This window comes from Palaemon carinicauda, chromosome 28 (assembly GCF_036898095.1).
Source record: "Palaemon carinicauda isolate YSFRI2023 chromosome 28, ASM3689809v2, whole genome shotgun sequence".
In the NCBI taxonomy this organism is placed as follows: domain Eukaryota; kingdom Metazoa; phylum Arthropoda; class Malacostraca; order Decapoda; family Palaemonidae; genus Palaemon; species Palaemon carinicauda.
The window spans coordinates 52,287,903-52,415,011 of NC_090752.1; the positions used below are offsets into that span (position 1 = coordinate 52,287,903).

General features: G+C 42.0%; 2 protein-coding genes and 2 pseudogenes across 3 annotated transcripts in view; 2 read left to right on the forward strand and 2 right to left on the reverse strand.

Annotated features, from left to right (window-relative positions):
• The first annotated feature begins 12,223 nt into the window (after positions 1 to 12,223).
• LOC137622120 (5S ribosomal RNA) lies at positions 12,224 to 12,342 on the forward strand (annotated as a pseudogene).
• A 16,100-nt stretch (positions 12,343 to 28,442) lies between these two features.
• Positions 28,443 to 120,830, reverse strand: LOC137621576 (kinesin-related protein 8-like). Of its 2 annotated transcripts, none has more exons than XM_068351980.1 (15): positions 120,755 to 120,830; positions 117,828 to 117,974; positions 114,433 to 114,636; positions 109,776 to 109,962; positions 104,457 to 104,611; positions 103,983 to 104,161; positions 90,959 to 91,133; positions 74,948 to 75,126; positions 66,465 to 66,611; positions 61,139 to 61,267; positions 53,390 to 53,543; positions 42,370 to 43,057; positions 41,292 to 41,505; positions 39,327 to 39,411; positions 28,443 to 30,323 (listed from the first exon to the last, which is right to left on the reverse strand). In XM_068351980.1, exons 2-15 carry the CDS (start codon positions 117,972 to 117,974, stop codon positions 30,288 to 30,290), a joined length of 2,679 nt encoding a protein of 892 aa, XP_068208081.1. In that variant the 5' UTR covers positions 120,755 to 120,830; the 3' UTR covers positions 28,443 to 30,287. The 2 variants fall into 2 exon arrangements, with proteins under 2 accessions (XP_068208081.1, XP_068208082.1); XM_068351981.1 differs by lacking the exon at positions 120,755 to 120,830 and adding an exon at positions 120,555 to 120,689.
• On the forward strand, positions 100,634 to 100,752 carry LOC137622137 (5S ribosomal RNA; annotated as a pseudogene).
• A 3,814-nt stretch (positions 120,831 to 124,644) lies between the features above and the next one.
• Positions 124,645 to 127,109, reverse strand: part of LOC137621577 (triosephosphate isomerase) — a 4,270-nt gene continuing 1,805 nt past the window's right edge. The window contains exons 2-5 of the mRNA XM_068351982.1: positions 126,969 to 127,060; positions 126,340 to 126,501; positions 125,777 to 125,950; positions 124,645 to 125,358 (exon numbers count right to left, since the gene is read on the reverse strand). Coding sequence (XP_068208083.1) covers positions 125,152 to 125,358; positions 125,777 to 125,950; positions 126,340 to 126,501; positions 126,969 to 127,060 — 635 coding nt within the window. The 3' untranslated portion in view covers positions 124,645 to 125,151. The remainder of the gene's footprint in view (positions 125,359 to 125,776; positions 125,951 to 126,339; positions 126,502 to 126,968; positions 127,061 to 127,109) is intronic.

Below are 127,109 nucleotides of genomic sequence, written 5' to 3' on the forward strand. Positions count from 1 at the left end.
AGGGGCTCTTTATTAACAGGCTGTCTCCGAACAGGAATCTAGAATATCACCTAAAAATCTTTTCTCAGGTGATGGAAGGTGGCCAGGAGTCTTAACACTTTCATACCTTTCTGGGTCAAAGTGTTTGAACATCCCAGGAATTTTACAAGGCAGTTTGGTTATAGGACTTCCTTCCCCCTTAGGTTAAGTCTCCTATTAAAGGAAAAGGGTTTGTATATATGTAGGACAAACATATTATATATTCTTAACTATACAAACCCGAGTCCTTTTAAGTTTTACTTCCTGCCTCATCCACCTCACAAATGCTAGGGAAGGTCAAGGTAGCTACTTGGTGTGCTGGCAGGGGGAACAGAACCCCCCCCCCCCCCTTGCCAGTAACCACTAAGACCTTTTTATAATCTTAACAACAGCATTCCAGGAATACTGAAATCATAGTCCTGTTATTAAAGGACTCATCTTTATATAGTTAGGAAAAATACAAATTACTTTAATCTTTGTTATTTTAGGTGTGGATGCTCATTTTAGGTGAGGATGTCAATTGAACATTCTGCAGGAAAGGTTGAAGGGGGATTCTTAGGTTTTCATATGCTCCGTAGGTTGGAAGTATTTCTATTATGGGTGTGTGTATGTAAATTTCTTGCAGAGCTAAATGGCATTAGTTATGGTACTGCATTCTGATTCCATGTGGCCAGACACTCACTGAAGATTGACCTTTATCCCATGGGTTATACTATGAATTATCTATAGGAGAATTTTTTAGTTGGTATACTCAAGCATAACAATCTTTTTTTGTCAATTTGCTCTTCCTCTTATTTCAAACATCTGACTTACCTGGTAGTTATATGTATAGCTTAGTCCCTGACGTCACGGCAGAAATTTCAAAACTCGCTGCAATCGCCGATTGGGTAGCCAGGTGTACCACCAGTGCGCCCTCTACCCAGGTACCTGGAACCATTCCAGTCATTCCTCAGATCTTCCCTGCCACCTCACCGGTGACATCGTTGGAATTTCGCTCGCTGTGGCCTGTGTTTTTTGCAGTTAATTTGGTGAAGTACACGTTGGCTTTGGCTTTCGCTCGTTTTGGTTTTGTTTTATTTTGACTGAGAGTGAGTGGTTGGAATATGATCGCTATGTTCGTAAGCTTGAAAGGGATAGGATCAGGAGTTTTTCCCCCTACTGTAAAAACTAATGAACCAACTCTTAAAGACATGATGATGGAAGGAAATCATTCCGCCAGCACTATGACGTCACAAGTCATGTGAAGTAAACTCTACGAAAAATGACTTGCAAATTCGTTTCTTTTTCTTGCAAGGAATGAAAAGAAAATACTAACTTACAAAGCAAAAGTATTCAATTTTTATAATGTAAAAGGAATATATTATTTTTAAGAAAATATTTGTCCAATTAGTATACTTTCTTTAGATAATCATCGATCTATTATCAGAGATTAAACTAGCGTACAGTCAAATTTACGCTACGTAGTACTCATGACGATCGATACAGTCCCACAAATTACTTTGTATCGTTATTTATTTTTTCGATGTTGGGAATATTAATATTAATCGTATAGCCTATTGGATTCTCATTCTAGCCCTTGGCGAAAGAGTAGAATCTCTCGCAGCGGGAAGGTCTAAATTATGGTCTGATGTGAAGGAGTAAAAAAGTGCAAGTTTCAGTGCTAAAATCAGTGCAGTGGAGGGTACGGCTGCTCAGACCTGTCGTTCTCCTAGCCCTGGACCTCTTCCAAGCTCCCCAACCCCTGGGAGAAGGAATGTTGATAGGCAAAAGGAGGCGAGAGGTGTTAGCTCCCGAGCAGTCGTCCCCTCGAGCGTACCTGTTGAAGCTTCCCAGGCGCTCGCCCTCGCCATGGGAAAGGCGAGATAAAATTGTTATCTTCGCCGTCGGATGACGCAGCTCACAGACGGGGCTGGCGTCTTACGTATTTCCCTTCCTGCTAGACAAGAAGAAAGTTGCTCGTCATGACGCCGAGCGTCTAGATTATAAATGCCATGACGCCAAGCGTCAGCAAGGACGCCGAGCGTCAAGGATTTGGACTACATCACGCCAAGCGTCAAATAGTTGGAAGTCATGACACCGAGCGTCGAGAAGTTGGACGTCGTGACGCCGAGCGTCAGAACCTTGGAAGGCATGACGCCGAGCGTCAAGAAGTTGGACGTCGGGACGCCGAGCGTCGGAACCTTGCAAGTCATGTTGCCGAGCATCAAGAACTTGGATGTCGTAACACCGAGCGTCAGAGCCTTGGACGTCAAGCTACTAACACTGCTGTAAGAGTTAGACATGATGTTTGATGCTGAGCGTCGAGTAGAGGAATAGCTTACCAAGCGTCAGGAACCTGGTAGCCATGACGCCGAGCGTCGTAAGGAGGAACATCATGCTAAGCGTAGAGAGACTGGTACGCATGACGCCGAGTGTCAAGGAATTGGATGTCAGGACGCCGAGCGTAAGAGCCTCGGACGTCATGAAACTGAGCGTCGAGATCGCGAACGTCATAGTTCCGAGCGTCGAGATCGTGAACGTCATAGTTCCGAGCGTCGAGATCGCGAACGTCATAGTTCCGAGCGTCAAGATCGCGAACGTCATAGTTCCGAGCGTCAAGATCGCGAACGTCATAGTTCCGAGCGTCAAGATCGCGAACGTCATAGTTCCGAGCGTCAAGATCGCGAACGTCATAGTTCCGAGCGTCAAGATCGCGAACGTCATAGTTCCGAGCGTCAAGCGTTGGAATAACGTGACGCCAGGCGTCATGATATCGGACTCCTTGATGCCAGAAGTCAGGATATTAAGGAGTTGACTCCTAGGAAACAGAACGTCTCTACCTCGATTAGAGACCTGTCGGAAGAAGGGATCGACGGTCACCTCTCCCCTAGTGATCCTTTAGAGGAAATCTCGGAAGGAGAAGATCCTAAGACCCTTCATCCTTCGGTGGATTTAAAGAAACTTATGAGAGTTTTTACCGAAGAGTTTCCTAATTATTTTGTTCCTGCTGCTCCTCGTTCCCCGCCTTCAGAGTTTACGCTAGGGAAGGTGTCGAAGAAGTCTCTGTTCACAAAGATGGTGTTGTCTCTCTCATCTAAGAGAGCCTTGAGAATGATGGGGGACTGGATGCAATCCAAGAAGGACCAGGGAAAGACCGTTTTCTCTTTTCCCCCGGCCAGATTGGCTTCCATATCTAGCGTTTGGTACGAGACTGGAGAAGTTCTCGGCTTGGGAGTTCCTGCCTCTGGCCAAGGAGACTTTTCGAGTCTGGTGGACTCCCTCGTCGGACAGCCATGACAAGAACCAAAGTGCCCTGGTCAACGTCAGAGCTTGATCATCTTCTCAAAGGCATCTTCAGAGCTCTTCGAGGTGTCCATTTTTCCTTGACTGGACTCTGGGAGCCTTGGGAAAAAAGGTTTATGCTTTGAAGGATGTGGACACTGAAAGCCTCATCCACATTATGTCTTGCATGTACAAAGCCTAAAGAGACGGATCCAATGAGTTGGCGGCCCTTTTTTCGGCGGGTGTTCTTAAGAAAAGAGCCCAAATGTGCTCTTTTTTGTCCAATGGGGTTACACCCATACAAAAGTCGGAATTGAATTACTGTACGCACCTCTTTCTTCCTCCCTTTTTCCTCAAGAGTTGGTCAGAGAGGTCTCTTCTCCTTTAGCCCAAAAGGCCACACAGGATTTGGTGTCTAAAACAGCAAGGAAGGTTCTGCCTACTTCCTTCTCAAGCTGCAAACCTAAGGAAGGAGCTCCATTCCCTCAGTTTTCGCAGCCCTTTCGAGGGAAAACTTTCTGCAGGGGTAGTACCAGACCCGAGGGAAGGAGAGCAAAGAGAAGAAGATCAAAACCAGGGCGAAGCAGAGTCTGACTGTATTCGCCTCCAGACAGCAGTAGGAGTCAGACTAAACAACTTCTGGCGAGCTTGGGAGAGGAGAGGAGCAGACCTTTGGTCCGTACAGTTACTAAAGGAGGGATACAAAATCCCTTTCCTAGGGAAACCCCCTTTAGTAGTAACTCCGATAGATCTCTCTGCCAGTTACAGAGAGGAGTCGAAGATACAGGCTATGCAACATCAAATGTCTCTCTTATTGGAGAAGGAGGCAATAAAGAGGGTGCGAGATTTGCGGTCACCAGGTTTTTACAACCGCTTATTCCTGGTTCCCAAGAAATCGGGGGGATGGAGACCAGTCCTGGATGTAAGTGCTCTCAATGCCTTCGTTCAGAAGACAAAGTTCTCCATGGAGACATCGAAATCAGTCCTAGCAGCAGTAAGAAAGGATGACTGGATGGTCTCTTTAGACCTCCAGGATGCTTACTTCCACATCCCCATCCATCCGAACTTCAAGCAATACCTGAGGTTCGTGTACAAGGAGGAAGTTTTCCAGTTTTGGGTAGCGGGCATGCTGCATTCAAGTGGTATCAGAGCCTCCCTGTATCTGGACGACTGGCTACTCAGAGCTCATTCCTACAATCGCTTCCTGGAGGATCTGCAGATGACGTTGAGGTTATCAGAACTGGGTCTTCTGATAAACAGAGACAAGTCTCAACTGACACCATCCCAAGAGATCCTTTATTTGGGTTTGGGGATAGAGATTCGGAGTCAAGTTTTTCGGACTTTTCCGTCTGCCTCAAGGACGGAGCAAGCCCTGTTGAAGCTTCATTGCTTTCTAGAGAAACGGAAGTGTTCTGTGAGAGAGTGGATGAGTCTGCTGGGAACCCTCTCCTCGTTGGAGCAGTTTGTCTCCCTGGGAAGACTGAATCTTCACCCTCTTCAGTTCCACCTCAATCGACATTGGGACAAGGGAAAGGAACTGGAGACGAAATGTATCACCAATACAGAATCCGTAAAAAAGTTGCCTTCAGTGGTGGAACGACCCAGTCAAACTTCAAGAAGGTCTCTCCCTGGAACAGAGGAACCCAGACCTTGTGTTGTGTTCTGACGCCTTGGACTCGGGGTGGGGAGCAATACTGGGCAAGTTGGAGATCTCGGGTTCCTGGACAAAAGATCAGGAGATCCTCCTCATAAACCAGGAGCTGTTGGCAGTCCTGTTGGCCCTCAAAGGCTTCGAAGGGTCCGTCCTGAACATAGTGGTGCAGGTCAACGCCGACAACACTACAGCGTTGGCCTACGTAGCCAAACAAGGCGGAACCCACTCGAGGTCCCTTTAAGAGACTGCGAGAGAACTTCTTTACTGGGCAAAAGTGAAGAATGTAACCCTTGTAACAATGTTTATTCAAGGGGCAAGGAATGTGATGGCAGACAGTCTCAGCAGGAGAGGTCAAGTTTTGTCCACAGAATGGACACTTCACCAGGAGGTCTGCAAGAACCTGTGGCGGATTTGGAGTCATCCTTGTTTAGACCTGTTTGCAACCTCGAAGACGAAGAGATTGGAGACCTACTGCTCCCCAGTGCCAGATCTCGAAGCAGTCCACATTGACGCTTTCCTATTAGACTGGTCCCACCTGGACGTGTACGCATTCCCTCCGTTCAAGATTGTGCACAAAGTAATGCAAAAATTCGTGTCACACGAGGGAACCAGATTGACTCTAGTGGCCCCCTTTTGGCCCACAAGAGAGTGGTACACAGAGGTACTAGAATGGATGGTGGACACCATGAGAAGCCTCCCATTAAGAGTAGATCTACTCAAACAACCCCACTTGGAAAGGTACCATCAAAACCTCAAAGCTCTACATCTAACTGCCTTCAGACTATCGAAAAACTCACAAGAGCTAGAGGTTTTTCGAAGGAGGCAGCTAGGGCGATTGCAAGAGCAAGGAGGCCTTCTACCATCAAGGTTTACCAATCCAAGTGGGAGGTTTTTAGAGAAAGGTGCAGAGTCAACTCTGTTTCCTCTTCCAGTACCTCTATGACTCAGATTGCTGACTTCCTGCTATACCTTAGAAGGAAACGTAGGTTTTTCAACTTCAACCATCAAGGGATACAGGAGCATGTTAGCGGCCGTCTTCAGGCATAGGAATTTGGACCTTTCTAATAATAAAGACCTCCAGGATCTTCTCAAATCCTTTGAAACAACTAAGGAACGACATGAGGAATCGCCAGCTTGGAATCTGGATATAGTCCTGAAGTTCCTAATGAGTGACAGGTTTGAGCCCTTGCACTCAGCTTCATTTAAGGACCTCACCATGAAGACACACTTTTGGGTCAGTCTGGCGACAGCTAAAAGGGTCGGTGAGATTCATGCCCTCAACATAAACGTAGGCTTTAGAAATAACAAGGCTATCTGCTCCTTACAGCTAGGCTTTTTTGCTTAAAACGAACGCCCTTCTCATCCCTGGCCCAAGGCTTTTGAGATTCCGAACCTTTCGGATGTAGTTGGAGAGGAATTGGAGAAGGTCCTGTGTCCAGTAAGAGCCCTGAAGTTCTACCAGGAAAGAATAAAAGAGTTACGGGGCAAGTCAGAAGCACTTAGGTGCTCGGTCAAGAAGATTTTGTTACAAATGTCGAAGAATGCACTATCCTTCTTCATCTGGCTCTTAATAAGGGAGGCTCATTCACATTGTAGTGAAGCAGACCTCAAGCTTTTGAAGGTCAAGACACATGAAGTTAGAGCTGTGGAACTTCTGAAGCCTTCAAGCAGAATAGGTCTTTACAAAGCATTATGGACACAACCTTCTGGAAAGTCAACTCTGTTTCCTCTTCTAGTACCTCTATGACTCAGATTGCTGACTTCCTGCTATACCTTAGAAGGAAACGTAGGTTTTTCAACTTCAACCATCAAGGGATACAGGAGCATGTTAGCGGCCGTCTTCAAGCATAGGAATTTGGACCTTTCTAATAATAAAGACCTCCAGGATCTTCTCAAATCCTTTGAAACAACTAAGGAACGACATGAGGAATCGCCAGCTTGGAATCTGGATATAGTCCTGAAGTTCCTAATGAGTGACAGGTTTGAGCCCTTGCACTCAGCTTCGTTTAAGGACCTCACCATGAAGACATACTTTTGGGTCAGTCTGGCGACAGCTAAAAGGGTCGGTGAGATTCATGCCCTCAACAAAAACGTAGGCTTTAGAAATAACAAGGCTATCTGCTCCTTACAGCTAGGCGTTTTTGCTTAAAACGAACGCCCTTCTCAACCCTGGCCCAAGGCTTTTGAGATTCCGAACCTTTCGGATGTAGTTGGAGAGGAATTGGAGAAGGTCCTGTGTCCAGTAAGAGCCCTGAAGTTCTACCTGGAAAGAACAAAAGAGTTACGGGGCAAGTCAGAAGCACTTTGCTGCTCGGTCAAGAAGATTTTGTTACAAATGTCGAAGAATGCACTATCCTTCTTCATCTGGCTCTTAATAAGGGAGGCTCATTCACATTGTAGTGAGGCAGACATCAAGCTTTTGAAGGTCAAGACACATGAAGTTAGAGCTGTGGCAACTTCTGTAGCCTTCAAGCAGAATAGGTCTTTACAAACCATTATGGACACAACCTTCTGGAAGAGTAAATCTGTGTTTGCCTCACACTATTTGAAACTTGTCCAGACTCTTTATGAGGACTGCTACACTCTGGGATCATTTGTAGCAGCGAGTACAGTAGTGGGGGAAGGATCTACCACTACATTCCCGTAACCTAATACCTTTTTCTTCTCTGGAACTATTGTATATTTATGGTTGTTTGTGGAGATTGGACGACAGTCTTCCTCAATCATTGATTTTAGTCAGGTGGTCAGTTTGTTCCTTGATAGAGCCCGGAACAAGGGTATTGAAGGAGGTCCTGTCACATAGAGGCTTTTACACCGGTTTGACAGCTCCTAGAGGTCTTCAGCCCCTGGGTGGATCGCTGGATCTCGTAAGGAAACCGGACATAATGAGGCAGGAATTCATTGAAGTCAGATTCCTTATCAGGTACAAACCCTTAAGCACCAACAATGTTGGCTGTCTCTGACCCTCCACCAAAGGTGTTAATCAGCTATATATATAACTACCAGGTAAAGTCATATGTTTAAAAATTATTTTTTCCGTAACCGAAATACAAACCACGCTATTTACATTGGGTTTACCTTTCGGCGTATCTGAAATGGCGAGCCATTAGAATTTAACGAGGGTGTATTACCCCCGCGCTAGTTAGCAGGGGGGTAGGGGAGTGGTAGCTAGCTACCCCTTCCCTCCCTCACACACCGGTGAACTGCTTCACTTCACTTTTGGCTCGGACAATAGACAGACATCTCTGTCTTTGTCCTCGCTTGGCAGCCATTGTTTGTTTTCTCTTTACTTAATCACTTACTTTTCTTTTACTCAATATATATGTAAACATTTTTTTGTGTTTATGTATATATTTGAGTATAGAAATCAGTAAGTTTCCTTTTCAGAGTTTGTGCTTGTGTGTGTAGTGTACAATATCTCCGTGGAGCCCTCGGCAGTTAGGCCACCATGGTGTAATTTCATGGGTCGCGATCGAGTTTGACTACGGTCTTTCTCTCTCTCTCTCTCTCTTGAGGTCGTTCACCCTTTTACTTCGTTACTTTTACTACATCTGAGTAGCTTCCTTCCCGTGTGGGTGGGGTTGCTACGCCGTACGTTTTGTCTCAATTAGTTTATGAATCTAATTGTATTTGTTGATTTTTCAGCTTTGTAGAACGATTCCTTTTGGGGTTTTCGTTCTTTCTTTAGTGTTCATTCATTTTAAATTACATAATCACATAGTTACTTAATTATAATTGTTATAATTCTGTGTTGGTTACAGCTCTCCTTCCGTGAGTGTAAGTGGTTGTGAGGGCACGTGCCAGTTGTGTAATTCTTGTGTTCCTTTCCCTCGGGATTCCTCTTCGGAGCCTTCCCGGGGGAATGAATGTTAACTAGTGATTTTTGTTTTTATTTTTCACAGTTACCGATCTAGTTCGTTTCTGTAATGTGACAACGGAGTGAGTTGTCTTGTTGAGGCCTGGGGATTCGGCTGTTGCTGCCTCCCCTATAGATCTTCGTCAGGGGCGTGTCTCCTTCTCCTGGAAGTACTCCCGTGACGATTGGCAGCTCTCCAGTTCATTTTAGAACACTCAGGAGGCTCGCCTCCTTGGGTGGGTAACTTTCCTTCCGAGGGAAGTTTTCCTGTCCAGGCTGAGTTTTTTTCCTTTGGGGGGTTCTTCTCTTGCCTCTTTTTCGTGTGACTATGCTCTTGGTGCTGGGCGGTCGCACCTGCAGTTACACTCAAGGGGCTGGGCAACTGCAGGAGCCCCTCTTTGGAGGATTGCTCTTTTTAGGTCACTGGCTGACCCGTCTCTTCTATGAAGTGTTTCTCTTTCGTTCGCGAGAGAGTACACTCATAGAGACTCCTCTTCGGAGGACTCTTCTGCTGTTGTTGCTGTTGGCCGCCTTCGCCGTAAGGCTCACCGTCCGCTACGTCGTAAGGCTCACCGTCCGCTACGTCGTAAGGGCCTCCCATCTCCCTATAAGGGTGCTAAGAGGTGCCTTTTTGAATCTCCGTATGCAGCCTGCAGCTCCTTCCTCTGTAGATCTCTCCGGGGATCAATCTCCAACGCCTTCTTGACCTTCCGCCCCTGGTGCAGATGGACAGCAGTCTGACCTCGTCTTCCGACGGACAACGGTCCCTTCGAAAGGGTTGCCTCCCACGGGGCTGCTTCCCTTGCGTGTCAGGGTTCCCCTGCGCGCCCTTCTGCAGTGTTCTCTCCTGCTCAGTGTTAGCGCACAGGCGCTCTCTTGCTCAGTGTTCGTGCACAGGCGCTCTCCTGCTCATCAGCGTTTTCCTGATCGCTAGCGCTCTCCTGTTCGCCAGCACTCTCCTGTTCGTCAGCGCTCTCCTGATGATCATCGCTGCTGTTCCTGTTGGTTCCTGTTACGCGCCCTGTGCGGCCACGTTCGCCCTCGCAATCTATAACTTCGGTTCAGGTCTTGGACAAGGACTCTTCTTCTACACACAGGATTCCACGCGTTGCCTTCTGCTCGCCAGTGATCACCAGCTCGCCAGCGACCACAGATGCGTCAACGTTCGCCTGCTCGTCAGCGATCTCCTGCACGTCAACGATCGCCATCGTTCTGCCAGGCGTGTCAGGTCCCCTGGACACCATCAGTAGCGATCTAGCGCTCGCCTGCTGTGGACGACCTCCGGTAGCTGAGTCTTGCCGTAGATCTTCCTCCTGCTCGCCAGCGCTCACCTTTTCTTCTGTCCTTCTGTGTGCCAGCTTTCTTCAATCGCCAGCACACATCTGCGCGCCCTTTCCTGCCACGCACCAATGGGCGCCAACGGTTTTTCCTGACCGTCCAGGATCGCCTGATTGACAGCTCGCTTCAGCGCTCACCTTCCTGATGCACCTGCCCGCCTTCTGTTTAGTGCGATGCGCGCTATCCATCCCTAGTCTCTTACGCGTTAGGGATCGCCTACCCGCCCGCGCGATTCTTCACCTGCGCGCTAGCGTTTTGTGAAAGCACCACCGCGCCGTCGCTTGCTGACGGGCCATCGCTCGCCAAGACGCGCCATTGCTCGTCAACGCGCCATCGGTCTCCCGACCGCCTGCACTCACCCGCGCGGCCACGTGCCTGCGCGACCACACGCCCACGTGCCCGCGTGCCTACGCGCATGCGCTCCAATGTTCACCCGCACACGAACCGACGGTGTCCCGTCGCGCGACCCGACGGGGTCCCGTCGCGCGATTCCTGCAGTATCCATTGCTCGCCTACGGGTCATCGCTCACCTGTGAACTTTCGGATTCCGACCACCAACTCTCACCCTTCCTACCACGCTCGCCCTTTTTCTGCGCTCCCGCGTGCCCGCGCATGGGCGCTTCCACTTTCGGCCACGCGCAAACCATTGATTTACTATCACGCGAGTGCCAGGCCGATTGCGACCGCGATTCCCGTGCGAAGTTAAGTAACGTTGGTCGGGGTTTCGCAACATGGCCAGCCTGGCGAGTCTTCTGGAGCGTATTTCCAGAACACAGTCTTCACCCCGTACATGCAAGAGCAGGAAGAATCTTCAGGGAGGTCTGAGCAACATTCTTCTTTCCAGAACCTGGGCGGGTAATGGGTGACTGGTTTAGCCCTTCCTCTTCTCCATCTCGTGGAAGGGGCTTACCAGGCCCTTTCCCTCCTCGGTTGCGACCCAAGGTTTTGTACAAGGAAGCTTCAGGAAGATCATGGGTACTCTCCTCCTCTCGGGCTCAAGCACCTTGGCGTTTCGTTGCCAAGTTTCGAACTTGCGGGCAAGCTCGATGTTGGACCATCTAGACGCAGTGACCGAGGGCTTCCCCTCGGGTGTCTCATCCGTGGATGTCGACAAGCTCAAACACTCTTCCATCCTTGGGAAGAGCTTGTTTGCAGGCCTCCAGCGCCTCTTCTTTCAGCCTCGTTGGCCTAAGTTATCGGACCGGCTACGGCAGCTAAGACAAGGTGTCCAATACCAGTCCCCTCCTGTCAGGGACAGGTAGCACGGGAGGATCTCCCGGGGGGGGGGGGCATAATCCTAGAGGGAGCGGCAGAGTTCACAAACTCTAGGATTGGCAACCCCACCTTGCAGGTCTCACGCTGGGAGGATGCCTAAGGTTACTCATCCGGATAACAGCTTCCCGATGCCGATTCCTGCACGATCTCCGTGATCCGCCAAGGATATCGCGCCTCGCTCTTACCATCTCTCCGTCTCTGTCAGCGTATTCAGTGTCTCTGAACCTCTATGCCATGGGGTCAGCAAGAGTTTTGCCCGTTTGGGCAGAATGATCCATGCCTTAGGAGAAGGTCCTCCATAGGGTCGTCGACGGCTTCACCCACCGGCTTCTTCAGTCGATCCTTTCTCGTAGGAAAGCATCTGAGACGGGAATTCCGTCGTCGACCTCTCAGCTCTGATCAAGTTTGTCGAACAAACTTCGTCCAGCGTGGAACAGCAGAATCGATCAGACTGGTAACGAGGCGGCAGGACTCCTTAGGCCCTGGATCGGAAGGACGGGTACATCCAGTTTCCATTCCATCCATCTTCCAGGAAGCTCTTGGAATTCAGCCTAGACTTAAGATGCGGTGTGGCGATCCTGCCAGGGCATCGCAGGTTTTTCCCCAGAGAACTCTCCCTGCTTTCCTCATGGCCGCTCAGGAGCAGGCTTCCCCTCCTTCGCCTTTTGGAGGTCTGGTCAACTCCGGTAGGCTCGGGTTCGACCTTCTTCAACACCGGGACAAGCTTCCGGATCATTACCATGAGTGAGGTATCATGGTAATTTGCTAGGAGCCTTCTCTACTTCTGCCTCAACATCTGGAGTATCTAGCCATGATATTGAGTTAACGGCCTTACCACGTTGGAAACACCGCTTCTCGTCCGATCAGCGAAGTTAAGCAACGTTGGGTCTGGTCAGTACTTGGATGGGTGACCGCCTGGGGACGCCAGATGATGTTGCCTCCCTCTCCGAGCCTTCCCTTCAGTTGTCTGTGGCAAGGCTGAGCAGAGTCGCAGTACCCGTTCTCAGTCAAGCAGAGCTTTCAGCCCTACCTTGGAACGTTTCCTGGGTCTCTTTTCCTCATTGACCCGTCTAAAGTCCCGAACGGTCGCCTCAGGATAAGTTCCCTGTGGGGCGGCCCAAGTTCCGGTGTTATCAAAGCAACGATTAACCGGACTTTCTGGCCCCTATGGGACCAGCGGAACGTTTAGACCTGCAATGGGTGTTGACCTATGGAACCTCTTGATGGGAGTGGATATTCTCGTCCTTTCCCCACATTTTGATGCTGTTCTCGGACTCGCCAAAGAAAAGGGGGGGGGGCATGTTTCGGTTCTGGCCTATGGTCAGGACCTGAAGGATACCTCTCCGTCATTCAGGCAGGCTTAGGGGCCGTAGTCTGGCCCCTCTACAAATCCTACAGTTCCTGCCGAATCGCCCCGTGCACGACGACTTCATGGTACTGGCGTATTCCAACCAGCAAGGGACGCATTTTCATACCTTCGCATCTTGCAGTAGAGATACTGAGATGATCCGAGGTCCTCTTAATACCACTATCGGCTCGCTCATTCCGGGCAGAGGAATGTTCTCTCCGACTATCTGAGCAGAGCCTCGCAGATAGAGGGTACCTGGGGGTCTTTGGCCTTTAGTAACGAGCAAGTCCTGGCCTGGGGGACCTGATCGCGACAGCCTGGAACTTCAAGCTTCCGCTGTTCTTCCCCCCAGTCTCAGACCCCAAGACTCTTTGGCAAGATGCTTTCTGGTGATGGTGGGACAACATCGACGCCTGCGTCTTCCCACCATTGTTGTCTATTGAGAATGAGTCTCAACAAGACCAGGTTGTCTGTCAACCTTTCGATGGCCCTGAGAGCTCCACTGTGACTATATGCGGAACGGTTTCCGGACCCTCTGCTTCCCCTGACGGAACTCCCAGGAGAGCTTCTCCCACGGCACAGGCTACTCAAACAACCACACTACAACATCTTTCATGAGCCGTGGCATCGCTTTGGCTTCACGCCTGGAGACACTACGCCGCCTCCTCAAGAAAAGACAACCCGCTACAGTCGCGGAGCGGAGGTCGCGTCACCTGCGATAGTCATCCGCAGAGGTCTACCAGGCGAAGTGAAGAGTATTCTGTGGTTGGTGTCGTGGGAGAGATACCTCTTCCCTTGAGGCCTCTTCTCCAGCAATAACGGACTTATTGCTTTTCGGCGGGAAGAAACTCCTTTCCGCTCTCGGCAGTGAAGCCTGTCGCTCAGCCTTTCCCTGGCCTTCAGGCTGAAAGGAATAGACTTTTTCCTTCCCGCTGGACCTTTCATCGCTCATGCGAAGCTGCGAACGTCCCTGCCCCCAGTTGGAGTGAGACCTCCTCCATGGAGCATGGTTCGGACTTTTTAGTCCCTTAAGAGATCTTCTCAAGAACCATTACGTCAGGCCTCTGATCGTATTCCGTCTTGGGGGACGGTGCTCCTGCTCACTCTGGCCTCGGCCAGTGTGTAAGCAATCTTCTTGGTCTCGTACGACTCCGCCCTTTCTAAGGAATAGGGGAAGGCAACATTCAGGTTCGCTCCTGAGTTGTTTGCTAGACTCAGAATCTTGGGGTCCCGGCCCTTCGGTCCAACTCCTTCAGGATTTCGAGTCACAATTCTTTATCGGATGACCCAAACCTTCTCCTTCTTGCCAGTAAAGGAATCGAGGGGTTATTTTTGGGAACAGCTGCAGTTTGTCTTCATGTGCTGCCGGGTTGGGAGCACAGGGAGGACACATGGGAGAGTCACCAGTATACCTCTTCAGCTCTGACTCAAGGACATTCATCTCGACCTGAATCCAGACCCTCCCCCGTCACGTCGCCCTTCAGCACAATGTCGGATACATCGCAACGTCCCTCGCCTTCGAGTAGTACTACTCTGTGGCGCAGGTGCTACAAGCTGGAGTCTGGAAGCGTCTAATGACCTTCGCAGCCCGCTTCCTGCAGGACGTGACCCACAGGAGTATCGATACGTTTCTATCGCTCTGTGGTGGCTACACAACAGCTGGTCTAACCTCAGGCTCCTTTTTGGACAGGTAGCAGAAGGTTGAGGGCATTGTTATCAGGTTTTAGTCTGCATGAACGAAAGAAGTATGTCTGGCCCTTACTTCTTTCTTCATCATCCCCTCTACGGGGAAGCAGCATCCTGGTCTCTGCATAGCTGACCTCGAACCTCTGCAGGTAAACCATGCTTCCTTGTGTTCCGAGTATTGAGTCAATACTGTCGCGTCCCCCATACCCTGACGAGGTGGTATTGGGAACGTCCTAACCCAGAGTTCCTTCTGGAACTCCAGGTCAACTGCCTAGGATGGGTCACACTTCTTCCTTCACACACAAGCTTATGTAGGCCACACGTTTCCTTGCGGAGCACGGAACTTGTGAGGTGCAGGGATTCCTTTTCTTGAGTGCGACTCACTCGGATTCTGAGTCCCCGAGTAAAGCCAAAGCCAGTATGGCTGGGGACTTTCCACCCTTCCTAAGGGGTAAGTCACCCAATGTAAATAGCGTGGTTTGTATTTCGGTTACGGAACAAATGACAAATTCGGAGATAATTTGTATTTTTCCTAACCATACAAACCTTAGCTATTTACACATATTTGCCCGCTAGCCCTGTCCCCCAAGACAAGTCCTACCTCCAAGTGAAGTGAAGCAGTTCACCGGTGTGTGAGGTGGGGAGGAGTAGCTAGCTACCACTCCCCTACCCCCCTGCTAACTAGCGCGGGGGTAATACACCCTCGTTAAATTCTAATGGCTCGCCATTTCAGGTACGCCGAAAGGTAAACCCAATGTAAATAGCTAAGGTTTGTATGGTTAGGAAAAATACAAATTATCTCCAAATTTGACATATTTTCATAATAAAATTAATTTTTTAACATACTTACCTGATAGTTATATATAATTTAATTCCCACCCTCCCCTCTAGAGACCTAAGGGCATGGAAAATCTGAGGAATGACTGGAATGGTTCCAGGTACCTGGGTAGAGGGCGCACTAGTGGTACACCTGGCTACCCAATCAGCGATTGCCGCGAGTTTTGAAATTTCTGCCGTGACGTCAGGGACTAAGCTATACATATAACTACCAGGTAAGAATGTTCAAAAATTTATTTGCTTTAGGGCTATGTTAATATGTTAAATAGGCTTACTAGAGAGACTAAGGATGACTGTTAGTTTGAAAGGAGGTTGACTTTCCTTTATCTCAATCTTTGATCTACATTGTCAAAACCATCGCAACTGCACCTCTCTATGTGTAAATATACTCATATTCATATGGTTATTGTTGTAAATTTCTTTTGTTCCATCACTATATACAAACCCTCACTATTTATAGGGAGATTACTTTCAGCAAAGCTGGAAATCAAGCCACAAGACTTCTAGCGATGGATAACCATCCCAACCACTAGTTAGCGAAAGGGGAATGGGGTAGCCGGCTACCCAGAGCATCCACTTTGCTTTTGGCTCGGTGAGAGAGACGTCCTCTCTCTCCCTGCTCTAAACATAACTGGTCATTTGACTTGATTTTTTCTTGTATTCTTATACAGTATAGTCATCTCTTTTTATATATGAAACATTCATGTAATGTTTTTATATATATTCAAGCTTTCTTTTCATTACAGTGAATGAAAACCAAATGCAACAAACCTATTAGGACGTTTTGCCAAAAGACATTCAAAAACTTAGGATAATATTGGAGTTATGGAAATTGGGCGGTAATCAGTTGGACATGAGCTACCACAAACTAATTTACATAGTGGAGTAATATTAACAAATCTCCAGAAAGTGCTAAAAGCTCATCTTGCTAACATGTACAAAATAACAGATAACTTTGGAACAAAGAAATCTTCAGTCTTTATAAAAATCAAAGGAAAAATACCATTTGGTTCTACACCTCCATAAGCATCGAGGTCCATCAAGAGAGCTTTAATTTCACAAGATCGAAAAGCTAAACTAGTTAGTTTAGTCTCGGGAAAACAGGAATGAGGAAGATAAAGTTCCTCTTTACTCGGCTTACTGTCAAACACATCAGCCAAAAAGAGTTGCCTTTTCCTTTGGACAGTGAGTGACAGCACCATCTGGTTTAAGTAAAGGAGGAATTGTTGCAACTACAAAGAGTGCAGATTTAAGGGTAGCCTACCACTATGTTCCTAGGTTGTACCAGAAAGGGTTTCTTTTATGGTTAAATTGTATTACTTTTCAGTTGAAGCATAAACTCTAAATAGGTTCCTCCTTAATAGTCTGTCTTTCGGCAGAAACCTTATCTATTACCCGAGAAACTTTAATCAGGTTAAGTATTTAGGAGTTGATACGTATGCACCTGTACAGGTTAGAGAGTTCTGATACGCCGGGATTTTAAACCAGCCTTCTTGGTTTTAGGAACTTCCTCCCTCTTAAGGATGTCTCCTATTAAATGACGAGAGTTTGTATTTGTATAAGAACAAACCACAAATTTTTTTAAGTAATTTCATTTTTCCTTAATATATAAACCTGAGTTTTTTAAATTACATTCCTTCCTTATCCACTCAGCAAGCCGTAGGTGAAGATCAAAGTAGCTACTCAGTTTGATGACAAGGAACGGCACTTCTACGCTACCTGCTAATAATTAGACACCTTGATGCGAATTTTAACAGCAGAGTTTCAGCCACGCTGAAATGGTACTCCTATTATAGGATTCAGGTTTTTTATATTTAGGAAAAATACAAATTACTTGAAAATTTGTCATACTATAGTTTCACTAGTATAGAACAATTAGCTGGCAAGATAAAAATACAGTAGCCTGTACTATACTGTCATTATACAACATATCCTTATTTGGTTATCACTATACAGTAATGTTAACACATTCCTAATTCATCTTCCACAGACATGGACTATAAGGAGGTGACAGAGCAATGTGTAACATTTCAAGACATACTTCTTCTGAATTTGAGATTTATATATCATCCTTGGTCTGAGAATCTAACTTGAAAGTACCACCTTATAACGGTAAGGCTGTATGACCTGAACTCTTTTCATAATAGTATCAGTAGTAGAATTAATATTAATTATTCAAATTCCTGATCAATAAATTCTCTTTTATTCATTTTTCAACACCATGCAATCTTCCACCTGAATTTCCATCTCATCATAATCTTCAGTACTTTTTTCTCATTCCCATTAGAATTTGTCATTCATGCCATCTTAATTTTTGAACATTGTAATAGTTTCTTTTTAATTATTCTTTTAAAAAGTAATTTAGCCATTATTATTTGTTCTCCAAGGAAGGCCTTTTTTATCTTAATATAATTTGTACAGTACTATAATTCAAGTAACACCCAATGCAGACCATTAATAGCAATACTACATACAGTTTTGAGCGTGTTAATGGTTGGATTGGATTCACGAATGTGGGTTGTACAGCCCAACACTAGGGCCTGTGAGGCCATTCATTACCCAAATAAAACTGGAAGAAAACCCAGCAGTTACATTCTTGCACAAGTCAAGAGTTTTGACAGCAAAATGGAAGAAAGGAAAGAAGAGGTAAAGCCGATGGATATAAAACAAGGATGGTAGGGTTAAAGGAATGTTACTAAGACCCTTATGTAGTGACTACAGTGCAGCGTATGAGGTACACTGATGGCAGTACCTCCGTATGGAGGAGCATCTTATTGAACACAAGACTGCAATTAAGAAAGGAATTTCAATATACCAGTCTCAACAGCAAAAATTAAGTCATCAGTGATGATACCAGCTGAAATAATATTTATGGAAGGAAGGGAAGTTACAGCTAATGCCAAAAAGATTCTTGGTCTTGGGAAATTACCAGGATTATGGAATTTGTTCTACAAATGAAAAGTTAAGAAATAGACGTAGCAATGTTGAAGACGCATGCGGAATGATTGAAATGCAACTTTTCAGAGAACCTAATAAAATACTGAGTTAATATACTAGCCTTTGGGCTGGCCAAAGCTGTGTATGGAGTGACCTAGAAAATTACCTTAAATAGTATCATTTTGTCAAATATGCAATAGTCCAGGCTGTAAACCTCTTGCAGTAGCTAGATGAGATGAGAGATTATTTATAATTAAAACACACTTCTATGAAATCACTATTAATTTATCTCTACAATAGCTGACATCTGATTATACATTTGTCATTAGTAATAACAGTATAAATAACTGAAAAAAATTCAAATATGTTATTTTCATTAGTAAAATAAATTTTTGAATATACTTACCCGGTGATCATATAGCTGTCAGCTCTGCTGCCCGACAGAAAAACCTAAGGACAAAATACGCCAGCGATCGCTATACAGGTGGGGGTGTACATCAACTGCGCCATCTGTCGAGCAGGTACTCAAGTACTCCATGTCAACACAGAACCAATTTTCTCCTCGGCCCACTGGGTCTCTATTGGGGAGGAAGGGAGGGTCCTTTAATATATGATCACCGGGTAAGTATATTCAAAAATTTATTTTACTAATGAAAATAACATTTTTCAATATTAAACTTAGCCGGTGATCATATAGCTGATTCACACCCAGGAGGGTGGGTAGAGACCAGCATTACATGTTGACATTATTATGAGCTAAGTATTTTGTATTTCATTTTAGCAGTTATTCAAAACAACAAACATAAAATAAATAAGTACCTGGTAAGGAAGTCGACTTGAACAATTACTCTGCCTTTTTAAGTACGTCTTCCTTACTGAGCCTCGCGATCCTCATAGGATACTGAGCGACTCCTAGGAGCTGAAGTATGAAGGGTTGCAACCCATACTAAAGGACCTCATCAAAACCTCTAATCTAGGCGCTTCTCAAGAAATGACTTTGACCACCCGCCAAATCAAGTAGGATGCGAAAGGCTTCTTAGCCTTCCGGACAACCCAAAAACAATAATAAAACATTTCAAGAGAAAGATTAAAAAAGGTTATGGAATTAGGGAATTGTAGTGGTTGAGCCCTCACCCACTACTGCACTCGTTGCTACGAATGGTCCCAGAGTGTAGCAGTTCTCGTAAAGAGACTGGACATTCTTAAGATAAAAAGACGCGAACACTGATTTGCTTTTCCAATAGGTTGCGTCGAATATACTTTGCAGAGATCTATTTTGTTTAAAGGCCACGGAAGTTGCGACAGCTCTAACTTCGTGTGTCCTTACCTTCAGCAAAGCTTGGTCTTCCTCATTCAGATGGGAATGAGCTTCTCGTATTAACAGTCTGATAAAATAGGATAAAGCATTCTTTGACATAGGCAAAGATGGATTCTTAACTGAACACCATAAAGCTTCAGACGGGCCTCGTAAAGGTTTTTAAAAAGAACTTAAGAGCTCTAACAGGACATAAGACTCTTTCTAGTTCATTTCCAACCATACGATAAGTTTGGAATATCGAACGATATTGGTCAAGGCCGAGAAGGCAGCTCGTGTTTGGCTAGAAAACCAAGTTGTAGAACATGTAGCCGTTTCGGATGAGAATCCGATGTTCTTGCTAAAGGCATGAATCTCACTGACTCTTTTAGCTGTGGCTAAGCATATCAGGAAAAGAGTCTTAAAGGTGAGATCTTTCAGGGAGGCTGATTGTAGCGGTTCGAACCTGTCTGACATAAGGAATCTTAGTACCACGTCTAAATTCCAACCAGGTGTAACCAAACGACGCTCCTTCGTGGTCTCAAAAGACTTAAGGAGGTCCTGTAGATCTTTATTGTTGGAAAGATCTAAGCCTCTGTGACGGAAGACTGATGCCAACATGCTTCTGTAACCCTTGATAGTGGGAGCTGAAAGAGATCGTTCTTTCCTCAGATATAAGAGAAAGTCAGCTATTTGAGTTACAGAGGTACTGGTCGAGGATAGGGATACTGACTTGCACCAGTTTCGGAAGATTTCCCACTTCGATTGGTAGACTCTAAGGGTGGATGTTCTCCTTGCTCTAGCAATCGCTCTGGTTGCCTCCTTCGAAAAGCCTCTAGCTCTCGAGAGTCTTTCGATAGTCTGAAGGCAGTCAGACGAAGAGCGTGGAGGCCTTGGTGTACCTTCTTTACGCGTGGCTGACGTAGAAGGTCCACCCTTAGGGGAAGTGTTCTGGGAACGTCTACTAGCCATCGAAGTACCTCGGTGAGCCATTCTCTCGCGGGCCAGAGGGAAGCAACTAGCGTCAACCTTGTCCCTTCGTGAGAGGCGAACTTCTGCAGTAACTTGTTGACAATCTTGAACGGAGCGAATGCATATAGATCTAGATGTGACCAATCTAGTAGAAAGGCATCTATATGAACTGCTGCTGGGTCCGGGATTGGTGAGCAAAATATTGGGAGCCTCTTGGTCATCGAGGTTGCGAAGAGATCTATGGTTGGCTGGCCCCAGGTGGCCCAAAGTCTCTTGCATACATCCTTGTGGAGGGTCCATTCTGTTGGAATTATTTGTCCCTTCCGACTGAGACAATCTGCCATGACATTCAAGTTGCCTTGGATGAACCTCGTTACTAGTGAAATGTCTAGACCTTTTGACCAGGTGAGGAGGTCCCTTGCGATCTCGTACCATGTCAGAGAGTAGGTCCCTCCTTGCTTGGAGATGTACGCCAAAGCCGTGGTGTTGTCCGAGTTCACCTCCACCACTTTGCCTTGAAGGAGAGACCTGAAGCTTTTCCAGGTCAGACGTACTGCCAGTAGCTTCTTGCAGTTGAAATGCATTGTCCTATGACTCGAGTTCCATAATCCCGAGCATTCCCTACCGTCTAATGTCGCACCCCAGCCTACGTCCGATGCGTCCGAGAAGAGAACGTGGTTGGGAGTCTGAACAGTCAGGGGAAGACCCTCTCTAAGGTTGATATAGTCCTTTCACCAAGTCAGACCAGACTTTATCATTCCGGAAACCGGGATCGAGACCGCTTCTAGCGTCTTGTCCTTTTTCCAGTGAAAAGCTAGATGGTATAGAAGAGGACGGAGGTGTAGTCTTCCTAGTGACACAAATTGATCCACGGATGACAGTGTCCCTACCAGACTCATCCACAGCCTGACTGGGCAGCGTTCCTTCTTCAGCATCTTCTGGATGGATAGCAGGGCTGGGGGTTGATCGTCTTGTTCAGCAACGTCCTCATCAGAGGGTTCCTCATCCGAAACTGATGAGGAAACGGCAACGGAGTGGGCAACGTCTGACTCGCTGAATCCGGTCGCACTGGTGGATGCGTGACGGAGCCGGACGCAATATCATGGTACTGCTGCACAGTCTGTGAACTGTCAACAACCATGGGTGCGCGAGGAAGTACAGCGTCAACCCGAAACTGTCTAGACTGTCTGGGTTGTGCAGTCAACACCCTACCGGGTTGCTGAGGTTGACGCACTGCGTCACAACAAGTCACCTCTGCTGGTTGTTGAACGTCTTCCTAGTGACACACTGAACGTCAACAACCACCTCCGAGCGTCGCTTAACGTCAACGTGCGACTGGCAACCCACACTGGGTCGCATCGGTGGAGGAACCACCTCAACTGGCAGACGCGAGTAGGATACCTCAGCATCAACAGGGCGCACAACCAACCGGTTGGAAGGTTGTTGGCCAGAAGGTTCCTCTCCGTATTTAAGTCCTCTATCAAGGACACAAGCTTGGACTGCATGTCTTGCAGCAAAGCCCATTAGGGTCTACGGGAGCAGGTGTGGCAACAGACGGGGTTAGCGACTGAGGCGGAACCATTTACCATCCCTGGAAGCCTTGTTATGTGTGACATAATAGTACAGCAAAACTTCAAAGGCTCGACAAAAGTTGAGAAGTTGACCTGTAAACAACTTGGAGCGTCTCCTGGCTAGGCGCCAGGGCGAGTCTACCAGAATTGAGAAGTCTACCTGGGCAGAGGCATGAACTCCCAAGCCGAGAACTTCTCTCGTGTCCTATCAGACTCTCGCTCTATAAGCCAGTTTAAAAGAAGGGAAAACAAAGGCTGTATCCCTAAAACTCCTCCTGGTGCAAAAACCAGTCGCCTAGCCAACGTAACGCTCTCTAGGAGAGCGAGAGAGCACTAGCTTAACAACAACGGCTTCGAAGTAGCTAGGCCTAGTGTAAGTTCTGACGTTAGGCGAACGAGGAGCAGCAGTTACAAGATCCGGACGAAGATCCTTAAAAAATCATCATGATTTAATTAAAGTCCATAGGAGGCTAAGCAGCTTAAGGCTCCTCTCCAAATGACAGAGTCCTCAAAGGAATATCAGTAGGAGGGAGAACAGCACTTTCTCATCTACAGGAACCTTGTCCGAGAAAAGCTAGGTTATCTCAGTGAGGGTCTCACTGGTGCATTAGCAGCAGACCAGAAGGCAACGTTATGTAACTGCTTGACAGTCTGTGAACTGTCAAAAACTGAACTGTCAACCACAACAGGTGCGTGAGGACATACAGCACTGGTGCATTAGTAGCAGACCAGAAGGCAACGTCATGTAACTGCTTGACAGTCTGTGAGCTGGCAACAACCATAGCTGTGTGGGGAAGCAAAGCCTCTACTCCTGACTGACTAGTCTGCTGCGGGCGAGTAGCGGTAACCACAGTGGGTTGCGGAGGTTGAAGCACAGCGTCAAAACAAAGCAACTTAACTCCACCCTCCTGTTGTTGTGGTAACTCGCGAACGTCAACGGAGGGTAGCGTGCGTCTGTGAACGTCAACGTGCGGCTGGCAGGGTACACTGCGCATGGGTGGTGGAACTCTCACAGGCGGAGTGCGGGAGCAGGTAGCGTCAGCGTCTACTGTACGCACAACCGTGGTTGGTTGTAGGCTAACGGGTGCAGCGTCAACCTTCTCCGCACGATACTCCTGCATAAAAGATGCTAACTGTGTCTGCATAGACTGTAGCAAAGACCACTTAGGGTCTACAGTAGCAGGTGCGGCAACAGACGGTGTTACTGCCTGTTGCGGTACCGCTTAGCCTCTCTTAGGAGGTGTGCAGTCATCGGAAGACTGCAGCGAGTCCGAACTGACCCAGTGGCTACACCTGGGCCGTTGGACTTGCGCGGAAGGGACCGACTTGCGCTTAATAAGCTGCGAGACCTTGGTCCAAGGTTTCTTACGAGAAACCTCTTCCGCAGACGAGAAGTAAATGGGCTCTCTCGTCTTTGTGTGGGTGGGGCGATCTTGGGTAGATACGCCCGAAACCACGGAGGGAAAAACGTCTGTTCGTTGATCAAGGCCTGACGAACCCATAAGTCGTTCGACATTACTTCTCCCCTGGGCTTGGGAGCTTGCAAGAGGTCCCGGACTAGGTGAACGACAGGCACGAACAGACGAACCCTCGGACGCAACACTGTAACACTTTGCGCATATCACTTTATCACTTCGATTTTCTGTTTTGCACTTATTTCACTGAAATCGAAACTTTTACTGATTTCTACCTGAAACACGCAATCCTACCCTTCATTAAAAGGTAGTAATTGCGAAAACAGTCGTATAATGCAACAGAAAACATATATAAAGATAAAGAATTCAGTGGCTGGGAAAGAGACTAAACACTAGTTCAAATAAACTACGTTTACAATCTCTCGCCGCACATAGCCTGGGGACAAGAATAAAACCCTAGAAACGTTTTACCTTCTTCCCCGTACAGCGACTAGGGAGGAGAGTAACACGAGAACAACGTTACCCGCTTGAACGGAACGTTTTTTCTCCTCTCTCTCCCTCCGTCTCTATCTCTCTCTCTCTTTCTCTCTTGATTTCGCACCTGAGAGAAGAGCCCAATTATATATCGTCAAAACATGTTATTTGGCTAAAGGAAAAAACTGAAAGGTTTTCCAAATAAAAAGTTCCTTTAATTTAGAATTTAAACCATTTAAGCTAAGAAAGAATGAACGAAACGTCAGAATCGGTTTACTCTTACTGCAAAGTGAAACCGTGATACACTCTCTCTCTATCGTAACGATAGAGCGCATGTTGAACGTCCTGAACGTCAACAACTGCGTAGTCTAAAAAACTAAACGTTAGTTCATCTTTGAAAACAGTACGAGACTATCAAAGAAATTCTTTCATAAAACATTAAATTTAAAAAGTTTTAAATTCTTTAAAGGCTAAATACGATATAACGGGCTCAACGTTGATTAACTTCGGTTCCAAGTTAGGACCACCTACTATCAGGAAAGGTCGCATATAAACAAAACATAAAAATTTATTTTTTATATGTTTATAATAAATGGAAAGTTAATCGAAGAGGTCTAATAAAGGCGGAGAGATATAAAATATATAGATCTATAACGTGTTAAGCAAAATTACTAAAAACCTAAACACACTTCCGTCTAAGGGAAGGGTCGGCCATTTAAAAGTGAAAGAGAATCCATACTCTCTTTGTCACCATAATTAAATCTATCCAAAACGAGTTCAAGTTTTGAGATGAAGATAAAACCCCTGCATAGCGAAAGCTCAAAACTGGAATAGTGTACTTCACCAAATAGTTGTGAAAACAAATCCAGTTAGTAACAGCGTATTTAGTAGGTCTTGCCAGTGGCACGACAGAGAGAAAATTGGTTCTGTGTTGACATGGAGTACTTGAGTACCTGCTCGACAGATGGCACAGTTGATGTACACCCCCACCTGTATAGCGATCGCTGGCGTATTTTGTCCTTAGGTTTTTCTGTCGGGCAGCAGAGCTGACAGCTATATGATCACCGGCTAAGTTTAATATTGAAAAAATACAATTTCAAAATCAATTCGATACTGACAGAGATATCCAAAGTAAGGTTATGCCTAAATATTCTCATCAGCTGTTCATGGGATTAACAGAAGACTAGATAAAGGATAAGAATATATAGTTTTCTTATGGAAAATTTATTAAGATACAAAATCAAGGTACAAAAAATCTTCCCAGTGGAATTATGCAGGTACTATATATAGTTTACCATAACACAAGCTTTTACAAGTTTGCTACTTCCTTGAAAAGGATAAATTGACAATAATAACCCTCAAAAAGGATACTCCTTCACCTTGAGTACCAGTTTTCAACCCATGAAGGATTAGTGACAGGACCTAAGAGTATCTTACCATGTCTAGATAAAGACTTTGTTTAAATTTAATTAATAAATTCCATAAATACATACCTCACACCAAAAGATATGTGCTCAGGATCTATCTGGGATTTAAAAGTTCTAAATATATCAAAATATTAGTCGAGAAAGCTGAAACAGAACCTCGTAAAATCATCATCCATTTTGAAATCAGGTATTTAAAAAATATGTCTTTGGATGACAAGAAATAAACCATAGAACCAATCATAATGAAGCAACTGCAAGAGAAGTATTGTGAACTAAAGATTTCACACATTTGGAAATCTTGAGAAAATTTTTTTATACTGTACATAGACCTACAAATATATTGTTATAAACAGGGCAAAATTTACTGAAGTCCCTTGAACAAGAAAACCAGTGAGGACAGTAATAAAAGCCAAAATAATTTGTTGTTATATCTGTACCCATTGGATATCAGTCCTCAACCCCTTAATGCTTATTAGAAAAATAAAACTATTAAAAAGAGCAGAGTAAGGAAGGTCCTTGGGAGCTACCGTACTCAAATGACCTGTTGTCAACAGAATGAAAAGAATGGATCCTAAATCTAACCTTGCATCAATGGGCGACTCTGAAGATTTTAATGTCTGAGAAATAGTGAATACTTGGAACAATAGTATGGAGAAGAGGGAACTGGTTATGTTGATTCTGTAGTCATGGTTTAGGAGGTAATACAGTACGATGCTGGGAGAGACTGATATTTGTTCAGTGTTCACAAGTAAGGTACTTTTAATTGCCAAGCACATGGATAAATGCTAACATTGACAGGGTGAAACATGATTGTTATGATGGAGGGGATAGACCATGTAGGAAGTACCGTACAGTATGACATTTTTTCTAGCTTGATATCATACTGAATTGTAAAGCTGTAAATGTCATGGTTGAAAAAAAAATTATAGAATAAGTGGTCAAAACTCTTCAGTAGTAGTCTTGACTCTAGGAAGGGATACCTAAATCTGTTTAAGTACCGAGGACAAAAAAATTAGGCATAATATTTTAGATAACAAATTAGCTTCATTTGGGAAGCTATTCATTTATTAACCGAGTATACATTATTTATGAAAATCTAATTTATATAAGACTGTATAAAAGATGAAAGAGAGCAATAAAATAAATATCTGACTCCTGAAAATTTATTATAAATAAAACTAATATTGCTCTAGCATTATTTGACGTAGAGCAATTATATAAAGAAATAACCATATTCTTATTTTGTGGTCAAAAGTCATGTGATTGACCAAAGTACCCACATGACAAGTGCTCTGCACTACGAATACAAGATTAAACATACTCTATAAAATTTCTCAAATCCTTTTTGTAACCTCAATGCAGTTTTAATGTATACTACATCAACCTTTCAGTTTAGATGGTGATTGATATGTAAACATGAATATATACAGTATAAAAGATGAAAAAGTAATTTCATTATTAGAAAATTAACTACAAATATTTTATGTCATTACAAATAAAAGTATTCTAATTTTTACATTAAGCAAGTACAGTATATACAGAAATAAACCTCCTCTTATTTTGGGTTGGCAACAAAAGCCCCAAGCTAATATCCCTATCCTGGGGAATAAAGGTTTTTTTTTTTTTTCAAATTAAAGTGTTAGCCTCATTGAAGTAATATTTGCCATACAAACAAGTTTAATGGCACAATTGCCAATGTCTTGTATAAGATTTTCCAATTTGATTGTTAACTTGGTGGCCCTTTGACCAGAAATTATTCTGTATTTACTATTTTGACTCTCAATGGACTTGACTTGCCTATCTGTTTGGCTTCTTTTAACTTTGACCTACTCTAAATTTCCCATTTAATAACTAAAACTTTGGCCATGCTCAAAATACCTAATAAGTTAGGTCAAGAAATAAAACTTTTCTATAACACACTCAATAGTCTAATGTCTAATCTTACTCATAGACAAATCTTGAAAATGCAGCGCTGTTCTAAAAGCAACAAGTTCTAAAACTTGTCCATCTTAATTTCCGAATACTTCCACCACCAATTTTCATTTTATACACATCAAAAGACTTGGCATAAAGAAAAATGTGCAATTTGTACCTAGCAGTAAAAAATTAAAAACCACATAGTACATACATACATACATATACCAAGGCACTTCCCCCAATTTTGGGGGGTAGCCGACATCAACAAAGAAACAAAAACAAAAAGGGGGACCTCTACTCTCTACGTTCCTCCCAGCCCAACAAGGGACTCAACCGAGTTCAGCTGGTACTGCTAGGATGTCACTTCCCACCCTCCCACATTATTCACCACAGATGAAGCTTCATAATGCTGAATCCCCTACGGCTGCTACCTCCGCGGTCATCTAAGGCATCGGAGGCAGCAGCAGGGCCTACCGGAACTGCGTCACAATCGCTCGCCATTCATTCCTATTTCTAGCACGCTCTCTTGCCTCGCTCACATCTATCCTCCTATCACTCAGAGCTTCCTTCACTCCATCCATCCACCCAAACCTTGGCCTTCCTCTTGTACTTCTCCCATCAACTCTTGCATTCATCACCTTATTTAGCAGACAGCCATTTTCCATTCTCTCAACATGGCCAAACCACCTCAACACATTCATATCCACTCTAGCTGCTAACTCATTTCTTACACCCGTTCTCACCCTCACCACTTCGTTCCTAACACTATCTACTCGAGATACACCAGCCATACTCCTTAGACACTTCATCTCAAACACATTCAATTTCTGTCTCTCCGTCACTTTCATTCCCCACAATTCCGATCCATACATCACAGACATTACATCACTGGAAAAGTTACTGTAATACTATACAGTAATGCACAGAAAGAATAGTAGAAATAATTAATTTTGTATTTACAAATAATTTAAGAAAGATCACCTCAATAAAATCAAATTTATTCTGCTTACAAAAATACATTTAGTAAAATGTGAAAGCTTGACAGAAAGAAAATTTAAGTATTTTCTTTCTGTCAAGCTTTCACATTTTACTAAATGTATTTTTGTAAGCAGAATAAATTTGATTTTATTGAGGTGATCTTTCTTAAATTATTTGTAAATACAAAATACTAAATCCAGAATAATGTAAAAATAAAGATAGAGCAATACCGTAACTTACAAAGATTCATCTATAAACTTCTATTTCCTTTTTTTTAAACAATAAAAAATCCAAATTTCAACATAGCAAACTTTGTACATAAATATAAATATTGGAGAAAGAGAAAAAAATAAGCTCATCATGAAATCAGTTCATACAAATCTTTTAATTTTAATTATCAATACAAATATACTTTAACATCACCAAATACTGTACGGTACTCGTTAATGAAGATTTTGAATAAAACTTTAAAGCATCTAACCAAACCTAGTTACCCTAAAGTTTGGTTTTCAAAATCAGATTCCTCTCAATTTTCAATATACTGTACACTTAAATCATACATAATAGTAGGGAGTCAGTTAAAGTCAACCTACCATTAATAAAATGGAACTCTCACAGTCATTCCAGAAATAAACATCCTCTATTATCATATTCACATGAACAGACAACTAAAAAGACAACGGAACTATGCCATAATCATGCTTAGACAGTTGCCTTCAACCTCTCCAGAAGTAACTCTAGTACTTAAGGGGTAGGAATTTTACAAGGGAAGAAAATAGGTATACTGTATTTAAAATTTCAGGGTAGAGGGCATTGAAACGGCTTTGATAGAGAATATAACGGGAGTTTCAATAGCAATAATGGTATACCTGTGTACATGTATTGATATTTAACTTTATCAAAGATTTGTATGAAGACCAGTAATGGACTAGCCATGTCTAAGATTCCATAAGAGCAAAACTATTTTTGTAATAGTTATCTGACAAAACTTAATTTTCATATGGGGTTGAACAGAAATAAAATAAATCTATAAACCTTGGAGCATATTACCTACAAGATATAAAAAACTTATAATCATGGAAGCAAAAGAAAAATTCAGACTTCCTTTGAGAAATACATAAGCCACACACCATAACCAAAATCTAGAAGCAATGAAACAAACTAAAGTGATTTTAAATCGCCGCATGAAACCACAATAAAAAGTAGTGTTCCAAGGAAAATCTCTAATTTATGCATAGTAAAATGGCTTTGTTAACACATGTTATTCCCCATGCAAAATTGCTATTACACTGCTATATTGCATAGTAGTTACATAACCTCAAAATGTAAACTTGGCCTTTTTTTACCTTGAATGCTAAATTTCCTTGGCAAAGTAATGTTATTTTGCTGTCTAACCTCTGAATTATTACTCTTATAGCGCACTGTAAGATTTTATTCTTTGTTACACCTCAGTACTGAATTGCCTCCCCGGCCCCCAGGACTGGCCCCTTATGGCCCAAATCCATCAATATATCATTGGCAAATTATTTTTCATTGAAAACCTTTAACGCTTAGTAAGAAATCTTTTAATGCAACTTGTCAATAAAAAGCTTTCCTTAAATGTATTCCCCATTCCCCATAAGCCTTACATGAAAAGTAAATACTGTACTTATTACAGTACTTTACTGTACTTAACAATACATGAAGCACTGACCATGAACTAAAACCCAAAGTTTCATTTTACGAAACATGAAGCATAAGTGAGATCAGAGTTTTGAAAATTAGCATGCAAAATGCACACAGTCCCTTACAAAGCAATCAGTGAGAACATTTCATATTTCTAAATACCAATGACTAATTTGAATGTTCTAAAATACACTTCCCTGATTTTCTTGCTTTAACTATTTACAGCTATGAAAGCCTATATTATATAAAAAAAAAGTTAATCACTAGCAGACAAATCTTATAATAAAACTTTGCTAGAATAACATGAAGAAATGCTTGATATAAAATCAATACTTACTATATGAAAACTAAAAAATAAATAAAGCTAAATGTCAAAAGAGATCCGGTTCATCAGGTTAGCCTGAAAAGATTAGAAATAATCTATTAGTTTACAACACCAAGAAAACTAATAACTTACCAACATCAATCATGTATAAGATACACAAAATTTAGCTTTCTAGTCCGATAAACATATTCCTGTGTTCAGAAAATACTTTGCTAGTGTACAAAACTATAGGTTAGAACTTAATTAAGAATTTACTATTTATTTAATAACTTAATACAGTATTGAAAATAAAAAAAACACTTTTTTTTTTTTTTTTTTTTTTTTTTTTTTTTTTTCCCCTGCCATAGCTGACATTCATTTTATAATGGTGGTGGAGCTACAAGTTACCAGTTATAGTGTGGTGTTTCACATAGCATTTTCATTTTGTAGTTGTCAATCATTGTCAAAAGAAGAGGTGAGAAAATTTTCTTATTATACAGTAGTGTACATTATACTATTTACCTGCATGAGTAGTCAGTGTAGCTATAATTTCAAGTTTGACTGTAAAGTTTTGCCCGCAAGTTTCCTTGTGGTTCCCATCAAGGCACATTGTTTACTAACCCTGCATTAAATATCTAAATAGATTTAGTTGCATTTCCCTAGGTACTGTATCATCATATCCTTAATAGAAAAATAAAATCTGTGACAAGCAATTATTTGAAGCTGTAAAGTTACGCAAAATGAGTTGTTTCCATTTTATGATTCCTATTATTATTATCATCATTATTACTGTAGGTAGTTTACCAAGACTACTGATTTTACAAATTACTATACAGTACTATTACCCTTATGTAGTGTTCCAAGACTACACAGTTGAAATGCTTGTATTACTATACAGTAATTATAAATTTTGGGGAATCTGATTATTTTGGTTTTAAATCATACTCTAAAGCATTAATATTCTAATGTATTATTTTCACTATAATTTCTCAGATATAAACATAGCTAGTTAACCCTTTTACCCCCAGGCTATTTGGAAATTTCCAACCCTTAACCCCCAGGGTTTTTTTTTTTTCCCAGCACATTTTGCAGTACAGTATATATATTTTTTTAAATTGCTCTAACAGCCTTAATTTTTGTCATAAAGAGGTCAGGTTGGTCTCATTCTCTTGGAAAATGCCTGAATTTTCTCAAAAAATTATCAAAAATATACAAAAAAAAAAAAATTTATAGCATTTTTTTGCAAGGACGTACCGGTACGTCCATGGGGGTAAAGGGATGGCTTTTGTGAAACGTACCAGTACATCCTTTGGGGGTAAAAGGGTTAAGGTCCCGAAGAAATGAACAAAGCACTGTCAAAGCTTAAAGGAAACTCTATTAAGAGTATTAGCATGCCCATTACCATCGCTCCCTAACAGCTCGAAGAAGACACACTATATTATATAAGAACACCATTAGTTCCTGATGTACAAGAGTGGAAAGATTTAATTTTTTTTTTTTCAGCCACATACAGTGATGCCTCAGGATACGAAATTAATCCGTTCAGGATGCGGTTTCGTATCCTGATATTTTCGTATCTTGAGTCGTGTTTTACATGTAAATAGCCTAATCCGTTCCAAGCCTTATAAAAAGTCACCCTTTCTTTCATAAACACGCTAAACTGTAGTAATAAACATGCAATGTAGCCATTTCTATCATTCAATAATTAACACAACCGTTAAAAACAGCCTAATCCATTCCAGAAACCACTATGAGATTATTCAATAATATAGTTATAGCCAAGTTATCCCCCCCAAGCCCAAAGAAAACGGTCCGTTTTCTTTACTACTGTATAAAAGTTACGGTACTGTATGTACGTAAAGCATTTAGATCAGTGAAGGTGTATTGTTACCTGTACCTACACCTAAATTAATGATTGATACCTGTACACTCTGAAAAAAAGGTTACAGTTAATTAGTGTAACAAAAAAGTTGAAACTTACCTTTTGATTGAGACGATGTCCGATAGCGAAGTCGCGGCAGAGGAGGATGGCATAAGGCAGAAAACGTAGCAAGTGACAGACTACGTACAGTAATTTACACACTTAACACATTAACACTTAAACTTTACGAAATAAAAAAAAATGGAAGAAATAATTAACACTTAACATTATGTATGGAAAACTATAAAATGAAAGAAAAAATTACTTTAACACTTAACGGTAACATAAAACTTAAAATTGAATTTTGTTTTTTTTTTGCTCTTTTATAACTTTACGTTTTTCTTATTTTCCAAATCTCTTCTACTTCTTCATCACTTTCTTTTTTCTGTTTCTTTTCTTTACTTTCACCTTCTAATTCTTCATCCCTTCCTCTTTTCTGTTTCTTTTCTTCACTTTCACCTTCGTCTTGGCCTACTAATACCGCTGGACTCTTTAATAAGAAACTACCCATTGAAGCTTGTTTCTGCCTACTTTTCAACACATTTCTAAAAGGCATTAGGCAAACGTAATATAATACACTACGTAACAAGTGACAGACTACGTACAGTAATTTACACACTTAACACATTAACACTTACACTTAAACTTTACGAAATAAAAAATGGAAGAAATAATTAACACTTAACATTACGTATGGAAAACTATAAAATGAAAGAAAAAATTACTTTAACACTTAACGGTAACATAAAACTTAAAATTGATTTTTTTTTTTTTTGGCTTTTTTATAACTTTACGTTTTTCTTATTTTCTAAATCTCTTCTACTTCTTCATCACTTTCTTTTTTCTGTTTCTTTTCTTTACTTTCACCTTCTAATTCTTCATCCCTTCCTCTTTTCTGTTTCTTTTCTTCACTTTCACCTTCGTCTTGGCCTACTAATACCGCTGGCCTCTTTAATAAGAAACTATCCATTGAAGCTTGTTTCTGCCTACTTTTCAACACATTTCTAAAATGCGTTAGGCAAACGTAATATAATACACTACGTAACGTTATATACAGTCTATGTATAGTAAACACTAATACAGTACAGTGCACAGTAACGAATGTTTATTAACGATAACACGTGGCGTACGAATGTACTGTATATTAACACTAAGTCAAACAAGCGAAAGCAAACAATGTCTGTTAACGATACCGCGGTCGGAACGAAAAGAGAGAGAGAGAGATGAACGCCCGTGCGTAGGCAAGCTGGGATAGTTGCCGACCAATAGGAAAGCAGGATCTTATGGCGTCAGCTAGTGTCTGAGTAGGGAGATAACCAATGGGTGAGCGGGAGGCTGTAAGTGAGTCTACCCAAGTTCAAAGTCAGGCGGCGCGCGCTTTTTAAAATTACTCTCGGCGAAGAGTTGGGATCTCGTAAGGTTTTCGTATCCTGAAATTTTATCCGTATCCTGGGGCATAAAAATCTTCGAATCACTTTTCGCATCCTGAATTTTTCGTAAGCAGAAACTTTCGTATCCAGAGGTATCACTGTACTTGCAAACTGGTGGTCTCTTTCCCCTAATCAATCAAGAAATTTAGCTTGCTTAGAGAAGCCAGTCGGTCTCGTAACAAGCAGAAAACTGATACCAAATTAACGGCACTGATGGAATATATCTAGTACAAGAAATGACATCTTGGCCAAAGCATCTTACCTTCAAGGTATGTACTGAGAAAGGAGATACAAACAAATTATGGCTATTATTATTATTATTATTATTATTATCATCATTATGATTATCATTACTAGCTAAGCTACAACCCTAGTTAGAAAAGCAGGATGCTATAAGCCCAAGGGCTCCAACAGGGAAAATTAGCTCTGTAAGGAAAGGAAATAAATAACTGAAAAGAGAAGCAATTAATAATTAAAATAAAATAGTTCAAGAACAGTAACAAAATTTGAAATAGTTTTTCATATATAAATATTAAAAACTTCAAAAAACACTAAAGGAAGAGAAATGACAAAATAGTGTGCCCGAGCATACCCTCAAGCAAGAGAATTCTACTTCAAGACAGTGGAAGACCATAGTACAGAGGCTATAGCAATACCCAAGACTAGAGATCAATGGTTTGATTTTGAAGTGTCCTTCTCCTAGAAGAGTGGCTTACCATAGCTAGAGTCTCTTCTACCCTTGCCAAGAGAAAAGTAGCCACTGAACAATTATAGTGCAGTAGTTAACCCCTTGAGCAAAGAATTGTTTGGTAATCTCAGTGTTGTCAAGTGTATGAGGACAGAGGAGAATGTGGAAAGAATAGCCCACAAACTTTTTGTGTCCCGAATGCTGCGAAGGATATCTACGTCACTAAGGTAGCCACCTTTGCATATAACATTAATGATTATAGTTGTCAAAGCAGTAACTTGATACCACGTTCTGAATAAAAATAATAAAGACTAATTATGTGTTGTATAAATATAAGATGAAAGCAGATAGTCTACGATTGTGAGAAAGATTGGGGAAAGGATTTTTTAGTTCAGATTTTACATCTAGCAATGAATTCGAAGACTACGCTGAATTTAACGTACCCCCACCACACTGAATAGGTGACTTCATAAGAGACTATGCAACTTGCTAAAACTCTTCTCTGAGGTTGAAGCATGGAAAAAAACTGTTTCCAAGTTACATCATGGTTGAAGCCTGATGTAATGACTCTTAAGTACTTTTTTTGGGGAGTAACAAAGAACTTTGACACCAATCCACAAAGATGGTCTCACTTTCGACTGAAGGCAAGCCTGTTCAAAACTCCGTATTTGCATGTAAAGCTCTATGGAAGAGGAAATATCAAACTCTTTTTCTAAAGACTTGGCTTAAGACTGAGCTGAGTTTTCCTCTCGGAGATACAATAACCAGCCATCTGTTTTGCCATGTGCAAAAACCCTCTCTCAGTGAGGAGATGCTGGATACCCTCCAGTAATCATAAGGATTCAATGTTTGATGGTAAATCTGAACATGTGGTAGGTGCTGCAAGTCTTGGAGAGGAGAAACCTCCCTCAGAACCTCTGTTCGTTAATAACATAAGAGGGTCAGGGTACCATTCTGCACATTCCTATAACGGGGCTATCCACGTCAGCATCAGTACCTGCACGAGCTGGAGATTCAATGGAGTCTTCGGCAAGAACTATTAACACTTGCATGCAATAAGCAATTGCGAAGGTACCTAAAGGGTTGGCAAGTTCAAAGGGGTGAGGATAAAGGTGTCTATCCTAGCACTCAATGAGTACATTCATTCTGAGAGGCGAGCATGCTGAGGGAGCGCTTTCGGGAGCACTATCGGGCAGATACTTGGATAGAAGAGTATCTGATGCTGCCAAAGGTGTTAGCCCAATTTCCATTGGTCCAGAGTCAGTCTCCATCTTTAGACTGGACTAACAAGGGAAGGCAAAAAGGCCAGGGCTTCCAGGTCAACCGGCTAATGACAACATACGTAAGTGACCACTCAGAATGTGCGTAAGTGTAACTACTACATGGGTTCCCTGCCTGTTAAGAGTCCTCAGGAAGTAAATGCATTTCTTATTATGCTGTATAAAACTGAGCATGTGGTCAAGAGTCCAGTAGTTAAAAGGGATTAGACCAATAGCAAACAGGAGAGCAATCGGTCACAGACAACCAATGAATACCTGCAGCTTGCAAATATTTACTTAAGTCATAGCACTCTCTTAAAAACATGCAAACCCTTAGACTACTATCTAGACTAGCTATCTTGGAAAATTTCAAAAGCTGCTGACATAGGGATGTCGTTCTAATGTTTGCTCATCAAAAGTAAGAGCATAAACCCAAAAGATAGCAGTCGTGGATTGTTGAAGGAGAAAACCCAACAGCACTCAATTATTGTAGTTTTTTGGCTGGCGAACCTTATTTCTTCCAATGGGAGAGAAAATAATGGTAATAGTATCCATTGAGACTACCAAACGGTCTTAAAGATCACATTTTTAAACAAAAGAAAACGGTCCCCTTTTCTTTCGTCTTATCATCAGCTGACCAACAACTGTACCTTCCTGCGGCAGAAAATACTAATGTATGAACAAAAGTTCCTTCAAAAGTCTCTATGCATAAAGCTTTTCAAGAAAACTGAATAATAATGAAGAAACAATTAAAAAAAGCAATCCCTATGTGGGATAGATTTGCTACCAAGCTAATGCTAGGAGAACGTGTTACCTTTGTACCAGGGAGGAGCTCCGTTCTGATGTTTCTTTACTCTGGGAAGGTTAGTTGCTTGACACACGCACACCTGAATTTGGGTTGTTTTCTTCAAACCCAAGTCGAATCATGAAAAAAAAATACATTACAATTCTAAAACCATTTGTACTTTTCCCCAAAAACAACTGAATTCTGAATTACTGAGTCACTTGCTAGTGAAGAAGCAATTAAAAAAATCAATCCCTATGTGGGATCTACTGTATTTGCTGCCATGCTAATGCTAGAACGTGTTACCTTTGTACCAGGGAGGAGCTCCATTCTGATGTTTCTTTACTCTTGGAAGGGAAGTTGCTTTACACAAGCACACCTGAATTTGGGTTGTTTTCTTTAAAATCGAGTCAAATCATGAAAAAGAAATATATTACAAATCTAAAGGCATTTGTATTTTCCTCAAAATAATTGAATTCTGAATTGCCGAGTCAGATGCACAAAAATTTCTGGAATCCTTTAGGCAAACCTGGAATTTTTAGCCAAATAGTGAACACATAAATGCATATACTGTAATTACATATCTCAAGCACAAATGTTTCTTAATGAGAAAACATACCCTTGAGCTCTTAGGTTAGTGATGTCAGTACCCAAGCAGTGAAATAACCCTCTTATTATACATTCCTACCTGCCTTACTCATGTTAGGGGCCAAGTAATACAGTCGATAGCTCAAAAGCGCATTCAAGAGAGAGTAAGCGAGCGCTTGGGTAAGCCAAGCGACTTTGTTGAGTGACGCTCTGCAATCATCTCAAGTGAACGCCGAGAGTGTGAAATGTGAAAGAATCAAAAGCCCACACGGGACCATGATCTGCCACAGGTGTGTAAGCCTGGTTCTTATGCTCTACCCCAACAGGTAGAGAGCAGGTTCAGAAAATCATGAGCAGTTATAACCGCATGGTCCAGTGAGCCTGGATCGTGCTGTGATCCTAAATCACGTGGCATTGAAAGATTGCTTGTTTTAAGCAAAACTCTCAGATGAAAGGATAGCTTTCTCCTTTGGTGCTACAATCCAGGCGTGTAGTGAGCTTGGATCGCGTGCGAGCCTGGGTCATAAGGCACTCCTTGATCACTTGCTTCGTCAAACTCCTACGTGACAGGATAGCTTTCACCTTTGACATTAATGCAAGCCTGAATCATGTCGCAAGCTTTGAGAGACTGCTTCTTTGGATAAACTACCAGGTTTGGTCAGCAGTTCGTGGTAGCGATCGAGTCTGCCGAAAAACCCTGAAGGGTCATCTCTCAAGTGAAAGGCCAGATTTCGCTTGATGGCCCCAATAGGTAGGGTATTGTGCGAATCTTCCAAATCACTAAAAGCATTTTAATCGCTGACAGTCGGGTGATCGGGTCACAGAGTAATCGCTGCCTATAAGCAAGGCTGAAAACGTCAAATCAACAGCACTCCTGTGTCCACCGATTGATCGGCATACACAGACAGACAGAGAATTACTCTTAGAGGTTCTCCAATCCTAAGACTTCAGGAAAGTCTATGTCCAAGAAGGTAAGGTGTTTGCCTTTAGTCAACCCAAAAACTTAATGGAGCCATGATATTAATCAAGTCTCCATTTCGAAGACAATATACCCAAGATGCTAATGTGTCATACTGAAAATAAAACCAAGAGTAAAAGTCCCATTATGTCACAGCCAGCAAACATGAAAGGAGACATCTGTCTTCCACCACGGCTAAGATCAAAGTGAAAGAAGGTATGAGTGAGGGGGGGGGTTGCTTCTCCCTGCTACCACTAGTAACAACTGGAACGGTTGAACTTTAAACTGTAGGGCAGCTTGCACCAATTTCTTCTCCTATGTAAATAACGTAAAGTTTGTATTCTGTGTAGGGACAAATCATATACTGTATATGAGATCTTCATTGCAATTAGGTCTTATCCAACCAAGATAATTAAAGACAAGAATATCAAACGGGACAAACATGAGGCCAGTCAATCCACCACCACCAATCACTTGGAGATGAAAACTAATAGCTTTGAGGTATCTACTTATTCAGTAGGATGATTTACAAAACATACAGTTAATATTTTAGATACTTTCACCTTATTCAAACTACTGTACTGTAATTACTCTGGATTTAAAAGAACTTTTTGGTTTTTATAACATTAGCAATCACATTTACCATGTTAGTGTTAAAGATTGCAAGTTAATTTTGTTTTTTCCTTTTTTTAGAAAATATTCGACTTGTAAAGTGCTCCAAATTAAAAGAAATATGAATTTCCAAATTTTTTCTATACTAAAACTTTTTTCTAAATGTTACTGGTCCACCAGCGATAATATGGCAACTTTGGATCCAGAGATTTGCCGGAGTAATGATATTGCCAGACCATGGAAGGTCATTTAGTACATGCCATTATACATGTAATTTGGTAATTATACAAATCCTGAACACTTCAAAAGCATTGGACTGTTATAAACTTAAACTGAACTGCAACAAATGTAAAGTGATTGAATTAAATACTGCATGTCTACATGTCTTGTTCTTAATCATGCCTGTTACTGAGATGTATTTAGTTTCTTTTCCTATCTTGGCTCAATAAAATTAAGGTGCACAAATTGCTTCTTTTACAGTATTGAAATATTTACAACCAAATTAGCTCTAGCAAAAATAACTCTACCTTGTCATATGATTAGCAAAAGTAGTTAGCTTGTTTTTGTCTTCGTGTTACTGCACAAGACTTAAAATTATGAAACAAAAAATCTGTAAATCAAAAGGGAAGTTCTTTAATTTTCCCAGGGTCGACTTAAGTTTAGACTAATCAGTTTTTCATGGCTGATTTTCCATTAATTGTAAGTGTTGAATTTTAACTTGCTAGCTAACTTAGTTTGTTTCAGCTTTTCTCAATTTTGCTATTCTTCCATCAAACACTTGTTCATCTAGTGAGATTAAAATGTATACAGTATATTTTTCTTAAGGATTAATTTCATAATAACCAAAGTAAATACTTACCTTCATGAACCGCCCATAAAAAGATTTTGGCAATGCTGGAATTTTTGCAATATCCTCGACCGCACCAAATTTACCAAACATCTGCCTGTTAAGAGAGAATTTCCTAAATGACCAGGGATTAAAACAAAAAGGATGAAATTTACAAATATACCAAGTACAACTAAATCGCTCGCCAAGAGTCTGATAGTCTTTGGTGTCAGGTTTCAGAAAGATTTTAGATCTGTATAAGTTTTTTTTTTAATTGCAGCTGAATTTACAAATATAATTTTTCATAAAACTTAAAAAGCTGAAAGACTTTAGACTATAGGCTATAGGCTATAAACTTCATAACACTTGAAATGCCAAAAGACTGACCTTAATCTGGAGGGTGGGAAGAATGTGTGTAGTGAAAGAAAACAAGGCAAGCTCACTTAAGGTGAGTGCTATTTATGTAGGAACAGTGAACAATGTAGAAAAGAACTGCCAAAACAGAAGGATTATTTATTTTATTCAGGAGGATAAAAAGGTGGCTTAAAATCATTAGTAGTATAAATTCTGGTGGTATGACAATAAAACAAAGTAAAGGGGTGTAAATATACTGGTTAAAAATTAAATGGCTCTAGATATAGAGGTGAGCAGGATATTAGAAGTGTTTGAGATAGATTTTTAAGTATATCAAGGACTCATGAATGGCAGAGGCAAGAGACAGGAGAATATCCTAGAGCCTGACCATTTATACATATAATCAGCATCCAAGCCCCTCTCCATCAAGCAAGGAGAGGTGCTGATAATTCAGCAGGTAGACCTATAGGCTTCCCCAAACATCCCATCCCTAGCTCTCAATGATAGTGAAGTTAGAGACACTATCAAGCTTGAGTAAGTCTTGAATTCCAGTCTAGCAAATTGCAAGGCTAGAATGTTTCCAATAGGCTACAGTTAGTTATGGTAATGAAGGAAGCTACAGAGGAGTTTGGGGAATCCCTGATAGCTGAGGACAGTGTATTCAAAGCACACTCTGAGGAAATGTGGAAGTATTCAAAAGGTTGAGAGTGAAGGAGAGGAGGGGACAGTAAATCAGCGTAAGCTCAACAGCTAATGGGTGATACTAATTCATGCAGCTGAAACTTTGGTACTAAGAAAATGGAAGAGATTTTTATATGGTGTGACCCAAGAATTTTGGGATTCGTGACTGGAGTACAGAGGGAAGATCACATTACAAGCAAGAATGTAGTGGAAAGATGTAAAGTCAAGAAATTAGATACAAGACTGAGAATTCAAAGGTTGATATAGTTTGGATATGTGATGAGACAGGATGAGGAACAGTGGTTAGAAAACCATTACTGTTTGGATAGACCAAAAAATTGATGAAAAAAGGTGATAAATGAAGATAGACCTAATGGGTGTTTAGAAAGTCCAAGTGTAGGATAGTGTAGGATAGATGAGAATGGAGAAAACTCTCTTCATTTCTAACCCAGTGAAATGAGGAGCTGATATAAGAAAGGTCATGATAATGGAGATTTTTAAGAACGCACAGTAAAGAGGAATAAGAGTGTATTACATATTGTATGGATTCATTCCCCCAATTAACAAATAGGCATTAAGATTATACACAAAATAAGGAAGGCACAAAATAGATAATGATATTATGAGATATTATGGACCAGGACTTGACTTATCGACTTAAGACTGGTAGCCATTTAAAGCCACCACTCGGCTCATCTTCACTACTTAAAGCAATTAAACAAATCAGTTGAATGGCCATGCTCCCAAGAAGAGACATTAACAGTGACTGCATAACTAGAAACCTTCACACTAATTGCTGTCTATCAAACCAAAATAAATAAAACAATAATAATAGATGTTCATAATTTTTTGTGAAAAAAAAACATGATGCTACTGAATTAACATTGTGCATTAAAATATAGAAATATACAGTAACAAAATAAATAAGTTATATAAAAAATCAATTTCCTTGCAGTTACTTACCTGTAATTATATAAAACCATTGCAGTTTTAGGTCCAATGGTGGGCAGGCTTTGTAGTTTACGAACAGTACCGCTATTAAGTACATCTAAAATCTCCTTATAATAGTCTTCTTGTAAGCGGGGACTCATAACCAATTTCCACTTGCTCACAGCCGTAGTGCTCAAGGCTGGACTAGCATCCTCTGCCACCTGAATTGTTGCATTTAGCCGAGCACCTGAATTCAGAAAGTAACACATGAAAATTTGATATGTATCTGAACAAACTGGCAAATAAGATTACTATAACTTAGTCATTACTTACTAAGACTTCAGTAATGCTTAACTTGAAACCATAATGTCATTGAGTCTTCAATAATTAAAATTGGAACCTTCAACATGTTTTTAAAGGAAAAATCTCTTACTAATACAGATCTCAAAATTGTTATTCATTCAAATGTGGTTAGTTCATTATATCCATATATCAAGAATAAACACAATATGCGTTTAATTGAAATAGAACTTAAGAGACTAATAACCTTTATGCCAATGGCAATGTGAAATAGTACTTTGTTTTGATGATGATATTTTAGTTTGTTTAAGTAAATAAAATCCAGTACTGTACACATAATGTACTGTAGGCCTATCTCCATCAAAAAGTTTAGAAAGTTTTTAAAAAAATTTTATTTTAGTTTCTGGATCCTCAAATAAATTTTATATCGATATTCATAATGGGCCCTATTATCACAAAAGATAAAATGCAAGCTCAGAAACCTGGCAATATGAATGCCTAAAAATAAAGTATTACCAGTGCCTAACCGGAAATCTTTTGCTCCAAACTTATTTCCGTAAATGAGAATTCAGTTCCCTTACATGATTATTTATATAAAATCTCTGAGAGTTGGTTGTTAATATTAGGAAAAGAAGTAAATTGAAAGATCCTTTCTGAAAACCAACATATTAAAAACGTGAATGATAAGCTTGATAAACTTAGGAATAGGATTTTACGATGAAACTGAAGATAATTCATGGGGGTAAAAATAGGTGTTAAAGACTTGCCATACACCAGGAAAGCATCAGTAATAACAACTATGGAAACTTACTTTTTTCCCCCTTCTGCTTGCATAAAGAAGTTGTAGGACTAGTTCCAGTCAGAATCTCAAAATTTTGTTGAGTCGCTTTCAAAGCTGAAAGCCTCATCGAGCGCCTCGCAGGTTTCCTTTTAGTTATACGGTCTATCTGAAGAGGCGACTGTGATATGGCACTGGCACTGAAAACAAATGTAGCATCTTTCTTAGGAGCTGCAGAATTGCCAGGAAGATTCAGAACTTCTTGATATAGCATTGTTTCTTCTAAGCATGTGGCTTTCATACTTTCCGACGGTAGTTTTGAACATAGTTCAGGAGATGATCCATTATTATTCAGGACTACAGTAGTGTTATTTTTATAGGTCGTCTCATCCAGTTTTGAAAAAGACATAAGTGGTGAATAATTCTCCCGCTGACACAAAGGAGACACCTTCTCAAAAATGGCATTGTGCAGGCTTCTTTTCGTTGACAGGCGAGTGGACTTCCTAACATGACGCTTCGAGTTGAAGGTTGTGCTGGTTAAAGGTTGATCTCTTAGAATATTACATGTGGCCAATTCCTCATTCATATGAGGCATGGTAATATTCTCCACTGTTTTTGTATCAGACTTCATTAGATTGCTTACATCACAAAGTGGTTGCCTTGTGTTTAAGGCTTTTTCAAATACTTTATTCTCCTTTTCTGATTTCAACCCTTCAGCAACCTGTAAATAATAGTGGATACAAATCATTATTACCTTGCAGAAATTAAACAAAATGTTCAAAATACCTAACTCTAAACTGATGACTATTTTTCTTTTCATAATAATTACTGCACAATGAAATAAAGTATTTCCCATGTCATAAGATGCTACAAGTGGTAAGATGCACCCTTAAATTAGCAAATCATTTTTTGGGGAAAAAAAAAATTGAGGATTTTAGAATTCTAAGCAACAATTCCTAGTCAGCGAATTAAGAAATGTTTAAGGTAATATTAATTAGTTGCACACCAGTTATCCCAACTTAATTACATATTCATATAAGAAACTACTAAACCAGTTGTAATTGCCACCACAATTACTCTTTTAGTGTTCCAACTGTTGTTTACACGAAAGCAGTGTTGCAAAATGTTGTTAATCAAATTTTGGTAAAGAAATAATATTCTAGTAATACATACATATACCAATGCACTTCCCGCAATTTTGGGGTGTAGCCAACATCAAACAAATGGAACAGAAAAGGGGACCTCTCCCCTCTACGTTCCTCCCAGCCTGACAAAGGACTCAACCGAGTTCGGCTGGTACTGCTAGAGGTGCCACAGCCCACCCTCCCCCATTAACCACCACAGATGAAGCTTCATAACACTGAATCCCCTACTGCTGCTACCTCCGCGGTCATCCAAGGCACCAGAGGAAGCAGCAGGGCCTACCGGAACTGCGTCACAATCGCTCGCCATTCATTCCTATTTCTAGCATGCTCTCTTGCCTCTCTCACATCTATCCTCCTATCACCCAGAGCTTTCTTCACTCCATCCATCCACCAAACCTTGGCCTTCCTCTTGTACTTCTTTTTTATTATTATTATTACTTGCTAAGCTGCAACCCTAATTGGAAAAGCAGGATGCTATAAGCCCAGGAGCTCCAACAGGGAAAATACCCCAGTGAGGAAAGAAAACAAGGAAAAATATAAGATTTCAAGAACAGTAACAACATTAAAATAAGAGGAAGAGGAAGAGAAATAAGATATCAGAAATAAGATAAATAGCAAGAGAACTCTAATCCAAGACAGTGGAAGACCATGGTACAGAGGCTATAGCACTACCCAAAATTAAAGAACAATGGTTTGATTTTGGAGTGTCCTTCACCTAGAAGAGCAGCTTGCCATAGCAAAAGAGTCTCTTCTACCCTTACCAAGAAGAAAGTAGCTAATGAACAATTACAGTGCAATAGTTAGCCCATTAGGTGAAGAAGAATTGTTTGTAGTGTTGTCAAGTGTATGATGACAGAGGAGAATCTGTAAAGAATAGGCCAGACTATTTTGTGTATATGTAGGCAAAGGGAAAATGAACCGTAACCAGAGAGAAGGATCCAATGTAGTATTGTCTGGCCAGTAAAAGGGCCCGCTAACTCTCTAGTGGTAGTATCTCAACGGGTGGCTGGTGCCCTGGCCAACCTACTACCTACTACCTACTCCCATCAACTCTTGCATTCATCACCTTCTTTAGCAGACAGCCATTTTCCATTCTCTCAACATGACCAAACCACCTCAACAAATTCATATCCACTCTAGCTGCTAACTCATTTCTTACACCCATTCTCACCCTCACTACTTCGTTCCTAACCCTATTTACCCGAGATAAACCAGCCATACTCCTTAGACATTTCATCTCAAACACATTCAATTTCTGTCTCTCCGTCACTTTCATTCCCCACAACTCCGATCCATACATCACAGTTGGTACAATCACTTTCTCATACAGAACTCTCTTTACATTCATGCCCAACCCTCTATTTTTTACTACTCACTTAACTGCCCCCAACACTTTGCATCCTTCATTCACTCTCTGACGTACATCTGCTTCCACTCCACCATTTGCTGCAACAACAGACCCCAAGTATTTAAACTGATCCACCTCCTCAAGTAACTCTCCATTCATCATGACATTCAACCTCGCACCACCTTTCCTTCTCGTACATCTCATAACCTTACTCTTACCCACATTAACTCTCAACTTCCTTCTCTCACACACCCTTCCAAATTCTGTCACTAATCGGCCAAGCTTCTCTTCCGCGTCTGCAACCAGTACAGTATCATACGCAAACAACAACTGATTTACCTCCCATTCATGGTCATTCTCGTCTACCAGTTTCAATCCTCGTCCAAGCACTCGAGCATTCACCTCTCACCACTCCATCAACATACAATTTAAACAACCACGGCGACATCACACATCCCTGTCTCAGCCTCACTCTCACCGGAAACCAATCACTCACTTCATTTCCTATCCTAACACACGCTTTACTACCTTTGTAGAAACTTTTCACTGCTTGCAACAACCTTCCACCAACTCCATATAACCTCATCACATTCCACATTGATTCCCTATCAACTCTATCTTACGCTTTCTCCAGATCCATAAACGCAACATACACCTTACCTTTTGCTAAATATTTATCGCATATCTGCCTAACTGTAAAAATCTGATTCATACAACCCCTACCTCTTCTAAAACCACCCTGTACTTCTAAGATTGCATTCCCTGTTTTATCCTAATTCTATTACATAATCAGTACTCTACCATTCACTTTTCCCACTACGCTCAACAAACTAATACCCCTTGAATTACAACACTCATGCACATCTCCCTTACCCTTATATAGAGGTACAATACATGCACAAACCCAATCTACTGGTACCATTGACAACACAAAATACATATTAAACAATCTCACCAACCATTCAAGTATAGTCACACCCCCTTCCTTTAACATCTCAGCTCTCACACCATCCATACCAGATGCTTTTCCTACTCTCGTTTCATCTAGTGCTCTCCTCACTTCCTCTCTGGTAATCTCTCTCTCATTCTCATCTCCCATCACCAGCACCTCAACACCTGCAACAGCAATTATATCTGCCTCCCTATTAGCCTCAACATTCAGTAAACTTTCAAAATATTCCGCCCACCTTTTCCTTGCCTCCTCTCCTTTTAACAACCTTCCATTTCCATCTTTCACTGTCTCTTCAATTCTTGAACCAGCCTTCCTTACTCTCTTCACTTTTTTCCAAAACTTCTTCTTATTCTCTTCATATGAATGACACAATCCCTGATCCCACCTCAGGTCAGCTGCCCTCTTTGCCTCACTTACCTTGTGCTTTACTGCCACATTTTTCTCTCTATATCTTTCATACTTCTCTACACTCTTAATCTGCAGCCATTCTTCAAAAGCTCTCTTTTTCTCTTCCACTTTTACCTTGACTCCTTCATTCCACCATTCACTGCCCTTCCTCATGCTGCCTCCAACAAACTACTTGCCACACACATCACTTGCAATCCCAACAAAATTTTCTTTTATTAACTTCCACTCCTCCTCTAAATTACCAGTTTCTCTTACTTTCACTTTGTCATATTTTCTTTTTACCCTCGGTTTTATTAGCTCTTCAACCCTCACTAGCTCCCTTTTACATCCACCTACTCTATTCCCCCACTCTTTTGCTACTACTAATTTTCCTCCCACCAAAAAATGATCAGACATACCGTTAGCCATACCCCTAAACACGTGCACGTCTTTCAATCTTCCAAACAACCTCATATAGCCTACATATTTTCACACAAATTTAATTATTGATCAAAGACATTTATAGTGTTCCTTTAGGTGGAATACTTTTGCTACTGTATGTGACTCTAGGTCTAGTTTTCTGCCAACTTGGTAACACTGCACTCAACTAACAGTGAGATGTTTTTTTCAAGATCATATTCAGCAACTGTCTCTTTAGATTATTTTGGAACTCACACATCAAAGTCATGATCAAAATATTGTTTTATTACAAAATGTTAACAAAATATGAGAAAATAGTTGAATACTGCATAAACAACTAATATGTCAAAGCATTGTCAGTTAGGAAACGATTGGTTTCCACGTTTGCTTGTAGAAGAGGGTTAGCAGTCATCAGCTGATTACCTAAACACATAACTTGCTACTGTACTACATTAAACGAAGTGTGATATAAAAATAAATTTATTTATTACATATGAATGATAATTATAGGTTTATATCTTATGTCTGGTGAGTGAGTGGTTGTATGTCATTAGTTGGGTCTCTGAGAGTTGTCAAACTTCACTCTACAATTTTTTCTTAGTGTTAAGACGCAAGGTGATTTTGGGTAGAATTTTTCAGGAAAAAGGTGTGTTTCATGACAAGGGAAATACGGTAATTTAAGCTAAACTTGTTTAAAGAATAAAACCTAAAAAGGTTTACCAATAATATCATCATACCATGTATGTCAAGAGTAACCAATAACCAATTGCATAAATACAGAACAATTGCAATACTAATTCATATATACTATACTATGACCTCGCAACACAAGAAACTTAATTATATCATTCTCCTAAAAGAATATTCCCACCAGAGCCCCTCTCCTGTATTATAATCCTGTGAGACATCAAAGAGGTGGAGCTGGGGGGAGAGTGACTGCTCCCCGCACTCTAGTTTTGGGGCGTTTGAATGTGCGTGGATGTAGTACGATAGCGAGTAAAAGATGTGAGATTGGAAGTATCTTTAGGAATGGAAGGATGGATATCTTTAGCTTTGTGTGAGACAAAGATAAAAGGGAAAGGGTGAAGTGATGTTTGGTGAAATGTCTGGTAGAGTGTCTGGGTTTGAAAGGGGAAGAGCAAGAGAAGGTGTGGCTTTATTGCCAAGTGAGTCGATGACAGGTAAAGTAGTGGAATGGAAGAAGATATCATCTAGGTTAATGTGGGTAAGGGTTAGGTTGGGTAGGGAATGTTAGGCTTTTGTCAGTGCATATGGGCCAGGTTGTGAGAAAAGTGAAGAGCGGAATGAGTTCTGGAATGAATTAACTAGGTGTGTAGAAGGACAGGGTAGAAGGAATTATGTAGTTGTCATGGGTGACTTAAATGCTAGAGTGGGCGCTGGAGAGGTAGAAGGTGTCATTGAGAAGTATGGCGTACCAGGTGAAAATGAGAGTGGTGAGAGATTGGTAAATATGTGTTGAGCAAGAGATGGTGATAAGTTCTAGCTTTTTCAAAAAGAAAGATAAAACCAAGTATACATGGGTAAGAGTGGCAAATGGAAGAGTGGTAGAAAGGGTGTTAATGGATTATGTGTTGATAACTAAAAGAATGTTTGGAGGATTGAAAGACGTGCACGTGTTTAGGGGTATGGCTAACGGTATGTCTGATCATTTTTTGGTGGAAGGAAAATTAGTTGTAGCAAAAGAGGGGGGGAATAGAGTAGGTGGGTGTAAAAGGGAGCTAGTGAGGCTTGAAGAGCTAATAAAACCGAGGGTAAAAAGTAAATATCAAGAAAGGTTGAAAATGGCATATGACAAAGTGAAAGTAAGAGAAACTGGTAATTTAGAGGAGTGGAAGTTAGTAAAAGAAAATTTTGTTGGGATTGCAAGTGATGTGTGTGGCAAGAAGTTTGTTGGAGGCAGCATAAGGAAGGGCAGTGAATGGTGGAATAAAGGAGTCAAGGTAAAAGTGGAAGAGAACAAGAGGGCTTTTGAAGAATGGCTGCAGAGTAATAGTGTAGAGAAGTATGAAGATATAGAGAGAAAAATGTGGAAGTAAAGTGCAAGGTAAGTGAGGCAAAGAGGGCAGATGACCTGAGGTAGGGTCAGGGATTGGGTCATTCATATGAAGAGAATAAAAAGTTTTGGAAAGAAGTGAAGAGAGTAAGGAAGGCTGGCTCAAGAATTGAAGAGACAGTGAAAGATGGAAATGGAAGGTTGTTAAAAGGAGAGGAGGCAATGAAAAGGTGGGTGGAATATCTAGAAAATTTACTGAATGTTGAGGATAATAGGGAGGCAGATATAATTGCTGTTGCAGGTGTTGAGGTGCCGGTGATGGGAGATGAGAATGAGAGAGATTACAAGAGAGGAAGTGAGGAGAGCACTAGATGAAACGAGAGTAGGAAAAGCATCTGGTATGGATGGTGTGAGAGCTGAGATGTTGAAGGAAGGGGGTGTGACTGTACTTGAATGGTTGGTGAGATTGTTTAATATGTGTTTTGTGTGTCAATGGTACCAGTAGATTGGGTTAGTGTGTGTATTGTACCACTTTATAAGGGTAAGGGAGATGTGCATGAGTGTTGTAATTCAAGAGGTATTAGTTTGTTGAGTGTAGTTGGAAAAGAGTATGGTAGAGTAATGATTAATAGGATTAAGGATAAAACAGAGAATGCAATCTTAGAAGTACAAGGTGGTTTTAGAAGAGGTAGGGGTTGTATGAATCAGATTTTTACAGTTAGGCAAATAAGCAATAAATACTTACCAAAAGGTTGCATTTATGGATCTGGAGAAAGCATATGATAGAGTTGACAGGGAAGTAGTGTGGAATGTGATGAGGTTATATGGAGCTGGTGGAAGGTTGTTGCAAGCAGTGAAAAGTTTCTACAAAGGTAGTAAAGCGTGTGTTAGGATAGGAAATGAAGTGAGCGATTGGTTTCCGGTGAGAGTGGGGCTGAGAAAGGGATGTGTGATGTCGCCGTGGTTGTTAAAATTGTATGTTGATGGAGTGGTGAGATGTGAATGCTTGAGTGCTTGGAAGAGGATTGAAACTGGTAGACGAGAATGACTATGAAAGGGAGGTAAATCAGTTGTTGTTTGCGGATGATACTGTACTGGTTGCAAACAAGGAAGAAAAGCTTGGCCAATTAGTGACAGAATTTGGAAGGGTGTGTAAGAGAAGGAAGTTGAGAGTCAATGTGCGTAAGAGTAAGGTTATGAGATGTACGAGAAGGGAAGGTGGTGCGAGGTTGAATGTCATGATGAATGGAGAGATACTTGAGGAGGTGGATCAGTTTAAGTACTTGGGGTCTGTTGTTGCAGCAAATGGTGGAGTGGAACCAAATGTACGTCAGTGAGTGAATGAAAGATGCAAAGTGTTTGGGGCAGTTAAGGGAGTGGGAAAAATAAAGGGTTGGGCATGAATGTAAAGAGAGTTCTGTATGAGAAAGTGATTGTACCAACTGTGATGTATGGATCGGAGTTGTGGGGAATGAAAGTGACGGAGAGAAAGAAATTGAATCTGTTTGAGATGAAGTGTCTAAGGAGTATGGCTGGTGTATCTCAAGTAGATAGGGTTAGGAATGAAGAAGTGAGGGTAAGAACGGGTGTAAGAAATGAGTTAGCAGCTAGAGTGGTTATGAATGTGTTGAGGTGGTTTGGCCATGTCGAGAGAATGGAAAATGGCTGTCTGCTAAAGAAGGTGATGAATGCAAGAGTTGATGGGAGAAGTTCAAGAGGAGGGTCAAGGTTTGGGAGGATGGATGGAGTGAATAAAGCTCTGGGTGATAGGAGGATAGATGTGAGAGAGGCAAGAGAGCGTGCTAGAAATAGGAATGAATGGCAAGCGATTGTGACGCAGTTCTGGTAGGCACTGCTGCTTCCTCCGGTGCCTTGGATGACCGCAGAGATACCAGCAGTAGGGGATTCAGTGTTATGAAGCTTCATCTGTGGTGGATAAAGGGGCAGGGTGGGCTGTGGCACCCTAGCAGTACCAGCCGAACTCGGTTGAGTCCCTTGTCAGGCTGGGAGGAACATAGAGATGAGAGGTCCCCTTTTTTGTTTCATTTGTTTGATGTCGGCTAGTGCCTTGGTATAAGTATGTATGTCTGAATAGGAGATATGAAGGGAATAATTTCATTGATATACCTGAAGCTGAGGAAGACCTTGATGTGCCCATGAATGAATTCAGTGTGTTTGAAGTTGAAACTATCATTAAAAAACTCAGGAGATGGAAAGCCCCTGGATACGATGGAATAACTGCTGAAATGAAATTGGCCGAAAATGAAATAACTTCCAGAGTACTTACAAGATTTTTTGTAGAATGTGGTATGAAAAGACAACACCTGATGAATGAAAGCTAGGAGTGTTGGTGAAAATGTCAAAAAGTGGAGACCAGAATTACTGCAATAATTACCGAGGCACCACACTTACGTCAGTTGTCATGAAAATAAATAGTACAGTGAACCCTCGTTTATCGCGGTAGATAGGTTCCAGTCGCGGCCGCGATAGGTGAAAATCCGCGAAGTAGTGACACCATATTTACCTATTTATTCAACATGTATATTCAGACTTTTAAAACCTTCCCTTGTATGTAGTACTGTTAACAAACTACCCTTTAATGTACAGAACACTTAATGCATGTACTACAGTACCCTAAACTAAAACAGGCACAAATATTAAAGGTGATTTTATATCATGCATTTCCTAAACCCGCTAAAAAGCACAATAAAAAATGGCAACCAATGTTTTGTTTACATTTATCTCTGATCATAATGAAGAAACAAACTGGAGGTAGAGCTTTGCTTATTACCCAGACATATTTCCCATACTTTTCCCTTAGAACTACATCACATCTTCCTACTTTAGATATATATATATATATATATATATATATATATATATATATATATATATATATATATATATATATATATATATATATATATATATATATATATATATATATATATATATGTATATATATATATATATATATATGTGTGTGTGTGTGTATATATATATATTTATATGTATACACATATACATACCTACATATATACATAAATACATGCATACATATATATATATATATTACTGTATATATATGGGTTATGGAAAAAATCCGCGAAGTGGTGAATCCGCGATGGTCGAACCGCGAAGTAGCGAGGGTTCACTGTATGCTTATTTTAAAGAGACTAGAGAAGAATATTGATGAAAAACTGAGAGATGAACAAGCAGGATTTAGAAAAGGTACAAGTTGTACTCACCAATCATTAATTTTAAGACAAGTTGTACAGCAATGTGTAGAATATAGAAATCCACTTTTGATGGCATTTGTGGACTATGAAAAAGCCTTAGATAGTGAGCACTGGCCAATTTTGTGGAGAATCCTGGGTTATAGAATTCCACATAAATATGTAAATTTGATTAGGTCTGTTCATGAGCACAGCATGTGCAAAGTTAATGTTTGTGGATTTCTATCAAATGTATTTCCAGTGAACAGCGGAGTACTCCACGGAAATGTGTTGTCACCTATGTTATTTATCTTCATCAATTTTGTAATGCATAGAAGAATTGGGGATGGTGAAGTAGGATTGGACTGGATTGGTTATAGAAAACTAGCTGACCTAGAGTATGCTGATGACGCTGTCCTTATTAGGTAGCAGAACAGTAAAGGATTTGCAATGCTTGCATACCAGAATGCATGAAATATCACATATGGTTAGACTCATGATAAACAGAAGAAAGACGGAGATGATGAGAACGGAATATGCAATGGAAGATGAATGAGACAGAATAATTCAAGAATTTAAATATCATTGGAAGGAGACAGGATTAATGAGATAGAATTATTCATGTATTCATTTAGGAACTATGATCTTTAATACAGGGTCTTTAGGATTGGAGTTTAATGAAAGATTGAAAAAAAGGAATTACACAATTGCTAGGTTAAGTAAAATCTGAGAACAAAGCCCTCAGAAGAAAATTGGGAATAGTATGGCAGGACAAGATTAGAAATGAAGCATTAAGAGAGATTACTCGAGTACCATGTGGATGAGATCATGATAAGGGGTAGATGGAGATGGTTTGGGCATCCTCTTCGCACTCCCCAAGAGAGATTAGTTCACAAAACTTATAAATGGGCTCCACAAGGCACTAGAACAGTTGGAAGTACCAGGCCTACATGGCTAAGGAAATAAGAAGCATGAAGTAGGAAATGATGAATGGAGATGTATTGATTTAAAAGCACAAGATAGAGACTACTGTACTGGCAAAATCCAATCGAGGCCCTTTGTGTACATAAACATAGGAGATGATGATGATAATGACGTTATTGTTCTTGAATTATTTTACTTTAAAAGTTTATTACTTCTCTTGTAATTTATTTGTTTCTTATTTCCTTTACTTGCTGGGCTATTTTTCCCCGTTGGAGCCGTTAGGCTTATAGCATCCTGCTTTTCCAACTACTGTAGGGTTGTAACTTGACTTGTATAACAAAAGGACCACAGCTGTTTTTACATCATGTGTTTTTGAATAGTGCTAATGAAATGAATCTAATCACATAGGCAAATCACAACTACAGAATTAGTCACTCAATAATTACGATGGATCAGTAGATGGGTGGGGTGTGATGTTCCAGGGGGTTATCAAATTCCACAGGAAGAACAGACACACCTGCCTTGGAGCTGTTAAAAAAATTTCTCAAGTCACGTGTGCTTCTAGAAACATAATACAGCTGTCTTGCTAGTCTTATTTGTAGTGGAAGTGAAATTTTAAACTGTCAAGAAACTAATGGGATACCTTACCTGACTTTGAGTATCTTTCAATACATTTCCCAACATCTTGAAAAACTTCTTCCCAGCTTTGCCACCCAAAAGTGCCTCAGTAATAAACGACATGCTGTCATCTGATGAGTCACTGGAATTAGAGTTGCCTCCTGAAAGCTTACTTTTGCTCTTTCTGAAAAAAAGTAACTGTTGATAAAAGCTATGTAAACAAGATGACATTAAATGCAATACAGTACTGTATGATATTGCAAATGACATTACAGTAATCATTTTTAACATGGATGACAGTGGGAAAATTGATAAGCAATAATGCAAATCTAACATCAATTTGTCTCATCACTCAGCCCAATTATCATATATTTGTCCACAATCATAGTCTTAAATGTCTAAGAGACAGAAGTAATCAAGTAACTGTAATACTATACAGTATGTGTATTATTCAACTACCTTCATATTTTGTGCAGTAAGGAAATGAGGTTGCAAAATTATAGGTCTTTAGCTCCATTTCAAATGAGGAATACATTAATAATTCAACCGATTGTTGCTGTTGTTGTTGTTAAGAACCAAGCTACATCCGTACGTGGAAAAGCAAGATGTCACAAGCCCAACAGCTCCAAAAGAGAAAGCAGCCCAGTTTTGAAAGGTCGTCGGCGCCCACTCGTGTCCGAGTATTGGGTTCTGTCGTTAGCCATCAGCCTCCTATCTGTGGGGTGGGTGCTTATGCCTGATGTGGCTGTTAAGTCCTAGTCTGTGGTGGAAGAGTCGCGGACAGTGTTCACAAGGGAGGGTAGGTGGTTGGCGGGGCTGTTCTAATCGCTCTCTCCTTCTTCTCCTCCTAGCCTCCTCATTTTGTCTCCTCTCCTCGAAGTCCACGGTGCCATGGTGTACTGTACTCCTCCAGGTTTTCCTGTCCCTGGCTGTTTCTTCCCATGAGGAAGGATCGATGTCAGTTAGAGCCAGGGTGCGCTTTAGTTGATCTTTATAGCGCATTTTTGGGGCTCCTCGTGGTCTGGTGCCCTGGGTCAGTTCTCCGTAGAATATTTTCTTAGGGAGCCTAGATGGATCCATCCTATGCACGTGTCCTATCCAGCGGGGCGGTGGTGGATGATGGTGGCCTCCACGCTGGACAGCGAGGCACGTTCTAAGACTTCAATGTTGGTGGTGTGGCTCTCCCAGGGGATTTTCAAGATCTGCCTCAGTTTCATTTGTTGGAAGCGTTCTAGGTTTTTAAGATCGTTAATATATAGCGTCCATGTTTCACATGCATACAGGAGCGTGGAGAGGACTACTGCCCTGAACACCATTATTTTGGTGGTCATTGTCAGTGCGTGGTTGTTAAATACGCGGCGGTTGAGTCGGCCAAAGGCGGAGTGGGCTGCCCTGATCCTGTTCTCCACGTCCTTTTTGCTTGTGGGAGCTGATGTTAGGATGCTCCCTAGGTAGGAGAACTGGTCCACCTGTTCTAACGGTTGGTCATTCACTGTGGTATTGAAGTTGGGGAGCATCAATCCTGGTGGATGTTGGACGAGGGTCTTGGTTTTGTCTGAGTTGACTTGCATCCAAAAACGTTCGTAGGCAGAGTTGTATGCATCAGCTAACGACTGCAGGTCCTCTGCCGTCTGACCTGGGGTGGCATTGTCGTCAGCATACTGCAGTTCTCGCACTGCACACAAGGTGGTCTTGGTTCTGGCGCGGAGTCTAGCGAGGTTGAAAGCGCCTCCATCCATGCGGAAACGTAGGTCGACTGAGGGTGTGTCTGGGGGAATCTCGTTGAGCATTGCTGCGGTGTATAGCGAGAAACACGTCGGGGCCAGAACACAGCCCTGCTTCAGGCCGCCGTTGATGGGGAATGGGTCTGAAAGAGAGTTCTGGTGGCAGACTCTCCCAACCATTCCGTCATGGAGGGCACGCACCAGCTTGACAAAATCGGGTGGGCAGCCATATCTTTTGAGGACAGCCCACATGGCAGGTCGAGGTACTTTGTCGAAGGCCTTTTTCAAATCCCAGAAGATGAACATTATGGGCTGTTGTTGTTCGAGGCTCTTCTCTTGTAGTTGTCGCGCACAGAAGATCATGTCTATGGTCCCGCGGGAAGGTCGAAAGCCGCACTGGGACTCTGGCAGGACGTCTTCTGCGAGAATAAGGAGGCGGTCAAGGAGAATCCGAGCGAAAATCTTACTCGCGATGCTTAGTAGTGATATTCCCCGGTAGTTGTTACAGTTCTCCCTGTCTCCCTTCTTGAAGATGGTAGTGATGTTTGCATCGCGGAAGTCACTGGGGGTGGTCTTGGTCTCCCATATTTTCAGTATAAGGAGCATCAAACGGTTCCTCAAGCCGGGGCCACCGTGAGTGAGGAGCTCCAACGGGATGTTGTCTGGCCCTGGGGCTTTGCCAGGCTTCATGCGCTGCAGGGCCTTGTTGAAGTCACGGATGGAGGGTGGTAGTGCCATCCAGTGACGGACGGGATGCTGCGGGGTCATTCGCAGGAGATCGTCTGGGGTGTCTGCTTGGTCATTGAGGAGGTTCTCAAAGTGAGACCTCCACCTGGCCAGGATGCCCTCGCTGTCGGTGATGGTCGTGGCCCCATCCGCGTCCTTCAGGCTGCCCACTGATGACCGTGTGGGACCGAATATTTCTTTTGTTGCTGCATAGAAGCTGCGCAGGTCACGTTGGTCAGCGAAACTCTGTATTTCTGCAGCTTTTCTTTGCCACCAGGTGTTCTGGGCTTCACGGATACCTCTTTGGCAACCAGCTTCAGCCACCTTGTGAGCACATTTGTTAGCTGCTGTTGGTTGGTTTTCCAAAGTCAGGCGTGCTTGTCGTTTGGTTTCAATGAGAAGAGAGATGGTAGCATCATTCTCATCAAACCAATCCTGCCGTTTCTTGGTGGTGAAGCCTAGTGTTTCCTCCGCGGCACGGGCCATGGCGTTTCTGAGGGTGGTCCAGTGGTGCTCGACAGTGGCCTGACCCACAGGGTCTGCGAGGTATTGTTCGCAGGCCTCCTTGTAGTTCTGTGCCACCTGTGGGTTGCGGAGCTTACTACAATCAAAGCGTTGGTGTGGTACGCTGTCAGGTGCCCTTCTGGGTGGTCGTAGGGTCGTCACGGAGAGTCGGGAGATGAGGAGTCTGTGGTCCGTCCAGCAGTCGTCCGCTCCGGGCATGGATCGAGTGATGCGGACGTCTCCTCGGTCTCTGGCTCTGGTCAGGACGTAGTCCAGGGTGTGCCAGTGTTTAGACCGTGGGTGTCTCCATGTGGTCTTTTGTCGCTTTGGTAACTGGAAGATGGTGTTGGTTACCACAAGTTGGTGTTCTGCACACAGACCCAGGAGTTGGCCATTGGCGTTACAAAGGTAATAAAGAAATAATGTATACACTACAGCATGTATGAGAAATAATAAAAATATATGAAACATTCTAAGATCAGTAACTTCGTTAAAATAGATGCCATATTTAAACTATGAAACAAGACTTTCCCAACTATTTGGCAGAAAACTATACGCAACAAAGTTTGAACTTCTTAAAATACTCCTGATTGAACCACAAGATTAGGAATACCATTCCATAATTTGGTCACAGATGGCATAAAACTTCTAGAATACTATGTAGTATTCAATCTTATGATGAAGAAGGTACGACTGTCATAATTAACTGCATACCTTGATAGTACAGTACAGCCTAGGAAGATATAAATGCTAAAAATAATCAGGCTTAGGAAAAATCTTATGCAACATGTACAAATAACTAGCTGAATGATATTATTAAGAGATTAATATCCAGATCAGGAATAAGGAATTTGATAGACCCTAAGTTTTTGCACAACAAATTAAGATGAGACCCAACAGCCAACCAGCACGCAGAATACTTAAAACATGGTAAAATGAAAGAATTAAAACATTTCCTCAGGATAAATTGATCACAAAAGATCTCACAAGACTTTCTGTATATGCTAATTTTTTGGGCAATTGAAGAAGAAATCAACCAGATGTGTTTTTCAAAATTAAATTTGTAATAAAAATCACACCTAAAATTTCAAATGACTTGTATAGTCAATGCAAAGACAATGATGTGCAAAGAAGGTTACCACCTTCACCCCATATGAAGCCAACTTGCTGTACTTCACCAACATCTCAGGATTTGAAAAGTCCTGTGAATTGGAGAAGTAGGCGACTGCACTGAACCACTAGTCGGTCCAGAAAGCCAGCTATAGAAGATGATTCCATGGTAGCAAACTCAAAGGCTGTGCCTACTGCACTGAGTCTCTCCACAGGCTACCACACTCTAAAAGTAGAAACTGCAAGATTGACAGGAAGATGAAACGGGCTCCCACCCTAAAGCAAATATAATCCTCTTTATCTAGTGTGCCGGAGGCAGGATCTTACTTGACCAACTACACTGCAATGAATTCTCAGGCCCAGAGGTCTGGGAAAACCTTGTCCATGGCAATGTGAGCAGTTCTGACTGTGGTAACTCCTGTAAGGTCTTTGATCCCTGAGAGGCACCAGCACACCAATCATTGACTGTGAATCCCACTGTCATAGAAGCCACAGTAGCCTCTCAAAGTTCATTGCACTCCCAAACAGTAGTGTAAGAATGAGGATAAACAAACATTCAGTCTTAGGTTTCTCCACCTTCACTGACCCCAAATCCAAGTCAGGTTTCGCTGGAGTGTTGAAAACCCGAGACTCCTTTGTGAGGAAGTACAGAGTACTTTAATCTCTGTGGTGCGCGTTGGTCTGCACGGTATTAGGCAGCACATAGTTGCGTCCATATATAGCGATCACTATGAGATGAAAGACCTTGTTGCCAATCCCAGGTACATAATGGAAAATCTTTGTACTCATAACAGCACTGAGTGTGTCCTGGGCAATCAGTTCTTTTTCCCAGTCACACGTGAGCAAGCTAACTTCCAGCGCAGACTTGACACTTGGTAAAAGATCAGATCACAGGTGATCTTGCTCCCTACAACGTGAATGCATATGGGCCTATCTAGTGGACCAAAAGTCCAGAGAAGAATGATCGCATGTTGACTGATCACACAATGAATGATCCGCAGTGACCAATAACATGACTGATCTCACCATGACATATTGCAAAGTGCACAATTCCAAGGAGACTGACTAGAAGGAGACCAAGGATTGTATTTTCATGTATGTGCGATGAGACGGATTATTGGTTCCAGAGACAGACTGGGCAGCGCATTTTATTACTATAAACAGTGATCATGCTCAGTCCTTAATGGATTACATACCGAAACACCCTTCCCGTCTGAGTTGGTTACCAACTCCCTCAACAAAGTCATGGAGGGCCAACCTGAATGACCTAAGGAAGCTCAAGACTCTCTGAGGTCAAAATCATTTGCACGGAGACAGGTGAAGAGCCTCCCACCTCCGGTGGGTTGCAGAAACACTGGGGGATTCCCAAACACCACCAGAACCTGAATAACCCACTGATGCAGATCCAGTGTATCTTTTCTCTTGATGCATACTCGCCGGGGAGAGAACCAAGGGCCACAGTGGCAAAGTAAGACATAAGAACCAAAAGCTGTCTTCAGTGTCTTCTTGTGTGTTGCCAACACAGATACCAGCAAAAGCTTCGCTCTCTTCTTTCCCCTCTAGGTTGTAGGTTGGCTAGGGTACCAGCCACCCGTTGAGATACTACCGCTAGAGTTATGGGGTACTTTGACTGGTCAGACAGTACTACAATGGATCCTTCTCTCTGGTTACGGTTCATTTTCCCTTTGCCTACACACACACACCCAATAGTCTGGCCTATTCTTTACACATTCTCCTCTGTTCTCATACACCTGACAACACTGATATTACCAAACAATTCTCCACCCAAGGAGTTACTGAAATATAATTGTTCAGTGGCCACTTTCCTCTTGTTAAAGGTAGAAGAGACTCTTTAGCTATGGTCAGCAGCTCTTCTAGGAGAAGGACGCTCCAAAATCAAACCATTGTTCTCTAGTCTTGGGTAATGCCATAGCCTCTGTACCATGGTCTTCCACTGTCTTGGGTTAGAGTTCTCTTACTTGACGGTACACTAGGGCACGCTGTTCTGTCTTGTTTCTCTTCCTCTTATTTTGTTAAAGTTTTTATAGTTTATATAAGAGATATTTACTTTAATGTTGTTACTCTTCTTAAATTTTAATTTTTCCTTGTTTCCTTTCCTCACTGGGCTATTTTCCCTGTTGGAGCCCCTGGGCTTATAGCATCCAGCTTTTCCAACTAGGGTTGTAGCTTAGCAAGTAATAATAGTAATAATAATAATAATAATAATAATAGGCATATGCCTACCACTGTACAGGAGGCCATGACCTGCATTCGGCATACAGGGAAGATTACGAACAATCATGTCCCCTACGAGATGCACATAAAGTTTGGATCTACAACGAATCTAATCACAATAACATCCATCCTTTCTCTGGAAAGTACATACTCATCCATTACAATCAAAGGCAACAGCCAGTATTCACTTCCTGTAAGAAAAAGAAAATGAAAGTTCGTTTAGAGCGTACGCTGTACTGTACTCCATGTCCATGCTAGCTTGCGGCCGAAAACAAAGTGAGGCTCTTCCAACAAGTGATGGGGAGGGTTCTACTCCCCCACACTCACTATCTGTCATTTAACTACCAGATTTCAATGGACATTCAGCTCATGCTAAAATGTTCTACCTATCTAAAGGTGACTGGTTTGTGTTTTACATAGGAATAAATCATAGGAAATACTCAAAGAAATGAAATAAGAATAAAGAATAAGAAAGGGACTAAGGACAATATGGAATAATTGTAGACTGAAATAATCAATAAAAATTGGTAAACATCATGAATGAAAATAGAAATAAAAAAGAAGGAAGAATGGGAGACGAAAAGTTATATAAAAATCTATTGTACCAAACATGGTCAGAAAGTCCTGTTCTTCCATTCTACTTATTTGAACTAAAATAGAAAGGCAGAATGCTGGTAATTTACCAAAATTAGATAAAAATTATGAAGGGAAGTAAAATAAAGTAAAAAGATAATTAATTCAAAGTCCGTGAAATGCAAAGGTAGAGGGAAATCATATTAAAGTAAAAATTAAACATAAAGATTATGTATAGCATCCAACAAATTAGTAAAATTAAAGCTGAATTTTAAGGATTTGGGATTGTGAAGAGAATAGGAGGAAATTTAGAAATAGTTTGTTGCAAGTGACTTAGGAAGTTTTTAAGTAAAGGGTATAAAAATAGGAGTTTGTGTAATGCATATCACACACTACAATTATTATCATTATTACTAGCTAGGTTATAACCATAGTTGGAATAGCAAGATGCTATAAATCCAAAGGTTCCAACAAGGAAAAATAGTCCGGTGAGGAAAGGAAATAAGGATATAAATAAACGGTATAAAAAGTAATGAACAATTAAAATAAAATATTTTAAAAATATTAACAACATTAAAACAGATATTTCATATATAAAGTATAAAAGGATTTATGTCAGCCTATTCAACATAAAATAATTTGCTGCAAGTTTGAACATTTGAAGTTCTACCGATTCAACTACCTGGTTAGGAAGTACATATAATATAATATAAACTACAGTACAGTTGGTGGACTACAGGAAAATAATGTATTAAGTTATTTACTGTTGGTCAAAAGCGAGTAAGAAGTGGTTAGCTGGTAAGGGTGGTGATGAGTCGACTAACCCCATGGCAGCAATCATTTGCATTTTTTTTACTTTTTGCAGTGTTTTGTTGCCTATCACCACAAACATAGGGTTGACTATTACCTGGTGGATTTACTCTTTTTGGTGGACTTCAACTTGCTTATTATACGATCGGCAACTCTTTCTTCAATGCTTTCAAAGTGACACATTATAGACTGCTCCAGTTTAGTAGATATCCGTTCCATGTAGGGACTGCAAATAATAAAACATTATCAAGTTTTCACTCAAACTACTTCACACACTTAAAGACTACTGGATAACAATGAGCAAAGGAAAAGCCAAATGAAATAATCATCCTAATTCAACTGAAGCATATGCTCATCTAAATTTTGATCACTATTTTACAAAAGGAAACAACCAGTTAGAATACAAACCCAAAGATTTGGGTAGAAACTACAACTTATCCAAACAGAAATAGTTGTTTTTTGTGGGGGATACATTATAATGAGACTATCAACCTCCCTAAAGTAATGCTCTCTATACCACTCGGAAATTTCAGTTTACTTTTTACTTTACCTGTGTTCACCCCTCTATTCCCAAATAACAGATCCTCCACTAAATAATGAAACAAAATATCATTCAAAGGCTACACAAATCCTGACTTTAGCAAAATTTGAATCACATCTGTCTGCTTTACCAGGCTAACATAAAAAGAGGATCATCAAAAATACAATAAATAACAAATTTGAAATAATTTGCAATTTTTCTAACTATACAAACCTGGAGCTCTTTACATAAGAGATATTATTTTGGCAATAGTTGAAACTACCCATTAAATCTTTTGCAAGGTGTATCTACCCTCTGCAAGTTAGTGGAGGGGGGTAGCAGAGGTAGACCATGGTCTAGTGCTCACACCTGCACTAGTAAATAGCTGTCACTTTACAATTGTGGCAGGACTTCAAGGGGAAGGTGATGGCAGGATCAGTATGTGTAAAAAGTTCCAGGTTTGTATAGTTAGGAAAAATACAAATGATTTCAAATTTGACATTTGTTCCAGCACAATATACAAACTTTCTGCCATTTATGTAGGAAACTCCCTCCATGGTGGGTGGTAGTCCATATCCAACTGGCTGGTGACTGTACTGGGGTGACACTGTGCTTTACATGAGCTTTGAGAGGGCACCCTGACACCTCATCATCCTTGTAGCATGCCTGGGCAATCTGTCCGAGGTGTAGAATTTAGCAATGTAACTTGACCAGGTAAGATTAACTTTGGAGCTAAATTCCTCAGTTAACTAGACATTGCCAGACTCCAATTCGCTTGGCGAACGGGGACAACAAATAACTCACACCTGCAATTAGTGGAGGTTAGCTTGCAGAGTTCCTCGGATGCTGGACCCCAAGAGAGGGGAGGATGAAATAGGACGTTCCATGAACTTTATTGTGTCCAACATGCACGATGTCAGCAATAACCACGAAGAGTTATAGCCTACGAGACTCGTCGATGGGAGAGACCGCAAATGAGAGCGGTCGGCAGGCTGATGCCTGCCGAACGCTTGCGGTTGCTGCAAAGACCCCGAAAGGAAATTGTTCACGAGACTTATTTTCTACCCTGAATCCAATTCCCACTGGAGGAATCCCCCAAGAGGAAAACCACTCAAACAAAGACCATCTCTCGCACTATCAGTAATCCTCCCCGCAAGCGGGAAGACTGCTGACTAGTGGCTGGTGGAGGGTAACTCTCCCTCAGATGGGAAAGTTGCCTAACACCTGGAGGAGGTTAACTCTCCCTCGGAAAGGAAAGTTGTCCAACACCTGGTGGAGGTTAACTCTCTCTCGGAAGGGAAAGTTGCCCACCACCTGGCGGAAGTTAACTCTCCCTCGGAAGGAAAAGTTGCCCAACACCTGGAGAAGGTTAACTCTCCCTTGGAAGGGATAGTTGCCCAACACCTCATAGGGGGGAGTTGTCCAACAACTGGAGGTGGACCTCAGGGCAGTGTTCTGTGCTTCATATCAACAAGCTGAGCTCAAATTGAAGGTCAGCATCGAGAGCTGCCTGTAACACGTAGCCGAAGATAGTTTCTGGGTTCACCCTGAAGGGATCCCCCCCCCCCCACTGAAAGCCCCCTAAGGGAACCAGTCTGCCACTACTCTCATTCCTACTCTGGAGCTACAGAAATAAAGGTGAGCAGAAGCCAAGAGTGTTGCAGTAAATTGTAACACTCTCGGAAACCATTCCTTAGTGGGGAGACCCAAAAGCCCAAAGAAAGGTAAGAGTTACTGCAAGCGGCAACGGGGGTGGCAGCCATTGCTTCGCTATGGGAAGCTATGGAGGCCACACCTAACGGAAGTCTGGAGTCACTATCTGAAAAGAAAAAGCAATTTTTAATCTTTTAGGCCAGTTGCTTTTAATCGTAGGCCGGTTAAAATGTTTTTACGGGAGAGTAAGATCATGTCTTTACCGAGTTAGAAAAAAAAAGTGGCAGTTGTTTACTAGGGCAGGTGTGAGCGTAGTGGTTGGTCTACCCCCGCTAACTAGCAAAGGATAGTTACACCTCGCAAAAGGTATAACGGTTGGTTGCAGCTATCACCGAAATAAAATCTCCTACGCAATGAGCGGAAGGTTTGTATACAGTGCTGGAACAAATAGAACATTGAAATCCGTGACAATAAGTTACCACACTCTATTTTAAACATACAATAACACTGGAGACAGAATCAATTTGCCTGAACACAAAAAGGATTTGCATTACTACTATTTTATATGACAAATTCTAATCCCTGCTTCAGAAAATAAGAAAACAAAGAAGAGGAATATTAAGAGAAGACCTAAGATTAAACAAAGCTGTGAAGTTCAAAAGAAAGTGGTAAAGCATGCTTGGGCTGATGACGCACATGCCCATGATGATGTTCATTAAAAAAAAGTACCTGAACTAAAATTGGGACTGGCTTGTCAAATGCCAATATTGTATTACATATTAAAGCTTCTATATAATTGGTGTTAGTTCACAAAAATATAGTATTTTACCAACAAAGTTACAATATTAAATGATTTCTAAAAACTCCATTTACCTTATATCTGCATACATAAGGTGGCCTCTAAATCCTAAATTTCAACCCTAAAAATTAAGGGTTATCTAATATTACCATTTTAAAAATCCCACCTTCAATTCTAAATGATGTTTATTGGTACTTTAGCCTTGACCTCCATGCGATGACTACTGACATACAGTACTGCATATGAAAGGGTTTATATTATGAAATAAAATGATAAGTATTCATAACATTATTTTCAAACTTATTACAAACATCCTATGATAAATAACAGTTCACATAGCTTAACAAAGGCTAACCGTACTGTTAGTTATCAATTCGATGTGTAAATGTATTCGTTCATTCATTCGTTTGCTGTGACTAGCAATGATACGTAAACAAAATAATGGATTACAGTGAACCCTCGCTACTTCGCGGTTCGACCATCGCGGATTCACCACTTCGCGGATTTTTTCCATAACCCATATATATACAGTATATATATATATATATATATATATATATATATATATATATATATATATATATATATATATGCATGTATTTATGTATATATGTATGTATGTATATATGTATGTATGTGTGTATACATATAAATATATATATATATATATATATATATATATATATATATATATATATATATATATATATATATATATATATATATATATATATATATATATATATCTAAAGTAGGAAGATGTGATGTAGTTCTAAGGGAAAAGTATGGGAAATATGTCTGGGTAATAAGCAAAGCTCTACCTCCAGTTTGTTTCTTCATTATGATCAGAGATAAATGTAAACAAAACATTGGTTGCCATTTTTTATTGTGCTTTTTAGCGGGTTTAGGAAATGCATGATATAAAATCACCTTTAATATTTGTGCCTGTTTTAGTTTAGGGTACTGTAGTACATGCATTAAGTGTTCTGTACATTAAAGGGTAGTTTGTTAACAGTACTACGTACAAGGGAAGGTTTTAAAAGTCTGAATATACATGTTGAATAAATAGGTAAATATGGTGTCACTACTTCGCGGATTTTCACCTATCGCGGCCGCGTCTGGAACCTATCTACCGCGATAAACGAGGATTCACTGTACCTTTTTCAGTCAGTAAAACATTTGTAATAATATTCTTTTTACATAACTAATATTTGATGAATTTGATGAGATACCTGTTTCCACAAAAGATAGACTTTATACAGCAGTAGTTTTATACTACAGATATGAGATAAATTCATTAAAATTTGCCCTAATTTTTGTTTACGTCTTACCTAAAGGTCGTCTTATAAGTAGAAATATACAGTACATGTACTTTACTGGTAACTAATATTCTTCAATAAGTTGAGTCTGGATGTTAATTAATCCTCCTAACTTAAAAGTTTAAGGACCGTTCATAAATAGCAGAGGCAAGGGACAATGACAATGCCCTAAAGACTGACCATGTATATGATCATTACCCAAGTCCTCTCTCCACCCAAACTAGGACCAGGCAGAACCAGGCAATGGATGTTGATGATTCAGCAGGTTGACCTATAGGCTCTACAAAACACCCCATACTAAGCTCACAAGGATGGTGGGGTTGCAGACACTACAAGAAACTATCGAGTTTGAGCGTGACTCGAACTGCGGTCCGGATATCCCCAGTCAGGGAGGTAAGTTTCCAATAGGCCATCACCGCTTTTATAAATCTGGACTATATAGCCTTACACTGGGGCCTGTGAGGCCATTCAGCACCCAAATGTAACTAGGAAAACCCTGCAATTATAGTTTCATTGTGAGACTGACATCAAGAACTTGGCTTCCTTATCCTCATATCATATCATATCTAATCATTCTTCTTAGAAAGAAGTTTTGACATTTTTTATTTCTTATCTTATTCAAGGTATCTTACACTGTGAAGCAGAGGCTAAAAGAGGTTGGACAGTTAGATGGAGGGAAGGGAGCTAGAAGATAGACAAGTAGGATATAAAACAAGTGCAGCTAGTGGATGAAGGAACACTACAATGAAACTCAAATAATGTCAATAGTACACCGCGTGAGGTGCACAGGCAGCAGTACCCCACTATGGGGGAATCTTTCCCTAGAGACCATACATCACAGGCATGATCAGTGGCCATTTATATGAAACCTGGGTAAGCAAAGACTATGTGGTGCTATCTATATTAAATATTTACCACCAGAAGATAATACCTTTCTAAGAATATTTGACTTGACAGACTCTCCGTTACCATCAGCAATTACAATAAAATTCACTAAGTTTTCAATGCTATTAAGCTTTAAAAAAAATCTGACTCATACATTAATCCATCGGCCTATTGATGTATGAAAATAAACTTTACCAGAATCTCCCATCTAGAAAATACATGTATTTCAGTAACAACACTAACCTACCTTAAATTGGGAGGATGTGGCTCAGGATTTTCCAAAGTGGATACAGTTGAGAACCTACTTGGTGAATCGTCTTCAAAAATTGGTTGCTTCAAAGGAATTCCAATAGACGGTGCCAGAAAGCTCGAGTTGATACCTACATCATTCAGCCTGGAAAAGATTCAAAATTAGTCTTTTTTTTTTTTTAGGATGGAGTAAAATTTAATCACAATATCAAAGAGAACTCTTGGTAGCTTACAAATCAAGACCACTCAGCTATGATATCATCATTTTGGCTGCTAAGTCTATCATACATACAGGTTTGTCAGCCTTTTTTTAGATAATTCGTGTTAATACAAATGCAGTGAAATCATAAACTAAATCCAACCTAAATATGATGTTGGTAATAAAAATGCTGTACTATAATGCTTCTTTAATAATCTTTCAGTTGTTACAATTTGCTACCAAGAGATGAAAAGCCAAACAGAGGGAGCCAAATAGTGAGAAAAAAATCTGAAACAAATGACCAATAGCATTTTTAAAAAGCATTGGTCTTCCATGAACAGAGATAAAAAATATAACATCCTCAACCAAAGAAGCACGAATTAGACTTGTGACAGAATTTCATAAAGTAGTCTAATTAAATTCTTAAATGGCAAAATTAATAACAACAATGATGATAATCATCAAAGGGAAATAAAATTGGAAGGAATTATTACTGCTGAAACAAGTAAAGGGCTAAAACATATAAAGATACCTTTATAAAGTAAAATGGTAATTACATTAACAAATACTAATAGAGTTCTCAATTATGTGTATTCATTTAAAAAAAAAAAATCCGAAATCCTAAGATATGAACCAAACAGAATTCAAGGTAACATTGTAGTTTTTCTTGGAGCATTGCCACAAAAACGTGACCATTAGCAGTTTGATGCATACCAAGTCACATTTCTACTTTCATACAATTTTTACATAGGATTTGTTATTGAATGAGAGGTGAACCTTCAAATAAAGTAAAGTTAGAGAAGCTAGACAGCTAAGTGGAAAGAAGGCATCAAGAGCTATGGGGAAGTTACAAGGAATTTTTAGTACCATCTACCACACTGCTTCTCCTACACAAACGTGAGGAGGGATCAGTCAAGGTCTAAAGAGAATCTGGCCTACCGGTTCTAACATGAAGGCAAATTAGTCTTGACTGGAGATTCTATTTGAAATTCTACTCTATCAAAAAATTCCCTCTTATAGTTGACCATTAAACATTAGTTTAGATGATTCATTTGCATCTCTGTCTCATGGAGTTTCTATAAAACATCCTTTTTCATTCCAAACTTGAATTTATTAGAAAATGCATCCTATACAGCATGATGATTTTGAGTACTGTCATAAAAAAAACACAAATAACTTTAATTCTTTCCTACTTAAGTAGCTTATGGATATTTTGAAAATATAACACTTTTGTTAGGAAATATGTTATTTTTATTAATAAAATAAATTTTTGAATATACTTACCCGATAATCATGTAGCTGTCAACTCCGTTGCCCGACAGAATTCTATGGAGGGATACGCCAGCTATCACAATACTAGAAGGGGGTGTACTTACCAGCGCCACCTGTGGCCAGGTACTCAATCATTTGTTGTTGACACCTCCTCAATTATTCCTCGGTCCACTGGTTCTCTCTGGGGAGGAAAGGGAGGGTCGATTAAATCATGATTATCGGGTAAGTATATTCAAAAATTTATTTTATTAATAAAAATAACATTTTTCAATATTAAACTTACCCGATAATCATGTAGCTGATTCACACCCAGGGAGGTGGGTGAAAACCAGTGTACATGATTAAAGGATAGCTAAGTATCCCAAATTTCATATAACAGTTATCTCAAATAACAATGAAATAATAAGTACCTGGTAAGGAAGTCGAATAGAACCGTTACTCTGCCTTTTATTTAAAGTTCGTCTTCCTTACTGAGCGCAGCGTTCCTCTTGGAGGCTGAATCAACCCAAAGGTGCCAAAGTACAAGGGGTTGCAACCCTACTAAAGGACCTCTACCAAACCTTTAACCCAGGCGCTTCTCAAGAATGAATAGACCACCCGCCAAATCCAAGGATGCGGAAGGCTTCTTAGCCTACCGTAACAACCATAAAAACAACAATAAAAGTATTCAAGAGAGAGGTTAAAAAGGTTATGGGATTAAGGGAATGTAGTGGCTGAGCCCTCACCTACTACTGCACTCGCTGCTACGAATGGTCCCAGGGTGTAGCAGTTCTCGTAAAGAGACTGGACATCTTTCAGATAAAATGATGCAAACACTGACTTGCTCCTCCAATAGGTTGCATCCATAATGCTCTGCAGAGAACGGTTTATATTAAAGGCCAACGAAGTAGCTACAGCTCTTACTTCGTGGGTCCTTACCTTCAGCAATGCAAGGTCTTCCTCCTTTAAGTGAGAATGTGCTTCTCTGATCAGAAGCCTTATATAGTACGAAAGCCCATTCTTGGACATGGGTCTCGAGGGTTTCTTGATGGCACACCATAAGGCTTCTGACTGTCCTCGAATAGGTTTAGACCTCTTCAGATAATATTTGAGAGCTCTGACAGGGCAAAGAACTCTCTCTAGTTCGTTACCTACCATGTTGGAGAGGCTAGGTATTTCGAACGATCTAGGCCAAGGACGTGAAGGAAGCTCGTTCTTAGCTAGGAATCCAAGCTGAAAAGAACATGTAGCTGATTCGGTTGTGAAACCAATGTTCTTGCTGAAGGCATGAACCTCACTGACTCTCTTAGCTGTTGCAAGGCAAACGAGAAAAGCAGTCTTGAGGGTAAGATCCTTGAAGGAAGCTGACTGGAGAGGTTCGAACCTAGATGTCATAAGGAACCTTAAGACTACGTCTAGATTCCAGCCTGGAGTGGAAAGACGACGTTCTTTAGACGTCTCAAAAGACTTGAGAATGTCTTGAAGGTCCTTGTTGGAAGACAGGTCCAAACCCCTGTGGCGGAGGACTGAGGCCAACATGCTCCTATACCCTTTAATCGTAGGTGTTGAAAGGGATCTCTCATTCCTAAGATGAAGAAGGAAGTCAGCTATTTGGATCACAGAGGTATTGGTAGAGGATATTGAATTGGCTCTACACCAGCTTCGGAAGACCTCCCACTTAGACTGGTAGACTCTACGAGTGGAAATTCTTCTAGCTCTGGCAATCGCACTGGCTGCCTCCTTCGAAAAGCCTCTAGCTCTAGCGAATCTTTCGACAGTCTGAAGGCAGTCAGTCGAAGAGCGTGGAGGTTTGGGTGCAACCTGTCTACGTGTGGTTGACGTAGAAGGTCCACTCTTAGAGGTAGAGTCCTGGGGAAGTCGACTAGCCATTGAAGTACCTCTGTGTACCATTCTCTTGCAGGCCAAAGGGGAGCAACCAGCGTCAGCCGTGTCCCTTCGTGCGAGACGAATTTCTGCAGAACTTTGTTTATAATCTTGAACGGAGGGAATGCGTACAGGTCGAGATGGGACCAGTTCAGAAGAAAAGCATCCACATGAACCGCTGCAGGGTCTGGAACAGGGGAACAATAAAGCGGAAGTCTCTTGGTGATGGAGGTGGCAAACAGATCTATGGTAGGTTGACCCCACAAGGTCCAAAGTCTGTTGCACACACTCTTGTGGAGGGTCCATTCCGTGGGAATGACCTGATTCCTTCTGCTGAGGCGATCCGCTGAAACATTCATATCGCCCTGGATGAACCTCGTGACCAGTGTGAGGTTTAGACCTCTTGACCAAATGAGGAGGTCCCTTGCGATCTCGTAAAGGCTCCTCGAATGGGTCCCTCCTTGCTTGGAGATGTAAGCCAAGGCTGTGGTGTTGTCTGAATTCACCTCCACCACTTTGCCTAGCAGGAGGGACTTGAAGTTCAACAGGGCAAGATGAACTGCTAACAGTTCCTTGCAGTTGATGTGGAGTAACCCTTGTTCCTTGTTCCATACTCCTGAGCATTCCCGTCCGTCCAAGGTCGCACCCCAGCCCGAGTCTGATGCATCCGAGAAGAGATGAAGATGGGGGGTCTGGATGGCCAATGATAGACCCTCCTTGAGAAGGAGATTGTGCTTCCACCACCGGAGAGTGGTCTTCATCTCTTGGTTGATAGGGATAGAGACTGCTTCTAGAGTCGAGCCCTTGTCCCAATGAGCTGCAAGATGGAATTGAAGAGGGCGGAGGTGGAGTCTCCCTAGCTCGACAAACAGGGCCAGTGATGAGAGGGTCCCTGTGAGACTCATCCACTGTCTCACTGAGCAATTGCTCCTCTTCAGCATGCTCATGATGCACTCTAGGGCTTGGTTTATCCTGGGGGCCGATGGAAAAGCCCGAAAATCCCGACTCTGAATCTCCATTCCCAGGTACACAATGGATTGGGAGGGAATGAGTTGAGATTTCTCTATATTGACTAATAGACCTAGGTCTCTGATTAGATCTAAAGTCCAAGAGAGGTTCTCCAGACAACGACGACTCGTGGAGGCTCTCAACAGCCAGTCGTCTAGGTAGAGGGAGGCTCTGATGTTCGATAAGTGCAGGAATTTCGCTACATTCCTCATCAGATGAGTAAAGACCATAGGAGCTGTGCTTAGGCCAAAACACAGGGCTTGGAACTGATAGACAACCTTTCCGAAAACGAATCTCAGGAAAGGTTGGGAGTCTGGATGAATGGGAACGTGAAAGTATGCATCTTTCAAGTCCAACGAGACCATCCAGTCCTCCTGTCTGACCGCTGCTAAGACCGACTTGGTCGTCTCCATTGTGAACGTCTGCTTGGTGACATACTCGTTGAGAGAGCTGACGTCCAGCACCGGTCTCCAACCTCCTGTCTTTTTGGCTACAAGAAAGAGACGGTTGTAGAAGCCCGGGGATTGATGGTCCCGGACTATAACCACTGCCTTCTTCTGCACAAGTAGCGACACCTCCTGTTGCAATGCTAGCCTCTTGTCCTCTTCTTTGTAGTTGGGAGAGAGGTTGATGGGCGATGTGGTCAGAGGCGGTTTGAGGCAGAATGGAATCCTGTAACCGTACCTCAGCCAACTGACAGACTGTGCGTCTGCACCTCTCTTCTCCCAGGCTCGCCAGAAGATCTTGAGTCTGGCTCCTACTGTTGTCTGGAGAATCTGAGAGTCAGTGCTTTCCCTTAGATGTCCTGAGTCCTTTCCTAGACTTGCCCCTGTGAGAGTCTGGACGGGAGCTTCCTCGGCTGGGGGCTCTACCACGAAAGGGCGGTATGAACCTAGTGGCCGGGGTATCAGCCACTGGGGAGCGATAAGTCTTGGGGACAGAGGTGGTAACCTTAGACTTACGAGCCGATGAGGCTACAAGATCGTGCGTGTCCTTCTGTATCAGGGCAGCCGACAAGTCCTTAACTAGCTCCTCGGGAAAGAGGAACTTTGAGAGTGGAGCAAAAAGGAGTTGTGACCGTTGGCACGGTGTAATGCTGGCGGAGAGGAAGGTACACAGTTGTTCCCTTTTCTTCAACACCCCTGATACAAATAACGACGCTAGCTCACCCGATCCATCCCTGATGGCCTTATCCATGCAGGACATAATTAGCATGGCAGAGTCTTTGTCCGCAGGAGATGTTTTCTTGCTGAGGGCTCCCAGGCACCAGTCGAGAAAGTTGAACATTTCGAAAGCTCTGAACAACCCTTTCAGAAGATGATCCAGGTCTGAGAAGGTCCAACAAACCTTCGAGCGTCTCATCGCAGTCCTCCTAGGCGAGTCCACCAGACTTGAGAAGTCAGCCTGGGCAGAGGCAGGTACTCCCAAGCCTGGTGCTTCCCCTGTGGCATACCAAACGCAACCTTTCGAAGCGAGCTTCGTTGGAGGGAACATGAAGGAAGTCTTGCCCAGGTGTTGTTTAGACTGAAGCCACTCCCCTAAGATCCTTAAAGCCCTCTTGGAGGATCTAGCTAGGACAAGCTTAGTATAGTTCGACTTAGCTTGTTGTACGCCTAGCGAAAACTCAGATGGAGGAGAGCGGGGAACAGCAGAGACGAAGTGGTCAGGGTAAAGCTCCCTGAGTAGAGCCAAGACCTTTCGAAAATCAATAGACAATGGAGAAAGCTTAGACTCCTCCACGTCTGATGAGGGATCAAGGTGTGCCTCCTCATCATCCGACACTTCATCAGCAGAGGGTAGCGAAGCGAAAGGACCAGAATGCTGAACCGCAGAGTCAGAACGGGTAGGAACAATAACAGAGGTTTCCTCATCTTGAGGGAAAACCTGAGGCTCAGACTGCATAGGCTGAACAACAGACGAAGCAGAAGGCAGGCGCATGGGTGAAGGAGGTTGACTCCTAGCAAGAGTTGAACCCAAGGATTGCACAAGCTGAGCGGAGGACGGAGGCGGAGTAGTCCGTTCCTGTTCCTGTGAGATGAGTGGAGCATGAAGAGGTTGAGGCTGCGCAGAACAAGGTAAAGTTCTCGCAAGCTGAGGCTCCTGAGGCGCAAGTCCATGGTGTAGAGGAGCTTGCCTAGATGAGGGTTGAGCTCGCTGCAGCGATGGTTGAGCAGACAGACTCACGGAGGGGAGAGGTTGTTGTACCCCAACCGAGAGTTGCACCACTGGTGGAGCAGCAAGGGGAGGAGGAGGAAGAGTGGAATAACTCTCCTGATTCCAAAGCAAGGGTTGCCTTAAAGAAGGCTGAGGCTGAACAACACTGGGAACAGCAAACTCCGAAAGTGGCTCAACATCGTACGCCTGGCAGATGGTGCTGCGACCAGGCGGAGCAGGTGCAGGCTGGGCGAGCACAGGCGGAGCAGGTGCAGGCTGGGCGAGCACAGGCGGAGCGAGAACAGGAGGAGGGAGTGTAGGCGGAGGAGGAGGTGCAACACTCTCAGCCCGACACTCACGCATCAAGTCCGAAAGCTGAGCTTGCATGGACTGAAGCAGGGTCCACTTGGGGTCGGCAGAAACGATAACAGACTGAGGTAAAGTCACAGTCGGGGTCTGTATAGGCAGAACCTTACTCCTCTTGGGCGGAGTACAGTCGACCGATGACTGAGGCGAGTCGGAGCTGAGCCAATGACTACAACCTGGCTGAGCACTCGCTGACTGAACTCTACGTTTAAGCGGTCTCGAGACCTGAGACCAACGTTTCTTCCCTGCATGAAGATCAGCGGACGAGAAGACGGGCTCAATCGTCTGCAGGTGGGAGTGACGGTCTAAGGAAGACACGCCCGCAACCACCGAGGATAATTCTGTGCGCCTAACAAGGCCTGTCGAACCCTTAAGCCCTTCGACATTGCTTCTCCCCTGGGCATGGGAGCTTGCAAGAGGTCCCGGACTGGGAGGACGACTGGCTCGCACAGAAAAATCCTCACGCACCACACTGGCACCACTAGCACTTGGCACTGCACAGACACTAGCACTCGTCACAGCACTGGCACTATTTCCACCCACTGCACTCTTGACCTTCAGTTCTTTAACCTCGGCCATCAGAGACTTATGGTCACTTACCACTGATTCTACTTTATCTCCTAAAGCCTGAATAGCACGCAAAACAGTTGACATATCAGGCGGAGGGCACACAGTAGGTTCGGGGGTAGCCACTACAGGGGTAGGAAAAGGTAGGGGATCATGAGGTGAGGAAAACATAGAAGAGTGAGAAGAACTTCTCCTAACTCTACCTCTCTCTAACTTAGATGAATATTTTAAAAGACGGACAAAATCCAATTCCGAAAGTCCGGCGCACTCCTCACACCGATTTTCTAATAGACAGGGCCTGTCCCTACAGTCAGAACAAGCGGTGTGAGGATCTACCGAGGCCTTCGGAATACGCCTATTGCAAGACCTACATCGTCTATGGGAGGGAGCTTGCGAAACGTCAGACATCTTGTTTCAAAGAGTTAGTCAAAGGGTGATCCAAAAACAAGCAAAAATTCATTAACCGTTAATCAGTATTTATATAAAAGCTATCTAGCTAATATAAAAAGGATTCCAGTATGCGACAGCCGTTAATCTAAGAGAATACTTCACCAAATATCCATGAATAAACTCGAAGACCATGAGCGTATCCCAGAACGTCTAGCCGGAAGCACGACAGAGGAATAATTGAGGAGGTGTCAACAACAAATGATTGAGTACCTGGCCACAGGTGGCGCTGGTAAGTACACCCCCTTCTAGTATTGTGATAGCTGGCGTATCCCTCCATAGAATTCTGTCGGGCAACGGAGTTGACAGCTACATGATTATCGGGTAAGTTTAATATTGAAAAACATAAAACCATTCACATTAAATATATTTCAGAGGGTGTTATTTTCAAAATCAGTGGTTTAAAATATCTAAGAGACTAAAGTTGCTTCATTTTATCCTCCTTCATATATAGAAAAATCTTTCTCTTAAATTGATAACTTTCAACACTTCTGGGAGATAAACAAATCCCCTGGGTAATAAACTGATACATTTCTGTAAATTACTTTTAATCTAAATATTTTAGAAAGTCTTGTCTAATATGATTTCACGCCATAAGAACTAACCTCAACGATGGAGTTGCGAATGTATTATTGAACTTCGATTCCACCCTTCTCGGGGGTTTGTGTCCAGGAGTAGAAACAGTCGTATTGTGGCTTTTCTTTACGTCTGACATCATCGTAAGCCTTTTCCATGCACCTGGGGTTGCAGTCACGTCTTCACAGCGGCGTTTAACACCAGTTCTCTGAAAGGCATAAAACAATTACCATTCTTCCTTTACAAGTGCCTGGCAAAACAATAAATAATGAATAGAGAGAAAATGCACAAGTGCAAAACATTAAACTCAGGAGCTTTAAAGATGATCTTTCTGTGAAACAAATACAGGTATACCTCAACTTATGTCGTTTCAAGATAAGTCGGTTTCGAATTTCATTGTTTGTCAAAAACAATACATGGAAAAAATAAAATCCAGTTTTGAGCCATTTTGTTTGACTTTCCGTCTGTCCACGACAAGTACTTTAATCATACTATCACTGCAATAGCATTAAAAACCCATAAAACATGTTACTTTAAGATAAATAAGAATTCAAGTATATAAAATCATATTAAAATACATTTACAGTAAAGGTTCACACAATTAACATGAATCCTAGCGAACAAACTATGAAAACACCTGTGACTATGTTTTATATTAGTTAACAGTCTTTAAGAGCTAACAGTGGCATTTTCTATAATAATTCAACTATCTAGCATTTGAAGCATTAACTGCATATAAAATTATATTAACGTAAAATAACTAAGAATAAAAGTAAAATTATATGAAAATACATTTTTGTATACTATTTTGTATGCTTCCTGACCACTGGTTTTGATTGCAGTGTTTTTTTACAGATTGAAAAAGAATGAAAAGTAGAAATGATCATATTTAATTTTCATAAGTTATGCTATCTTTAGAAATTTATAAATAAAAGAGCAAATTTTTCCATTAACAAATAAGAGGAAAAATATTTCTTTATAAAATAAACAAATCAATATAAACTGTGCAGGTAGAGTGCCCAAAAAGAGAATAGCACTGACCGTTGTTGCTCAGTCAAGCGTGAAAAGTTTCAGAGAGTAAAAACAATATAGGAAAGAAGGGAAGACTCGACATGTACATCAGTAGGTTCTCCTTCCATTTGGAGTACTCATGAATCAGACCAAGAATGGAATAGGGATGATGCTTTGCAACGAAAGAAGGAACTGACGAACGATTTTTGGACTTCTCTTTACAAGCCGGGGTGACCCTAGCTCTCATGACTTCCAAGGCTGAAGATGCACTAGGTGCCTGCGTTCCAGAGGGGTGAGGAGAAATCAGGGCATTGAACAGTGCACGGGCGTATCACAAGGATTATCACAGGATTATCACAAAGGTGGCTGTCCCTGGTTGGAAAAGGACCTTACCAAACATCGCGTGAATGCAATAAAGCCTCTCAGTACTCAAACGAGCAGTGAGAGCAGTCCCAAGAAAACATCTGTTCTGGGTCACTATTGTGAGGGCTTGTTGGAAGATCTTGTCGTGACGAATGATCTAAACATGTTGGAAGGAGCTCAAATCACAGACCAATTAAGTCGTGAAGAGAAATCTTTTAACTACATACCAGTCTTGGGCCGTAGGAAAGTCTTGGAGTCTAGAAGTTTCTCAGCGAGAGGGAAGATCTATGTGCAATGACTGACCTCCACAAGATGGAACAGGTGAGCAAGGGTCTGAATCTGAAGACAAGCTGGAATCGTAGTCTCGTGACGTAGGTGCGGGAGGGGTCAAATCGCTTGGTGTCCTGGTACACAGTGTCTGAACATGAGAAGACACAGCACGCGGTGATGGTGCGCGTGGGATCATGAGCATAGACACCTGGTGCATGGAGGCCTAGAGCGTGGACCACTGGCAAGTAGAGGCAGGTCTAGAGGTGACTGATCAACAGAAGTCAGTGGGTGACAAAAAGAACCATGATCTACTTCTCTACTGAGCATGCGTGAAGGAAGCTCTCGTCGTTCAGCTGAGCGAGGGGAAGTATTGGAAGTTCCTTCTCCACCACAGGAGGACCTCTCAGGGTAGTCATCGTCAAAAACGAAACCAAGGAGTGACACAAATGTCCTGGAGAAGAATAGAGAGGACAGCACCCAAAGTCCTAACTGACAGTCCTATACGAGACTGTGTACTGGTAGTATGAGAGTGAGCTCTTGTATCGTGTACCAAAACATCTTCCCAGGGTAGGTTAGGTTTCGGCACCGCATTGCTTCTACACAAACGTGAAGAGGGATCGGTCAAGGTCTACAGTAAAGAGAATCTGGCCAATCGGTTCTCCTGGGCTTCAATGACTCCATATTCCTCATCTTTGGGAAGGCAGGCATAACATCTTAAGGTTCAGCAGCATTTGAGGTAGAGAAAACAAGTGAGCAGGGGAAGAGAAAGGAGAGCAAATACACTTCCATTCCCCATGACCACGCTTCACACATGTCGAGGATTTCCAAGCTAGGTGTGACGGGAATAGACGCACGTTGCTCCCAAGCAGCTACCAAGAACTTGTCAAAGGTCACCACATCTCGTAGCTCCTGTGCAGGTGGAACAGCTGAAGAGGACACAGCAAGGAAAAACTAACTAACACCTCTAGAAGCTTCTCAGCTGACAGGGTACCGTCAATACCCAACAAAGGCAACAACTTCCGTAGATCCAGGTCATTCTGAAACTTATCATCAGTCAGTCCAGCAACAGACATATTTTGAGAGAAAAGTAGAGGAGTATTACCTTCGCTAGAAGGTGATACTTCAGCTCTCTTCAAAGCACATAATGAAGGAGAGGCAGAGTCTTCTCCCTCTTTACGAATTACTCCAGAGGACCCAGCCCCAGAGGAACCTGAGGGAGACATAGCAGGCTTTGAACTAGTCGAAGAGAAAGAGTTGTAGAGATTCTTTAACATTAGCTCAGGCGGAGGTAATTCTGATGCCGAAGAATCCCTCTTAGAACTATCATTCTTTTTCTTTTTTGTGAATTCAACCCACTGCAGAGGAGGCCATGCCTTACACTTGTCAAAGATGACTGCAATCAGTCATGCTCACTTCAGAAGATTTAAAAGTTGAAAGGACTCCATGTCATGCTTACTCATGAACTGGCCACAATTCCGACCTTTTCCCAGGACACAGAAGCACATGTGCTCGTGGAATTTTGATGAATAGTAAAACAGCAATCACAATCTGCAAAGGAATAAAAGATCAAACGGCCAAGGTTAAGAGGCAGCAGAGAAATACGTCTATAATGAAATGCGATCAAAATCAAAGTGAAGGCTGCTGTTGTAGTTTTTAGATTGCCCAACACATGGTTGGAACACGGGCTCTGTGCTGGCACCCCGTAAAAGGTTTGCTGAACGGATACTCCTATTAAAGAAACGGATTTTGAAGCAAAGCGAAAAATCTATTTTTGGGTGAGATGGCCATGTCGTCCTGATGGAAAGTTCCTATTGGTAACTTTCTAAGGGATATTTGGCTACAGTGATATTCCCAGAGAATTGACCTTTAGGTCTCCAGAATTCTAACTCCTGGCGCGAATATCCTTAAATTTTCTCCTAAGGATATCGCATAATATCAGGGGACGTATATCTTGATACGACACATGGCAATCTTCACCCAGAATAGCGTTTTCGTTTCAAGGGGGAAGAGTGGCGAAACTGAAGGGGAGCCGTTGTCAAGGTTACCCTTCCTCCCGTACTATTACAAGGATCCAAGATGGCGCTCATTCCTTGTAGCATTGAGCATGTTGCTACAGATAAAGTAGTTTCGGGAGGGATCTTGCCTAAGCCTTTTCTATGGAAAAGGAGGGCGGGTCCATCAGGACGACATGGCCATCTCACCTAAAAATAAATTTTTCGCTTCGCTTCAAAATCCGTTTTTTGGGCTCAAGCCATGTATTCCTGATGGAAGTTTACCAGAGAATTACTAGAAAGTACTGTATCTGTGGATTTGTATAAGTGACTTGACCTTGGGACAATTTTTATATGGTCATACAGACCATTGAGAAATATGACGATACCGTTATACGTCCTTACCACTAATCATGGAACAATGTTAGGGCTTCCTGCCCCCTGCAGGGAAGTGTCGTGCTAGACAGTAAAAAAAGTCTTAAGGTTTATATACTGTATATTGTAGGAACAAATATAAGTATCGACCAGAAATATTTGTTTCATTAATTCCAATAATATAAGGTTTACTTAGGAAATTAAGTAAAGAACTCTGGCTATCTATATTGTGCTATTTGCAGAGCGAAATAAGACGCAATTACACTTTTAGTTATTTATTTAGGCTAAATGAGTAAATTGGATAACAAGTGTAAATGTAGAATAGAATTATACATACAACAGTTACAGATAAAGTTTTTCTACCTGAAAAGGAAGAAAAGGTTAATGCCACTATAAAAAAAATTTAAAAATTTGTTAAGTTTATCAATATAATTTTAGTAAATGTTGGATACTATCAACACTGTGTACAATGTACACACGGCACAAGTGTTATCTGAATAATTCTTCACCTGAAAATTTGAACAGTACTAGTGTCACCATGGTGACACTCATATAAAAGATACTACACTGGTGTCAACACCTTTTCACCCAAATTGATAGTCCCCATCAATTCACTGTTCATCGCAGCACTAGACGACAGGTTTTACTACACTACCTGCCGCCACCACGTAATGCTTCAGTTCGTGCACTTGCTTCACATAATGTTTACACTCTGGATGACTTCCATCCAGTATATAAGCGAAGACGCTCAAAGTCCATGTATTGAAAGAAGTTCAGAGAGGAAGCAATTTTTCTTGGATCATTTGTTAAGCGTAGTTGGAAAAGTGTATGGTAGAGCAATGATTAATAGGATCAAGGATAAAACAGAGAATGCAGTCTTAGAAATACAGGGTGGTTTTAGAAGAGGTAGGGGTTGTATGAATCAGATTTTTACAGTAAGGCAGATATGCAAGAAATATTTAGCAAAAGATAAGGAGGTGTGTGTTGCGTTTATGGATCTGGAGAAAGCGTATGATAGAGTTGATAGGGGAGCAATGTGGAATGTGATGAGGTTATATGGAGTTGGTGGAAGGTTGTTGCAAGCAGTGAAAAGTTTCTACAAAGGTAGTAAAGCATGTGTTAGGATAGGAAATGAAGTGAGTGATTGGTTTCCGGTGAGAGTGGGGCTGAGACAGGGATGTGTGATGACACCGTGGTTGTTTAACTTGTATGTTGATGGAGTGGTGAGAGAGGTGAATGCTCGAGTGCTTGGACGAGGATTAAAACTGGTAGACGAGAATGACCATGAATGGGAGGTAAATCAGTTGTTGTTTGCGGATGATACTGTACTGGTTGCAGACACAGAAGAGATGCTTGGCCGATTAGTGACTGAATTTGGAAGTGTGAGTGAGAGAAGGAAGTTGAGAGTTAATGTAGGTAAGAGTAAGGTTATGAGATGTACAAGAAGAGAAGGTGGTGCAAGGTTGAATGTCATGTTGAATGGAGAGTTACTTGAGGAGGTGGATCAGTTTAAGTACTTGGGGTCTGTTGTTGCAGCAAATGGTGGAGTGGAAGCAGATGTACGTCAGAGAGTGAATGAAGGTTGCAAAGTGTTGGGGGCAGTTAAGGGAGTAATAAAAAATAGAGGGTTGGGCATGAATGTAAAGAGAGTTCTACATGAGAAAGTGATTGTACCAACTGTGATGTATGGATCGGAGTTGTGGGGAATGAAAGTGACGGAGAGACAGAAATTAAATGTGTTTGAGATGAAGTGTCTAAGGAGTATGGCTGGTGTATCTCGAGTAGATAGGGTTAGGAACGAAGTGGTGAGAGTGAGAACGGGTGTAAGAAATGAGTTAGCAGCTAGAGTGGATATGAATGTGTTGAAGTGGTTTGGCCATGTTGAGAGAATGGAAAATGGCTGTCTGCTAAAGAAGGTGATGAATGCAAGAGTTGATGGGAGAAGTACAAGAGGAAGGCCAAGGTTTGGGTGGATGGATGGAGTGAAGGAAGCTCTGGGTGATAGGAGGATGGATGTGAGAGAGGCAAGAGAGCGTGCTAGAAATAGGAATGAATGGCGAGCGATTGTGACGCAGTTCCGGTAGGCCCTGCTGCTGCCTACGATGCCTTAGATGACCGCGGAAGTAGCAGCAGTAGGGGATTCAGCATTATGAAGCTTCATCTGTGGTGGATAATGTGGGAGGGTGGGCTGTGGCACCCTAGCAGTACCAGCTGAACTCGGTTGAGTCCCTTGTTAGGCTGGAGGAACGTAGAGAGTAGAGGTTCCCCCCCCCTTTTTTTTTTTATTTGTTGATGTCGGCTACCCCCCCAAAATTGGGGGAAGTGCCTTGGTATATGTATGTATGTATGACCTAAGGGTGTACCGTCAGGATCCGCTCTGCTAATGAAGTAAGTAAGCTTCGCCCTCAGTTGTTTTAGGGATAAGTTCGATCACGAGGTTTCTCCTTTGAAGAGCTGTCCTCCCCTGAAGTCTGAAGTTCTTCGAAGATAGACCTTTAGACATTCTACTGGACACAGAGAGACATCTTCCTTCAGATGGCAGATTCTCCAGGGACTCCATCTCTTAGCGGGTAGCTCATTCTTTGTGAGAAAGGTAGGATCAGGAACGAGATTCAGTTCTCCCACTTCTGTGAACTGAATATGGCCCTCAGCTCTTGATAGGGCTACTATTTCAGTAACTCTAGCCCCTGAGGCTACAGCGAACAGGAAAATGACTTTTTGGTTAAGATCCTTAAAAGAACAATTTTCATTGTTCAAGGTTGAGGCATAGTGTAGGACCTTGTCCAAGGACCATGAAATGGGCTTCGGAGGTGCTGCAGGTCTAAGTCTAGCGCATGCTTTCGGGATCTTGTTGAAGATTTCGTTCGTCAAGTCCACTTGGAAGGCGTATAGAAGAGGTCTAGTCAAGGCTGACTTATACGTAGTTATCGTGTTGGCAGCTAAGCCTTGTTCTTGATGGTGGATGAAAAAGGACAAGCAGAAATCTATTGAGACTTCTTTGGGGTTTTTTGCTTTGACAAAAGCAACCTACTTTTTCCAAGACGATTCGTATTGTCTTCTAGTTGACTTTGACTTGTATTCTTCTATGAAATCTATACTGCCTTTTGAGATCCCAAATCTTTTCTTAACCGGGAAGGTGAGAAAATCATGAGATGAAGGTTTTGGGTTCTCTGTGATGAAGCGAAGACAGTCGACTTCTGAACCAGTAGAGATAGAGCAGGGTTCGGTAGAGGGACCAGCCTCAGCTTCAGTTCCAGTACCAGAGGGAACCAGTTGCTCTTGGGCCACTTGGAGGCTACTAAGGCTGCTGTTCCCTTGAAGGATCTCAGCTTGTTGAGGAAATTCAGTAGGAGATTGGTTGGAGGGAACAGTTAAATCCTGGTCCATTCATTCCAGTCGAGGGACATGGCGTCCGTCGCCTCTGCCAGCGGGTCCTCGTGTGGGGCTACATATCGAAGTAGTTTCTTGTTGTCGCTCGTCGCGAAGAGGTCGATCTGCAGTTCCGGGACTTGTTCCAAGATGAAGGAGAATGAGTCTGCGTCTAGGGACCATTCTGACTCTATCGGCTTTAGCCTGGGTAGAGCATCCGCCGTCACATTGCAGAACCCTTGTAGGTGAACTGCTGATAAGTGCCATCACTTCTTTTTCGATAAACGAAAGATGGCCAACATTACATGGTTGATGTGGGGCGATCTCGAGCCTTGTCAGATCAGAAATCTCACTATCACTTTCCTGTCCAAGATCAGCCTGATGTGGGCTGATCTACGAGGGGAGAGTTTTTTCAATGACAAGAGGACTGTCATGGCCTCCAGAATATTGATGTGAAAGGTCTTGAACAGGGATGACCAAGTGCCTTGGGCTTTCTTTTGGTGGGAGTGACCTCCCCATCCTTCCGTCAAGGCATCCGTGTGGACGGTTACTGATGGTGGAGGTGGTTGCAAGGGCACGGTCCTCGTTAGGCTCTTGACCTTTGACCACGGCTTGAGAAGTGATCGCAGTAAGGTCGGTATCGGTCTTTGTAGATCTCTTCGAGCGTTTGATGCGTATCTTCTCTAGACTCCTGACGCATCTTTCAGCTGTGCTCTTAGCATTGGGTCTGTTACTGCTGCAAATTGGAGAGAGCCCAGTACTCTTTCCTGTTGGCGTCTTGAGATCCTGTCGGATTTCAGTAGTCTCTTGACAGACCCTGCGATCTCTCTCCTCTTCCCTGGGGGAATGGAGAGACAGTGTGACTTCAAGTTCTAATGGATTCCCAGCCATTGAAACTCCTGAGCTAGAGAGAGTTGAGACTTCTTGAAGTTGATCTTGAATCCTAGATGTTCCAGAAACTGGATCACCTTCTTGGATGCTTGCAGACAAGCCATCCTGGATGCTGCCTACACCAGCCAGTCGTCCAGGTACGCTGCTACCTGAACGCCTTCTAGGCGTAGTTGTTGAACGACTGCGTCTGCAAGTTTCGTGAAGATCCTTGGGGCTATGTATAGTCCGAAGGGCATGACTCTGAAGACATACTTTTTCTTCTGTAGCTTGAATCCTAGGTAGGAGGAGAGGGGGGAGGCTGACTGGGAGGTGCCAGTAAGCATCTGCCAGGTCTATTGAGACTGTGTACGCCCCTTTTGGTAACAGGGTCCTTATGTGCTGAAGGGTTAACATCCTGAACTTGCTGTTCTCGATGAACTTGTTGAGTGGCGACAAGTCCAGAATGACTCTGAGTTTGTCCGAGTCCTTCTTGGGAACACAAAACAGCTTTCCCTGGAATTTGATGGACTTTGCTCTCCTTATAACCTGTTTGCTCAAGAGTTCTGAGGTATATTCTGCCAATGAGGGGGTGGAGTGTTGGAAGAATTGAGGATATGATGGTGGAAGCTTGTTCCCTAGTCCATTCTTGATTAGGCTGTGGGCCCAAGGATCGAAGGTCCAACGATCCTGAAAGTGTTGGAGCCTCCCTCCTACCTGAAAAATCTCATTGCTTCGATTGTCCAGAGGGTTTACCTCCCTGACCGCATCCTCCCCTACCTCGTGAGGAGTGTATTGAGGAGCCCCGTCGGGAGCCACTACCATTCGGACGAAAGGTAGTGGTTTGCCTCTCAAACGAAAGGTAGTGGTTTGCCTCTCAAACCCAGGGTTGAATGCTGGTGACTGGGCAACCAGCTGCTGAGGCACCACTTGGAATGTGGTCTGTGGTTGAGCAATCACTTGGGGCACCGCGGTCATGCTGACTGCAGGATGTTGCTGGGCAGGCCTAGAGGGTAATCTAGGCTTCTTGGTCTTCCTTTTAAGTTGGGGACCCGCATCCGGGGAAGACTTCCTCTTTCAGAAGATGCCCCACTTCTGGAGAGGGTTCCTATTCTCTGTGGCAGCTTTATCAACTACCTCCTTGACCACTTCATTTGGGAAGAGGTCTTTACCCCAGATGTTGGAAGATATCAGCTTCCTGGGTTCGTGTTTTACTGATGCTGCAGCAAACACGAACTCTCTACAGGCTCTCCTAGCCTTCATAAAGGCGTACAGGTCCTTTACTAAGGTGGCCATGTGCATTTTGGCCAGGACCATGAGCATGTCTGGGGTGCTTTTTAGGCCTGCACACATCTCTATACAGTTCTGTAGGGATAGGGATGCCGCAAGTCTCTCCTTCGTCTCGTGCTCCCTGCACAAGAGAAAGTCAGACAGTTTCGGGAGATTTTCACTTAACTGTCGTCCGGCGATATTTGCATCCAACTTCCCTACTGAGAAGGTTAAGTGGACTTCCTTCCATTCCTTATCTTCCATGGGCAGGGCTAACGACAGAGGCCTACACTTCTCTAGTGCAGGGCATGGTTTGCCTGCCTCCACTGCCTTGGCAACAGCTTTAAAAGCCTTTGACATAAAGGGGAAGGCTATTGAAGCCGGAGCAAGAAAGGTAGGGTGTTTCTTACTCAAGGTGGACACTTTTGAGTTTGTGTAACCCACATTCTTCAGGCTGCTCGACAAGAGAGCCTGTGCCTTGTCGTGGTCAAAAACCATGACCTCCTTCGGTTCCATCTCCTCTTTTGACGCTGGCTCCTGCTTTAGTCGAATGAAGCAGTCAGGGTAAGCATTAAAGGTTGGCCAGAACTGGATGTCATCTAAGGGGACGGCTCCCATCTTCTCAGAGATGTAGAGCTTGCCGTTGGTAATCGGCATAAACTCCGCGTACCTCCAGGGATTCGTCTCGGAGCAGGGGGGGGGAGATCTTGGACTCTGGGTCGCTTGAATGACCCTCGGGAGGTGGTGATTCGAGCTTCACGGAGCTCTTTCTCGAGCCTCGCTTCCCTTGCTTCGCCTTGCTTGCGAATATTCTCCATTAAGACCGTAAGATGAGCCAAAACTGCCTGGCTCATGTTGTCCAATGGAGGGGTAGAAACAGAAGATGTAGAGGGTGTCGGCTCCAGTGCCGGCACAAACGGAAGGGACTCCGACTTGACTTCTTCTTTTTCTTCAGGAAGTAGAGTAGACTCCTCCTCGGGATCATCCTTCAGTAGATCCTTTTCAGTGTCCGTAGACACTTCCGACATCCTTTCCTCCGGGTGGATGTCCATGCCTTGCAACGCCTCACTGACATCCGTCTCGATGGCAATCTGGACGCAGGGAGGTCCGGGTCGTGTTTGGGGCACGACAGCTTCACTTCCCACCTTCGAGAACAGCAAGCTACGCATCCTGGCATTGGGTAGGTACAGTCTCGGAGAGTTCTTCTGGAACCCTCGTACCCATTTGCGCAGCTTTTCTCGTGCTGCATCCATCGACTCCGTTGACTTGGGGTCATCAAAACCTTCAGCCACCAAGGCCAGGCCGATGTTGCAGTCTTGGGGGTCCCAGTACCGCAGCGTTCCGGAAGTAATGGTGCAGGCGGCACGAGACCTGCACGCTTTGTGACCACAGAAGTTCCTACACCTGTGGTTACAGAAGATCCCCTTGCACTTCATTTGGGGTTCCTCCAGTAAAGAAAGGAAAATTAAATGAGTATGCAGTTGTTTATCACACATGATAAACAGGTTATGCAAAATACTAATATTTTAACCATTATAGCTTAGGATAGTAAGCTAGAAAGGAAATAGGAAACACATACTTGTGCCTCCTGTCCAGCCAATTGATGTGACCTCCCCCCCATAATAAAGTTTTAAGAGTTTCCTTATCAAGGCAAACTCAAAAGAGAAGGGTTCTAACCTCTACGGATAAAATAAGTGTATACTAACACTGACCCTTCTTAAATTATTTAATATTGCCCCCTGTGGCCGCGGGGCCAAAAAAACAATTAGAATAGCGCCAACGTTATCCCTGCATGTCGTAAGAGGCGACTTAAAGGGACGGGACGAGGGGGCTGGGAACCCCCTCTCCTGTATAAAAATCCTGTGAGACATCATCAAAGAGATGGAGCTGGGGGGAGAGTGACTGCTCCCCGCACTCTAGTTTTGGGGTGTTTGAATGTGCGTGGATGTAGTACGATAGAGTAAAAGATGTGAGATTGGAAGTATGTTTAGAAGTAGAAGGATGGATGTATTGGCCTTGTGTGAGACAAAGATGAAAGGAAAGGGTGAAGTGATGTTTGGTGAAATGTCTGGTAGAGTGTCTGGGATTGAAAGGGGAAGAGCGAGAGAGGGTGTGGCTTTATTGCTGAGTGAATGGATGACAGGTAAAGTAGTGGAATGGAAGGAGATATCATCTAGGTTAATGTGGGTAAGGGTTAGGTTGGGTAGGGAATGCTGGGCGTTTGTCAGTGCGTATGAGCCAGGTAGTGAGAAAAGTGAAGAAGAGCGGAATGAGTTCTGGAATGAATTAACTAGGTGTGTAGAAGGACTGGGTAGAAGGAATTATGTAGTTGTCATGGGTGACTTAAATGCTAGAGTGGGCGCTGGAGAGGTAGAAGGTGTCATTGGGAAGTATGGCGTACCAGGTGAAAATGAGTGGTGGGAGACTGGTAGATATGTGTGTTGAACAAGAGATGTAATAAGTGCTAGCTATTTTAAAAAGAAAGATAAAAATAAGTATACATGGGTAAGAGTGGCAAATGGAAGAGTAGTAGAAAGGGCATTAATGGATTATGTGTTGATAACTAAAAGAATGTTTGGAAGATTGAAAGACGTGCACGTGTTTAGAGGTATGGCTAACGGTATGTTTGATCATTTTTTGGTGGAAGGAAAACTAGTTGTAGCAAAAGAGTGGGGGAATAGAGTAGATGGATGTAAAAGGGAGCTAGTGAGGGTTGAAGAGCTAATAAAACCGGGGGTAAAAAGTAAATATCAGGAAAGGTTGAAAATGGCATATGACGAGGTGAGAGTAAGAGAAACTGGTAATTTAGAGGAGGAGTGGAAGTTAGCAAAAGAAAATTTTGTTGGGATTGCAAGTGATGTATGTGGCAAGAAGGTTGTTGGAGGCAGCATGAGGAAGGGCAGTGAATGGTGGAATGAAGGAGTGAAGGTTAAAGTGAAAGAGAAAAAGAGGGCTTTTGAAGAATGGCTGCAGAGTAATAGTATAGAGAAGTATGAAAAATATAGAGAGAAAAATGTGGAAGTAAAGCGCAAGGTACGTGAGGCAAAGAGGGCAGCTGACCTGAGGTGGGGTCAGGGACTGGGTCAGTCATATGAAGAGAATAAGAAGAAGTTTTGGAAAGAAGTGAAGAGAGTAAAGGCTGGCACAAGAATTGAAGAGACAGTGAAAGATGGAAATGGAAGGTTGTTAAAAGGAGAGGAGGCAAGGAAAAGGTGGGCGGAATATTTTGAAAGTTTGCTGAATGTTGAGGATAATAGGGAGGCAGATATAATTGCTGTTCCAGGTGTTGAGGTGCCAGTGATGGGAGATGAGAATGAGAGAGAGATTACAATAGATGAAGTGAGGAGGGCACTAGATGAAACGAGAGTAGGAAAAGCATCTGGTATGGATGGTGTGAAAGCTGAGATGTTGAAGGAAGGGGGTGTGACTGTACTTGAATGGTTGGTGAGATTGTTTAATATGTGTTTTGTGTTGTCAATGGTACCAGTAGATTGGGCTTGTGCATGTATTGTACCACTATATAAGGGTAAGGGAGATGTGCATGAGTGTTGTAATTCAAGAGATATTAGTTTGTTGAGTGTAATTGGAAAAATGTATGGTAGAGTATTGATTAATAGGATTAAGGATAAAACAGAGAATGCAATCTTGGAAGTAAAGGGTGGCTTTAGAAGAGGTAGGGGTTGTATGAATCAGATTTTTACAGTTAGGCAGATATGCAAGAAATATTTAGCAAAAGGTAAGGAGGTGTATGTTGCGTTTATGGATCTGGAGAAAGCATATGATAGAGTTGATAGGGAAGCAATGTGGAATGTGATGAGGTTATATGAAGTTGGTGGAAGGTTGTTGCAAGCAGTGAAAAGTTTCTACAAGGGTAGTAAAGCATGTGTTAGAATAGGAAATGAAGTGAGCAATTGGTTTCCAGTGAGAGTGGGGCTGAGACAGGGATGTGTGATGTCGTCGTGGTTATTTAACTTGTATGTTGATGGAGTGGTGAGAGAGGTGAATTCTCGAGTGCTTGGACGAGGATTAAAACTGGTAGGCGAGAATGATCATGAATGGGAGGTAAATCAGTTGTTGTTTGCAGATGATACTGTACTGGTAGCAGACACAGAAGAGAAGCTTGACCGACTAGTGACAGAATTTGGAAGGGTGTGTGAGAGAAGGAAGTTGAGAGTTAATGTGGGTAAGAGTAAGGTTATGAGATGTACGAGAAGGGAAGGTCGTGCAAGGTTGAATGTCATGTTGAATGGAGAGTTACTTGAGGAGGTGGATCAGTTTAAGTACTTGGGGTCTGTTGTTGCAGCAAATGGTGGAGTGGAAGCAGATGTACGTCAGAGAGTGAATGAAGGTTGCAAAGTGTTGGGGGCAGTTAAGGGAGTAGTAAAAAATAGAGGGTTGGGCATGAATGTAAAGAGAGTTCTATATGAGAAAGTGATTGTACCAACTGTGATGTATGGATCGGAGTTGTGGGGAATGAAAGTGATGGAGAGACAGAAATTAAATGTGTTTGAGATGAAGTGTCTAAGGAGTATGGCTGGTGTATCTCGAGTAGATAGGGTTAGGAACGAAGTGGTGAGGGTGAGAACGGGTGTAAGAAATGAGTTAGCAGCTAGAGTGGATATGAATGTGTTGAGGTGGTTTGGCCATGTTGAGAGAATAGAAAATGGCTGTCTGCTAAAGGTGATGAATGCAAGAGTTGATGGGAGAAGTACAAGAGGAAGGCCAAGGTTTGGGTGGATGGATGGTGTGAAGAAAGCTCTGGGTGATAGGAGGATAAATGTGAGAGAGGCAAGAAAGCGTGCTAGAAATAGGAATGAATGGCGAGCGATTGTGACGCAGTTCCGGTAGGCCCTGCTGCTTCCTCCGGTGCCTTAGATGACCGCAGAGGTAGCAGCAGTAGGGGATTCAGCATTATGAAGCTTCATCTGTGGTGGATAATGTGGGAGGTTGGGCTGTGGCACCCTAGCAGTACCAGCTGAACTCGGCTGAGTCCCTGGTTAGGCTGGAGGAACGTAGAGAGTAGAGGTCCCCTTCTTTGTTTTTGTTTTGTTTAATTATTGATGTCGGTTACCCCCCAAAATTGGGGGAAGTGCCTTTGGTATATGTATGTATATGTGAGTTATCAACTGATTACTTATCAGTGTATTGAAAGAATTCTTTCTTTCAATGTAGAATTGGTTTCAACAAAAGACTGTGCAAGGATGCACAAGGTATGTTGGAAAATAACAACTGTATAATAAATACTACAGTTTTCTGTCTGCAGTATATACTATACTGCAAATATACTGGCTACTGTATAATCATATACTGTAGTTCAGCCGGCATGTTGCCGGCTAGGTTAGCACCTGGCGGCAAGGGTCCGGTCGCCATGTTGCCGGCTGGGTAGTACCTGGCGGCACTAGCTGACAGAGAGAGAAAAAGCATGGAGTGAAGGGCTGCCTTATTAAAAATGTAAGCCGGAGTGACTACTCTATGGCGAGACTAAAATAGGGTTGTCGCCTATGGCGGCACTCAGAGGGAAGGAGGGATTACCCTTAATTCTCCAAAGGAAACGAGTATCGAGTTATATAAATAATTCTAGGAGATATACTATCTCCTGTTGAATTGATAAAACGATACACGAGGGTAAACGGGGATAATATAAAAAAGTATACTAAAGCGCATAGGCTAGGTAGCCTAGCGCAGGCGAGATCTCGGTTACCTAAATCGCCGAAACTCTAACGTATACGATCGACATAAGGAAGAGGAAATTTGTATGCATAATCTTATCTTCACTAGTATAATTGTGCCTAATTAGCTTTCATAATCTATTAATACTATTAAAACAGGGAATGTCGTTCTGCTGACTAAATAACACATGCATGACGAACGACAGCGCCCACATGGCGCCTCCGGTGACTGCCCAAGCTCCATAAACACATTAAATTAAACTAATTTCACTGTGAAGCAGGAGCTAAAAATTATACACTATAAAGATTAAATACTCAACTTTCCAGAGGCAGAAGAAGCTGGAGAATGCATAATAAATCCTCTCAAGAACGTTACATAACAAGGAAAACCACCGTGCGAAATTGTTACCAAAAAAGGAATGAGCGCCATCTTGGATCCTTGTAATAGTACGGGAGGAAGGGTAACCTTGATAACGGCTCCCCTTCAGTTTTGCCACTCTTCCCCCTCGAAACGAAAACGCTATTCGGGGTGAAGATTGCCATGTGTCGTATCAAGATATATGTCCCCTGATATCATGCGATATCCTTAAGAGAAATTTTAAGGATATTCGCGCCAGGAGTTAGAATTCTGGAGACCTAAAGGTCAATTCTCTGGGAATATCACTGTAGCCAAATATCCCTTAGAAGTTACCAATATGAACCTTCTATCAGGACGACATGGCTTGAGCCCAAAAATGATGGTTTGTATTTGTGTAGGAACAAATAACAATCAAACATCAATCATCAAAATCATAAGCAATCAATAAAAATTTTCTAAGAAAAGAATACGAGAGGGAAAACTGAAAGAAAAGTTTACCTTTATGGTTGAAAAGACTTGAGGCTTTGTCTTGATATTCTGAGCCTGCTCAGCATACCGCAAGGTATTGATCGTCTCATGGAGATTATAACTTGCTGGATTCACACATGCTATCATTGCAGTGTGGCTAGCTCCACTCAGAGACTCTTTAAGAAGTCTTGTCAGAACAGATTCTCTGCAAAAATGACATAGCATACAGTGATATGCATAAAATGTAGGAACCTACTAATTCTAGTACAGTGATCTAGTACTGCAACATGTATGGAAATTTCAGGCATTATATCTGTACAGGTATTATTAAGTTATGCTTCATTATTAAAACCCCTAAAGTACTATCTCATTGAGTTCCATTTTTTCCCTGTGGTATTAAAATATTTGTACAGGTCTAGCACTGTCATTTTAAAGATAATTCTATAATTTATGTACTTCACTATGAGTTAGCTTTCCTTTTTGGAGATGAGTAATTTATTTCAATACAAACAAGCTGTGATATGACATTAACACCTATAATTTGAGAATTATTCATAACAGCTTGTTACACAATATCAAAATTTTTTCATACAAACTCCCTGCAGTATTGCACTTGTCTAGAACTGCAACAGATAAGACATAAAGATTCTATACATACTGCTATTAAACTTTCATTGACATTCTGTACGCATAAAATCTAAAAAAAAAAAAAAAAAAAAAAAAAATTAATGTATGACTGATTATTACCATCAGAGATTTGAGAACCATCCTATATCAAATTCAATTTTCTATTATATCCACGCACCTAATCAAGGTGTGGGATAAAACAAATTTTGTTTACACAACACATCAACAATATAGGCAGTTTTTTATGGCCTACCAATGGAACTGCCCATAGGTTAAAGTAAGTTTCTTCCAAGTAGTTTTGCCATTCACTTGATGATAAAATTAGCTAATACTGCTACATTACTTGTTTATGGGACCTTCAATATTCTAATTAGTATGGCCTGTGAATGGCATTTACAGGCAAGGATATTAATTTGTGAGCAACATATGAAAATTGCAACAGTGTGATGGACAAGGTGATTCATTTTAACCCTTTAACCATTAGAAATTGTAAACAAACTCTTTGCCACAAAGTAGTCAGCTCAACATATGATCGGATAAATGTCAGCAAAAAGTAGAAATATACTGACATGCTTGGATATCCCTATAAACAGTTCATATTTCTAGAAAGATATTCTATAAACAAATTTAATACATACAGTAAATAACATTAAATGCTTATTTTTTTATTTTGAACTTAATTGCCAGATAACTGAAACATTTTCATGTACATTTATTTTTTCTGTATTATTTTCTTTTCATTTTACTGTACATCAATGTGGTTCATTATTCTTATAACATGCATTCTATGTATTTTACTATTCATAAATTTTATTTTTCTTAGGCATCTATTACATTCTTCTCCCCCTTTATTATCATAAACAGAGGGACTGCTCATAAAGCATGATCCAATTCAACATTATGGATGGTTTATAATGCATTCGTTTTATTTAGTTAGTTTTCTTCTATCAATTATTCTATGGTGTTCACCATGAGACACATGTATTTCTTATACGAAGCTTACATATAAAAACCCTTGTAAAATTTTTAGCTAATTAAGTATTCCAATAACTATTTTTCTTACATACATATATTTTCTATTGTCATGATATTACTTACGGTATTTCCTAATTCCCTCCTGCATTACAAAGGTATAATTTTATCAGATAAAAATGAGGGCAGAACCACACTTGACTTTTCATTGTGTTCATAAACTTATATCAGAAGAGTAATATGATGTGAAAAAGGGGGGGTGTGGGCACTTTTTTATTATACATGATTCAGAAAACCATGACAGGCCAAGAGAATACTTTGACCTTGAAGGGACTATGAAGATCCAAATTGTATAAACGTACATATCTTATACACATGTATTTAACAGATCAATTAAAAGAACCAAAGTACACACCTATACATATTTAGCAGTACAGGTAAAATACATGGGCTATGTATACTGCCACACCTCATAATACAAGTTAATTAGTTCCAAGACTTGAGACTTGACTTTATTTAACCCTTCAAAGACCCACCTATAAACACTACAGACTCTTAAAGAAATTCTATATCACTGCTATCATAAGAAGTCACTCAACAACTCGATGTTTTTCTTAATGTCTCTCTGATGAATTAATAATTTCCATCATAAAAATCTTAAGCATACAAAAAAAAAGAACAGATTTTACACATTATCCTTTTTTTAAAAAAATCCCTTAATCTAAAACGACTCCACAGAAAATGACTTGACTTTAAGTATAACTGTAAATGCTTAATGTAATTAGTTATAAATGATTAAAGGCTAATTGATCTAGAAATTACACTTAACAATTTCCACAATATATAGAGTAACTATATGAAAATTTAATTCTACTACATTTCATATACTGTAGTTAAGTATAAGTGATGACTGAAATAAAATAAGCACAAATCATTTTCTAATTCACCTTTGTTCCGTAACCGAAATACAATCCACGCTATTTACAGAGGGTTTACCTTTTAGCGCAGCTGAAATGGCGAGCCATTAGAATTTAACGAGGGTGTATTACCCCGGCGCTAGTTAGCGGGGGGGTAGGGGAGTGGTAGCTAGCTACCCTCCCCCCCCCCCCTCACACACAGATGAATGCTCACTTTCACTTTTGGCTCGGACTGTGACAGACGTCTCTGTCTTGGTCCTCTCTTGGCAGCCATTGTTTGTTTTGTCTTTATTTAATCGCTTACTTTTCATTTACACAATATATATGTAAACATATTTTCATGTTTGTATATATATTTGAGTATAGAAATCAGTAAGTTTCCTTTTCAGAGTTGTGTGTGTAGTGTACGATATCTACGTGGAGTCCTCGGCATTTAGGCCACCACGGCGTAATTTTATGGGTGGCGATCGAGTTTGACTTATGTCTTTCTCTCTCTCTCTCTCTTGAGGTCGTTCACCCTTTTACTATGTGTTACTACGCCCTTGTAGCTTCCTTTCCGCGTGGGGGGGTTGCTACGCCGTACGTTTGTCTCAATTAGTTTATGAATCTAATTGTAGTGTTTATATTTTTTATATTACATAATTACATAGTTACATAATTATAATTGTTATAATTCTGTTTTGGTTACAGCTCTCCTTCCGTGAGTGTAAGTGGTTGTGAGGGCACGTGCCTGTTGTGTAATTCTTGTTTCCTTTCCCTCGGGATTCCTCTTCGGAGCCTTCCCGGGGGAATGAATGTGTACTAATGTTATTTGTTTTATTTTTTTTTACAGTTACCGATCTAGTTCGTTTCTGTAATATGGCAATGGTGTGAGCTGTCTTGTTGAGTCCTGGGGATTCGGCTGTTGCTGCCTCCCCCCTTGTATTTTCGTCAGGGGCGTGTCTCCTTCTACTGGAAGTACTCCCGTGACGACGGACAGCTCTCCAGTTCATTTTAGAACTCTCAGGAGGCTTGCCTCCTTGGCCGGGTAACTTTCCTTCCGAGGGAAGTTTTTCCTGTCCAGGCTTGAGTTTTTCCCCTTTTGGGGGGTTCTTCTCTTGCCTTTTTTTCGTGCGACTATGCTCTTGGTGCTGAGCGATCACACCTGCAGTTTCGCTCAAGGGGCTGGGCAACTGCAGGAGCCCCTCTTCGGAGGATTGCTCCTTTTAGGTCACTGGCTGACCAGTCTCTTCTACGAAGTGTTTCTCTTTCGTTCGTGAGAGAGTACACTCATAGAGACTCCTCTTCGGAGGATTCTTCTGTTGCTGTTGCTGTTGGCCTCCCTCGCCGTAAGGCCCACCGTCCGCCTCGTCGTAAGGGCCTCTCATCTCCCTATAAAGGTGCTAGAGGCGCCTTTTTGAATCTCCGTTTGCAGCCTACAACTCCTTTTTCTTGATCTTCCGCCTTGGTGCAGATGGACAGCAGTCTGATCTCGTCTTCCCGACGGACAACGGTCTTCCCGACGGACAACGGTCTTCCGACGGACATCAGTCTCCCGGAGGACAGACAACAGTCTCCCGGCGGACAACGATCCCTTCGGGGCAAAGGGTTGCCTCCCACGGGGGTTCTTCCCTTGCGTGTCAGGGTTCCCCTGCGCGCCCTTCTGCTGTGTTCTCTCCTGCTCCTGCTCAGTGTTAGCGCACAGGCGCTCTCCTGCTCATCAGCGCTCTCCTGTTCGTCGGCGCTCTCATGATGATCATCCCTGCTGTTCCTGTTGGTTCCTGTTACGCGCCCTGTGCGCCCACGTTCGCCCTCGCGATCTAGAACTTCGGTTCAGGTCGGGGTCAAGGACTCTTCTTCTATGCGCAGGCTTCCACGCGTTGCCTTCTGCTCGTCAGCGATCATCAGCTCGCCAGCGATCACCTGTCTCTCGGCGATCTCCGGATCGCCCGCGTGTGTTACAGCCGGCACGCCAACGTTCTCCAACACTTCTGAAGGAACATGGTTCGCCAGCTACTAGCTCACCTGCGCATGCTGCTCACCATCGCGCGATCGCCTACCTGCGGATGCTGCTCGCCATCGTGCGACCCTCAACTGCAGATGCTGCTCGCCAACCTGCGGATGCTGCTCGCCATCGCGCGACCGCCCACCTGCGGATGCTGATCGCCATCGCGCGACCGCCCACCTGCGGATGCTGATCGCCATCGCGCGACCGCCCACCTGCGCATACTGATCGCCATTGCGCGACCCTGCGCATGCTGATCACCATCGCGCGATCGCCTACCTGCGGATGCTGCTCCCCATCGCGCGACCCTCAACTGCGGATGCTGCTCGCCATCGCGTGATCGCCCACCTGCTGATGCTGCTCGCCATCGCGCGACCCTGGCATGCTGATCACCACCGCGCGACCCTGCGCATGCTGATCACCATCGCGCGATCGCCCACCTGCGCATGCTGATCGCCATCGCGCGACCCTGGCATGCTGATCACCATCGCGCGACCTTGCGCATGCTGATCACCATCGCACGATCGCCCACCTGCGCATGCTGCTCGCGATCGCTCACCTTCGCATGCTGCTCGCCATCGCACGATCGCTCACCTGCGCATGCTGCTCGCCATCGCATCGGCATGCCACAACGCGCCATCGCCAACCTGCGCGTTAGCGCTCACCAGGTCACCAGCGATCGCCTGTTGATCCATATCGCCAGCGGTCTTCCTCGCCCACGCGGCAGCGCGTTTCCTAGCCATCGCGCTAACGCTTGCGTTCGCCGCCTCAGACTCGCGCTCATTCAACTGCTCACCCTCGCGAAAGCTCGCCCGCGCGCCCGCGTGACCGCTCGCCCGCACGACCGCGGGACCGTTCGCCTGCGCGACCGCTCGCCCGCAGGACCGTTCGCCCACACGCCCACGTGCCTGCACGTCTACGCTCATGCGCGTCCGCGCCCATGCTCTCCAATGTTCGCCCGCGCGCGAACCAACTTTTTTCCATCGCGCGGCCGGACGGTGTTCCGTCGCGCGAACCGACGGTGTTCCGTCGCGAGAACCGACGGTGTTCCGTCGCGCGAACCGACGGTGTTCCGTCGCGCGAACCGACGGTGTTCCATCGCGCGAACCGACGGTGTTCCGTCGCACGCTGTCGCGCGAACCGACGGTGTTCCGTCGCACGCTGTCGCGCGAACCGACGGTGTTCCGTCGCTCGAACCTACAGTGTTTCTTCGCACAAACGTCGGCTTATTTCTTGCAGTATCCATTGCTCGTCTATGGGTTATCGCTCGCCGACCACCAGCTCTCGCCCTTCCTACCACGCTCGCCCTCTTTCTGCGCTCCTTCGCTCACCTTCGTTTGCGTTCCTGCGTTACCGCGCATGGGCGCTTCCACGTTCGCCCACGCGCAAATCTTTGAATTACCGTCGCGCGAGCTCCAGGGCGATTGCGACCACGATTCCCAATGGGGTTTTCGCAGCATGGCCAGCCTGGCGAGTTCTTCTGGAGCGTATTTCCAGAATACGGCCTCACCCCGTAAACGCAGAGCATGGCACTTGCAAGAATAGGAGAAACTTCAGGGAGATCTGAGCAACACTCCTCTTTCCTGAACCTGGGTTAGCCCTTCCCCGTCATTCCCTGGAAGGATTTTGGGGGGGGGGGGGGGGGGGCTTTCCGTTCGAGATTTCTCCATCGGACAAGGGGTGACTGCTTACCCCTTCCTCTGGGAGCTTACCAGATCCTTTCCCTCCTCGGTTACGGCCCGAGGTTTGGTTCAAGGAAGCTACAGGAAGATCATGGGTACTTTCCTCCTCTCGAGCTCAGGCACCTTGGCCTTTCGTCGTTAAGTATCTAACTTGCGGACAAGCTCGATGTTGTACCATCTGGACGCGCTGACTGAGGGCTTCCTTCGGGTGTCTCATCTGTGGAGGTCGACGACCTCAGACACCCTTCCATCCTTGAGAAGAGTTTGTTTGTGCCCAAGGACAGAGACTTAGACAGCGGCTGTGCGGAGGAAATCGACTTCCGTTTTCACTCCTCCAAGGCGCTTTCTTCCAGACTCTGCAGGGCTCCAGCGCCCTTTTCTTTCAACCACGTCGGCCTAAGTTATCGGCTACGACAACTGGGACAAGGTGTCCAATTGCAGTTTCCTCCTGTCAGGAACAGATGGCACGGGAGGCTCCCCCGGGGGGCATACAGTAGGTCCTCGGGTTACGACGGTCCCGACTTACGCGGTTTCGCCGTTACGAACGCGCCCCATAAAAATATAAAAATAATATTAAGCGTCGTTCCGTCTTACACCGTTAGCGTCGTAAGCGACGTAAACAATTGCGAACTAGTTTCTAGCGCGCGGTGGATGAATACGCTTTGCGGTGGTTGTGGGCGAGGAAGACGGCGTCGCTCAGTTCCACTCATACGCCATTTTTGGTTGTGATTGCCTGTTCTTTCTCTCACGTGTTTGATCGTTTTTTTGAACTTTTTGCCCTTCATTATGGCTCCAAAGCGCAAGGCAGATTCTTCTGATGGTAGTGCATCGAAGAAAAGGAAGGCCATCACCATGGAAGTGAAATTAGACATTATTAAGCGGTCTAAAAACGGTGAAACGCCAACGAACATTGGCCGATCGCTTGGCCTTAGCCGTTCGACCGTGGCTACTATCCTTAAAGATAAGGAGCGCATTGTTGAACACGTAAAAGGATCTGCTCCAATGAAAGCAACAGTGATAACGAAACAGCGTAGTGGTTTAATTATCGAAATGGAAAGGTTATTAGTGCTTTGGTTGGAAGATCAAAATCAACGGCGTATTCCAGTGAGCTTAATGGTTATTCAAGAGAAGGCTAAAAGGTTGTTTGAAGCGTTGAAAAAAGAAAGGGGGGGAGAAAGTGAAAGTGAAGAGTTTTCGGCTAGTAGGGGTTGGTTTATGCGATTTAAGGCTCGGGCCAATTACCATAATCTTAAAGTGCAAGGTGAAGCTGCTAGTGGGGATGAGAAAGCAGCAAGTGAATTTCCTAAAGCGTTGGCTGAGATAATTAGGGAGGGGGGTTATTCTGCTTATCAGGTGTTCAATGCGGATGAGACAGGTTTATTCTGGAAGCGCATGCCTAACCGCACGTACATAGCAAAGGAGGAGAAGTCAGCACCCGGTCATAAAGCAGGCAAGGAGAGGCTAACTTTGCTTCTTGGGGGAAATGCTGCTGGCGACTTCAAACTGAAGCCCATGCTGGTCTATCAGGCTGAAGAGGAAGAAGCCCCCACCCCAGACCCTAAGGCTTTCACAAGGCAGGGCTTGTCAAAAGGTTTTGCCAAGATACAACAAGCATTGGCAACTTTCGAGGCTCAAGATCCCAACATGGACAGGTTCACCAGGGTTTCCAGAGGTGTCATGGACTTACTGCAGTGTTATAAGGAGATTTTGGATGAGAAGAGGATCCTCTCTGTCCAGTCTAACCTGGAGCGGTATTTTAAGAAAGTAGAGATAACTGCACCCTCTACATCAGCTGCCTCTACTACTCCAGATTTGCCTGCAACAGAGCCTCTACCATCAACCTCAGCTGCCTCTATTGCTACAGAGCCTCTGCCATCAACCTCAGCTGCCTCTGCTTCTCCACCACCTCTTGTAGGCTCTTCACCTCCAGACTCGCCTGCCCCAGCTTCTCCAGCATCTTCTGTCTCACTTCCAGAGAATCCTGATTCACCTGCCCCATTTTCTCCAGCATCTTCTGTCTCACTTCCAGAGAATCCTGATTCACCTGCCCCATTTTCTCCAGCATCTTCTGCACCTTCCTCTCCACAATAAACCAGTCTCTCCGTCCCTTGCAACATCCCTTCTAGTGTGCAAGCCAACCATAGGAATAAGGTAAGGAATTGTTCTCTTTTTTTTTTATTGATATTTACTTTAATTCATGTGGTAAGGAATTGTTTTTTTTTTTTTTATTGATATTTACTTTAATTCATGTGGTAAGGAATTGTTTTCTTTTTTTATTGATATTTACTTTCATTCATGTGGTAAGGAATTGTTTTCTTTTTTTTTATTGATATTTACTTTAATTCATGTGGTAAGGAATTGTTTTCTTTTTTTATTGATATTTACTTTAATTCATGTGGTAAGGAATTGTTTTCTTTTTTTTTATTGATATTTACTTTAATTCATGTGGTAAGGAATTGTTTTCTTTTTTTATTGATATTTACTTTAATTCATGTGGTAAGGAATTGTTTTCTTTTTTTATTGATATTTACTTTAATTCATGTGGTAAGGAATTGTTTTCTCTTTTTCTAATATTGTTTTTATGTCATTTGATACATTTTATTATAGTACAGTATACAGTAATACTTTACAGTACAGTACAGTACGTATATTTATGGTGTTCCGACTTACACGGAAATTCGGGTTACACCGCGTCTTAAGAACGGATCAGCGTCGTAACCCGAGGACCCCCTGTAGTCCTAAAAGGAGCGGCAGAGTTCACGAACTCTAGGATTGCAGGTTTTTCGCTGGGAGGATGCTTAAGGTTACTCATCCGAATGACAGCTTCCCGATGCCCATTCCCGCACAATCTCTGTGATCAGCCAAGGATATCGCGCCTGCCGTCTCTGTCAGCGAATTCAGTGTCTCTGAACCTCTATGCCATAGCGTCAGCAAGAGTTGCCCGGTTGGGCAGAATGATCCATACCTTAGGCGAAGGTTTTCCTTAGGATCATCGACGGCTTCACCCCCGGCCTCTTCAGTCGATCCTTTCTTGTAAGGAAGGATCTGAGAGGGGATGTCCGTAGTCGACCTCTCAGCCCTGATCAAGTTTGTCGAACAAACTTCGGCCAGCGTAGACCAGCAGAATCGATCAGACTGGTAACGAGGCGACAGGACTCCTTAAACCCTGGATCGGAAGGACGGGTACTTTCAGTTTCCATTCCATCCATCTTCCAGGGAGCTCATCGAATTCAGCCTAGACTGCAAGTATTCCTGCTTATGATGCAGTGTGGCTATCCCGCCGTGGCATAGCAGGTTTGTTTCCACGGAGAACTCTCCCTGCCTTCCTCTTGGCCGCTCAGGTGCAGGCTTCCGCCTCCTCTGCTGTTTGGAGGGCTGGTCAACTCCGGTAGGCTCGGGTTCGACCTTCTTCAGCGCCGGGACAAGCTTCCGGATGCTTACCATGAGTGTGGGCTCATGGTATTTTGCTTGGAGCCTTCTCTTCCTCTGCCTCAACATCTGGAGTATCTGGCCATGATATTGAGTCAACGGCCTTACCACGTTGGAAACCCCGCTTCTCGTCCGTCCAGCGAGGTTAAGCAACGTCGGTTCTGGTCGGTACTTGGATGGGTGACCACCTGGGGACGCCAGATTCTGTTACCACATCCTCCGAGCCTTCCTTTCAGTTGACTGTGGCAAGACTGAGGAGAGTCGCAGTACCTGTTCTCAGTCAAGCAGAGCTTTCAGCCCTACCTTGGAACGTTTCCTAGTTCTCCTTTCCTCATTGACCCGTCTATAGTCCGAACGGTCGCCTCAGGATAAGTTCCATGTGGGGCGGTCCAAGTTCCGGTGGCTTCAGGCAATGTTTAACCGGACTTCCTGGCCCCTATGGGACCAGCGGAACTATTAGACCTGCAATGGGTGTTGACCTATGGAGCCTCTTGATGGTAGTGGTTATTCTCGTCCTTTCCCCACATTCTTGATGCTGTTCTCGGACTCGTCAAAGGAAAGGGGGGGGCATGTTCCGGTCCAGGCCTATGGTCAAGACCTGAAGGATACCTCTCCATCATTCAGGCAGGCTTAGGGGCCTTAGTCTGGCCCCTCTACAGATCCTACAGCTCCTGCCGAGTCGCCCCGTGCGCGTCGACTTCATGATTCTGGCGTATTCTAACCAGCAGGGGACGCATTTTCACACCTTCACATCTTGCAGTAGAGATACCGGGATGATTGAGATTCTCTCAATACCACCATCGGCTCTCTCATTCCAGGCAGGGGAATGTTCTCTCCGACTATCCGAGCAGAGCCTCGTAGAGAGAGTGTACCTGGGGGTCTTTGACCTTGGGTAACCAGCAGGTACTGGTCTGGGGGACCTGATCGCGACAGCTTGGAACCTCAAGCTTCCGCTGTTCTTCCCCCCAGTCTCAGACCCCGGGACTCTGGCAAGATGCATTCCGGTGATGGTGGGACAACTTCGACGCCTGCGTCTTCCCTCCTTTTTGTCTGTGGACAATGGGTCTCAACAAGACCAGGTTGTCTGTCAACCTTTCAATGGGAGAGCTCCACTGGGACTATGCGCAGAACGGTTTCTGGACCCTCTGCTTCCCCTGACGGAACTCCCGGGAGAGCTTCTCCCACGGCGCAGACTACTCAAGCAACCACACTGCGACATCTCTCCCGAACCGGGGCGTCGCTTCGGCTTCATGCCTGGAGACACTACGCCTCCTCCTCAAGAAGAGACAACCCGCTACAGTCGCGGTACAGAGGTCGCGTCATCTGCGATAGTCATCCACAGGGGTCTTCCAGGCAAAGTGAAGAGTCTAAGGTGGTTGGTGCCGTGGGAGATATACCTCTTCCCTTGAGGCCTCTTCTCCAGCAATAACGGTCTTATTGCCTTTCGCGGGAGGAAACTCCTTTCCGCTCTCGGCAATGAAGCCTGTGGCTCAGCCTTTCCCTGACCTTCAGGCTTAAAGGAATAACTTTTTCCTGCCCGCTGGATCTATCCTCGCTCATGCGAAGCTACGATCGTCCCTGCCCTAGTCGGAGGAAGACCTCCAACTTGGAGCATGGCTCGGACTTTTAGTCCTTTAAGAGATCTTCTCAAGACCCTTTACGACAGGCCTCGGATTGTATTCCGCCTTGGGTCTCCTGCTCCCTCTGGCCACGGCCAGTGTGTAAGCAATCTTCTTGGTCTCTTACGACTCCCCCCTTTCTAAGGAAGAGGGGAAGGCAACATTCAGGTTCGCTCCTGAGTTGTTGGCTAGACTCAGAATCTGGGGGTCCCGGCCCTTCGGTCCAATTCATTCAAGATTTCGAGTCTCCATTCTGTATCTGATGTCCCAAGACCTTCTCTTTCTTGCCAGTAAAGGAATCGAGAGGTTAGCGCTGGGAACAGCTGCAGTTTGTCCTCAGTTGCAACCGATTTGGGAGCACAAGGAGGACACGGGGGAGAGTCACCAGTATACCTCTTCAGCCCGGACTCAAGGACATTCATCTCGACCTGTCTCCAGACCCTCCCCCGTCACGTCGCCCTACAGCACGATGTTGGATACATCGCAACGTCCCTCGCCTTCGAGTAATACTACTCTGTGACGCAGGTGCTACAAGCTGGAGTCTAATGACCTTCGCAGCCCGCTTCCTGCAGGGCGTGACCCACAGGAGTCTCGATACGTTTTCTATCGCTCTGTGGTGGCTACACAACAGCTGGTCTAACCTCAGGCTCCTTTTTGGACAGGTAGAAGAAGGTTGAGGGCATTGTTATCAGGTTTTAGTCTGCATGAACAAAAGAAGTATGTCTGGCTCTTATTTCTTTCTTCATCATCCCCTCTACGGGGAAGCAGCATCCTGGTCTCTGCATAGCTGACCTCGAACCTCTGCAGGTAAACCATGCTTCCTTGTGTTCCGAGTATTGAGTCAATACTGTCGCGTCCCCCATACCCTGACGAGGTGGTATTGGGAACGTCCTAACCCAGAGTTCCTTCTGGAACTCCAGGTCAACTGCCTAGGACGGGTCACACTTCTTCCTTCACACACAAGCTTACGTAGGCCACATGGTTCCTTGCGGAGCAAGGAACTTGTGAGGTGCAGGGACTCCTTTTCTCGAGTGCGACTCACTCGGATTCTGAGTCCCCGGGTAAAGCCAAAGCCAGTATGGCTGGGGACTTTCCACCCTACCTAAGGGGTAAGTCACCCTCTGTAAATAGCGTGGTTTGTATTTCGGGTACGGAACAAATGACAAATTCGAAGATAATTTGTATTTTTCCTAACCATACAAACCTTAGCTATTTACACATATTTGCCCGCCAGCCCTGTCCCCCAAGACAAGTCCTACCTCTAAGTGAAAGTGAGCATTCATCTGTGTGTGAGGGGGGGGGAGGGGTAGCTAGCTACCACTCCCCTACCCCCCCGCTAACTAGCGCGGGGGTAATACACCCTCGTTAAATTCTAATGGCTCGCCATTTCAGCTGCGCTAAAAGGTAAACCCTCTGTAAATAGCTAAGGTTTGTATGGTTAGGAAAAATACAAATTATCTTCGAATTTGTCATATTAACATATAACTCAAGAATAGTTACCCAACTTTGATGAGCCACCGTTGCTCCTATAAGAATAGAATACAGTAATCACACCAGTTACAGTACTTTTATGAATGAAAAACATTCTTGACATCACATCTACCACCAATTCAAGCAATCATTGAGCAAAAAAAAATATCAAATACAATTACTCTGTTGTAAAATAAAGCCTATGAAGTTAATGAAAACGATGTCAATTTTTTCTTAGATATCTTTCCAAAATAAGAGAGTAATTGTTCTTGCAGTAATTACTTTCCAACAAGAGAATTTTGGAAATTTAGATATAGACATGGAAAAATTTCTCACTGGTTAATCTGATCATACCTGTAGGGTACATAAGAAGGAGCTGGATTGGACAGTGCTGACAAAACTTTTCCAAGGGTCAATAGACCCTTGTTTATGTGAATGCCTTCTGTGAACTGCTGCCCCGACGTCTGAGCTCGGCCGACACCTTCCGCCCCAGCTAGGTCAACTAATATCAGACAGCCACTTACACCATTGTTCTGAGGATTGTAATTTAAAATATTTCATAAAAATTTTCTGGCACTAATAGTTTACGACATTGTACAATTATGAGAGAAATTCTGTTCTTAAAATTAATCATGACTTTTTAAAGTTGACCATAAAAGGTAGGGCTACAATTTATGGAAGTCACAATTTCTCGAGTATCATAAAACTTACTTTTGAGCTTTAACACAAGAGATGAGTTGTTTTTACATACAGTAGATGCTCCCATATCAATTAAGCATGAATATTACAAACACCTGATAAAAAGTATGAAAAACACAAGAAGCCTACCTGAACAGTGACATATATCAGTGCGTGTGATCTCGACGAATGCTGATTAAGAGCAGTGCTGGCAACACTGCGATTATGGCTGCCACGTTCTAAAAGTTTAAGCCCCTCCTCTACACAAGTTACCTCTTCTTCAACCATCCCAACTGGAGAAACAGCTGAAAGGTTTAGAAATACTCTTTAGGTACCTCTTCACCTTATGAACATGCACCTTAAGTTTGAGAGAAAACTCTTTAGCTCATAAACATTAGTGCACTATATCTAAAGTGGAAAACATCCTGGATAAGTTATAAAAAGTAAAAATTATCTTAATACTATAAAAAAACACATTCTTATGCCACCACACTGATCTGCATAGATTTCTAACTAAAAACTTACAAACATTCGGAGGTACAAAAACAAATCCAACTGAAATCACAAATTTCAGATACTGTATCAAAAGTTATAATGAAATACTGTAATAGAACAGTATCATATAATTTTAATGCAGTAAGCAAGACAATCTTTGCAATATGAAACAGGACTGTTTGTTGATTTTTTGCAGCTGAAAATTGCCAAGATTTACCAAAATTCAACTTACAAACAGATTCTTGGAACCTATTAAGTTTCTAAGTTGAGGACTTTCTGTACTAAACTTACAAAGGCTACACAGCCTCCGGAGTGAAATCTTATGTTTGGATGAAGTGAAGGTATTAGTATGGGAAGTCATATAGTACTGTAACTGAAATTAGTACTGTATGCCTTTACCATTACTATTATTATCAATACAGTAGTACTGGGTTGCGATCAAGTTTGAATGCGACTAAAGATGAATAAAAGCATACAAATTAGAACTGGGTTATGAACATTGCATCGGTCTCCCAGCAAAAAATTTCATTTTGTACGGGCAATTATTTTTGTGGACGGGTACTAACGAGACTAGCAAGTAATGCTCAGAAATAAGTCACCCGGTACCACTACGCCACCCATGCAGTGTTCACACTATGTACCGACAATGCGATATCTCATTATTGTCTCTTGACAGGTTACTTGTAAAAATTGAATGTAAGATTGTAAAATGACATTCAATTGTCCAAGAAGTGCATATTAGGTAAGCAAGTTAGTGATACTGAATGTTATTCAAGAGTGAGAACTCCTGATACTTTACCAAAAGTTCTCATTAAGGGAGTCTCCTTTCAGGCAATAACCACCAAGGTACTACAGTACAGTGATACCTCTGGATACGAAAGTTTCTGCTTACGAAAAATTCAGGATGCGAAAAGTGATTCGAAGATTTTTATGCCCCAGGATACGGATAAAATTTCAGGATACGAAAACCTTACGAGATCCCAACTCTTCGCCGAGAGTAATTTTAAAAAGCGCGCGCCGCCTGACTTTGAACTTGGGTAGACTCACTTACAGCCTCCCGCTCACCCATTGGTTATCTCCCTACTCAGACGCTAGCTGACGCCATAAGATCCTGCTTTCCTATTGGTCGGCAACTATCCCAGCTTGCCTACGCACGGGCGTTCCTCTCTCTCTCTCTCTTTTCGTTCCGACCGCGGTATCGTTAACAGACATTGTGTGCTTTCGCTTGTTTGACTTAGTGTTAATATACAGTACATTCGTACGCCACGTGTTATCGTTAATAAACATTCATTACTGTGCACTGTACTGTATTAGTGTTTACTATACATAGACTGTATATAACGTTACGTAGTGTATTATATTACGTATTACTGTAGCCATGGGTCCCAAGAATGTTGCCGAAGGAAAGAAGAAGAAGACGATGCTCTCGATGGAGACGAAACTTGAAATCGTTAAAAAGTACGAGTCTGGCATGCGTTTAAGTGCGATCGCCAAGGAGTATGGCCGGAATCCGTCTACGATAGGCACCATCCTGAAGCAGAAGGCAGCCATCAAAGCAGCAACACCTTCTAAGGGCGTCACTATTTTCTCCAACAAGAGAACGCACGTGCATGACGAGATGGAGAGGCTGCTTCTTGTGTGGATCAAGGACAAAGAGATCTCAGGAGACACCATCACTGAGACTACAATTTGCCAGAAGGCCTCCGCCATTTTCGGTGATCTCGTGCGTGCTCAGGCCGAAGAAGGAGCAGGAGAAGGAACATCCCAGCAGGAACCCCCAGAGTTCTAGGCTTCTCGTGGGTGGTTCGAGAAGTTCAAGAAAAGGACTGGCATCCATTCAGTGGTACGGCATGGGGAGGCAGCCAGCTCGGACACGAAGGCCGCCGAAGCCTTTGTTAAAACGTTCGACGAGTTGACTCTGCAGGAAGGCTACAGTTCGCAGCAAGTTTTCAATTGCGACAAAACTGGGCTTTTCTGGAAGAAAATGCCTCGTCGGATGTTCATCACGGCGGAGAAGAGGCTACCCGGACATAAGCCTATGAAGGACAGGCTTACCCTTGCTTTTTGTGCAAACGCCAGTGGGGACTGCAAGATAAAGCCCCTGCTGGTGTACCATTCTGAAAATCCCCGAGCCTTCAAAGCCCACAAAGTCATTAAGGAGAACCTTCCCGTGATGTAGAAGGCGAATGCAAAAGCCTGGGTAACGAGGCAACTGTTCATTGATTGGGTGAATGTCTGCTTCGGTCCGACTGTCCGAAAATATTTGGAAGAAAAGCGCCTCCCTATGAAATGTCTGCTGGTGTTGGACAATGCTCCAGCTCACCCTCCTGGCCTCGAGGAATATCTTCTGGCCGAGTATTCCTTCATAAAGGTCCTGTATCTACCGCCTAACACCACCCCTCTCCTCCAGCCCATGGACCAGCAAGTTATTTCTAATTTTAAAAAATTGTACACGAAGCATCTCTTCAAGAGATGTTTCCAAGTCACAGAGAGTACAAACCTCACTCTGCGTGAATTTTGGAAAGATCACTTCAACATCGTGATATGCCTCAAACTCATCGATCTCGCTTGGCAGGAAGTTTCGAGGCGTACCCTAAACTCATCTTGGAGGAAGCTGTGGCCTGATGCTGTCTCTGCACGAGACTTCGAGGGGTTCGGGAAGCCTGGAGAAGAAGCCGAGAGCGTTGACGATCCTGAACCAATTCAGCAGTCTGAGGTTCGTACATCTTGGTACGTCCATGGGGCTGGAAGTTAGCGCGGAAGATATCGATGAACTTATCGAGGAGCACCACGAGGAGTTGACGACGGACGACTTGAAGGAGTTGGAGACGATGCAAGTGAGTGATTTTCAAGAGCAGCTCTCTAGCGGTGATGAGGAGGATGTTGCACCTTTGCAAACGGCAGACATCAAGGAAATTCTTGCATGTTTCCATAAAATGGCAGACTACGTCGAAAAGGAACATCCAGAAAAAGTTTATACCAACCGTGCGCTTCAACACTGCAATGACGTTTGCCTAACGCATTTTAGAAATGTGTTGAAAAGTAGGCAGAAACAAGCTTCAATGGATAGTTTCTTATTAAAGAGGCCAGCGGTATTAGTAGGCCAAGACGAAGGTGAAAGTGAAGAAAAGAAACAGAAAAGAGGAAGGGATGAAGAATTAGAAGGTGAAAGTAAAGAAAAGAAACAGAAAAAAGAAAGTGATGAAGAAGTAGAAGAGATTTAGAAAATAAGAAAAACGTAAAGTTATAAAAAAGCAAAAAAAAAAAATTCAATTTTAAGTTTTATGTTACCGTTAAGTGTTAAAGTAATTTTTTCTTTCATTTTATAGTTTTCCATACGTAATGTTAAGTGTTAATTATTTCTGCCATTTTTTTATTTCGTAAAGTTTAAGTGTTAATGTGTTAAGTGTGTAAATTACTGTACGTAGTCTGTCACTTGTTACGTTTTCTGCCTTATGCCATCCTCCTCTGCCGCGACTTCGCTATCGGACATCGTCTCAATCAAAAGGTAAGTTTCAACTTTTTTGTTACACTAATTAACTGTAACCTTTTTTTCAGAGTGTACAGGTATCAATCATTAATTTAGGTGTACGTACAGGTAACAATACACCTTCACTGATCTAAATGCTTTACGTACATACAGTACCGTAACTTTTATACAATAGTAAAGAAAACGGACCGTTTTCTTTGGGCTTGGGGGGGATAACTTGGCTATAACTACATTATTGAATAATCTCATAGTGGTTTCTGGAATAGATTAGGCTGTTTTTAACGGTTGTGTTAATTATTGAATGATAGAAATGGCTGCATTGCATGTTTATTACTACAGTTTAGCGTGTTTATGAAAGAAAAGGTGACTTTTTATAAGGCTTGGAACGGATTAGGCTACAGGTATTTACATGTAAAACGCGACTCAGGATACGAAAATATCAGGATACGAAACCGCATCCTGAACGGATTAATTTCGTATCCTGAGGCATCACTGTACATGAAGGTAGTTTAAACAGGCCACAAAGTATGTCCTTCACTCCTGCACATAATCGTATAAACTTGTAAAACCTTAAAGTACCAACAACTTTGGAGTGTAGAGTATGTAGCCTGAAAACAAAACATCATTACATATATACTGACCGAGCAAAACAATTTCAACCAGTATCACCTATTACCTGCCACAAAGAATGAATATGAGTTAGAAAGCTTTCATACAGACAAAATCTTGAAATTGATCTCACAATCAGCCAGCTTCTTAATGATATGTCTTAGCTATACAGATTCTTTATACTCTAAAACTACCCACAGCATAAACAATTCTACATGCTCCTACAAGGAAAGCAACGATGTCCGCATCTACAGGTTGTCAAGAGGTTGCGAGCTCTATCGGGTCATTACCTCTAGAATGGCTATCACTCTTACTTGACCCAACTCCGGAGTAGAACGAGCAAGCAAAGTAAGAGTGGAGGGATTGAGCCCACAGCAAAGGAAATTGGGGTTTCTTCACCTTCGAGGAAGACCCCGAGGAAGAAGAATGCCTTTAGACTTGGTCACTCCTAACACTTGATACCAGGAGAGTCCTACAAGCAGAGACTGCATGCAGAGCGTTCCAGAACAAGAAAGTCAAAGTCAGTTTGTTAAAAGGGGAGAGAGAATTGAACAGCCTCACTCCCCAAGCCAAAAGAAAAAGTGGTGATATAACACAAGTGTGTGTGTGAACAGGGTAGCTGTTACTACCCCCTAAACCCCAACTAACTAGAAATGGGTAGTTATATCTTCCTAAAAGTCTTTGCCAAAAGTAATTACCCAATAAAGAGCGAAATGGTTTGCATTTCGTGCCAGAACAATTTGTTTTTTTTTAAATTTGATTACATTGAAAACACCAATGATATTCCAACTTGGTTTTTTAAAATTTCTATTATAAATAATGTAAAAAAGATCATCATGTATCAGCTAATTACAACAAAAACAAATGCTTCTTACCTCCTCCAAAACCGGTTTTGGTTTTAAGAGGATTCCTGGTCAGTGTCAGAAGGTCATAAATCACCTCGTTATAAACTTCTAGGAACGATATCGTCAAACATCGTTGTCCTTTTTCAGGACGGTTCTGATCTAGCCCTTCAGTGCCAAGAAGTTCAAACATAGCTCTCTGCAATATTCCTTCATCCTCCTGGAAAACCATGTTTCAGTAATATAGAGTAAACTTTTTCTGACCTACATATCACTCTCTAGTTTTATGATTCATAATTTTTGGAGAGATGCACCACACTACTCTGGGGGGGGGGGAATTTTGGGGCGATTGGATAATAATTTTACAAATGTAGCTTCCCTCTGTAAAACAATACTGTACACACCTAAAATTAAAGGTCAGACCTATCACTTGACAAGTATTCCTTGAGCTCTCATTCTGGGAAACATATTACATCCAACACTTAAATGGTGCGTATCTTGACCAAAGTTTCTTTAAAGAAATATCTTCTCAAATAAAGAGATGACAGCTGCTCGAGGAGAATTTCTTTTACTACTTTATCACACATCCTACTTGCATGATGGCATTAGCAAATTTGACATTGATAAGCCCCAAAGAGGGCTATTGCATATAAATAATGTTAGGTCTATAGTAAATTTGGGTAGTTTTTCTTTTCAATAATATATTTAATGCATTGGGCAGTAACAGGTATCATTTCTCTATACAATATTTAATCATAGAGTTGATTATAACTGTTATGACTTCTTACTACAATCATTAAAATAAAAAAATTTTAAAGTACCGTATTTCCAGTGTCATAAGACACTACAAGTGGTAAGACGCACCTCTTCTTATTTTGGGTGTATTATGAAATGTTTAAGTTAAAATTAATTAGTTATATGCTGATTATCCCAATTTTATTACACTTCCATTTAAGAAACCACTAAACCAGTTCGTATTTTCCACCACAAACACACATTTAGTCATAGTGTTTGTTGTTTTAAGTGTTGTTTACATGAAAGCAGTGTTGCCAAATGTTCTTAATCAAATTTTGGTAAAGAAATACAATAATACCAAATAAAATATGAGAAAATAGATATATACTGCATAAACAACTAATATGTCATAGCGTTGTCTGCTAGGAGACCACTAGTTGGCATGCTTGCTTGTAGATGGGAGTTCCAATCATCAGCTGATTGCCAAAACAAACAAATAATTTGCTACTGTACTTCATTAAATGAAGTTCAACATAAAAGTAAAAGAATTTATTACATATGAATGATAATTGTAGGGTTATATTTTATGTCTCTTGAGTTTGGGTACTTGTATGTCAATGGTTGGGTGTTTGAGGGGTGTCAAACTCCAATATACAGCTTTATCTTAAGTGTTAAGAGGCAGGGTGATTTTGGGGGGCATTTTTCGGGAAAAAAAGGTGCATCTTACGACTCGGGAAATACTGTAATTCATATTTTCCTAACTATACAATCCTGAGTCTTTTGCTTATAAGAGACAGAAAACAGCAAAGCTGGAACATGGAAGTTAAAATTATAAGAGTGTAACGACTGACAGGTAATTACCTATCTGTAGCAGGGAGGTGACTCCCCCCCCCCCCCCCCCACCGGTGGCTATTGACAATTCACTTAGAACGAAGCCTGATGGTGGACAAGTTTCAATAAAGGATTCCGGTTTGTATAGTTAGGAAAAATACAAATCAATTTTTAAATTTGTGATTAGTTCCTACACGAATACAACCATGATCTTTTACTTACAGGAGACTCCTCCTTAGGTGGGAAGAAGTCCTCTTTTCCAACTGGCTGGAAGCTTAGCCCGAGAACCCAAAGCTCTAGCATCTCCAATGCGTAGGAGAGTAAGGGTTCCTTACACATCATGAACTCCTGCAGGTGAACCAGCAGGTTTCACGGTCCTGGCTATAAGTGTTGTACTCGAGCCCGAATACTCTGTGTAGTAGGCTTAGCAAGTTATGGGTTTGAAGTTGTTATAAATTGAAGACTTCTCATAAATCTGGGAATTGCTAAAAGCCGTCTGGATTTGCCTGATGGAGAGATCAAATACAGCTGGAGAGGTCTTCCGATGCTGTACCCCCAAGGAAAGGGAAGATTGTAAAGAAAAGAAAAGGACAGTTATTCTTCATTTTCATCCAAGTCTTATACATAACCTCAGCTCTCGACGCCCAATTACTGGTCCTGTGAGAGGAGCCAAGGTAGCTTATACCAACTGCTGAGCAGCTAAACCAGGCTCTAGTGTAAGTGTCTAGGGACCTGTGGGTCACATCCCAGCTATAGTGGGCGGTCAAGGTAGTTTGACGATTCCATACCCCTGCTTGGTGACCTTACTCTCCTTCCAACGGACACCTTCGTAAAAGAAAGAGGTTACTAGTCATCGTCCATGGGTCTAATGGTGGCTTCTTGTCTAGCAGAAAGCTGGTAGGACTAAAAACAGTGGTCTCCTTTGATGGAGGATGATGTTCTTCAGAGAACTCAATCAAGAAGAGCTCTCTGTCAGCAAAATTTCTCTTGGAGATAATGAACCTCTGTGGGTTCTCACCCCGCGTGTTTCCTCTAGGGAGTAACCGGAACTCTGCCCCGTTGAGCTTCTTTAAGTTGATCATGGCACATGTTAAGCTGGGCGAAGAAAAGAGAGAAACGGAAATATCCCTTCTTGGACTGCAAGTTTGGGAGAGTGGCTGCAACTCTTCTTCTGAAAAAAGCATGTGGTTGACAATTCCTGGAGGGAGAAGGCCGAGCCTTCAACAGGTGTTTGGAGTGCCTTGTAGGCCTACAATCAACTTCCTCAGATTGTGGTCTTGGAAGATTGTTAGGCAAAATAGGGTCAGATAATATCTTACCCCAACTCACCTCTACTGGAGAAGCGAGTTGAAGGTAACCAGATGGCGAGTGTTCGCGATGATATCTTGAGGTTGTTTGTACTTGTTGACAACAAAGACTTTCATGTCTATCATGAAAAGGTGAAGACCATGCGTTCTGTCTGTGGCGATTGGTACACAATAGCGTTTACAGTCGTGAGGCAAGCGAGCGTCCTATTCTATCTGGGAAAGTTCGTAAAAGCGCTTGAGAGATGATCGCAATCAGGGCGAGCAAACATTGTCCACTATTGAGGAAAAATCGTTAGATCTCTTATAACGTGAGCGTAAGCGGGGCAAGCGCGTGTTATCCTCTAACGAAGAAAGCTCAAAAGAGCACTTAAAGGAGGTAATCGACTAAAAGCATTTGTCTTGTCCAGCAAACCCCAAGGAGACAAGCGCTTGGAGGACACATGGTGTGAGCAACAAAGTGAGGATCGTTCCGGAGATGGGCCTGTAGGAACACTTCTGACGGGAGAACACTGGCGAGAGATTGTCTGGTGATCAGATGGATGATGGGGCAATGACAAGTGCTTCAAAGAACATCTAGTAGAGGAGAAGAGGGGAGGGGAGACAGCGCTCCTTAGGGAAGAACATCTAGCAGCAATCGAGGGCAAAGATCTATGTCTACGAGGGGCATGATCAGGCGAGGAACTGGAGTGAGAGCACAAGGTGCGAAAAACAGGAACCAGGATAGCAACCAATGATACAGATGAAGCTCACCTGGAAGCACGTCTGGAACTGTGTTCTGTAATGGGGCTGACGATCTGGAGATGCACTTGTTGAGGAATGTGAGTCATCCTAAGATAGTGAGAGAGTCCTCCTCTAAAGGGCAGATCTAGGATCCTCCTCCAGAGAGGAAAGATCGTGTCAAGGTTGTGCAGCAATCAGGTAAGCATGCTCAAGAGATAAGCTCCAAAAGAGGAGAGGGTAGTTCGATTGCTGAAGCAATAACAAATCCACTAAAGGGCAGACGCTGGTAGGGCAATGACATCTGACAGACGTCTGAAAGCCAACAACTGCTGCAGCTTCTCCAAAGGTTAACCTTGGATACCCAAGGAAGGCTACAGTATACACAGAGCGTAAGACCTCTAAAAAGAAGAGGTTTCCTCCTGAGGAGGAGGTCCCATCATTTCACTAGAGGGAAATGGATTGACCTCCCTGTCCAGGCCCTTCTTCAACTTCGAGGATGACCCTGAAGGTGAAAAATCTCTCTTAGGCTTTTTCCTCCTCCTGCTGTGCTTCTCCCACTGGTAAGTCAGTCACTCCCTATAAAACACTCCCTATAAAATTCAAAAGGGAAAACTTAGGAACACATGCCCTTGGCACTGAGAATGCAACAGATGAGGATTAACCTTAAGGGACTCATGAAAGTACCTCAGGTCTCGGTAGTACTCCGGACATTTCCGCATAACAGGAGGCATCTTTGAGGTAACAAACACTCAAGGAAAATGCACCGAAATAAAAAAAAAAAAATTTTTAAATCTGCCAATGAAGAGCTCCAGTCAACAAGAGGTATGGTTTCACTGACAACTGACTTCTAAGTGCGTTGCCAGTGAGCTAGCAGGGGGGCAGTTGCCTGCCCCCTACTGATAGGTAATGACTTGTCAGTCATTACACCTTGTTATAATTTTAACTCCCATATTCCAGCTTCGCTGATTTATATATCCTTTAAGTATAGGCTGATGGTTTGTATTTTTGCACGAAGAAATATTTTTTTAAATCTTACATTTCAGATTAAAAAGAATAAAATACAAAGCTGACTATAACAATATTAAACAATACGTTACCTTTGCAACAGAAGGATCAGTACCCATTGTGAATGTTTTTCCCGACCCTGTCTGTCCATATGCCAGAACTGTAGCATTGTGTCCTTCAGCTACCTTAGACACCAACGGGGCAACAGCAATCCTGTATACATCTTCTTGTGGAGTGCTCTCATCAAAAACATTTTCAAACTTGAAGAGCTTTTCATTGGTGTCTTCAACTGACATCTGCAGATTTACAAAACATTGTTAGCTGTAACTAATGCTACATAAATTATATCAAACTTTTGCATGTAACTAAAATTTTCAAGAATTTAAAAGAATTAGTTTGAGAATTTCCTAATACAGTACACATTATTTTTTTTTTTCATTTCAAAAAGCCTAAACTCTACATCTCATATAAAAACTGGTCATAACTACCATTTTTCAGTCTTTTATGAATGACTGTCAAGAGCTATCCCTATGGGATATTGCAAAGATGGATCTTAATATGAAAATCAAAAAGTTTATAAGTAATATCTATTTTTTGCAAGTATACAAACCTTAGTCCTTTTAATAGGAGTAGGGCTTTATTAAAGTTAAATTGGCCTTTTAAATTTAACGAGGTAGCAATAATTACTGACGGGTGGTGGGTGCCAGGGAAGTCCCCTCCCACACCCATCAGTATAAGACTAACACATTAACCTCTGAGCCTGGGACTTATTCCTACAAGCCATCGTCCTTCAATAGAAGATTCATCCATAGGAGGTTGCAAGTCCCAATGAACCAAATCACTGGCTAATTCAACTTTCCTGGGAATGGTCAAAGCACCTGGTCCTGTGCAGGAGCAAAGGTGATGATTCCTGCCAACTTCCTAACAGTCTGTGCATAGGAATACCACAGGAGTTAGGTTAGGCTAATACCAAGAATAAATGATTCTTGGTCACAGAAGAACCTTAATCCCCCTAAGGGATATGTTGTCCAAATGTATTCGCATCTATTGTGAGATACAGTACAGATTTTAATAAATTCTATCCATCCTCCTACTCGTCTGGAGTGATGGAGGAGATACTTCTAAACATATCAGTTACAAAGCAACCCAGCTCAGAGCACCAACAACTGCCAAACCCCCATATGAAGGGGAAGAGATAAAAGTAAAACGACAGTCCTTCTAGACTTAGGTCACATCCACTACCTCATACGAGATGAATCCTGTCTTGTTGAGCAGCCACCTCAAGAACAAAGATGGAAAAAGGGTAAAGGTACCCTACGCCTAACTTCATGAACCCTTGCCAAAGTTGGACCTCAAACCACTTTGATGGACAGGAGGCAAATCTTGTTGTCTAACAAAGCTAAAAAGAAAACAAAAATCTTGAATATCTTTCTCTTTATCCTGCTAGTGCCATGAAGTCTTTGGAGCTCAGGTTTGAAGCGCCAAGTCCAACTTAAGATAGCACCATAAACCCCTTGGAGGACAGAAGCCAGTCATTCTCTCATCCCATCTGGATGCCTCCTGAGAAGAAATCGTGAATGACTCTAACCTAGTATCATGGGTCTTTGGTCCTGGCCGTGAACTCAAGAGGACTATCATAAGTACGAAGACTTCTACAGAGCAGTTTTTTGTGAAAAGCCTTTTGCTTGGATTAGATGCTGCATAGTTGGCTCCCCATGAAATGAGTGACTTTTTGGATTGGAGGTACCTCTGACAGTACAGCTTACAGAGAAGCATGTTCCATGGGGGTAATTCTCTTGGCAACTCGAATACGCATTCCAACAGCTCAGGATCCCAATTGTCTTGTGGTTTTTAGGGACCCACAAGACAAGCTGAACGAGGAAAACGAATAAGCATTCAGGATATTCAATTGGCTTTGAACAGTGTCCTCATACTCTTCCAGTGGGTCTGAAATGGGCAAACAGAACACCAAGAGTTTCATGTTTAGCCATGTGGTCAACAGGTCAATCGCATGTGATTCCCCAAAGGGGAAGAAGCCTTTCTGCCATGTGAGTATGAAAAAACCTACTACCTGTCCCTGGTGACAGAGTGCCTGCTAGTTTTGTGCATTCCTCTTGTATGGAAGAAATCTTGCTGACAATTCTATAGCGCTAGCTACTACCTAGATGTGCACCTGCTTCCGCAACTCTGAAAAAATGCATCAGAAAGTACCTCCTTGTTTGCTAACATATGCTACAATAGTAGTCATGTCACCCTTCAGCAATACTGACTGCCCTACCAAACACTATTGGAAAGCTTGTAGTGACAAGAACAGCACTCACATTTCCATGAGGTTGATATGCAAGAGCCTTAAAGCGTCTTGGTCCCTCAGGTTAGAGCGCTACCCCTGGCGAGGTACCGTCATGCAGCCACCAGGATATATTGCCCTGTACTTCCTACTCCACTGGAACAAGATGATCGCTGGATGGATACATCATGTGGAACAATTTTCTCCAACTAGGAAAGATGTCCCCAAAAAAATACCACAGTCAAGTTGGGAGTTTTACTTGAAGAAGAATACTTACACTACCTCTCTGAGGATGTTGATACAATTTTCTGAAGGGATGACTAGCTGATGCTTTGTCATCACGCCCAAGTACAGTACTTCATCCACTCTACTTTTCCCAATTTCTCACGAAACCTAGATTGCAACAAAATGAGAGTAGGTGATCTTAAACCTGAAGCAACTACATTTCAGAAGAGGCTAAGACCAGCAAGTCGTTCAGATACCTCAACAAACGTATCCCGTTCGAGTGGGTCCAAGCTGAGACCAGTGTGAACACTTGTGATCTCTTGGGGAGAGGTAGACAACATGAAGCACAGGACTTTGAGCTAGTACACTACTCCCTCAAGGATGAAGCGGAGGTACTTTCTGTAGGACTGGACGAAAGGTACTCAGAAATACGAGACCATACCCGCAGGTAGTTGCCATCTCCATGCTGAACAGCCTTTAAAGAAGAAATTTATTTTGCGGCAAGAAGTTGATCAGTGGTATCCAGGACCCAGGGCAACTTCTTAACTGAGAATAGCTGACTGAAGAACCCAAAAGAACCGTTTTAAATAACTTTGAGCACATTTTTTTCTTTCATCACTTTAAACTCTGCTGCCAAAGCCCGAATTTCCGGAAAAAGCATATCTCTGAAATGCCTTATAAAAAAATAATTATTAGTAGGTAATAGTTTGGCAGTCCCTTAACCTATGCATTAAATACAATTAGTTTTATATGGATAAGAAACACTGTTTATTTCAATGATATACAGTGCTGTAAAAAAAAAAGTTTTCGCAAACTTATATTATCAATAATTACAATATTCGGTTACCTCCTACATACCGACATTAAACCAGAAAAAAATTTAAAAGCCATCTAGGAAAAAAAATACAACAAAATTCATGAGAAAATATTACAGTATACAGTAAAGCTAAATAAATGAACACTCAAATATCTCACCTGCTTTTCCTCCTTCAATACCTTGAGAATACTCTTGGCACCCTTGCAAGACTCACTTTCCAGCAAAGGTCTCGTTCTAGCATAAACTCTCACAGAACCCCCACTTGTACCAGAATGAGAAATTGGAGTTTGTGGAACGGAGAACATCTGAAAGAAATATGAAGTACAGTACAGTACAGCACTTACAATATAAAAAAAATTTTCTTGAGTCATAAAGGTTTAAAAGCTACTCATGAATGGCAAAGGCAAGGGAGAGTGATTGCCCTAGCAAGCAGGATAATGCTTTAGAGACTGCCCAATCCCCTCTCTATCCTAACTAGGACCATGGAGGGCCAGGCAATGGCTGCTGACAACTCCACAGGTAGACCTATAGGTTCCCCCAAACCCCGCTCCTTAGGTCAAAAGGACGGTGAGGTTTGAGCGGGACTCGAACCCCAGTATGGCTATCACCATGCAGAGACGTTACCATTACGCGAGTCAATGAAAAAATAATACAGCACAGAACCAGTTCATTTGAATACTCCAAGATGGAGAGCGAAGATGAAAAGAAATACAGTTGTAGAAGGATTAATTTTTCAAGTACTGTATTGGATAGAGGGTAATCAACACTAACTCAAAGACCATAGGTACAGAGCATTCATTAGGTAGTACAGTAATTCAATCACGTAATTCTGTAGTCATCTTATATCAACCTAATCCCCCACACATCGGCAGAAAATACAGAAAAGGATCACCAAGAACCTAAATGATGGAATTAATAATACAGATTACATAACGCACTAAGGAGTTACATACTGTACTGTATACCTGTAAATCACAGCACATTCATGAAACCTGCATTCATTATTCCCCATCCTTTGTAAAACATACATGTGTCACGTAATTTTCTTTAAAATAACTGCACTTATCATGGAATGTAGAACCATCAGTTCAGCTCCCTATAAAAGAACTAAAATAATTAACCTCAGATTAAGAGAGTTATAATATCAAGCTGAATATTGTCTATGTGATAAATGTTATATTGACAGTGTAGTAACCATGATAGCTTGGGCAGTAACATCTTTGATAAGTTAGGTTATGGAAGTTTCTCAACATATCAGAGCTTGGGAACCTTATGATTAAAGATTCCAAAATTAGAAAGATAAGGGAAGGAAAGAGGGCAATACATGGTTCCTCATTACCATCTGATAGAAGTCTAGCATCTCAGTTTATTAATCACTTACCCAAAATTTCCCAAGCAATTTAGAAAAAAATTTGGATTTCATCTCAAATGGGGAGACTAAAGAAAGTAAATAAAAAAATTTTGGGAGAGGTTACCTGATGCAGAAACAGATCTACAACAGTAGTGGTACACTGATAGAGAGGGATATAAATGGAAAAGCAGGAACTGATAGTGTTAGTTTAGAATTTGAGAGGAAGAGAAAGCTTCGATGAGTGACACCCAAGTGGTTTAAGAACGAAAGCTAAGAGGAAACAATAACAAACAAAGAGTAGAGAGCTAAAAAACAAGACTGAATTTATCTTGACAAGAAGAATGAAAATTATTGCACTATCAATACTAGTGACACAAAACACAGAATTTGACCAGATGACTTAATGAGGCAAAGTCTGAAGACAGTAAAAAAAAAAAATAATCTAAGAAAATTAAATATGTACACAAAGGAGTATAGGATAGGCAAATACAGTATGCCATCAAGATGTGGCTGCTGGATATAGCTGAAAGAAAATAATACAAAGGGGGGTAAGGGAAGTATCCAGTGTGATATTTGTAAATGGATTTAAAGACAGAAAGAATTGTGGTGGAATGAAATATACAAGATAAAATTTGAGAAAAGAGAACCATCAATTTTTGGTACAAGAGATTGTGTCCTATTTTAAAATAGGTGTGTGTATGTATGATAGCGGCCACTTGTATGTATGATGACATCTGACTAAGAATACAGCAGTGTAAGGGGGGTCGCAGGGGGGCATTAGGCCCCCGTTGGGTAAGTAGGTAAGGCCACGACTTGTAGGTTAGGTTAGGAGGAGAAGTTTAATTTAGTTGGTGTCCATATTTTATGCTCGCTGGAGGAACTGGCCGCTGATATACAAAGGCTCCAATATAGGTTGAGAAACAATTGAAGTCTATACAAATTAGGGGTTCAGAATTCCACAGCTCAATCTAAAACAGGAGCCTAACTAAATCTCACCTAACCTAACATAATAGTAAATGTGTCCTTGCTTAGTCGACGGCTTCACTTATTGGTTACGAGATGCCCGATATCCTCAGTTCTGTAGCCAACACATAATAATTTTAGATATTCAAGAGTAGCGGAAAGAGTAAATACCTATCATTATCGTCTAAGATACAACCCTAATTGGAAAAGCAGGAAGCCATAAGCCAAGGGGCTCCAACAAGGGAAAGTAGCCCAATGAGGAAAGGAAATAAGGATATTAACAAACTGAAGAAGCAATGGCCAATTAAAATAAAAACTTAAAGAAGAGTATCATTAAAACTGATCTTTCATATATAAACTTTAAAAACTTTAAGTCAGTCAGTTCAAAAAAATAATTAAAAAAAATAAAAAAACATTCGCTACAAGTTCGGGATAACCCAGAACTTATGATGCATCTCGGTTTAATATCGTATATTTACCTTGGTTAAAATATGCCTTATAAAATCTATATATAATGAAAATGTTACATTCAATTGAATGTTGACTAAACATTAAAACAAAACTATCTTACGTCTATTCGGTATTGTACACATTAGTCGAGAACGGTAAACAAAGTTCAGTTGACGGGTAAAACTGTTTTCTTTGCCTAATATTCCCCAAAACAATTGGAAATTTGTATTCCATAACACTGTAAACACTTCTAATTTGTATATATACATTTTATAATAATCTCTATCACGATTACAACCATCTTTATATCAATTTTCTTACCGTAATTGTTGTTGTTTACCAAAACTTATTTTGAATTTACACCAAGATACAACTTGTTGGCATTTTTCGAGCGCTTAGTTTACTACTACTTTGAGTTTACAGAAAATCGTATTAGGGTAGACTATTATATTTATAAGCTTTCTATCATATTATTATTATTATTATTATCTATCCTAGTTGGAGAAGAAGGATGCCTTATGCCAAGGACTCCAACTGTCCAACAAGGAAAAAATAGCCCAGTGAGGAAAATAAATAAGATAATAAACGAAATGAGAAATAATCAACTATTGATAAAATATTTTAAAAACAGCAACATCATCAAAACAAATATTTCATTTATAAACTATAAAAAGGCTTGTGTGTAAGTTAAATTGTGCTAATTATTCAGGTAAATGTTAGTAAATTTCAGAGCATTTTCGTGCATAATATTTGCCAGTCAAAAATAATAGTCATGGAGTAAATTTCAAGGTATTTGCAAATAATACACGGATTTATTTTTCAAAAATGACATTGATGATACTGTAAGGACACCGCACAACCCTGTCACCCCTCGAGTTAACAGAAACATGTAATGAAATAATACATATGTCAAAATGTAGCTCTGATAGAGCGAAATACATATACATGGGAAACCACGGTGTGGCGAAAGGAGAATTCAAATAAATAAACAGTTTGTTGATTTTCTGGACGACGAAGGGAGCGGTGTCCTTACAATACAACTAAAAATTTAAAACACGTTCTTCTTACTAGTATTAGGAAATATATAGCAATTATACAACTAAAACTAATTAAGAAAACTTATGTCGTGGTATTAGGAAATGAAAAGGACTTAATGACAAATTGATTCTGATGTCCAGTTGAGTTCATGACCTACTTGTATCAGATGACTATAAATTAGAAATTTACCATTTAGTGCTCAAATAAATATAGCCAGGATCACTGGATGTCACCTTAGAAACAATGTTTTTGTAAAGAAATGCCTGGATGAATTAATAATCGGAAAAGAAACTTGTGTTATTACCAGGATTAACTACTGTAACTATTGCAACCTGCCCAAAGTGTGACCTAAGAAGTTACAAAACATAGTAAACAGAGAAGCAAGATTGATAAAGGGTGTCTCATCCCATGAAAGAATTGCCCCTGTACTTATTGAACTACACTACTCTGGCTGTTCATTAAAACTAGAATAGATTTTAAGATAAGTGCAATGCCTCGTCCAGTTATTGGAACCTGACTCCAAAATATTTAAGAGAATTGCTAACTGTGCATTTAACAAATCGTATCGACATGAGAATAGTTATGGATGGTTTAAAGTAAAGTAATTTGCAACTCTATTCTAGGTTCTAGAACTTTTAGATATGAGGTCGCAAGACTGTATATCTCACTAGGTATTCACAGGATTGATTATATTAAAGATTTCAAGAAATTGAAGACTTATTCATGAGAAGTTATGATACAGGGGATTTGAATTGAGGCAGATTACTCTATATGATGTACTGTACTCTAAATACAGTACGGTACTTTTTTTTTATCATTTTCAGACATTACCATTAATACTCTGTAGCTTATGTAATAATCATCCAAAGTACAGAAAACGAGCAAAATTATCTATCCAAATGGTGATCACATGATTATGAAATATCAAATTAACTAGTCACAATAAAAACAATAAAATAACTATACCAGAATTAAGATCAACTACAGCACTAAGAAAAAAAATGTACGGTAGGTCTACCTTACAACAAACATTCATGTTTATGAGCTCCCAATGTTTTTAGCATCCGATTGCCTTCCCACAATGTTTGGTTTGTTGGAATGCTAAAAAAGTACCTGATTCTGGTGATCCAGATTAATCAATTGCAGTATTATGTTATTGGTTGGCAAGTTAATTTATATCAATCCAACAATTTGCCTGTACGGTTTCTTCCTTAAGGTGTTAAAGGGAATGGGAATATAAGAGTAGTTGTGAACCAATGGACTTGGGCCAACCAATCCAGATGTTGATGACTGGGTTGTTATTCCTGTAAATTATTGCAGTTGTTGTTTTACACCAGATAAGCGATGGCATATTTTAACAAAATGGAATTGTGTATGTCATGGCCCTGTACAAAGGCCTTTAAAAAAAATACTATACCTTTCTTTACAGTACTTAGCTTTTGCATATTTACAGTTAGTTTTATCCAATTCACATGATAGAGGACTGCTAGATAAATTTAATCCTTCTCAAAAAACTTTTTACCACAAAAACTCTATAAAAATGCACTTATGCTTCAATCCATTAAACTTGTATGCTAATGCAGAGTACCTTACCTATAATCATTTATAAAGTTAAAAGTTAAAGTTGTCTGGTTTCAGTTCCGCTTTCATTAGAAGAGATGCTCTTTAGAACTTCATGTTAGGCCAGTCCAGAGCCATTGTGGTGCCCAACCACAACAGTACCCTCCCCAGTAAACAGCTTAATTACACTGGGCCAGGCAGGACTCAATCAGCCAATCATTTAAATGGAAGGTCAACACACCACTGTACTAGCCATTAGTCTATTTTAATGCAATGTTAGCCATTCCATTTTTAGTCTTCTTCCATATAATTTAGTTTGCTTTAGGTAAATTGCCTTCTAGGCAAGGCATGTTAGATTTATGGATCTGGAATATATAGCAGGCCGCCCATAGCCGTTCAGTGGCCACATACATCTAGGGTGTATCCATAGTTACACTGAGGTAAAATTTAGAAGTTGGTCAGCAAGATAAAAGAAATGGAACAGGAATGGAGGTAAATATAACTTGAAACAAATGCAGCCAGGAGCCAAAGTTATGCTACAGAGGCCCATAAGAAATACAGTGCACCACAAGAGGGAGTCTACACTGACAACCCTACCCATCTATGGTGCATGCAAAGTCTGACTTTTTCATTCTTTATTTTATGTGATGTTACTAAAACTCCTCCACAATCATTAAGTGAACTAACTAACTAATTTTATATGATAAAATTAATCCCTTTCAACTATTACTAACAGTTCTGCAATTCACACAACCATTAAAACTGTATATTGCAAAGGAAAAACATTTTTATACATTATAAGCCCAAAGCAAAACACTGCACTGAAATGTAAACTTTTACCCAGCATAACATCAGAACCCAGAAACTGATTATACACTAATAATAATGTTATTACTAGTAAAACTGCTTGTATAACCCTTTAAGGGATTGGGAACTTCTAAAATTTATTAGGAATACAAAATGCATCCCATATTACCGTTGTGGTTTTTAGATTAGGAATAAAAAACCAATGGTGTAATTTAGTTGAACAAAGAGTATAAAAATTTGGAGCAATAAACCATCAAAATAATTGCCTAGCCTTCTATTATGTACATAACATTCATAAGATTGACATCGTGGTGCAATTGTTTTCATAGGGGGATTCTTACACTTGGTTCCTGCTACATACAGTATCCCACGGGCAGACAACTCTATATAATATAAACACTATACTTGACAAGCTCAAGATATTTTCAGTTAAGATTAACCTCTACCAGAGAAGTTTAATTTTCAATTATATTTACAAAAGGGTCCAACCAAGACAAGGAACATGAAAATATTGTACTTTCATTAATTGTGGTAAACACTGAAGGCTAATCAAATGTAACTAAACACTACCCAAAGCACATTAGCTTACTTTACACTTGCTGTGAATACAAGCTGTGGGACACTGCTAACCAAATAATATTTCTTATTGCACATTTGCTTAAATATTTAAAGGAGTCTCTTTACACAATTTAAAAAACACAAACTGAATTCATTAATTTGCCTTACTAAGAAAGGAATAAGATATTACATACTCAGAGCCACCATCTTGAAATTTAAAACAATTAGGAATAAAAAAAAAATACCACTTAAATAGCCAGTAATTTATTGTGTCACTTTTCACCCCAGGGAAAATAAATGTCCTAGACTGTGTAATTTAATCTGGGATGAAAATGTCAAATACAAGGAACTTCAATGGCACCTTTTGGGCAACTAAGGCATCCACTATTATTCAAGTGGTTGCATCACGATGTCCAAGAAAGCAGTGTTTCAAATGCTCTAGGTATAGATTTCAGTCTCAAGACAAATCATAGGAGGAAGCATAGGTGATGTTCATTACCTGACTAGCACAATGGAAAATTATTAAATATAGATTTTAAGCATAAAAATCTATATTCCATCTATTTACCACCAACAAGGACTCATTTAACAGCATTTCAAAAATAATCATCAATCAGTTACACATTAAAAACTAAATATAACAAAATCTCATTCATATAAAAATAACAGCCATAACCATCCAACCTATATCTTTCATCTCTTTAGTAGAAAAACTGCACTTGGTATTAACAAAGATAACATTTGATCAATACTTTCTAATCACGAGCATTGATGATGGTCACAAAGTCAGGTTTCAGCGAGGCACCGCCTACAAGGAAGCCATCAATGTCAGCCATCTTTGCCAACTCGGCACAATTGGCAGGAGTCACTGATCCACCATAGATGATACGGCATGAATCGGCTACCTGGGCATTTACGTTGTCCCTGAGCCACTGACGAAGCTTGGCATGGACATCCTGGGCCTGAACGAAAGAAAATGTGATACTCAAAGCTCTAAACTTACAAAGACAAATGCAGCAGAAATTAGAAACCTCAGATATTGTATATTGTATCTAAAGTTTATAACAAAATACTGTAATAAAACCATATCATATAATTCAATGCTGTAAGCAAGACATCTGCAATACAAAACAGGACTATGTTGACTTTTGCATCTGAAAATCATAGGCATGCGAGTTGGGTGAAGCCTACCCTAAGACAAAATTTAACAATTTGAATTTTAAACAGCTTCTTGGAACCTATTAAGTTTGTAAGTTCAGGACTTCCTATGCTTGTTATTCATTTTAAATATCATTCTGACAACCTATCAAAGACCAATCTGATAATTTAAGAAATTTTATAAAAAGAAATCTCGTTAGAATTTTCACAATCTATAGCTACCTGCTCAGGGCTTGCGGTCTTTCCAGTACCAATAGCCCACACAGGCTCGTAGGCAAGGACAACGTTAGTCCAGTCTTTGATGTTGGGAACCAAGGCCTTCATTTGGGCAAAGACGACTTCTTCAGTGCGGTTACTCTCTCTTTCTTCCAGTTTCTCACCAATGCAGGGAATAACCTGAAATATCACCATTTCTTTAATTTTTGTTTAAATCTAAGATAAATTGTATTGAAACATGATAAAACTGAAATATCCTTTTATTAAATTTCTAAACACAAGTGTGGATTTAAAGGAGCTACTGACAAAATATCTAACCAGTCCCAAAACAGCATCTCTAAAACATATGACAAGTCTTTTAAAGACACAAGAGGATTGTTTTAAAACAATGCAAATATTCTGTAGTTCATACAGGTTTTCTCTAGAACAAAAGTGAATTATTTAAAACTGTTAAAGTACTTTGGTTTCAGTTGAAAATGAAATATAAAGTGATAGCAAGTTTTAGTACTGCTCTCCTTTAAACATGAGGATCCAATTGTAACTTTCAAATTTCTACAGAAAAAACTCACTTTCAAACCAGATTCCAGGGCATGGCCCACTTTTTCACTGATAAGTTGGTCGGGTTCCCCAAAGACATTCCTGCGTTCCGAGTGGCCGAGGATGACCCATTCACAACCGCAGTCCTTGATCATATCAGGGGAAATCTCGCCAGTGAAAGCACCCTTTGCTGCCTGAAAGAGGAGACAATCTCAATCTTAAAAATAATACAAGATTAGCATCATCACAATAAATGACCATCTAAGCTATGCTTTTAGTACACTGTAGGTTGAACTAAAAATTAGAATGTGATCACAAACTATAAAACATTGGTGTAAAGCAATAGCAGTGTCCTGTAATTCAATTCGATCTATTTAAAGTTTAAAGAGGAGATATCCACCAACACTCCCTCACCCACGTGAAGTTCACGCTCTTTCGTACAATTTATCAAAACGATATTAAAATCGAGGTAAATAATCTAAACTTTTAACATTTAACACAAAGAAAAAATGTTGCATAGGGCACTGCTTTCAGGCTTCAGCCTAGTCAGATTAAGGGATAATATGGCACTGCAGGGGCCTCTGGCACTGACAACGAATTCAAGGGATTGACCAATCCCTCGCATCTAGGTTTCATTAGCCAATTGTAAACCATTAAATACCTTATAGCAATTCTGGGCTGCAACACCAATGGTAGCTGGAATGTTCTGACGGGTGTACATCAGGTAGCACTGAGGACAGCCGACAACCACCTCTGCAAATCAAAGAGTTTAATGTATGGCGAAGTTCTCACATAGCGGCCT

Bases quoted from the DNA above. Each gene is read 5' to 3' on its own strand.
- LOC137621576 (XM_068351980.1), bottom strand. From the start codon at position 117,974: ATGTTCTCCGTTCCACAAACTCCAATTTCTCATTCTGGTACAAGTGGG. The intron at 114,637-117,827 runs GTGAGATATTTG...GTAAATCTGCAG, and splicing joins TATTGAAGGAGGAAAAGCAG to ATGTCAGTTGAAGACACCAA. The intron at 91,134-103,982 runs GTATGATCAGAT...TCATTTTTGCAG, and splicing joins CCTTCTTATGTACCCTACAG to AGAATCTGTTCTGACAAGAC.